This window comes from Podarcis filfolensis (genome assembly GCF_964270895.1).
Source record: "Podarcis filfolensis genome assembly, chromosome: 4".
In the NCBI taxonomy this organism is placed as follows: domain Eukaryota; kingdom Metazoa; phylum Chordata; class Lepidosauria; order Squamata; family Lacertidae; genus Podarcis; species Podarcis filfolensis.
The window spans coordinates 24,919,681-25,038,672 of NC_139607.1; the positions used below are offsets into that span (position 1 = coordinate 24,919,681).

At 42.6% G+C, this 118,992-nt stretch overlaps 2 protein-coding genes and 1 long non-coding RNA gene across 6 annotated transcripts; 1 reads left to right on the top strand and 2 right to left on the bottom strand.

The window, feature by feature from the left end:
• Positions 1 to 27,969: 27,969 nt before the first annotated feature.
• Positions 27,970 to 84,739, bottom strand: EFNB2 (ephrin B2). 2 transcript variants are annotated; one of them, XM_083610981.1, is made up of 5 exons: positions 83,769 to 84,728; positions 55,786 to 56,069; positions 34,829 to 34,921; positions 33,944 to 34,057; positions 27,970 to 31,773 (listed from the first exon to the last, which is right to left on the bottom strand). In XM_083610981.1, exons 1-5 carry the CDS (start codon positions 83,894 to 83,896, stop codon positions 31,391 to 31,393), a joined length of 1,002 nt encoding a protein of 333 aa, XP_083467107.1. In that variant the 5' UTR covers positions 83,897 to 84,728; the 3' UTR covers positions 27,970 to 31,390. The 2 variants fall into 2 exon arrangements, with proteins under 2 accessions (XP_083467107.1, XP_083467108.1); XM_083610982.1 differs by lacking the exon at positions 33,944 to 34,057 and having other exon boundaries at positions 83,769 to 84,739.
• A 5,424-nt stretch (positions 84,740 to 90,163) lies between these two features.
• Positions 90,164 to 92,486, top strand: LOC310761386. Its single transcript, XR_014547455.1, has 2 exons — positions 90,164 to 91,113; positions 91,157 to 92,486. It is a non-coding gene; the product is annotated as an uncharacterized lncRNA (long non-coding RNA).
• Positions 92,283 to 101,710, bottom strand: ARGLU1 (arginine and glutamate rich 1). 3 transcript variants are annotated; one of them, XM_083611044.1, is made up of 4 exons: positions 101,092 to 101,696; positions 96,433 to 96,658; positions 94,025 to 94,108; positions 92,283 to 93,084 (listed from the first exon to the last, which is right to left on the bottom strand). In XM_083611044.1, exons 1-4 carry the CDS (start codon positions 101,448 to 101,450, stop codon positions 92,920 to 92,922), a joined length of 834 nt encoding a protein of 277 aa, XP_083467170.1. In that variant the 5' UTR covers positions 101,451 to 101,696; the 3' UTR covers positions 92,283 to 92,919. The 3 variants fall into 3 exon arrangements, 1 of the variants encoding a protein (XP_083467170.1); XR_014547244.1 differs by having other exon boundaries at positions 93,045 to 93,084; positions 94,025 to 94,599; positions 101,092 to 101,667; XR_014547245.1 differs by lacking the exon at positions 92,283 to 93,084 and having other exon boundaries at positions 94,067 to 94,108; positions 94,542 to 96,658; positions 101,092 to 101,710.
• Between the last annotated feature and the right edge of the window lie 17,282 nt (positions 101,711 to 118,992).

The following is a 118,992-nucleotide window of genomic DNA, read 5'->3' on the forward strand; positions in this document are numbered from 1 at the left end:
GCAGAAGTTTGCTTAATGGTTGCCATCAACTTGATTTTAATTAATTTTTATAATGAAATATTTTTAGAATGTTGGATTATTTGATTGTTTGATTATTTGATTGTTGTTAGCCGCCCTGAGCCCGGCTTCGGCTAAGGAGGGCGGGATATAAATAAATTTTATTATTATTATTATTATTATTATTATTATTATTATTAGTGCAGAATTTAGCGGCCAAGTTGCTCACTAGAGCAAGACAGTTTGAGCATATTACACTGATCCTGGTCCGACTGCACTGGCTACCAATTAGTTTCTGTGCCCAATTCAAAATGCTGGTTTTGACCTATAAAGCTTTAAATGGCTCAGGACCACAATACTTCAAGGACGGCCTCTTTCCATATGAACCTACCTGGACCCTGAGATCATCTTTTGAGTCCCCTCTTGGTGTGCGCCGTGGCAGCACGAGAACGGGCCTTTTCTGTGGTGGCTCCCCATCTGTGGAATGCTTTCCCCAGGGAAGTTTGTCTGGTACCTTCATTATACACCTTTAGGCGCCAAGCAAAAACATTCCTTTTTTATCAGGTCTTTGGTTGATTTGATTGACATCCTATGCCCTTTAAAAATGTGGGGTGGTTTTTTTTGAGGGGGGGAGTATTGGATTGTTGCTGTTTTTATTTTGATTATGCATTTTGTGGTTTTTGAGACCTGCGGGTATAGGGTGGTATACAAATTCAAGAAATCATCATCATCATAGTTCCAGCTTCGTTGAGAAATGAACTCAGTAACCTTCTGGGCAGTATAACCAGTCAGCTTCTGTGCCCTAAAGGTGCATTTTTCTATCATGGAATGATTCTCATGGCCATTCTATGGTGGACAGCAGCTGCTTGACCTGACCCTTGGCTATATCTTTGATCACAGAGGTTAATGGCTGTGACACCTCACTGCCAGGAACAGCAAGCTGTCTTTTCCTTCATAAAACTATATAGCACAGTATTATGATTGGCTGCCTTTGTCATAAACATATGGCCCAGAAGGAGGTAACAGGAGACAGGGCCTTCTCCGTGGTGGCACCTCATCTGTAGAATTCCCTCCCTGGGAAAACATAGCTAACTCTCACACTGTTAAGTTTTAGGTGACAATTATAGACATGCCTATTCAAGGCTTGGGGTAGACAATGGAAGACCAGGACCTTACTGTTGAGACTTCGTTATTATTTATATTCTGCTGTGTTGCTTTGAGTTTGGTTGTTATGATTTTTGGCTTTCCATTATTATTGCTGCATTGCATTTTATTATGCTGTATGCTGCCCTGTGCTTTGTGAGAGGAAGGTGGGAATATAAATACTGTATCAACAACAACAACTGACTTGTCATAGGCTGGAAGGAGCTAGATAGTCTGATTTAAAGTGTATTCCAATGCGCTGTGGAGTTCTGCAAATTGGTTCTGAGTGCCCATGGAATACTTATGAGATACAGAATGGAAGCCCCCATTTCTGCTCATAGGATAATGATGGAATGCTATAATAAATCAGAGTATTAAGTGAGCGAGCCCTTTGTTCTGTTTAAAAGGATTGTTAGTAGTGATCATGAATATGCAGCCTAAAAACTCCAACGTACGTATTCCAGCAGTGAAATCTGCAGAGTGGAGATTTGTTCATACATTTTAAATCCTGTTGCATACATTCATATTCTGCTTCGTGCTTATTTGTACTTTGCCCTCCAATTATATTTTATCATGTATTGTTCACAAATAGAGGGCCTGATGAGTAGCTCTAAGTTACATTTTTTTTATCAAAAGATTTGTGTAGCAATTACAATTTGATGGCCTGTCAGATGCACACAGTCAGTCACATAATTGGCTCTAATTATTTCATTTTATTTTTAAAAAAGAATTCTGCTGTACAAGTAGCCAAAGAAAACAAGAAATGGGGATGAGAGGTTAAAATCTTAGTCAACTGCTTTTCCTCAGGAAATCCTGCAGTTTCAACAAAAAAAAAAGCGAGAAAACATGTGAGGGAATCATTCGCCTCACATGAAGAGAAGCTTTCCTAGACAGGTAATTCACCACAAGGGTGAATTTTCACATGAGGTTCCTTCAATACCTTAATTCTACCACAGCCCGCTCCAATTCTACCTAATTTTGCCTGGAGGAAAGAGGAAGATGTTGCCTATGACAATTCAAGTCTTAAAATTTTATTCATACAGAGCAACTTTGAAAGAAACAAACCAAGACAAAATTGCAAAAGCAACCATGGTGAAAACACCATTGACTTTTCAGAGGACCTGAATGTGAAGCAGCAGACAGGGTGGCTAAAAGTTAGCAGGGCGGAGGGAACAAGCAACTTCTTATTGTTTAAAACATTCACATTCTGTCTCTCTTCAAAGGTTCAGGAAAGCTGATAAAGAGGAAAAATACAAATACAGTTTGGGGTGTGTGGAAAAACAACCCAAAAATGACACTGTATTTTAAAAGCATGGGCAGACCAATGCCAAATTTTATTTACACTGGTGTGGGGGATGTTGTGCAGGAGAGATATGGTCCTGCTACACCAGGGGCTGGATGCGGCCCAATCGCTTTCTCAATCCAGCCAGTCTGGGAATCAGCATGTTTTTACATGAGTAGAATGTGCCCTTTTATTTAAAATGCATCTCTGGGTTATTTGTGGGGCCTGCCTGGTGTTTATACATGAGTAGAAGGTGCCCTTTTATTTAAAATGCATCTCTGGGTTATTTGTGGGACATAGAAATTCATTCATTTTTATTTTTTCCCCAAAATATAGTCTGCCCCCCCCCCCACATAGTCTGAGGGACAGTGGACCGGCCCACAGCTGAAAAAGGTTGCTGACCCCTGTGCTACACAGTGGTACTTTTCTAGAAAAAGAGGTGCCAGAACTCACCATGAACGCCTCCCTTGTTCTTTTATACAGTGGTACCTTGGTACTCAAACGGCTTAGCTCCTGAACAAATCGGCTCCCAAACACCGCAAACCCAGAAGTAAGTGTTCCGGTTTGCAAATGTTTTTCTGAAGCTCCTGCAGCCAATCGGAAGCCACACCTTGGTTTTCAAATGGTTTCGGGAGTCAAACAGCCTCCCGGAATGGATTAAGTTTGAGAACCAAGGTACCACTGTAATGGCAATGGCGCCCACCTGAGAGGGGCCAGAATTGAGTTCCGGTGAGTTCCGGCTGAAAAAAGCCCTGATGCTGCACCATGGAAAGGTTACCATATATTGCTCAGCCCAGGAGTGGGGAAAGAAACTGTGCTGATAGAGACAACTAGAAAAGCTAACCAACAAACTGAAACTAACACGGGGACAAATAAGAGGACACCTTCATCTCCAGTGTGGCTCCCCTTTATTACACACACGGCCCCACAAGACAACAACAAGAACCCACCGGCAGCACATGAATCGATATGGCTAACTTTTCCCAACAACCGCTGCCCCTCACACAAGCAAACAAACTTCACTGCAGTCAACTCAAGGCAACCAACCATGCCTCAATGCCAGTGGAAACTAATAAATGAATAAGAAGAGAACCTACCCACATGATGCTGGCACAAAAACCACACATACACTATGTAAAAGAATGAAAGTTTACTACCCTCCTTCTCTCCCCCCCCAGCTCTTTTCCTCCCCAAACTTTATACAGTGCTACCTTGGTTTAAGAACAGCTTAGTTTATGAACAACTTGGAAACAGAACACTGAAAACCCGGAAGGAGGTGTTTTGGTTTGTGAGTGCATTCCATTTGTAAATTGAGTCCCCCGCTGCTAATCAGAGGGTTCCTGTTGAGTCTGTTGACTGTTCAGTCCCGAGCACCCATACAATACAGAGGTGATATTTGGAGCGTTTGTTTTTGCTATTATTTTGCATTTTTGTTTGTGTGGCTTTTTCATTTTTTTGACTTGTTACTTCATTTTTGTGACTTGTTTTTGTGACTGTGTGGAATAATAACAACAACAACAACAATAATAATAATAATTTATTTATACCCCGCCCATCTAGCTGGGCTTCCCCAGCCACTCTGGGCGGCTTCCAGCAAAATATTAAAATACTGTAATACATCAAACATTAAAAGCTTCCCTAAACAGGGCTGCCTTCAGATGTCTTCTAAAAGTCTGGTAGTTGTTGTTCTCTTTGACATATGGTGGGAACCCAGTTCAGCTACTGGTTGATTGTGTGACTGCAGAAATGGATAAAAGCCCCCCATCCAAACAATGACTATCATCAGTGCACATAAGAAAAAAATATTATTTTTATTTTTATCATCTACAATACTGTCTTATTTTATAGTTCAGTGCACTGATTATTGCCTTCATCTTATGAATCAATGGTCTTGTTACATAGTAAAATTCATGTTAAATTGCTGTTTTAGGGGTTGTTTTTCATCGTCTGGAACAGATTAATCCATTTTCCATTACTTTCTATGGGAAAGCACGCCTTGGTTTAAGAACGCTTTGGTTTAAGAACGGACTTCCGGAACGGATTAAGTTTGTAAACCGAGGTACCACTGTACTGTATACAACATCAAAGTCTCACATTGAATATGACTGATCTGTAGAAGGGACTTTATGATCTGAAAAGAGAAACAATGTATGTACTTTTGCAACCCAACAAAATCTTAATAATATTTTAAAAACACACACACAAAAAACAACCTCCAGAGAACAGTACCTGCAACTGTAAGGCATGGCTTTGGGTATGTGCACAGTTCCACATTATACATTAAACGTGAAAAATTTCAGGTTGGATTCCATCACATTCTGGCAAATTCAGGTTGTGCAAAAGTTGATTGGATGCTCTTGCTCAACAACCCCCCCACCCCCCAATATTGGACTTTTTGCAAGAAAAACACTGGGAAGTGTAGGATAATGCTTACTTGATGCATTGCTTGCTTGTATGAACACCCTACAAACTAATCAGAATAAATGCTCAGTAAATTGCCCACATAATCTAACCACCCCGCAATTTTTGTGCAAACAAATCAGGATGAATGCTCAATAAAACAAGTTGTTTGGAAGGAACCATCACCGTGTTTCTCAGCTAACAGCTACCATGTTCCTATATGCTTATGTGAATCTGTGCATGGTTATTTCCCCCATGACAATTAATCCATCTGCAACACTCCAAATAAATGCTAATGGAATAAAATGTAGGATATGAAAAGAAATGAATGAACCCCAATGGGAAACCGCTTTAATTAATTAGAAGAAGCATCACAGAACGCATTCATTCCTCAAATGCCTCATGGAAAGAACTTTCCCCGGCTAATACAGACAAAGTGAAATTAATTACTCTTAGCAAAAATGTAAAGACAAATCCTGTCCGCAGCTGATCCCGAGTCCTGTTTCACAAAAATCCTATCACACTCAGCAGCATCTCATTGTTTAACATGAGTGGAACAGAGTTTAAAGAAATGTCTGCTTTTTTAAATACAATACAGGCTGTTACAATAACCCTTGCTTTCCTCTGGGTATCTGTTACTTTTCCACTCTGTATTTTAATAGGATTTTTATAGGTGCTGAACAGATAAATTTATAGCTCTGGGGTTGCCCTGCTACCTCTTGGGCTTTGTACAAGGGAGAGAAGGAAAATAAAGTGCTTTCCCACTCTTAGTTAGAACTGACAGCAAGAAAGAAATGACCATACAGAAATTTGATTTTGCAGGCCCTGCTACCCGTGGGGCATAGCAGGAGAGGCAAACCAACTTTCCTATCTTCACAGAGAGAAAATTCATATGTCTGATGCATGCAGTGCTGAGTTATGCAGCAGATAACCTTGGACAAGTCAGATTCCCAGCCTTAACTTTCCCCAGCGATGACCACACGTCATCACAATTTTGAGAGAGACTGTAAGCAATACTGGCTTGGAAAACTACACCACAAAAGCTCCTGCAGCCGATCAGAAGCCGTGGAAGCCCTGTCGGACGTTCAGCTTCCAAAAATAGTTCACAAACCAGATCACTCACTTCCGGGCTAGAGGCGTTCGGGAGCCCAAACGTTCGAGAACTAAGCCGTTTGAAAACCAAGATACGACTGTATTTCCTGTGTTGCGTGTTCCCTACTTTGCTGCAATCAATTGACAGGGTTGCTCTATCTATGTCTCAAGTTATTGGCATAAATGCTGATTTATATTTTTTTTCAATATTTAGGGGGCAAGTAATGATGGTGTTATAAAAGTCACACCTATTCCGTAAGTGCACCTCCATGAATCACTAGATTTGGAATATTTGAACCTCTAAAGGGTTGCATGTGTGATTTAATTGGCACCCATTAATGCAAATTGCTGTTTGACACAGAGCTGACTCTTTCTGCAAAAGTACTGAGGAATCAGCTCAATCTTACCACCACATACTAAAATACAGATAAATGACACACATGGCTGGTTGCTGTTCAGGGAGAAGGAGATGATAGAAGAGGCCTTCCATGAGTACACGCAAAAAAAGGACCGCAGAGAAGATAAAGCACAAGAGAAACAAGACAATATGAGAGGCAATCACCAGGTAATCGTGTGCATAGGCGCTAGACAGGAAGGAAGTGTTACAAAAGAACAAATTATATTTCAAAGTCAGCTGTGTGCCAGATATTAAGCAGCACGTTTGGCAATTCCAGAAACGGGCCAATGGAATAAAGAAAATTGGACAAAAATGTCAAGACACACATGAAACAGGATATTTCTTGTCAAAGACTGAAAGAGAAAGGTAGAGTTGCCAAATATTAAATGTACTCTTTTGAGTAACTTATTAGCTGATATTTTTGGTCTTTTGCAAAGACAAAAAAATTGCAAAGGGTAACAAATAAATGTTCTTTACAGCTTCTCATGCCATATTTGCTTTGCTCTCTCATATTAGTGACCTTTTTCCTCTCTGAAATTGCTTTTTCCATTCTGTCTGGGGTGGTTCCTGATATTTTCTTCTTTTCTCTTTATAGACTTTGAGTTTCTGATAGATAGTTTTCAGATCATGCCACCCCCCCACTCTCCCCAAAATGCTGACTTTTAATCAGCACTGTACGGACAGGGAATGAAAGGATGAGATGATTTTTCAGAGTTTGTTTTCAGTTTGGTTTCATGAGATGGTTTTTCAGAGTTTGTGGATGAGCAAGGACAACCACATACTTAAAACAGTCTTATACCACTTTACTTTGTTAAGGGCGCTGAGAGTTGTTTGGGGAACCTCAACAAACTACAGTTCCCAGGATTCTTTGCAGGAAGCCATGACTACTAAAGTGGTATAAGCGTGATTTAAAAGCATGGGGTGCTTTTCAGCAAATTTTACTCACAGACTTTAGTAGACCTAATGTCATCATACATTTTTTTTCCATTTCAGGGGTTCTACTCTAAGTAAAACATAGATGAATACCACCCATGATGTGAATGTGCGTTAAATTCTAGATCATTCTGTATTGCAAACCGGACAGTTTTAAGTAAAGCTGTACAGGATTTGTGATTTTGTTTTTGGCTGTTCTGTCAGTTTCACCACCCAAAGTCGAAGCATCCATTTCGAAATAACTGGAAAACTTGTGAACACCAAAATGAATTAAGCCGATGCAAACGGATGGCTGCAGTTTTTATGGTTTGGGAGAGGTGGCAAAGGCAAACTTATTGCCAAGAAGACAGATATATCAGGCAAAAGGATTATCCATGGCGCGTAAACTTGCATAGCGATGTGGTGGGTGGAGGGGAGAGGATCTTTGAGAAAAAGCATTCAATACCCGTACCTGGAAATTGAAAGAAATGCCACATTCTTCTTTTCCTGTCAATCAAGTATTAGTCAGGCAGGATGTGGAGGTGAAGATATGATTGTTCCTTTTGTGACACTCTAACGGATTTGAATTTTCCGACAACTGGAACTAAGCTGAGAAGAAAACTGTGTTACTGAGGGAAATAATGTGCGCTTGTGATCGGGGAGGATACAATATCATAGAAAAGGGACTGTTGATTTGAGCTTTCCTTTAGTTTAAGAGTTTGCCTTTGGTCTGCAGAGAAGAAAAACACAATGAGTCTCCACCTAATGCTAAACTTTCACACGTCACAAAGAACTGCCATTTTCCACTTCACCACAGGCCAATGCCAGCAGAAGGAAAAGACATGTATCATAATGGTGCAAAGCTACGGGTTAAGATCAAGGAAATGTTAATATAGGGAAACTCCATGCACAATTTATGGTGGCAGACCTATGTTCTTTTAACATATGGTGGTTCCTTCATAAATTGTGCCAGCCTGGCATTATTATTGTGAACAATATTTTGCATACATTGCAAAATGTTAGTTGTCTTTACAAAGATCCTATAAGGTAAGCCAGTGGCCTCAAAATATAGGTGCTTATTACAAACATCGGACCTTAATATGGATCTGTAATGTCCTAAAACTTCCAACATTTTGCTTCATTGAATGTCCACTACAATAGTACCTCTGTTACAGGTAGGTAGCCGTGTTGGTCTGCCGTAGTCGAAACAAAATAAAAAAATTCCTTCCAGTAGCACTTTAGAGACCAACTACGTTAGTTATTGGTATGAGCTTTCGTGTGCATGCACACTTCTTCAGATACATTTCTTCTCCAGTTATGTAACCCTCTGATTATGTAAACTTCAGCATACGAAAGTGGCTAACCTGGATGTATTTGACTGGGTTTCGTCATGCATGCATGCGCAGAAGCGGTCCTCAGGTTGCAGAAACCTCGGGATCCGACTGGACCTCCAGAATGGATCCTGTCCACAACTGGAGGTACCACTGTAGTTCTAGTGTTATGAGAGAGGAAGGAAAAAACTTTTCTTTATCCATTTTCTCCATGCCATGGATGATTTTATAGACTTCTATCATGTTGCCTCCCTACTCATCTTTTCTCTAAACTAAAAAGTCCCTGTTGTACATCCTGTTCAGACATTCATCTGAACACAAATGGAGGAAGAATGGGAACACATTCAAATAAGTGTCCCTGTTTTCCAGGGCCAGTCCGGATTTACAGAAGTCATCCTGGTTTCTGATTTGGATGATGGGAGATTGCTGTCTGCAGTGACATCAAAACAGAGCATTACCAGCGATGCACATCCCCTGTGAGGCCTTACGGTCACAGGTATTCAAAACCACCCTGAAGAAACTTGAGTAGAGGATAATGCATCCGAGTCAACAAGATGGGCTTATGGGCTTAGCTGGGGGGGCAGGGAGGGGCAGCTGACCCCCCAAAATCAATAAAAATACATAGCTAACTGAGGTTCTCCCCCCCCAAAAAAAACACAAAAGGCCCACCCACCCCCAACAAAAATTCTGGCTACGCTCATGGATGGGCTGCAAGATTTACTTCTGTCAAGCTCTTCATCAGTTATAATGCTCTGATTTCTAGGTGCTTTCCAAGGACATACAGTAGCTGCCAAGGAAACTTCAGGCCTCAGCAAGCCTTTCCTCAGAGTTAGGAGTCAGGCTGATGAACCAACAGAACAATAATGTTCCGTCTAACCACAACAGAGCCCAGAACATGGTTGCCTGGGAGAGTCAGATAGGAAAGGAGGGATGTACCCAGAGTGATTCTAGGGGGACAGAAAGAGAGTGTTTCGGAGCTACATTCATATATATCGCATCAATAATTCACTTGTCACTTCAGCCCACTGGCAAGCCAAGTAACTTTCACAATGACAACTTTCAATATTCTGTGTATTTCGGTTGTGCGGGGCTCATCTCTTTGTTTCTGCTTTTTTATTTAATTTATATGAATCATTGATCACCTGCTTAATATCTTTCCATATTATAAGAAGAGATCATCAATAAATTAGAGTCCCATTCGGAAGGGAAGGAGGAAATCTAGAATTTCAGTGCTGTGGCACAATACTCCCCGCACCCTAAAGAGAAAAAGAAAAAGACCAGGCTTTTCCCCTCTCCCTATAGTGAGTCATGCAACATCTATGTGGTGTTTCCCCCCTCCCTCTTTTGTGTGTGTGTTCGATTCCATTATCTCTTCTAACCTCTCTGCCCTGGCCTTCTGACTGCCTGACACCTCCACCGCATGGGGTTAGGCTACCTTGGGGCTGCCCCTTTGAGCGCTCTTTTGTAAACGCTCCTTTCAGAAGTCAAACAAGGCGTCGCAATTATGAAGCAATCCAGGAACCTCTGTCCCCCTCCTCCTTTCTTCCTCCATTTTAACTTCTTGAGTAAGGTCTCGTGCATGTGCAGCTTTGCAGGAGATAAATTATAGGGGTTAAAGTGACCTGTGATTATCTGAATTGAATCTGACATGGATATACTGGAGTCTAAACATTGCATTGGCCCTTGGCAGGCTGTTAAGCCCCAGCAATTCAACCGGCTGATATTTCTTGCCCTTGCCCTCAATCGGATGAGCCAAAATGCTCATATTCTTATCCTCTGAGGAGATGGAAGCTTTAACTGATGATTTTGTCTGTTAAAAAAAAAAAAAAAGGCCAGCCATTCTTTCAAATCAACTGATAACCTTAGGCAGCAATGACCTCACTCAATTAGTGCTTTACCTTGAACAACTGGCCTATGTATAAACTGGCGTGAGCACTCGGGGAGTTAAGTCAGAGGCAGATGAACAGCCAAATATGTGTGGGGCGGGGGGGGGGAGAGAGATTGCATTTATCCTAGGCATCTTGTTAAAACAAACAAGAACAGCAGACTTTCTTTTTAATAAAAAAAAAGGAGAAAGAAACAGTTCAGTACAACAGACCATCTAATAATTTTGCCTCAAGGGACAAGGAGTGTTGAAAAGGAATGGACTGGATAGGTTTTGACTTAGTTTTTAACAATTAATGCCAAATTGTACAAGCTTATTCTTTTAAACGAAGGCATTCTGTATTTTGATTCAGTTGAGAGAGAGAGAGAGAGAGAGAGAGAGAGAGAGAGAGAGAGAGAGAGATTTGAAAGCGCATGGGAGATTGTGAGTACTGTTTAAAATAAAATAGATGTGTATCTATTTTGAATTAATCATGTGAATAAAAAAAAATAGCAGGAAAATGGGAAGAGGCAAGCTTAAGTGCCTCCTCCTTCCCCTGGTGGTTCCCCATTTTAAATGGCACTGGAACTCAGTAATAGACATTAGCATAAAATGTGTAGTTAGATCCTGAGAACGACAAGACCACAATTAATATACAGTTGTACCTTGGATCCTGAACACCTTGCGACTTGAACGCCACAAACCCATAAGTGAGTGTTCCAGTTTGCGAATGTTCTTTGGTACCCGAATGTCCCAAGTGACTTTTGCAGCTTCTGATTGGCTTCCTACAGCCAATCAGAAGCTGCGCCTTGGTTTCCGAACATTTTGGAAGTCGAATGGACTTCTGAAACAGATTCCGTTCGACTTCCGAGATCCCATTGTATTGTCTTCTTCCAGGAGGGGAGAGACACTAGTCATTTATTGCAAGTGGTGGCTCAAGGGGTGCATACAGCTAAGTGGAGTCTGGTCCACCATAGTTAATGAGACACCCCACACAACCAAGCACACTGAGATGGGGCCCTCAGCCAGCCCCCATCTGCCTGCCTTCTTTCTTATAATAATAATAATATTATAATTTATTATATATACCCCGCCACTGTGGGCGGCTTCCAATAAAGTATTAAAATACAGTGGTCTGTTAAATATTAAAAGCTTCCCTAAACAGGGCTGCCTTCAGATGTCTTCTAAAAGTCTGGTAGTTGTTCTTCTCTTTGACATCTGGTGGGAGGGTGTTCCACAGGGCGTGTGCCACTACCGAGAAGGCCCTCTGCCTGGTTCCCTGTAACCTGGCTTCTCACAGTGAGGCAACCGGCAGAAGGCCCTCGGCGCTGAATCTCAGTGTCCAGGTTGAACGATGGGGGTGGAGACGCTCCTTCAGGTATACTGGACTGAGGCCATTTAGGGCTTTAAAGGTCAGCACCAACACTTTGAATTGTGCTCGGAAATGTACTGGGAGCCAATGCAGATCTTTCATGACCAGTGTTATGTGGTCTCGGCGGCCACTCCCAGTCACCAGTCTAGCTACTGCATTCTGGACTAGTCGTAGTTTCTGGGTCACTTTCAAAGGTAGCCCCACATAGAGCGCATTGCAGTAATCCAAGTGAGAGATAACTAGAGCATGCACCACAACCAGTTGGGGGGGGGCACTGCCTGTCAGCTTCCCCTTGCTTAGTTTCAAGATCTTGGGATTCCCTAGCTACACCAGCATACCTCCCTGATCCCAGCTCAGCTGGGGAGAGACCAGTGTCTCTCCCTCAACCCAGCTGAGTTGAGGCTATGCCAGACCAGTCGAAGCTAAGCCAGTGGAAGTTAAACCAATGGAACATACAGAAGCAGAAGTCCCAAAAGAAAGGGCATTTCAGGGCTGTGGCAGAGTTGTGACAGGCAGAGGTGGATTTAGGGCAGCACAACTGGTTCCGCCTGGGCACGGAGCCTAGGGGGTGCTGCAGGGCGTCACAACCGATGACTAGTGCATGCGCAGAACGGAAAGTGAGAGACGGGGGGCACCAAATGTTGGCCTTGCGCAGGGTGCCACTGAAATGAGCAAGACTGAAGTCCACTGCCAGGGTAGGGCAAGGAGAGACCCGCGCCTTTACCAAAACTCTCTCAGCTCAGCCATGTGCCCTGGCAACCCAGCAGAACTTTAGCTGGCAGGAAGGGTGGTATCAGTCAAACTCTATTGTGCAGGCTTGTTTTCAGCTCAGCTCAGCTGGCAGTAGCCCCACTCCTGAATGGAGTTTGCAACAAAGATAAGCTTGGGTTGAGGATGTATGTATGTCTGTATGTATGTGTTTGATTTCTATACCACTCTTCTTCATAAGATCTCAGGGTGGTTCACAAAATAAAATACAGGATAAAAAGAAGCAAAGAATTAAAAACAACAACACAGCAAAAGAATCACACACACACCCCTCTTTCCACAGGCACATTTTAAAGACTGTAGAATATTAATCAGCCAAAGTCCTGGTTGAAGAGGAACATTTTTGCCTGGTGCCTAAAATATATAATGAAGGCACCAGACAAACCTCCCTGGGGAAAGCGTTCCACAAACAAGGGCCACTGCAGGAAAGGCCCTGTTTTTGTGTTGCCACCCTCTGGACCTCTTCTGGAAGAGGCACGAAAAGAAGGGTCTCAGACGATGAACACAGAGTCTGGGTCAGTCTATAAAGGGAGAGGCAGGCCTTGAGGTATTGCGGTCCTGAGCGGTTGGCGTAAATTTTGCTGATTTACTTTACTTAGGGTTGCTCTATAAATTTGCATCCAACCAACCCACTGTTTGTTTCTAAAAAAATAATAATTTCTCTTCAGCCAACTTTTTCCTGGCATAGTGTCTGCATTAACAAGCAAAGTCAATCATCTCATCCCCCAATCATCTCATCTCAATGCCAGGAAATGCTTCTCTTGTCAAATGCTTGTTCTCCAAGAGCTGTTTAAGGTACTGCAGTCCTTCCAGAAAAACAAAGGGAAGCATCGGCAACCGTCCTTGAACCTTAGAGAGGCACAGTAGCTTTCGAGAGCATGTTGTCTTGTTCATCCCCTGGTTTCTGCTTCTTAACTCCGCACAGTAGCAAAGTCACTCCGCGCCTCTTGACAGATCAAATTCCTTTATCAGTTGATGAAACTGTCCCATGTTAAGGCCATCACAGAGGATAACCCTATATCTCACGTCTCTGGGTTGTCAGGCCGAAGAATTTCTGCACTGAAAGGTGCCACTGGGGGAGCCTGGAGAAATCAGACGTTATCTTCTCAGAGCTGGAAAGATGAAAGAAAGAAGCTGGCTGCTTCGGTTATGGAATGGGTGAACTGGATATCATCATTAGTGCTTCATCGTTCTAGTCCACTTTCCTTGCCCTAAGACAGAATAAACTGAAGCACCCTGTTAATAGCATCTGTACTCAGCGGTAAATTGATCTCATTATGCTATTGTACGGCGGGAAATATAATGCAAGCTAAATTAGTGCAACAGTTATCAGACTTATCTCTTGTGGGGATGGTGGCTGCAGGCATCGTCCACCCTCCCCCTTCATTGCTTCTTTTTACCACATGTCATAGAATAGAATCACAGAATTGTGGCGCTGGAAGGGACCACGAGGGTCATCTAGTCCAACCCCCTGCAATGCAGGAATCTTTTGCCCAGCATGGGACTCGAACCCATGAACTGGAGATTAAGAGTCTCATGCTCTACTGAATGAGCTATCTCCATTTTTTACCTGTATGTCAACAGAGTGGCCTTTGCCAACCTGGTGCCCTCCAGATTTTTTGGACTACAATCCCCATCAGATCCATCCAACACAATTGGGCTCGCTGGAAGTTGTGGTTCAATACACCTGGAGGGCACCATGTCAGCAAAAGAATATTCTTCCATTTATTATTTTTATTTATTATATTTATGTATCACTTTTATATTCCAAGGATCTCAAGGTGGTGAACATGGTTCTTCTCCTTCCCATTTCATCCTCACAACAACCTACCGGTTAGGTAGCTTAGGTTAAGAGATGGTGACTGGCCCAAGGTCACCCAGTGAGCTTTCTTCCTGAGTGGAGATTTGAACCCAGGTCATTGTCTCAGACCCTCCAAGTGTCCCTATTTTCCAGGGACATCCCTGATTGAGAGAAGCCATCCCAGTTTCTGATTTGATCCCAGAATGTCCCGCTTTTCCTTAGGATGTCTCTATTTTCACAGAAGAAATGTTGGTGGGTATGGAGTTATCCAACCCCTGAGCCATCTGAAGGCAATCCTATACAGTGGTACCTCGGGTTACAGACGCTTCAGGTTACAGACGCTTCAGGTTACAGACTCCTCTAACCCAGAAGTACCTCGGGTTAAGAACTTTGCTTCAGAATGAGAACAGAAATTGCATGGCAGCGGCGCAGCAGCAGTGGGAGGCCCCATTAGCTAAAGTGGTACCTCAGGTTAAGAACAGTTTCAGGTTAAGAACAGACCTCCAGAACGAATTAAGTTCTTAACCAGAGGTACCACTGTATAGGGAAGGTGGTTTATTAAAAAATGTTCAATGTTTTACTATCTTTTTAAGATATGTTGGAAGCTGCCCTGAGTGCTGGGGCAGCCCAGTAAGATGTGTGGGGTATAAATAATAAAACTGTCATTATGGAATGGGGTGTCCCCACTTCTCCAGCAGACACTACAAGCTGCCCAAGGAAGGAAGCCAGCGACAACAGCCATGGAGAGGCAACAGGATGCTCCTCACAGCCACCAATGCAGCCACCATCACTCAGAACAAGTGCCAGCACATCCTCCTCCCCAAGCTCAGCGGTGGTGGCACCGGCAGAGGAAACAGGGACATTCCGGGATCGAATCAGAAGCTGGGATGGCTTTTGTAATTCCAAGACTGCGCCTGGAAAATAGGGACACTTGGAGAGGATGTGTCTTGTGCTCGTGTCTGTCTCGCAGGTTTCCCATGGGAATCTGGTTGACCACTGTGAAGACAGGATGTTGGCCTGATCCAGCACACATCTTATGTTCTTTGGTTTGCTCCATGGCGCTGTGAATGGGCCGAAGGCAGGTGACAGAGTTCAGCTTCTGATTTTAAGACCATAGGCTCTGAGCTGTGCTTAGATGCGAGGCCACCTAGAAGCCCATACAAACATCAGCAGCTGGAAAAAGACCGTTGTATAAATATCAGTCATTTAATTCATTCAGTCCCCCAATGATTGAATTTTTTTATTTTTTAAAAAAACCACGTACCCGTGTATTGTCTTAGCATCTATATCACGCAAACACACACACTACATTTTTGCATTCAGGTTTGCTTTAAACCTAGAGAAGTCTATCATTTGTCAAGAATCTGTCATGTCCTCGTCTTTAATAAAATTGTTAACATTGATTTGAACAACCGAAAATTGTCACCTCGGTTAATGGAAGAGAGGAGGGAAAGTGTCCAGGAATTCATTTGCTGGAGATTAAAATATGAAGGAAAAGAAAACCAAGGCAGCTTTTGATTTGTGCTATCCCCCCACCCGCCCCCCACTCCTCTAAGTGCATGGAGGGGGACTGTTTAGAAGCATGAATGAATGCCTGTGGGGATAAGAGGAAAAAATACGCAGAGGATGGTATGCTTGACACTTTATGATTCTTCCAAGTGAAATACTGGAATGTGTTAGAAAATGTCAGCTTGAATTAGAATGCAAGCTGTGCACAGATTGGGTGGGAAAAATAGGTGTCTAGGCCTGTCTAGGACAGCAAAATATATACCTACACAAGTATTGTGGCACAGACAGACTTCGAAGTGGACTTATCTACCTGATTACTTAATATGGATATTATTCAGAGGAGGAGAAAGTGTCCTCCCTCTCCGCCCTGATTTTCCTCGTCTCAGAGTATGTGTAGGGACCATGAGACACCCACATGCAAGGCATGGCTGTCAATATTTTTTTTAAGTTGGGCTGACACTTTTAACAGTAGCCTGATGAAGCTCCTTGCATCACTTTATCTGCAAGCCAGACTCAGCCACCGTTTGCGGGTGAGTGTGTTCAGGCTGCAGCTAGAGGCAGATTAGCAGGGCCGATAAACAAGCAAGCACCCCTGAAAACAGGGTGTGGGAAATGCCTAGCCAGGAAAGCCCCAGCTGTATTACTGTGGGTCATTGCTTCACTCCTTTGCATAGGTGTCAGACAAGGCGAAAGGAAAACAACAGCCTTGAGACTGCAGAAGCGGTTTGTGCAAGACTGCTGCTATCATTTCTGGCATCTGAGGAGTAGTCCTCAAAGTCCTCACAGAGAACAATTCCTGTCCCCCTTGTGTGAGAGATGCAAGTGGGTAAGGCGATACTTTTTATTGTGCCACCCTCTGTCTCCCTGGTGGCAGAGCCATTAATCACGTGCTGCTTCCCTCCTTCCAGCCGGGTGGCCTTTATAAACCACAATTGTCCTTCTTGCAGGAAGCCTTAAATCATCTAAGTCGACTGACATCCAGGCAAAGCACCTCAGTGCTGGATACCTAACCCATGACCAAAGCCCCGCTTAGTCCTGCAATGCCTTTGTCCTGTTATAACTTATTAATTGGTTCCAGCCTGATCCTTCAGTTTTCTAATGGGCCATAGCTGCCATCTCTTGCCTTCAGAGAGCTCCAGAATAAATCCTTCCTTTTCCAAGTTCCTTTATGGTGTTCAGTTCACTTCGTGGGAATAAAACACGCACAGAAATATACACACATCTCTGACACAACTGTGAGGAAAGGAGAGTCCTGCATTACAATGGTACCTCGGGTTAAGTACCTAATTCGTTCCAGAGGTCCGTTCTTAACCTGAAACTGTTCTTAACCTAGAGCACCACTTTAGCTAATGGGGCCTCCTGCTGCCGCCGCACCGCCAGAGCACAATTTCTGTTCTCATCCTGAAGCAAAGTTCGTAACCTGAAGCACTATTTCTGGGTTAGCGGAGTCTGTAACCTGAAGCGTATGTAACCTGAAGCGTATGTAACCCAAGGTACCACTGTATAACTAGAGGTGTACAGTTTGATAGGTTCATTCAAACCAACAGCCTTCACCATTGCAGTTCTAGTCTCTGTTCATTCTGCCTGCCCAGAAGCTGCCTTTTTCTTCCTAGTCTCCTTTCAAGGCAACCCTTTCCCTCAGCTTCCTTGGCAAACCCCTCTCTTGGAGGCCTGTTTAAGCCTACCAGGCAAGCCATGCTCAGGTGTGGGACATGTTAAGGCACGACTGGGCCAAAAAGAGGATTGCAGACCCCACCAGGCCTGATGAACAGGGCTTTGCAAGCTCTGGCAATCACTGTCAAGTTTGCAAGACCCCTTAAAATTGTCAATCAAAAACCTCACTCTTGTGGTTTATGCCCACAACAGCTACTCGCCGTGGGTTATAGTAAAGCAAACAGTCTAATTTGCCAACACCTAAATGATATCAAACATCAGAACAACATGGCCACAATAAGAAAATTTTGCCCATTTTCCACCCTCCCACTTTAATTCTCTGGCACCCTATCTGTATAATCTAGCAATTCCAAAATATAGTGGTACCTCTAGTTACGAACTTAATTCGTTCGGGAGGTCTGTTCTTAACCTGAAACTGTTCTTAACTAGAGGCGTGCTTTCACTAATGGGGCCTCTTGCTACCGCTGCGCCGCCGGCACACGATTTCCGTTCTCATCCTGGGGCAAAGTTCTCAACTCAAGGTAACTCTTCCAGGTTAGCAGAGTTTGTAACCTGAAGCGTTTGTAACCTGAGGCATTTGTAACTCAAGGTACCACTGTATAGATGTGCCTTTACCCTCACAAGACTGAATGTACTGCCCTCGGCTATACTTGAGGGACAATTCCAACAGATTCCACACAAAAAAATGCTTATGTCCCTGCAGAGATGGCAGCACCGAATCAGTGGCGCATGTCCTCCTGGCTTGCACTTTTTACAAAGACCTGAGGAATGAGATTATCACCCATCTTTTATTGTCTATTCCGGGTAGCCCAACCACTGCCACAGTGTCTTTTTTCCTGGCAGATCAAGAGGAGCAGATGACTGCAAAGGTTGCAAGGTGAGGCAATTAGAGCTGGGGCAATTAGAATAAGGTCCACTATTTGATTGCTGATTCAGGACCCTAAGCTGTGTTTTATATAATCGACTTTTTATTTTGTTCTGTGTACATCGCAATGTTCTTTTGTTGCTATGGCCGATGGCTACTGCAAATAAAGTTTCATTCATTCATTCATTCATTCATTCATTCATTCATTTGCAAGACTCCTTCCTTTGCCTGAGGAGATTGATTTCAAACCACACAGCCAAAAGTGGGTGACCTGATTGGCAGCCCTGCTCACCTATCAATCTTGGCCCATGAAATAGGAGAGATAAGGATCCAGGCAGCTGGAGGATGTTGTCGCCTGCACAGTAACAAACAGCATCCTCAAGTTTCAGCCACTTGCAATTTACACTTTTCTTCCTGTAAACAAAAAACAAAAACAAGAAGCGCACAGGGCATAAAACATTCAAAGGCATTTATTGATTTTTGCCATGAGGTTTTTCAAAGTTTCTGACAGTTTGCGTTAAGTTTTCTAACGCTTTGAGTTTAAAGCACAGGGTGTTTTGTTTTGAATTGAAATAAAAGAAATGGCTTTTTAAAAGAACAGAAATGGTTATTCCAGAGGAATTGCTTTTCCACAAGCAAAAAGGTACAAACTACTGCTCCATTATTACTAGTAGGATTGAATGGAGTTGCAAGGCTAGCATGAAAAACTTTGTTCCCTGATCTTCTTAAGTCCACAGATGATGGGAGAACATTCCACCTCTGCCTCCTTATCTAGCTGACAATCATTAGAACTGAAGGGAAGTTTCTTTAAATCTGCTGAGACTTCAGCAGAATATATTTCATTTTCACAGAGCACAACCACTTCTCAGTTCCTACAGTACTAAGGTACTTTCCCCACAAAACACGTTGAATTTCCTCAGAGCAAAACTACTTCTCATTTCTTATATTGCTAGGGTACTTTTCCCGCAGAATAATTTCCCGAAGCAAAACCACTTCACAATTCCTACAGTACTAAGGTACTTTTCCCGCAAAACACATTTGATTACCACAGAGCAAAACTGCTTCTTGTTTCTTATAGTTGCTAGGGTATCTTTTCCAAAGAATGCTTTTCCCAGAGCAAAACCACTTCTCAATTCCTACAGTACTATTTTCCCCTCCACTGAGTGCTGTATCACATGGAGGCTTTTCTGAAACTTGTGCTAATTGCTAGAGAGCTACCCTACTTGCTAATCTAGCCAAACTGGTTCTTTCCAGTAGAAAAATGCAAAAGCAAAACAGTAATTAAAAGTGTCCAGATAATGTCACATTAGTTTTGCTTTGAGCATTATACCTCTGTGGGGTTGTTTTTTTCCTTGTTGAAAACAAGGAGTCTCCATTTCCAGCAACTTTGCTTATAGCATCTAACCTACCTGAAAATGATTCATTCTGAAACAGGGAAATGGCCCCATGTGCATTTCTTTTGATGTTTAAAGTGTATTGTAATTTGACAGTGTTGCACAAATTTCTTTTTACCAACCAGTATTTACTGGCATTTGCCCTGATAGTTTTATTAACCTTATTGTAATTTGGTAGGCTGTTATTTCATCTTGCAGTGTTCTTTTGAAAGTGTGGCCTATGAATTTTCGGCAGATAGTAAAGTAAAACAATAAAGGTAAAGGGACCCCTGACCATTAGGTCCAGTCGTGACCGACTCTGGGGTTGCGGCGCTCATCTTGCTTTATTGGCCGAGGGAGCCAGCGTACAGCTTCCGGGTCATGTGGCCAGCATGACTAAGCCGCTTCTGGCGAACCAGAGCAGCGCACGGAAACGCCGTTTACCTTCCCGCCGGAGTGGTACCTATTTATCTACTTGCCCTTTGATGTGCTTTCAAACTGCTAGGTTGGCAGGAGCAGGGACCGAGCAATGGGAGCTCACCCTGTCACGGGGATTCAAACCGCCGACCTTCTGATTGGCAAGTCCTAGGCTCTGTGGTTTAACCCACAGTGCCACCCGCGCCCCATGCTTGCTCACAATCTCTCACTCTGAGAAAGGCCCCCATACTGAGAGTGAGGAATGTAATGCCCATGTCGCTGCCACTTTTGACAGCAGTATATGCCCAGACTATGATTTTAAAAAAAGATATAAGAAGAATGAAGGATGTTCCATTGGGAGCCCTGACATGTAGGCCAATCCTGGTGCTCACTTGGGCCTGTTTGACTCTAATCCCCGGCTGTTTCCTGCTCTCTGTGTGGTCATTTGAAAGACTGCTAGGTCCACAGTTCAGCACTAGCACTGTTTTCAGAGTGCTAGATAACTTTTTGCAGGAAAGTATAACAGCCACCTTGCCATGACAAGAATAAGGCAGAAAAAATAGAAAGTCCTTTCGCAGGGGAAGAACACTTTTTAAGATACTGGAGGATGGAATTTAGCAAAACATTAAGAGGTATAAATATTCAAAACATGCCCGATTTTAAATTTTTGTTGCTGAAAATTGCAAGCCTGTCGTGAGAACACCACAGGCATATAAGACCTTCCAAGGCTGCAAAGTGGAACGGCTGAATTTAAGCCACCTTTTAAATTTTATGTTTTGTCTCTGTGTTGAAGGAGCATGGCGTAAACATCATGTTTTTACCAGATGCAATGGAGAAATGGAGAAAAATGCTTGTGTTAGTACATTTTTGGCATACAGGCCCCTTGCTGCTTTATCCTAAAAATATTTACACTAAGGGGGGATTGACTAAATAAAATAACCTACTGCTGTAAAGCAGGATGACAACATGGGGAGAAAGGGGAGAGGCATTTAAGTTGAAAGAACAGACACTGCGTTGGTATAAATGTAGTCACGTAATAACACAAACTGAACTGGCTGGCGTTCTGTAGAAGCACACTTGGATTTTATTGTTAACGTGGCACACTGTTCCAAAGTAATCCCATAACTGGTGCCTACTTGACAAATGCCCAACACACTAAGAGCACCACAGGTTCTAATCTCATCTGCGCTCACTTTTTGATTTCTACCAAAGTTGGCGTGCAGATCCACACCAATCGTTTAAAGCACATGACTTCCCCCAAAGAACCCTGGGATCTCATAGAGCAACCATTCCCAGCATCTTCAACAAACTCCAGTTCCCAGGATTCTTTGTGGGAAGTCGAGCTTTCATAGAATTGTAAAGTTGGAAGGGTCATGTAGTCCCAAACCCTGCAATGCAGGAATAAATGTGTTTTCATGGTGTGGATCTGTCCAGGGTGAATCAAGATTAAGCTTTATTTGAACTTTAAGCCTAGTTTTAAAGCACCTTCAGTGCATTCAGTCCAAATGAATCTTTCTCTTCCAGGTTAAAGCTCTAGAGCTAAAACAAAAAGTCTCCACACATTTCCAGAAGAAATCTTGGCTGCGCACAGGGCTGATTCGGCTGCCATTTCGTGATGTCACAAAGAAAACTCCTCACTGCTCTTCAGCGCAGTTTTATACAGTGGTGCCTTGGTTCTCGAACTGAATCCGTTCCGGGAGTTCGTTTGACTCCCAAAACCATTCGAAAACCAAGGCATGACTTACGATTGGTTGCAGGAGCTTCCTGCACTCAATCGGAAGCCATGGAAGTCATGCCGGACGTTCGGCTTCCAAAAAAGTTCGCAAACTGGAAGACTTGGGGCATTTGGGAGCCAATTTGTTTGACAACTAAGCCGTTCAGGAACCAGAGTACCACTGTACTTTAAAAGATGTTGTTAAGAAGGCAGACTCCAAACAAATAAATATATAAAGGTAGATAAGATGCTTTCAGACAGGGATGGGAAACTCTCATCATCCCTGATAATTTCCCCTGCTGGTTGGGGCTCATGTTAGTTGAAGGGCTGCAGGGTTCCAGGTCTGAAGCAACAGACTAGAGATTCGCAGCAACTGATTCTATGACTATCATGCAAAGCACGAAAGTGAGCTGACTCGCCTGGGGAAAACAGGCTTTGGCGTGTGCCTCTTTTCAATTCAGTCTGTATTTCAAAGTCATAATAAATAACAAAACATATTTTACTGTTGGTAGCTGCTCTGAGCCGGCTTCGGCTGGGGAGGACGGGGTATAAATAAATAAACATTATTATTATTATTTATTTGAAACAAATTAATTATTATTCCCTGTCCTGCCTAGAGACTGTTCCCTCATAAGAAATGGCTCAGACTTTTGGGGTACACATTTACAGAGCAATCCTAAGCCCAGCCAGGCAGGATGAAGCAGTATTGCTAAAGCTCACACTGCCCAGGACAAAAAATGGGGGTAGGAAAAAGTAGGGCTGGACGATATACAGTATTGCCTTCCAAACTATTTTGAAGTCCATATAGTGGTATCAGTCTCATAATTTTCAACCTGGCAATATATCCTGAATCATGATGTGTGGGTGGGTGTGCTAAATATTTGAGGGTATGGTAGGCGGGGGGGGGCAGCTGCCACCCCCTAAATCAAGTAAATAAATAAAAGTAGAAATCATCAGAATATTTGAAAATGCTCACTGAGGTCACTTGGGTGATGTGGCACATTATAGCGAAGCGACTGGCGACCTGACTGAGCGATGGACAGAGGCAGACAGGATGATGACAGGTGGGGGTCCTGTTGCCGCCGCCCCCCCCCAACATAAATCCTGGCTACGCCCATGTTGAGGTAAAGATCAGATTTTCCCTAGGGAAAGCGGTGGGACAAGTGAAAGTCTGGATGAACCCTACGTGGAAACAAAGCAGTGTGTGTGTGTAATCATTTGGCAAGCGGTCTGTAGCCTTCTGTTAGGAGATAAGAGATTCTTACTGTTGCTTCTTCAGATTTCTTATCAGGTAGCTGTAGTGCAGTAAAAATTCTCCGGACCACTTTGCAAGATGATCCAGTCTGATCTATATCTCAATCTCTATCTAGATCTCTGCAAATGTAAAGACTTGAAAGCTGTTTGGGAAACATATCCCGATCAATCTTTTTAAAGTGCAGATTTCTTTTGATGCACAAGGGGAGAAAGAAGAATATAAATACCCACGGTTGTACAACATGCAGAGATATTTATTATAAGATGCCTAATATATAGAAGTTTTGAGCTACTTGTTCTTCCTCAGGAAAATACTAAAAATAAAATGCCACCTTTATTCGCAATCTGCTTAAGTAGAAAATATGCAGCCTAAAAAAACTCTGCTGGAAAGATAGCCAAATTTCAGGCTATACGACCAAATATTTAGGAAACCATCTAACAAGCATTATCAACAGCAGGAGATATTGGCACTTACAAAATCTGTTCACAGAGAACTCCAGAAATTAAGAAAGGTTCGAACGCAAGTTTATAATAACCCTTCACAATAGAATATGTTTCACAAGTCATGTCCCATGTGATCGTCGGAGTCTTCTATCCCAAAAGAAGAAAGCTGAGGGTTTGGGTGGTGAAAAGGCAGGAGAGTGTTTCAAGAAAAGAAGGAAACTGATGGAGTCTGAGAGGAGGTTGTGACTACCGAAAAGCCTTTGTTTCTCATACTCAGCTACCATACACCTGTCACCAGAGACATAGAGAGAAGGGCCTCAGAAGTAGCTCCTGATTTAGCATTTTAAAAGTCAAAGCCAGAACCTTGAACTGAGTCCAGAAACAAGTTGGCAAATGATGAAGGTGACTGTCATAATCACCCTTAATTTTTATTTTAAAAAAAAACATGATGGTGTGAAATGCGATAAAAACAACACAGAAAGTCAGCAGCAGGACATTGTATATTTAGCTCAGTCTGCAATCCCAAAGACCTCATGGAACAGAAGGTTTTTCACCAATCTTCTAAAAGTCCTCCAAGAACTTGAGCCTTCCCAGGAGGTATATTAGAAAGGCACTACCACAAAGAGAAATTTGGGGCAGGGAGGAAGAGAATATAACTGGGGTTCAGACACTACTTAAGACTTTAAGTCAGCACTAGTGAAACTGAGTGCTCCCTGCAGCTTCCTCTAGTAAAACATCACATTGCCAGCCAAAGTGTTTGAACAGCTCTCAAGAGTAGAGGGCCGGATTTAGGTTTGATGAGGCCCTAATGTACTGAAGGCAATGGGGCCCTTTATATGTCCAGCTGTCCTTTGTCAACAACAAATTGTCACTGTTTTTTATGTTGAATATATGCTATATGGTAATTTATGGACCTAATAGGTATCTAAAGCCATTTTGTTTTTTTATCTTATATTTTGGAAATGTACATCCAGGGTTTTTTTTCCCTTTAAATTTTTTGGGGAGCCCCAAGAGAGCAGGGCCCTAAGCTACAGCTTGTTTAGCTTCTACATAAATCCGGCACTGGCCCAACACAAGGCACATTGTTGTAATCAAGCTCAGAGGTTCTTAGGGCTTGAATGACAAGAGGCTAGATCCCTAGGTCAGGAACCACTAGAGTTACTAATGTCTTTCCTAGGTCCAAAGTCAAACTAGCAATATCCAGTTCGTGAGAAATAGTTTTAAGTCTTCCCCTCTGTGCTTACAGGAGCGTACTCAGTTTCATATGCTGTGGTTTGGGTCAGGGACAACCAAGAACCCCAATCACACCAGCTCCCGCAGCTTTGGTTTGCTAGTCCATCTCACACGGTGCGCGTTGCTTATGCTAGCTTGTGCCTTGGACTGAAGCAATAAAAATGTCATTGGTGTATGTTGGAAAACAAAGAGAATCCCTGATGGATGCACTGTTTGACTTTATTAGTGCAGACCTCTCGATTCATTGTTCGCCAGTCATATGTCATTTGGCTAAGGAGATATGTCTGTATTTAAGTTATAGTTCCCGGTCTTCTTTAGTACACGTTCCATGGCTAGGCCCCAAATCGATAAGCCTTTCCACCAAAAAACACTACAGCATAGAAAGAAAGGTTCAAGAGCTATAGCAACCAGGCATTCAGGGTGCTCACTGGGGGGAGGGGGAAAATCATTTATATTGAGGCAACACCATGTTTCCCTTAATTTTCTTTTTAACATACCAGGTTGCACATCTTCTGCACAATCTGTGAGCTGCTTGTTCCTTCCTTTAATAGATTCTTGCTCCTTTCAGGGTAGATCACAACTGTGCATTATCATTTTATTTTCCACTTAGAGCCTATTGATTCAGCCCAGGCTCATGCTAGAGAAACAAGCTTCATAATGAGGTAGTAAATTCTGCTTTTGTTCTCATTTGATAATTAATAGTGCCATGTCAGCAGCAGTTTAAAATGCAAGTACATCTTTCCCTTCAAGTTATAAAACATGGGTTGTAAGTTAGCCAGCTTTATGCTGGGTATGTTTTCTGAAAGGTGAATAGCTTCTGCAGAGTGCTGGTTGCAGTTACTTGAGAATACTTGGCTTGGGAATATGGGGAGACTGTGGGGTAGCCCAGCTGGCAGAGCATGAGACTCTTAATCTTAAGGTTGCGAGTTCAAGCCCCACATTGGGCAAAAGGATTCCTGCATTGGTTGGATGAGATGACCCTCGCGGTCTCTTCGAACTACAAAGTCAGTGTAGCTGAGGGTTGCCCACAAAGACTGGCCGTGGTTATCCAGGTCTTTCTTTCTCAACCCTACCCGGAGATGCCATTGAACTAATGACCTCTACATGCAAAGTATGTGGTTTACCACTGAATTACAGTCCTGTTGAGTTTCACAGTCCAGAATCCAAACAATATTGTAGCCATCTTATCAGTGGGCTCAGATTCTCATTATTCTAGCCAATAATCCTGTCATGTCTGCAAATGCATAATTTAAGCCACATTCCCTGATACAGTTCAACCAGCTCCATGCTGAAAACTTTCACATCTCTAAGCATGTTTTGCTGAATGAAAGGATTGTGTGATCTTTGAAATCACACAGCGTGTACATGGAGATGCAAGGGACTTGAACGTACTGCAAGGCCCATGTAGTCTAGTGAACAGCCATACACTGAGGCATTGGGAGACCAGGATTCAAATTTCAGTTCAGTCATAGACTTAATGAGTTTTAAACAGTGCAGTGTGTAGCAGAAGCTAAAATATGCAGGATATGCAAATGCTATAGAGGCAAACAAGTGCCTAAGTGGACGGTGAAAATACATATAAATGGAATTATAGGTATTAGCATGGAATTAGCATAGCCTGATTCCACCAAAATCAAACTCTGCGTGATGATTGCCAGAAATTTATATGATTCTGGATAGCTTCAGTGTGTCTGAGGTATCATAATGAAATGAAAATGTTCATCTATCTCCAAAAGGCAATCAGCTGAATTCATGTGGGTGCTTCCATTCTGTGCTTGGGATTCAAAGAAAATGAGACATCACCAATTTCCTCAAGTATGAACTTACTTAAGTTCTGTTTGGTTCGAAGATTCCCTAACAAGGACTGAGCCTTCAGCAGTGGCTGAAATTAGGACTAAGTCTGCATTAGATACATTCTACTCCATAAGTGTTTAGTGGGACAAATCTGGATACCATTCATTAACAGGGGAAGACATTAAGCATCAATCAAGCAGAAGATACTGTCCACCACATTTTCTTCAAGTACCATTGTCTGCTCCTTTGTGACTAGAAACCAGCCAACCTAGAGACAAGGGTCAATGGGACCAACTTCTGAATAGGATGCAATAACAATTCTAAAGATTTCTAGAATGGTTGCTGCAAAATTCTAATAATATTCTCATTATTCCCAAGAATGAGAAGATAAGCATTGGTGAATCAATACAGGATGAAGTGGCTGAACCTGGAGTCAAGATTCTTTGTCAAGCTGCACAACAGAGAAGTCAAGGATTCCTTGAGATCTACTTGTATGACTATCGCACACAAGTGGACTGGCAGCTGGGAGCACTGGTAAACCACAGCTATGAAAACGTCTACCAACAGAAAGAGCAGCATATCTCCAAAGTGTAAGACTGTGCCCTCTGGGTTGCTTTGTGCACACACTAGATCCAGATCAGTGAGAATAAAAAAAAAAAGGAAAACAAGGAGTTCATTCCTATGGTTTCAGATTTTAAAAAATGTGTTCTTGGTGATATACTTCTAAAGGAATAACCAAAGCACCTACATGGTGCAAGACTGCTTGCTTTATAAATATGGCTTAAAAGGCATGCCATCATAAGGTGGTTGCCACCATGAGAGATGTTGCAAACTTGATTACAATGATGGAATCAATAGGATGCCATAAGTAACCATCAACCAAATACAGCAGCAGGGAATCTCAGGTCATGGAGCCAAATATAGCTTTCCTGAGCCTCATTTTCCAGCCCAGGCACACCCTACCAGAGTTCTCATTGGCCCTGCTCTGTATCAACCTTGACTGCTCTTGCCTGGTTGGAATGTGTCCCTGAACTATGATAAAGCCTGTGGCTTGGTTGGGTGTAGCACCTGACTTTTGCACAGCTAGAATGCAGTGTACTGTACAAAAAGGAATATAAAATCCATCGCCCTGCTCAGGACACCCACAGGCCAGGCTGTGCTTGCATGCAGAACTTGTAAATTTGATCACAATGGAATGTAACACTCTTGCTGGCAAAGGTTCCTTCCTCCTGGCTGGGGTGTGGAACTGGGTGTCTCCAAACTCCCCAGTGGATATGGCCCAAACTGAAGTGGGTGAAGGGGGGGAACCAAATAAGATCCGTAGAAGGCATTGTTTCCATAGGAAAAAAATATTTTATTTTTTAAAGAACAAATTCAGTTTGAAACAGATGTGGAATGTGAATTTTCATAGATTTCATTTTCTGGAAAGGGGCTAACTGCAATGTAGAACAAAAGCAGATTTCAAATCTATGACACTCTAGGTTTTTTAAAAAAAGAGAGAAAAAAATTATTTATAACTCAAGCATAATACTGTGTTACTTACAAACTGGACAAAGGAATTCTTAAATAAATATTCATGGTACACAATTACAGCACAAATATGCAGCAATTTGGCAACCTTTTTTATACCTTATCTTTTTTTTCTGGATACTGTGCAAAGGGGGAATGATACGGCCTTTAAACAAGCTGTAGCTAAATACATAGCAAAAGTCAGATTTTATACAAAACATCTCGCTTAGACTTTATTAAAAAACCAATGTTGCTCTATATACACAATCTGGTTAAGAAAAGATGTTTATTCTCGTTTCCATGTGTATTTTTATTTTATATTTATTTAAAAAGGTGAATAAGGCTACTGTAACACCCCAAATCCATATACAGTAAATCTTGAACTTATTTACAGCATCTTCACTCTTTAGACATGATGGTGTAAATTTCAAAAAGTTAGGTGATTCAAGGGGTAACACAAGCAAGGCATTTACAGTAACTTTTCAAAGCTGAACCAAACACCAACTAAAAGGAACAGTTGGTAAGATTGTCATTATTCTGCACAAGACACAACACAGATACACAGGGCTCTTCTTTTCTTTGTTCCTCACCCCCCTAAAACTGGTTGCAGGTTGTTGCTTCTTCTTCTCCTTCTCCACTGATTCATCCAATATTTCCCCCTCGAAAAGTTTAGTACATGATCAGAATGTAACCAACTAAACATACTCTCGATTAAAACAAAAACCAAAAAAAAACAGGCCCATCTATTAACTCTCCTCCCCCCCCAAATCAAATCTTAATGACTTACAAGAAAAAATCTTTCATGGATGGATTCACAGAAAGGAAGGCTTTAGGAAAGAACTACATCTGTATTGTAGCTGGTTACCATGGTAACCTCCCACAGAACCATGATTCTCTTCCACCCTCCCTTCCTCTTTGCTTCTCCTTGGACCAACATCATTTTCAGGTTCAGGAAATACAGAGAGTAATCATTTCTATGACAGTACTTTTTTTTTTTTTTTGCACGTGCTCAGTGGAGGTTTGAGAACCTTAAAATGCTGTAGTTACATGTTCTTTCCAGTCCAGAAAGTGAATCGTTGCTATGGTAACAGGACTATGTGAAAAGACATCTATTTTGCATAGCACATAAAAAAGTAGATCTCCTCCACCCTCCCCCAGGGTATAAGAGGTGGGAAGGAGGACAAGCAACCATGCTTCAAGCAGAAACTCTAAACTGAAACTCTCCGTATTTTGTGACCAGCTGAATGGACTCCATCTTGTAAGGCAAAGGGGCGGGAACAAAACAGGGACATAACACAGAAAAAAGAAAGAAAAAGAAAACCCACATCAGAACATCAGGTTGTTAAATACATGATGCAGTTACGCCAATTCTGTGGTATTTTGGGGCTTGTCTCTCCTAGTCTACGAGTTATGCAAGACAGCTTAGAGGGCTTTGTTATTTTCTCAGTATTGTTCTTTTTTGGAGTGAAGCTATTTCCGCCCCCCCCCTCCCCCAAGAAGGCTTGCCCAGTCATTTTGCTTTAGCGCTGACAATTTAAGATTGGATGCATTGCCACAGATGAACTTCACATCTTCTGGTGTAGAGTCTGTGCAATCTCTCTCTAGATATATATATATATAGATATATATATTAGTAATCATAACAAAATCTGCTACTTTATATTCCTTGGGTTCTATACACCTACTATAAATAAGTCATACCTTACATCTCCCTCTCGTGTGTCTAAATGTATTGCATCTTTACGGACTGTAAGCAGTTTACCATATGTGCTTTAACTCTGAAAGAGAATACCCCAGATAGCAGCAGTGTCGGGCGTACAGGACTCCCTTGCAAATGCACTGCCAGAAACAAGGCTTGATTGGAGGAAAAATAAAATCCTGATTAATATTCAGAGATGTGAATGCTTTTTTTTTTTTAAGTGATGGAATTATAGCCCTCTTGACTGTTAAGCATGTGATTTTTCTATGTCAGATGTTGCTGTTTTCTTAAACAAAATTTCCCCTGTCCTGCGATTAATTAAAATGTGATAAGCATAGCAGCGGAGTCTGCTTTTTTATTTTTTCAACAAAAAGAAAGGAAGGAAGGAAAGAAAGAAAAAGAAATGTCATTTGAAGCAGACCGAGATTTTGCTACAGCTAGTTCAAAGCTGTACATCTTATTGCTGGCACAGTAAGTACCCCAGCAGTCCTGCCCTCATATATCACTATTGTCTTGTCTCCCAGGCACGTCCATTTACTTACACTCTTTGTCCTACTTTAAAGGGAGAGAACTATTCTCTCCCGCACATTGCTATTGGAGAACAACCTTGGCATCCTTCAAATGCAGACCCCATTCAGCTGCTTGTGTTGCTGTGTGTTCCAACTTGCTTCCTAGAACTCCAGATATCAAAAGTGCTGTGCTGCCTAAATTGTCTGGCTTGGCCCAGTTGATATTCCAGAGGCAACGACAGTTGATCAGCCCTTCCTCCTCATATTCTTGGCTCTGCTGACAAGCTAGCTTCGGGACGGAAGATTCCTTTATTAAGCAAGCCCGGTTCTACCCTCCCCTCCCCACCCATCCCAAAAGCACTAATCATTCAAGTGAGGCTGCTACCACAAACGGATGGTGTATGGAATGGCAAAAATAAAAGAATAATAATTGTATGCTTTCCAGTAGTGATGTAGGTTGAGGAGTGTGAATGAATGCTTGTGTGGAGAATGCTACCCGACTGAAGTTAAATGCATCAGGGACTGAATAAAAGCAAGAAGGATGATTAAAAAGTCTTACTTAAAAGCAGGTCTGTATGACAAATCCGCAAGCTCTTAAGAGTACACACAAAGTCACAGGGCTGCGTTTCAAGCTTGATGACTTCCGACTCCCTCCCCAAACGCCTAAAAACCATTAGCATCCGTGAGTTGCTCCATCTTCCCTGGGCTTTTCGTACGTGTCTGGATGCCAGCAGCACATGGCTTCGGAGGTGATGAACGTACAGCAATGGGGGCAGGTATCTTCTATGCAAATCCTTCCAGCTTCCAAGTAAATGCTTGTTCACCAAGGCAGGAATTCTACAGACTAGGGAAGCTGTCCATCTCAACGTGGCTCTCTTGTCACAGGGTGGGGCTTGCCGTTCCCTCCGCTGCGCCTGGTCCAGTAACCAGCGCAGGGGCTCATCACAACCCCCCACCCCACCCCACCCCCCCGCGTCACGGATAGCATTTTGACCAGAGAGAGAGAGCTTCAAAAAAGGTACCGCGCTGAGTGTTCATCAGACCTTGTAATAAATGTTTGCTGGGCTCTGAGGGGGCATTTCTTGAACGATGTACACTGGGTGTCCATAGTCGCCGCTGACTTTTTCATAGTGTGGGCAAAAGACACTATCTGCAGTCCTCAGAGGAATGATAATGTCACTGGGTTCAGACCCATTGTTGTTCCCACTGCGTTTGGGGGTGGCTAATGTACTAAGTGACAGTGTCGTCGTGTGCTGGGGAGAATGCTTCCTGTGTCTCCGCCGATACTTCAACAATAGAACCACCAGAGTTATGATGATGATGAGGAATATGATGGACCCTGAAGCTATCCCTGCGAATAAGGCCACCTCTGAACCAAGGATACTGGAATGTCCAGCCTTGCTTCCATCTGAGTTGGGACCTAGGGATAAAGTTGGAAGGAAGGGGCAGAGGGGAGAGACAGAGCGAGAGAGAGCTAAGTTCAAAACGATCATTGTCCCATCACCAGTTTGCAGCACTGAAAGACTTGACTGTTGACTGAACTTTTGACAAACCAATTACCCCGCAAGACATCTAGGAACAACCAGCCACAAGTCAGCCATTCACATTCGGCAAGACGCTTGTGTCTGTTTCTCTCACTTTTATGTTGCTCCCAAACCACACTGTGTTCTTTTCATCTATCATCACCCATCAGCAGCAAGGACTGGCACTGACAAGGCAGCCTTTGATGCACACCATGTCTTAACAGATGTTGGTCAGCTCAAAGCAGCTAATAGGGATAAAAACGGGGGTGGGGGAGGAAATTCTCAAGACTCACTGTTCCCCTGCCACTTTCTTTTTCAAACACTAATTTGGACTAAACTTTGCCATTGTGCGCTTAACCTCTGTCTGCAGATGCATCTGTGTTGCCAGGTGGAAAGCAGGTTGAAATGCTAAGAGACCCCAATAGATATTGCTTCATTTTGTTGTCTGTGTTTTTTTAAACTACGGTTTAGTTAAAACAGGGCAGGTGGGAACAGCCTCAGACGGATGCCTCAGAGGGTCTAGCCTCATCCTGGGTCAATCAGCTCACACAGATCTACTAGGGCAGAGATGGGCACCTGCCCTGCCCTTCTGTGTAGAATCCAGTGGAGCAGTTTAGCCCACTAGATCTACAGAGGCCAGCAGGGATGAGTGCTGGTCATAGCTGGTAGCAAGGGGGCTTTGCTGGGAACAAGATTCCCACGTACCTGCAGCTAGAATAGCGGTAACAAGGATGCAAACTGATCTGGAGCTCACACAGCAAGCATGTTTTAAATTAAATCAAATTTGGTGCTTTGTCGCTGAGAAAACATTTAATAGGTTTTCTTGCAACTTGATGCCTATTTTCAAGAGAAAATATTGCTGTGGAGGCTAAATTTGGGTAGAAAAATCCTCCCTTAGCACAAAATTGCTGATGCCTGCTCAAGTAACTGACGAGCAAAAGATTTAATGGCATGATGGCAAATAATGGTGAGCAGGTTAAGGAGTTATTAAAAAAAACAAAAACCAACGATGGCACTGAAGCCAATTGACTGTGAGTCAGTGTAGTCTGAGATTCTTCTCCTCACTGACTTCCCCTCACTATTCTTCCTCATTCAAGTGAAATAAAGATAAGAAACTGGTCTTACAGTGGTGGCCCATGCGGTGGTTTGCGAGGCGAAAGAGATGGCAATAGCGGACAAGGGGACTTCCTACCAATGCAAGGCAGACATGGGATGACACAGACAGAACTATGCAATCCCATGGCTGTCTTGAGATGTTTGCCCAGCCATAGGTGGGGGTGGCTGATGTCATCGTGATGGCCATACCCCTTGCACAACGTTTATGCAATATCCCATACCTCTACTGCCACCTTCAGAGAAGTAAGAGCAGAAAGGTTGCTCCCCCTCCATAGATGTGCTGCTGCTGGATACATTTCACCCCGTGAACCACCTCAATGGCTGCTACTGCTATTTTTGTCATTCTGACATTTAAGATAAATACTCGTCTTATACTCATCCAAGAATCAGCTCAGTCATTATATATTGCTTAGATGAGTTATTCAGGGTGCCAATGTGATCCGCCAGAGGATGACAGCAGTAATTATACATGTTTTAAAGCAAGCCTGATAAGTGCTAATGATAAACTCTTCATAAATACTGCCAGAAGGCAATGGCTACAATCTAGTGCTCAGTTAAGGATCCTTTAGTTGACTTCAATTAGGCTTGAGTCAAGTGTGCTTAACCATGAACTGGATTGCAACCAATGACCACCAACTCATCTCTTCTGGTAAGCTTGTTATAACTACTTCGATTCCTGCCTCTCTCTCTCTCCCCTTCTTTTTGAAGTCAGCAGTATTTCCAGATGGAACCATTCCATTTCTATGAAATGCAAATGAAGAGGCTTACTTCTGCAGAAGTCATGATCTTTGACCTCTCACACACTGGTACGCATGCTTCCTCCTCCCTATGCAAATGCTTGCTTTTATTGTTTCTTATTATTTAATAAACCCTTAACGATGGGAGATAAAATGTATAAGAAATAGCCTTTAAAAATCACCTCCTTCAAAATCTAAAAGCTCTCCTGTTTACCTGCATGATCCTTTACAAAGGGACTTGTTGTAGAGCTTTTCCCGTTGGTACCAGCTTCCTGTTCCGGGCGTTTAGTTGGATCAGCATTATTTGGGGACCCACCAGAATTGGGAACTGAAACAACACAAATGATTCACTACAAACTAACAATAATGTGCTTTATAAGCTGGTTATCAATTTTCACGAGGCATGAATGGCTTTGAACAGAAGATCCTTTATGCAGGAATACAAGAAGATATGAGAATGTAATTTTCTCCTTTAAAGCAAGCAAGAGAGAAAAAGCTATAGAGTTATTTCAGAGATTTAGATTGTGAAGCTAGTGGCAGAAAATGAAGGGGATTCCTGAAATTGGCAGGAAAACCTTTGCAGATGACATTTCAGCATAGCAGGCAAGTTGATTGACTACTAAACCAACCTCTAATTAGAAAGAATAGGTTTTTTTCTGCACAATAGGTTATCTGTATATGAGAAAAGGACAATGAACAAAACCCTCTCTTCTTTAGGGAGGATTTGCCACAAGCAAATGAAGGGAGCATTAGCCCCCTTTCCTTTTCATTTGTTTTAAATAATTCTGAGCTCTGAAACTGTGCTTTAATGTTCAGAACGCAAGCAAGAATAACTGCAGCACATGTTGTTCATGGGTGACCTTTCTTTCCAAGGAGAGCTCTCCAATGAAGAGATCTTATTGCATTAACTCTCTTCCTGTACAATCTGTCAGTAACTTAGGTGCAGAAAATAGGCTTTGCCTTCAGAATCCAAAGAAAGGCAGACTAATATAGACTCCGCTGTTTCATGCTGCTTCACCTTATTAGCAGAAGCTGAGACACTCAATGGGGCCCAGGGGCTGATCAAAGTTGTTTGATGAAAAACACAGATGGTCTTTACCTTGTCCAACTTTCATTAGGATCTTCATGGCTTTTGTCTGACACACCCCTCCCTCCTGGTTATCCAGGCCTTCCAGTGATCCATTAGATGTTGCTGATTGAAAAAAACAAAAACACAAGAGTGAAAAATTTCAGGATGCCACCAGGTGAAGTTACACAAAGCAAGAGTACCTGAAAATAGATGTTATCTGTTCAAATTCACTCCTGCTGTTCAGGTTTACCCAGAAAAAGTTGTGAAACGCTTGACAGCCAGGCAAACAGAGCAGGCTGTGTTGTATACCTAAAGCTGGAACGCATTATCGGGTTTCTAACTTATCCAGGCACTTTTCTTTCATGAACAATTGGCTGTCTTGTTATTATGCCACTGGTTGAAAGAGTAGACAGTTCTCCACACCTACACCTACACTGCCCTGAAAAACTGGGAGTTGGCTGGAAAGAAAAGAGAGTGCTGCCAGCCTCAGCAGAGCAAGTAACTTGCATTCCTCTCAAGCCAGAGAGTCCTACCGATTGGAAAAAAACACAACTCAGAATTTGCAGTTGCTCATTTGTGTACTTCAGTACCTGTACGCGTATATCACTTGGACTAAACCCATCTGCATCTACAGTGGTGCCTCGGGTTAAGTACTTAATTTGTCCTGGAGGTCCGTTCTTAACCTGAAACTGTTCTTAACCTGAAGCACCACTTTAGCTAATGGGGCCTCCCGCTGCCACCGTGCCGCCGTAGCACGATTTCTGTTCTCATCCTGAAGTAATGTTCTTAACCCAAGGTACTATTTCTGGGTTAGCGGAGTCTGTAACCTGAAGCGTATGTAACCTGAAGCGTATGTAACCCGAGGTACAACTGTATTTCCATTTCTGCCTTCACCTGAAGGGCAGGGAAACTGGCCCAGGTTGCTTTATGAACTCCCAAGACTACGTTTTCAACAAACTGATGCACAAACTCAAGCAAAAACAGACAAAATGAAGACTCAAAGGCAGATTTTCATTTCTGCTTCCTTAGCTTGCCTAACTCATCAGGGAGATATTCTACCTATCCATCTCCCCTTAAGGGCAAATAGAATTTGGCAAAAATCCCACTGCAGCAAATTCTCTTCCCAGAGACCAATGCACACTCCCAAATTCTAGGGGAAGTTGCTGATCAGCTGAGAGCCAAAAGGGAGGGGAAGATGTCACTGGCAAATTGCTCAAGAAAGCTGCAAGAAGAGTGGGATTTGACTGGGGGGGGGGCTGGGTTAGCTCTTGGTATTTTAATTATCAAGTTGCAAGGCAGGGATACTCTGAAGGCAGGAATGGGCTGAATGGAACCTGCAGTTCCCCATTTTAATTCATGGGACTTCGAGAACGGACATTATTTATCTATCGCAAGGATTTTGAAGTGGCAAACAATATTTCATGCACTGAGCAGAAATAGCTGCACAGACTATCTATCTTGATGAATAACGCCATGACAACTTTTAATATTACTAACTGATTATAGCCCTAATAAATCTGGTATCAACATTATTGGGGGTTTCCCCCCAGTACTTTCTCCTACCCTAGTGCTCTATAGCCTTTCCAAGGCACATTTGCAACAACATCTGGTAACTTACTAAAATATTAAAGGAAAGGGAAAGGCCATGAAAGTCCTTGCAGGGGGTTTCCATGAAGAAAAAGCAATTAAGCGGCACTTCTGGTACTAAGAAGAATCTCCTTTTCATCTAATTTAGATATGGCCCCATAACTCTTTCTTTTTCTTAGAAAGATGTACCTTATATACATTCCTGAGTTCCTTCATACTCCCGGACCCCCTTTCACTAAGTATCTTCCCAGCCCCATGTTGATATTTTTCTTTCTCTAATCTTCTCACTAGCTGCAAAAACTATGAATCTTTTCCTTCCCTTTGATCTAGTTCCTGCTTTTGTTCTATTTCGCCCTCCTTGTGGGTGTAACATAATTCCTCACTACATGAACTTCCTTCTCGCAGCTCCCTCTCATATTATCCTTGTAGCTGAGCTTGCCCAGGCATCCTGGGCTAATTCTGGCTTTCCATCTCACACAAATGTTAGCTGGCCAAATTTCACCTCTCCGTTTTCTGACTCCTTGCATGTGCATTTTTAAAGTGAGAAATTTGGCTTGGGAAAATTGTGCACATCTGCGGGGCCAAGCTCGGAAAATAATGGAGATGTATAGCTTTGTTTTGTTGAGATCTTTTTATCCCCCTCAGAGAAAAGAAAAATCAATACTAAGAACCAGTTTGGGACATAAATCAAATGCATCTTTTGCTGTGTGGTTTTTTTTTTATGACCTCTTTGTTTCTGTCCTTGTAATCTGTACACTGGCCAACAGCATACAGAAATACTGAAATAGAGCTTCGGTAGAGAAAATAGCAAATAAACAGTGACCATCTTGCTCTTAATACTAAGCTTCAGGAATTCAGCTAAACTGCCTTTAGCTGCCTTTTGCAGATTAAAACATAATAGAGTCAGACTGCAGTCGGTGTCTTTCTACACTGTAAAAAAAAGAGAGAGACCATCTTGTTTAACCCATGATCTAGGCAATGGCAATGCAACCTAAACAATTCACAGCTTAACCTCTGTATGACACAGCAAAGAACGCTGCAGAAGACGAAATCTCAAAACTAGTGTAACAAAAGGAATATGGGAGTTGTTATACCGCTGCGCTCCTAAAGGATCCCTGCATGCCTTACTTCTTTAGAATCAAAGTTGCAATGCTGATTTCGCCTAAGTCCCTGATGGCCCTGAGGAACACTAGGTTCATGAGGACTGTTGAACATTTGTTGGCAAATGAGGATGCAGTGAAAAGGCTTTGTGCTGACTATTAAGCAACAGAAAATCTCTTGTTGCTGCAGCCAATAGCTCCCTTTCGGAGTTAAGTTTTCTCTGGGTAATCGAGATATTGATAATTTGGCTTGAAATAAAAACCAGGCACCTATACCTCCTGCATTCCTCATTTGCCTGCTTTTTATGGTAGTGCCGTTTTGGCATGCACTGCAGCGTCAAAAAACCACCAGGCAAGGGAGGCATTTGGATTTTTCCCCCAGTCATCAACTTGTCTTGGACAGCATTTGCCTGGGATGAAACTCTTGTGTGTTGTTTGGAGCTCCTGATAGCTGGTGAAAAAGGAGTTTATAAACAACAAGAGAAAACGCCAAGATAGTTTGACCTTATTAAAATATAACTGTCATATTCTGAAACATTAATTCCTTTCAGCTAAATATATAGATTTTTTTTGTTTAAGTGACTCCAACATAGCCCTAACGCAGCTGAGAGGCCATTCTCCAATGAAGGCTTAAAGGACATATCAACAAGGGCATTAAATGTCTCTGAAAGAAGAACAGAACAGCAACAAGGAGCTCTTGACTCCACTGAGCTAAAACTAAGTCCAGCGCCACCCAATGGCCCAAGCTAGGACCACTAACCACATCCGTATAAATGAAACCATTACTTCACCACAGGGCAGCTGACAGTCATCACACGGTCTAATGTTGACACCATAATAAAAACCGAACTATCACAGTAACTTGTCAAATGAATTCCCCTCCCCCTCTCAAATTGCAGTTACTTAGGAACAGAACAGTGGTTTGTCCTCCTTTTGCTGGTATCACCCAGCAAACTAAAGAAGCTGAACTCAGGCTCCCAACATGGATGAAAAGGTCTAGCTTGCCTTTCTATGAAATTGGAGCCATTTCTAGTCCATGTAAGGAAACAGTAAGGTTTTCACTGACATAAAAACAAATACATCTCTCCATGTTTAAATCTCTCTCTCTCTCTCTCTCTATATATATATATATAAATCATAAAGTTGGAAGGGATCCTAAGGATCATCTAGTCCAACCCTCGGAAATGCAATAATGTGCAACTGTCCCTTATGGGGATTGAACCTGCAACCTTGGCATTATCAGCACCACGCTCCAACCAACTGACCTATCCATCCATATCTCTTACCTCAATCTCAATATTGTTTACTCAACAAACTTGTTACGCAGAAAACCACAACTGGAAGCCCATTTGAATCAGTGAATAATGAACACTAAAGAAAATAAATAATTCAGAATAATAATAAAGCTGAAGACAAAAAAGGTTGTTTTCCCATTATTGTCTCCTACACAATTTGTTTGTGACTGACTCTGCCAAGGCCAGTCTCATATCACTGTGACTGATACGGTTTCTGCTCTCGGAACATGATCTGAAGTTTCTTTTTTATACTGTTTGTATTCTAGATAGTTGGATACAGTTGTGCCGGCCTGGAGTGCTTCGTTTTCAGGCAGATAGCTGGGATATAAATTTTAAATAAATAAATACCAGTCCACTGAGGACTTTACGAACCTGCTGCTTTTGCTGGCCATGTAAGTTAGCAAAACTGGCCACATATGTACTCACTAGGCTGCATTTTGCTTGGTGAGTTCGGATTTCTGCAGGCTGAGATATTCCCCCTGCTGCTTTTATGTTGGTTTTAGTTGCAGTGCTTGTGTTGTGACCTTGGCTGTCTTGATTTAAAATTGGTTTTGGTATTTTTATCATTTAAATTTTGTGCTTGCTTTTTTATTTCTGTAAATCGCCCAGAGATAGAGACAAAACATCAATGTCATGAATAAACTAGTGTAACATGTTTTTGTCACTGTTATGTTATTTTATCTCAATATTCCAACTTGTATAGTATACACTGAACTTACAGGAATTATATTTCTATAAAGAAAGCAGGGCGTGCATGATTATTCCTTGTTTTTGTTTTTTTTAAAATACACAATTAAAAAACACAATTAAAAATCTGAGGGCAATGCAGAGCAATTCTAAAATACTATTCTAAACATGGTTTCAAGCTCAAGGAACATTTTACTTGGCTGAAAAAGTCTGGCCTTCAAAGGGTAATCTTACATTAAAAGCACTGAAAATCCTATAAACCAAGTTTTGATTCGTCATATTTATACGCTTCAAAAACTATGCCACCCCTGCTTATAGAATGAAGTGGGCTCACTCTAAATGCAGAGGAAAAGAAATCAGTGAGACAGACAGACAAGAAAGTTTCTGGGTTATGATTTCCATACAGTCCCCATGGAGCGCAAGTAATATTACATTTTAATACATCTTCATTTGATTGTTATTACTCTGCCTCCCGGGAGGCTAAGCCACTGCCTGGATCTTGGCTGTTTTCAACCCATCAAGTTAGTAACATTGCTCTAATCAGATGGAGAATTAAGCTGCTGGATTTGTGCCTGGATACAGCCTTTCATTCACTAAGAGATTAGAAATAAAGCAAAGACACACACAAAATCAAGACACATGCCCCTCTTCCAAACAGAATGCAAAATTGCTTTTTAAAAGCAAGAGGAATGTACTGCAGTGAAACCACAGGTCCTAGGCATCAGCTGCCGATTGTATTTTTAAGCACTGGGTGATGGTGTCCACTTCAACCACAATCCCTCCCCCTTTTAAAATTTAATATTAAATGTTTTGGGCTAAGCTAGCATAACTCAAGCAATCAGTTAAGATTCGATGTTAAAAAAAATGGAGGATCTATTTATTTGCACTACCCTATAAAAGCAGCCCTGTAAAACCACTATGTACAACTGAATAAGAAAAAATACTGATGCCTTGAAATGCAATTTAATTGCTTTAAATTTTGTACTGGTCTCTGTGTGCATGCCCCTCTTCCCCTCCATTTTATTTTCAGCCTTGTGAGAGAGCTTAAGTTGACCCATCACCCACTGAGTTCCATAGCTGAGTGAGGATATGAACCCAAGTCCTTGTCCAATACTATAACTACTGCACTCTAGATATCACACACTCCCAGATGAGTAAATGGGACGTGGTTTTCCAGGTCCACACTCCTACACGAGTCACATGACACGCACAAGATCATAGCCTTGAAAGGTGCTTTTTTTCCCAGGAAGAGATTGCGGCACCCAAAAATGCTCACTGTGCGAAACAAACAAACAATGGAATGTCCCACTTTTATCAGAGCTGTTGGATTTCAAATACCATCCAAAAGCATTCATGGTACTTTATCTATATATTTGGTTGGTTTAGTTCCACAAGCTGCTTCTCGATAATTGTTGTGAGGATATAAACCTATTATTGGCAGTGGTGGGATAACAAAGCTTAAAACTTTAACCACCTACTACCCTAAACACACACACACACACACACAGGGTGGTGGTGGTAATGTGTCTTGGCCTAAGAACTAAGGTTTTTAAGCAGTGGCGTAGCGTGGGGGGTGCAGGGGGGCCGGCCGCACCGGGCGCAACATCTGGGGGTTAGGGCAAATCCACGGGTTAGGGGGCGCAAATTACTTGCCTTGCCCCGGGTGCTGACAACCCACGCTACGCCACTGTTTTTAAGAGAGCTGGCAGTGCTTTGAATGGTGCTGTCTCCTCCTATAGTCCTCTTTATCAGATCAATCAGGTTTTTGGAAACTGTTTACACAGAGGTATAGCTTCTCTGAGCTTAGTACATATGTGAGTAAGAGCAGCTAGGACAAAAGTTACCATGCCAAGGAACCTGCTGCAAGGTCAACAAAGTCTTCTCCTGGGAGAGCCAACTCTAGCTGTTATCCTCAACCCACCTCATCTTACTGTCTTCCGCATCATTACAACCGAGCGGCATGTCATCCAAAGAACTGTCAAGGCTCCTCTAGATAGTTAAAGCCCTATTTTCAAGAATTTAGGTTCTTAAAAATTAAGGTTCTTAAAAGCTAAGGCAACCTGCAAATGTGGGCTATTATCCAAATTTCAGCAAATGCTATCCTTAAAAGACAGATCAGTAAAAAAAGGGGGCAGGAATCCTAAGGGGGGGGATCACCAAAGCTTTAGATACAGTTATAGCAAAAAGAACTATTCTTGATGCAAAGCTGTGCTTGATCTAATGTGAATTCACAGGATTACTGAGTACATGGTCTTAACAAAAAATAGAAGTGTGTGTGCTTGCCATGGGATTGCATGTCTATAACGTAGCTGCTGCCAGTTGCTTTTACCTTCATTAAATGCTTTCCTTGGTAAAGCATCAAGTAATTACTTCTTCTTACACATGTGTTATCTAATTTTACAAGACAGATTTAAAAATACCCAGAACCACACAGACTGAAAAACTACAAATCAAGGTGCTTGTTTCTGGAACAACTAGAAACTGCACATAAACCAGCTGTGGTGATCTGAGCACAGTGTTTTTTTAATTAAATGGTATTAAAGTTGCTTTTTTTCTTACACCAATCCTCTGATCCCAGAGCTTCGAGAGCCTGGAAGATGCAGAAGAAACTCATTTTAAGCACATTGAGTTGCTCCATTGCTGTGCTTGTTGATCCATGTCAAATTTACGCTGGGGAAGGAGCGCTTTTCCTTGTTTGTTTAACTAACAAAAATAAGCAACACGCCATTTTAAATTATACTGAATCCTGAATTCAAAGTGCTTTCTAATGGTATCACGAGGTAAGCAACACAGGTCTTGCTGCTCATAAAGAAGACATTTCTACTGCTGATTTAACATTATGCACATGCAACCAGGGAGCTGAGGACCAGAGGACTCATTCCTTCCATGCAGAAGGTCCAGACAATTCACATATTTCCATACTTCTGAGACCATCAGTACAAGGGATGCCCGTGCCAGGGACCCCCTCCAGCTGATGCCCTACCACCACCTACAAGCCCACCCAACAATCACCTACTTCTCCATGCCCTTTGTCATGTGTGTCACATGTTTTCTTAAGACTGTAAACATGACAAGACCAGTGATCATGAGCCCTCTTCTCCTGAATAGCCCCCTCCCACCCACCTTCACTCTGAGAACTGGGTTTCCATGTGTACATTGCAGTCCATGCCGGGATCCTCCACACGACAGGGGGAGCCCATTTTAGTCAAGCAGAACCATCCTGGCCCTCCATTACATGAAGAAATGCATGCAGTGTTCATTGGAAAAGGGTTACGGTTGCAAGCACAGGACGTCTCTCAGCTAACAGTTTTCTCCCCTTGAATCTCAAGATGCTCATTCAGTGGCACGAGGCCAGGCAGGGAGACCAGAACATGGTAGCTTATTTCTTCTGGGTGTCTTGGGTGCAACTATTTGTATAGGGTGTCACTAATTCAAGTTAGAGCTCCACAGCTCATACCCCCAGGTCCACAATGGTCTCACTAGTTTTTTGTGTGTTTTTTTACAGCCAAACCTTGTTGTTGTTTTTTTATGGAGACTCACCCCAGGAAAAGGGCTGTACAGTGGTACCTCTGGTTGTGAATGGGATCCGTTCCGGAAGTCCAGCCAGATCCTGAGGTTTTTGCAACCGGAGGAGAAGCGGTAGACCGCTTCTGCACATGCACGCATGGCGGTAGACTGCTTCTGCGCATGCGCACGGCGGTAGACCACTTCTGCACATGCGGCGAAACACTTCCAGGCTTGCCACTTTCACAACCCAAAGTTTACGTTACCCAAGGGTAACGTAACGTAACGTAAGCTGAAGTGCTACTGTATTTGTTTTCTGCTCTACACAATAACCAGCTTCCACAAATGTTAGCAAAGCCTGCACAGCAATGACACCTGTTAGCTTAATCTATTGTGCAGCCTTTTTCTTGCCCTCCATATGGTCCCCTAAATGCCACACATACACACACAATTTAAAAAATTTTTTAAATAATAATAATAATTGGAAGTCTACTTTATGAAGAGTGATAATTTGCACAATCCAAATGTTCCATTGCAGCTAAGAGTTTTCTTGTTGTTTCGGTTAGTGTGTTCTATCAGGAATTGCTCCTGGGAATGTTTTCACAGCCTTTTGAGATGGGAAGAAAAACCAGAATTGTGCTCATAACAAGAGATAGTGCTGCAAAACTCCCACGAGAGTCAACACCAAAGTTCTCTGATCCCACAATGCACGTGGAAGCAAGTAGCTTTGCTGAAAAGAAGGTCAATCCCCTTTTTAGAAGTGGAGCAGCAGAAGTGGAGCAGCAGAATAAAAGCAGAATGTTCCGCCGATTCCAGTGGAAATGTACTCTTTCGTCTTTGTAAATTCAAAGCATTTAAAAAAAATAATTAATTTACTTTTAAAACCTGACCAAATCTCTGTCAATCTACCTTTTCTCCCGTACTGTCTCACCACTGCGCACAACTTGGTATTGATGCCCATATCCCCCCCCTTTTTTGCAGATATAGGACAGCGAGTATGTCACTGCTCACCAATAAGTATCACAGGCCCTAGCAATCTGCAAATACTCATGCAGACTCTGCTCATACTGCTTTCACAAATGCAAGCACGACTAAGAAGAGGGGAAAGGAGAATCACATTTCCCCAAAGGAATTTCCTTTCTTTTAAATGCTGGAAAAGATACATTATCCAGGGAAAAAACAATGAAAAAGGAATGGAGGGAAGGCACTAGGCTTAAGGGGAAAGGAATCTGGATTTCCCCTAAACTTGTATGTTTCTCACCTGGAAAGGCCTTTATTGGCACAATGAAGCATTTACTTTTGGGTAGAGACATCCAAACCCAGCAGATACACCTCCTTATCCGAAGCTTACTGCTCATTTTAGCCAAGCTGAGTACAGCTGAAGGGCCTCAAGGTTCACAGGGGATCTGCAGGGCTTTGGATCAAGAAAACTCAATGCTGCGAGCACTATGACCTGAAACACCTCTTTTCCAGGACTCTTGTTGCCTCCTGCCACAGTGGGAGCTTACCACCCTATCAGGTACAGCTAAGGTACCCTGGTGGAGGCACCACCCAAACCACCACCCATAGAGGATGCTACGCACCATTGTTCCCTGATATCACCATCAAGGGCTGGTGTCTAAAATAGACAGCGTAGAAACAACACAGGACAGGAAATAGAGAATAAGATGGGCAAAGATGTTGGTTGCAGCTCGGGCTGACGATGCAAAGGTTAAGCCAAAGCCATACAGGAAAGGGTGGCATTTATCAAAACGGCATTATCAACCTGCTCCCACAATATATCTGTTCTGAACATCTTATACCTGACTTAAGTTTTCTGTGCAACAAACACTGCCTTTGAATATATTTGAGTCACACTGACACAATAAAAAGGAATCATCAAGCTTCTGTTTCTTTCTTTCTTTCTTTCTTTCTTTCTTTCTTTCTTTCTTTCTCTTTCTTTCTTTCTTTCTCTTTCTCTTTCTCTTTCTCTCTCCCCCCCTCTCTCTCTGTAGGACCAATACCACAGTTTATGCGCTGAAATCCGCTATATATGTTTTCTATAAACAAACCAATGGAAAAACCTGCCATTTCTACATGCCGTTTCTTCATACTAGAGAGAGTTCTCTCTTTATATATTTATATACCTCAAGCTTGGAAAGAGTCCAAGAAATACTTCCTAACCCTATGATATTTTCTTAAACCTTCAGCTGAGCAAAAAATGGATAAAACAAATTCGTATTTGAGTTACACCAATTGTTCTAAATGATGCATGGGTTTGCCCATGGGAAAATGGCTGCCTTAAGGGAGCCTGGGAAGATATTATCTGTCCACAGATTTGCCCTCAATGATTTCCATCTGCATCCCCTTAAATCTTCTACAGTTTTTTGCTAAAGCTCTCCCCTCCTTTCCCCCTCTTAATAAAAAGGTTAGAATAAAAAGTTCCTGTGGGGAGGGGGTGTGTGGAAAAAAATATCGCAAACTCCTTGTGTGCAGTCTACTGTCACTAATTGCATGCAATGATATTAATGACCCAGTAATTGCTGTAAGAGTGGCACTGGAGTGGAAAACATCATCTTGAGGCAGGGTTCATCTCTAGGTGGTAGGACATCACCATTGACAGAGTTAATGCCTAGTGACATTTTAGAATATAACACTACAGATGAGAAAATGTGCCACTCGCACGGCTCTAATGGCTTAGATGGACATGACGTTATTTGCAGTGACCGCAAGAGAGTCCAGCAGTAACCCCAATGCAGTGACACAGTAAGGGTTTGCCCTACAGATGAACCTCATTCCTTTCAGGGGAGATATTCTCTACTATAACAATCTAGTGCAATTTTCCACATGTTTGCTTCAATAAAAGAATACCTTCATCTCCCGCTTTTACTTCTAGCAAAAACAGAAGCAAGCTTTATTGCAGAACACAAAAAGCTATTTAGATCCTCTGGCCATTGTCTATCACACACACAAAAATGATTTGGCATTTTAAGTCTCCAGGTCAGTTACGGAGCCTATCAAGAAAGATAACACAGTTATTTTTCCTTGCTTAACAATAAGCAACCTCCTTGTAATATTAAATAATATAAACATATTATTATTTAAATATTACAAGGAGGTTGCTTATTGTTTTCATGCTTTGTAAATGAAATTTCGAAAAGCAATAAACAAGTAAAAGAGAGAAGTTTAGAACAGCTGTGGTTTTACGGGTATGTACTGAAGAGGTTTATGCCCAGAGTTAGAAACATATTTTGATTAAGACTGATTTCAAAGGAATCAGAATTCAGTGGTATTTTGAATTTTGACCTCACTTCCCCACTCAAGTAGAGCAAAAACTCTACCCCCAGTTTGCTTCAGAGAATAATATTAAAACAGGCTTATAAACTGGTACATGGATTACTGAATATGCATCAATACTTTTGCCTTTATTATTAAGTCTTCATAGGAAAATGAACAATTAACAAAAATCAAGTTTCTTGCATACAAAAGGCAACACTGAGCAGCAAAGCTTACCCTGCCAAGCATCTAAACCTTCATGACAACCCACTAGTTCATAATCTTCTGAAATTTAGTAGAATTGGCTATGAACAATGCAACCTATGTATATTGCCTATCAAGCAGATAAGCAAAGTTTTATCAGTATGCTCTATACTGTCATATCCTTAAATATTTTAGGCAGAAATCACTGCCCCGGTAATAAATTTGGCTTCCTGCTACATAATCAAATGCTGAAAACGCACACAAAACACTTTTTGAGTTTGCAGAAAAAAGCGATAAAACTTCAGCCCTCAAAAGCAACAAGGGCAACATGCAAGCGGGCACCATCTTCCACACATTGGAAGCAGCACCCAGAAAGGTGCTATGTGACAGTTTCTGTTTACAGGACTCCCTCTGCCTTCGCCGGTGGGGAGGGGAGTATAGGAGAGCTACCTCTTTCTCCCAGGAGAAAGAGACAGCTCACTCGCCCCTCATTCCCCAAGAAAGAGGCAGCTCGCCTGCCCCCTGCACTGGGGACGGAGCAGTGAAGTGCAAGAGACGGGGACTTCTTTGAACACAAGCAGGAAAAAGATCGGCGCTGCTCAGCTGGGGAGCGTGAAGCCTGCCGCTCTCCAACTGGGGGAGCGCCCATGTTTCTCTGGTTTGCACACAAGCAGGAGAAGGATCGGGGCTCCTTCAGATGGGGGTGGGGGGAGCACTTTAACGGAGCCTCCATCCTGCCACTGGCAAGTAGCAGAGGGACTCTGCAGCGGTGTCGATTTCACCAGCGATATACCGCTGAGTGAAGCAGTCATCACAGACTGCCCCTCATATCAGTCCGGGGCGATATATCGTTATATCGCCCAGGCCTAATTACACTTTAACAAAATATAATCGATGCATCGTTTTTATGCAGAAAATGATTCAGTACACTGCTGCAAGTTGTGTCCCTTGATATTTTGAGTTGGCAACTATTGAAGCCTTTAAAAGGTTCCTACAAAATAACATTTTTATAAAAAATGGCACTTCACTCATTTTTTTCAGTCATTTCTACCATGGTGCAGAAATAAGGGGGGGGGGAGAATACATCGGTGCTCATTTTGGAATAAGAATAATACTCATTATTTTTGGCACAAGATTCCAATCTCTGTTAAATTAAACATAAATGAAATACATCAAGGCAAAAATTATATCTAAAACTTGCAGGTGGAAATCTATAAATGGGTTTTGCTGTATGTGGGGCTTGCTCCGATACCAATATTCATAATAGCACCATATCATCCCATATGTACACACACACACATATAAAACTTCTGCTTGCCCATATCTATGTAAAGAAACATTAAGCACATTTCCAAAACGTATTATGTTGCTCATTTAAATTTATTCTTGCTCTTCTTTAATGGGCCTACTCTTTAGCAGGATGCAAATGACTCCCTTTGATTTAATGAGAGTTCTTCAAATCCCATAGCAAGAGGGAAAGGGCCTTAGGGCACTCATTTTGCAGAGTTTTACACCAGTAGTTAACTTTACACATGGGAGTAGTCCTACTTAAGTCACAGAGATGCTTTATATACATAAAATTAAACCTCTGTGTGTGTAAGCCTTTGTAACACAGTGGCTTAAGTTATTTATTTTGTTTAAAGCATTTTAGTTCATTTAATGCTAATCTACATAATGAATATATAAAAGCTCCTTAAGCAGAGAAATGGCTTTCTCCTTTGTGGCATCATTTTATCCTTGGCATTGTTAAATCATTTACAAAGCAGAGCGTGTGGGTGGGGGAATGCTATAAATAAACAGAAGCTGGAAATATTCAACTACATATGATAAAATATTAAAAACCCTTTCAAGTCTGAGCAATTCCTAAATAATAATTCTTCCTTTCTAAGCAGTCACTCCTTGTTTCCTGTCTCCTTTCATATCTAGTACACATTAGCGAGTTTGGAGAAGGGGGGTTCATTTTTCGCTCAGTGGTTCCCACCTATTAAGAAGCAAAGCCATCCTGTCCTCTTATTTGCCACACTTGGGAATGAAGCAAGGGGTACTTACATATTCCTGCTGTACTACCATTCCAGCTAGTTTTAAATGAGATGAGCAGCCAGCACTCTGCCTAGATAATGGCACCTTAATATGAACAAAGGCAATCTACAGCAGCTCCGTTCAGTTTATAGGACCTATGTGGTTTGGGAAGGCAGACCCAGCAGACTGAACCTCCATTAGCCTCACCAGCTTTGTACAGGAATCTGAATCTCTGCAAATGTTGGGGGGGGGTACCTAGTAATTTTATTTGTGAAAATTATATTTAATTCCACCACAGCTGAACAAGAGTCCCTTTAAAAGGCTCATAATAACTGACCACCTTATATCATCTTACAGTTAAGAGGGGCTGAAGGTAATTTGTTTATTCTTTTGGAAGACGTAGGTAGGAGAAAGAGAGCAAGGAATGCAATTTGCCAACCAAAGGTGGCTTTCAAGATAAGAGTTTCTCTACTGCATGGAGGGCAGGCTATAGCCACAAATGTTCCGTTTCTGAAGGTAAACACAACTTTATTCTTTTAAAAATAAGGATGATAATAATGCAGCTGTGAAAAAAACAAATCAGCTCAGTCTATTAAAACAAAACAAGGCTTACTGAGAGAGGGTGTTGTTGAGCAACTGTTCTATCTTCAGAAACCAGTAATAACTTTTATTCATATATATATATATACACACACACAGAGAGAGAGAGAGAGAGAGAGAGAGAGAGAGAGAGAGAGAGATTGTTCTTTATATATTGCAAAAAGAAGCGGAACTGTAGTTTCTTTGTTATGCCTCAATCCAAAAATGTGTCTTTATGTGTTTATATTACTTTACGCCACCCAGACCTGAAAGGGAGGTATATACATATTTTTATAAATAAAACTCAGGGACAGGATGAACCACCATTCCTAAGATTGTCTCAAAAGAAAACTCATTTTTTCAGATAAATTTTAAAAAGAAAAGAAAACTGAGAGCATGCAGAAGCTTTATCATTTGACATAGTGCACACCTCCTTCGACCACAGTAGATCCCCTGATATAGTGAACAAAATGACCAAGTGACTGTGTTTTGCTCTGAGCTTGGCTGCTTCTATTTTTGCCACAAGCCTTTCCCAGTTTTTTTTGTTTTTTAACTGGCCTGCTTTCCTGATGTGTGGCTGTTCAGATGCTTAGCAAACACAAGCGGCATATGAATAAAATGTTGTCTGTTAGCTTTGTTTTGCAAAAGCGTGTTTTCTATTGCACAAATGTAATTTAGGAACTGACCAAATAACAATATATGTGTCGTATGGGGGTGGAGACATCAAGCAGTGAACCGAAGACTGTCCGCTAGGAAACAAAACAACTTTATGGCCAGTTGAAAATTCCATCCATTAAATAACTTGACTTTAACAAGAGACACAAAACACTCTTTTTTAATACAGGCCACGTTGATTACACCCGTCGGCTTGATCCTAGGCATGTTTTATCGGAAGTTGCTCAGAGTTTAGTGGGACCAGCAGACATAAGAATTTATTCCATCCAGGAGGATTTTCTGCTGTTGCTGCAAGTTCTGCATTGTGCATAACCTTTGTTTTTCTTTCTGTTAATCTTAGTCAGAAGGCAGTTACAAAAATGGGTCACTTGAAAAAGTTGGCAAAAAAGAAGAAGGAAAGCCATATATATTCTATTTGGCTAGCAAAGCCAATGGTTATCTTAAGAGTATGCAGATGGCAGCTCCAGATGTTAAACCATGGTGATGAAGCACTAGGTCCCTCTTTCAAATGCCGTATCAGAAGTAAATATATATTCTTGAGTGACTGTTATCACTGCTCTTACATACTATGGAACCCACATGAAATTATGTCTCCAACCCAAGAAAGGTTCATTTATTATGGTTTGGACTAGATCAACATAGTAATGAGAGAGCAAATGAGAGAGCTAATTAAGACCCATAATCAGCTGCCCATGGGTCCTTTGTGTGGAAGGGTGGAACATAATTTTAATAACTAAGCAAACTGGAGCCTGGTCTAGAGATGTGGTTTTGTCAAACTATCTGAGAAACTGAACAGGAAAATCCAAGGAACAACTTCTGTTCTAGCAACCTGTCAATAATCCCACTGCTTGACAATATCCCAAACAAACTGTGTTTTCTCACAAGCCCAAATTGATTTGTATCTATTACTTCACAATGGGGTTGGAGTACCTGTGGCCCCCCAGATGTTGCTTGACTGCAACTCTCATCACCCGTGACCACTGGGCCATGTTGGCTGGAGCCAATGGGAGTTGGAGTACAACAACATCTGGAGGACCTACAAATTAAGATAATCAACCTGGCCTTCAATTCATTTTTGCAAGGCAATTCATTTAGTAATATTCATTCCTGGCTGTGTGACTAAGTGGAAGGCTCTGTGTTAAAGGGTATGACATGTGTTAAGTAACCCTGTAAATTCTTCTGTTGAGGTACTAAGACCAGCAAGATTTTTCTTAAAGCATTGAATTGGACACTCATAATCCCAGCCACATTATACAAATAGTTGATACTGATTTATCCACACAGAAAACTCTCTACACTTTTCTGTATTATGATGATGATGATGATGATGATGATGTCTTTCCACAATTGTTTGCATCAAATGTGGCATAAATCAGTAAAGGCATTTATGATATGCTAGATCAGCCTTTTGCAACCTTGGGGTCCCCAGATGTTTGGACTACAGTTCCCATCATCCCTGACCACTGGTCCTGTTAGCTAGGGATCATGGGAGTTGTAGGCCAAAACATCTGGAGGGCCACAGGTTGGGGATGCCTGGACTAAAGGCTGGACTAGACAAATGACTATTTTAATCTCTGCCAGAAAAATGGTATGTAAGTAGTGAGTCATTAATTTAAGTAAAAGGGAACAAGAATAGGGAATCAGAACTACTCGGCTGAAAGATTTTGGCTCTCCCCAGTTGTGAACTAGTGTTGGCAGTTCTATCCCAGTTTCTATCCCAGCTAGGCGACATAAGAACTGTAACTTTATGAATTGATCCTTAAGCTCCCCCACTTCCTCTCCGCCTCCCATCCCATTTTTCTTACGTGTTGTGTCTTTTAGAGTCTAAGCGTGATGGCAAGGACTGTCACTTATGATCATCTTGACTATTCTGAGGGGTTTTTTGGATAAAGAATTGGACAATTAAAAAAAAAAAGCAGATTTCAAAATAACCCTCCACCTCGACTGCAATTTGTATTGTGATGGAAGAGCTGCCCAGTTTTCAGGCTGGTGGAAAGTTGAGCAGGAAATGACCTCTGCTTCTTTCTTCCTTGGGTCCTGATTAGCTCAAGGTCCCAGAGGAATTCTGTGCTTCCTGTTCCCAGGTTCTCTTCCATTGGGGGGGGGACAGGCATCACAACAAGAGAAAGGGCCCCCATGAAAACAATAATTAAAGAGATAATCTATCCTAAAGTAAAGACTAATTCTGTACTGATTTAAGAAAATGATGATGATGATGATGATGATGATGAAAGGTTGATTCCATGCACAAGCAACTCAGATATGCTTTCAACAGCTATTTATGTTTAGATATGGTCTTTTATCCCATGTTTGTGGGGTTTTTCTCGCACCTGAATTACACCACAGGCGGAGCAGAGGCGTCAAGCCACAGAATGGGCTTGGAAACAGACTGAATTAAGGTAAATTAGTCTGAACAGGTTCTGTGAACATCTGAGCAAGTTAAGTAGTCACTCCTACAAAATAAATGTGCAGAGGATGGAACAACACACCAATTCCATTACTCATCCTCATTCCTGTCTTTCTTCTCATCTAGTGTCCACATCCTTTTTCTCCAAAGAATGAACAAGTGGTGGGGAAGCCACATTTCCCTCAGAAGCTCCCAGCATTACTTCGCTTCAGCCACATGTTTGTATCTGACGCCTACAAACAATTACTTCATGTATTTGTCGGATAAAGAAAGCTTTTGCATACTAATTCTCTGGTTGAAAAATGTATTCATTAAAAATACAAAAAAAGTTGTTGCTTTTGTCTGAGCACAGTTCATAATAGGTTTGGGGCTTTTCTTTCCTCAAGGGAAAAGGGCTGAAGTTCAGTGACAGAGCGTGAGCACCACATGAGGAAAGTCCCAGTGTCTAGATGAACCAATGATTTGACTCTGTGCAAGACAGCCTCCTAAGGGGAAGCAGTACCTGCTGTTCCCCAGTCACATACCCTTCATGGCAAGAACAATTATGGCTGACAATCCAAATATTAAAAGTCCTATTCTAATACAGGATCATAACTGGACATCTGGAGGAGTTGAGAAATGGAGGGAACTTCTACCATGTTGGTGTCCTGTTTTTGTGAAGAAAATATATGCCTCGCTAAGTTCCAGCTTTGGTCACAGGTGATCTGAAACCAGACCTTTAAGGCAATCATACATAGCGTCCTGTCAAGACGTTCCTATTTCAAGTAATATGTCTTCCTGAGGCATTATGATAAATCTCATACCATATCCAAGGCACCAGGCTGAAGGGACAGTGAATTCTGTAACCCCTAAAGAATGTCCTAATCCTCCCGGAAATGTAATGTCTATTATACCTTATTGCCATAATGAAATAATTATACAAAAATGAAGAAAATGAGTCCTACTTATGGATTTACTCTGAGGGATTACTGACACAGATACGACAAAGCTGACAGTCTACCATGAAGTTCCGTTTGTGTCCATAACTCTCAAGTCATAATTAAAATGGTGCCATTTATGTCACAGTTGGCCTACTGTGGAGAATTAATCCCCCTAGCATTAGATAACTGAAATATTTCATCCTCAGAACCAGCTATTTGAGCACAGACAGACGTTTTTATGTTGCACTTTTTCATCAGGCCTACTGGCAACTGTCTCTGCTTTCGGCGCTGCACTTCTTGCTCAAGCAAAATAGAAATTCCCTTCCGCGTTTCTGCAAAAAGTCACAGGCAACAGCAGGGAGTACTTCTGCATTTCTACCCACCAAGACAGCGCAGCGCATTTTTACAACATAATCTTACAACCCAGCAAATTGCATTTTTAAATATTCCACAATCGTTATTTCATCAACTCTCTGATTGCTGCAGGTTTTAATTACACTAAAGTTGCTGCGACTATTTTCCTGTTTCTTATTTATAAATGAATCTACTAGAAACAAGGAGAATGAATGTAACTTTGAAATACCGGTAGCTACTTACTTTCATTGCTATTCCCCATGCCCAATTTTCTCTATTTTTCAGTTATTATGAATATTTGAAGTGTTCAGATTTGTAGGATCCACAGCCTCTAAGCTCAACCTCTGCTCTGGAATGCTGGCAGTAGCTACCTGCCCACCAGACCAACCTCAGGGGTTTCACTATGGCAGTTATTTGCCATGCTGTTTTCCCCGGGCAAAGGCTGGCAGAGAGGCAGCTATGGGCCGAAATTAGGTTTGATGAGGCCCTAAACCATGGGTAGGCAAACTAAGGCCCAGGGCCCAGATCTGGCCCAATCGCCTTCTAAATCCAGCCCGTGGATTGTCCAGGAATCAGCGTGTTTTTACATGAGTAGAATCTGTCCTTTTATTTAAAATGCATATCTGGGTTATTTGTGGGGCCTGCCTGGTGTTTTTAGATGAGTAGAATGTGTACTTTTATTTAAAATGCATCTCTGGGTTATTTGTGGAGCATAGGAATTCGTTCATTATAATTTTTTCAAAATATAGTCCGGCCCCCCACAAGGTCTGAGGGACAGTGGACCGGCCCCTGCTGAAAAAGTTTGCTGACCCCTGCCCTAAGCTGCTGGAGGTAATGGGGCCCTTTAGATGTCCAGCTGTCCTTTGTCAACAACAAATTGTCGCTGCTTTTTGTGTTGAATATATGCTATATGGTAATTTATAGACCTAATAGGTATCTAAAGCCATTTGCACATAACAAAATATGTATTTTATCAAAGTACTTGTTGAACTGAAATACAATTAAGAAGAAGTCTATTAATAGTGAAATACAATTAAGAAGAAGTATAGTAATAGTGAAATAATTTAATATTAGATAACAGGTACAACAGCTTGACCTACATTCAACTGTGCTGCACTGCAGTGTGCAGCTGCATGCTACATGTTTCCATGCAACCAGTCCATGCAGAATGTAGGCATCCTATATAAATAAATGAGCAAACCAGTGATATCTTAGGGAGCAGGCTAGCAGGCGGGGTCCATTACTTACATCATAGGAGCCTACACAACACAAAACACTGTTGCTGTATGCAGGCTTTATTTTATTTGCTTTTTATCTTATTTTTTTCCTTTAATTTTTGGGGGGGCCCCCCAAGAGAGTGGGGCCCTAAGATATAGCTTGTTTAGCTTATATGTAAATCCGGCACTGATTCTAACCCTCCGAGACATCAGCAGAGAAGGACTGTTAAGACTGCACTCAAAGATGAGGCCATAATTTGGAGCTTTGTTTAACTTTCACTATGGGTCCTGTAAGCAAAACAACAGAGAGGGGAAATGAGAGCACGTTGGTGCTGTAATTCAGTGCCCACCTATCTGGTAATATCCTACTGATATCAGTGAATTAACCTTCAAGTAAGTGTACATTTCAATTTTTAGCTATTTCCAACTGCATCTTAAATGAATATTCGCTTTTTAAAAAAGAAAAGGTAAGGCAGCTTCATAGGACTTACAAAGAAAAAGATGGCTGTAAGTCTCCAGTTTCTCTGAAGCTTTAGAGACGGAACACTTAAGATTATGCAAATAGAAACCAAACCCACTTTTTGATGTAAATGATCAATTTGTGAATTATCTACCAAGGTGATGTTTTAGGAATTTCTTTTTTTTTTCCTACCCAGAAAGATTACTTCACATCTTGAGCTATTTCTCCTACTTCCCCCTTCTCCTGTTTGCTTAAAATTAACTGTAGTATATTATGTATAATTATTGCTGTTCACCATTCAATGCGCAGTGATTGACATACCATATTTCAGAGGGGCGATACTGTACCATTAAAAAATAATAGCATACATGCATAATGTGTACTCAAGGCTTTGGGTAAATGCAGAACTGCTGTTTCTGGCAGTGCCTTACCCCTCTATACATTGGTTGGAACCAGATTAAGATGCCCGTGTTTTCCATAAATTGCATTATGAGCATCGCTACCACAATTACACAGCTCACATCTATGAAAACCTGGAACTTTTTTTAAAAAAGAAAAAAAGTGCTCTAAAGCAGCAGGGAGTTGGTTAATAATAAGCTGCCATGAAAATACTTTAAAGAAAACAATATAAATCCTTTAAGCTTCTTACTTGATTGAATACAATGAATAAATTAAGAAGCAGCAAGACAGAAGGAAAAGGAAACAAAAGTCATTGTTCACTTACATATGATGTAATAATCTTTGTTTCTCTGAAATTCCAGTCCCCAGAGGTTAGGGCTGAATTCTTGAAACTTGATGGTAAACTTAACATCTTGATCAGGCTTGGCACAGTTGAGCAGAGGTGTGTTGTCCTTTTTAATAGTGCAACTATCTGCTTGGTCTTTATCAACCATATAGACCTTATAGTATTCATACTGGCCACTAGTTTTAGAGTCCACCTTCGGGCATATAATATCCAGTTTGTCTCCGATCTTTGGGTATAGTACCAGTCCTTGTCCAGGATGGAATCTAAAAAGAATCGGGGGGAAAGAGAAAATGTCAAGACACTTGGAAACATATTTTGAAAGGGGGGCAAAAAAGGGAACAAAATACAGCTTGAAAACTGGGGGGGAAACCCACATCTAAGTTGCTAAAGGAAATGAATGGGACAGGAGCTACAGGCCACAAGACCTCTATTTCACACACAAACCCCACTTTTTAAGGCTGTGCACACCTTAGCGGCTTAAATTTCCCCCTACTGCATTTCAAGTTGCATTTGCACATTGCTGTGCACACCACAAATGTCTTCACCATGTACATTTCCTGATTAGTTGGCCCTGCCCTGCAACACCCCCTCCCATGAACTCCTGTTCATGACGCTGTCATCTGCACTATCTCTTATCTGTGCACACACAACAGCTGTCCCAAACGTGCACACCTCAGCGTAGTTGCAAAGTGAATGCGCCTTATGTTTTCAACTAGGAAGGAAGCTCGTTGAGGGGAAACGCATCAAACAGCAGCATTTCTGAAGAAACCACAGGGTAGACATGGCTTGTGGCTAACATTATGTGCATATGGCTTCAAAACCAGCAGTGGGAGTCCACTGGAGCCAGAGTAAATAGTGATGGGTACACAGCCTAAATTAAAATAAAAGAGGTAAAAAGCAAACATCCTTTGAAATGAGAAGGAAATGTTCTTTGAAGCAGGAAACTTCAGTTGGCAGATATTAAGCATCCTGTGGTCTGATACCTGGATTGCCAGTAGTACAAGCGAAAAGGATCTAGGGGTCTTTTCACCACTAGTACACCACAAGTTTAGCATGAGTCAACAGTGTAATGCAGCAGCAGCAAAACAAAAAACCAAAAAATCCCAGCTTCAACAGGAGTATAGTATCCAGATCAAGGGAAGTAATAGTCCCACTCTATTCTGCCTTGATCAGACTGCACCTGGAGTCCAGTGTCCAGTTCTAGGCACCACAAGGATGTTGAGAAGCTGGAACGTGTGCAGAGCACAGTGACCAAGATGATCAAAGGCCTGGAAACCAAGTCTTATGAGGAATGGTTGAGGGAATTGGGTATGTTTAACCTGGTAAAGGGGAGACATGCTTTACATGGGGGATGGAGCAAGCTTTTTTGCTTCTGCACTGGAGGCTAGGACCCGAACCAATGGATTCAAGTTATGAGAAAGGAGATTCCACCTAAACATCAGGAAGAACTTCCTGACAGCAAGAGCTGTTGGACAGTGGAACGGACTCCCACGAGAGACAGTGGACTCTCCTTCAAAGAAGCTTTAAAGCATAAGTTGCATGGTTTAGTTGAGATTCCTTGCATTGCAGGGGTTTGGGCTAGAGGACCCTCGCAGTCCCTTACACCTCTACAATTCCATGATGTTAGCCTTGCTCATGGAAGCAATCACCCTAGAAAGCTTGTTAAAGTTACATTTCTCCAATGTGACGTAACCCTCAAAATGGTGTAGGTGGGGTTTATGTTGCTTTTCAGTGATATCACAGGCACTGTCTAGGGCAGATGCTGCTGCTGAAGCTAAGCAGGTCTGGGTCTGGTGAGTGCCTGGATGGGAGACTGCCTGGGAAGCCATTCATGAGCTGCATGATTTAAGGAAGGTATGTGATAAATGTGCTAGATAATTAAATGTTACACAGAGCAATTTCAACTGTAACAGAGGCATTGGCTGGCCCCTTCCTAGCCTACCATATGGACAGGCGGTGAACCAACAGTTGCTTCAGCTTCCAGGCAATGGATACACATCTGACCTCCTTTTGTCCACAATACCTCCCTCTGCTTGCTGATCCTTTAGAAGGCTTCCAACTCATCTCCTTCCCTCATTCCTTTCATTAAAAAAAAAAAGGAAAGGAAAGCTTTGCCTTCCCTTAAAACTAGGGCAGGTCTACGTAAACCATTAAAGTGTGCACTGTCTGGTATCAAATGGTTATCTGAAATATTTCAGATTCCTTATCGAGTTGGCTACTCATCAGTCAAGTAACCGGCTTCATTTTAATGTGGTGCCTTAAACAAAATAAATGTTTCAAAATTAAAATAATTGCTTGTAATATTGATTCAACCGCAAAATGAAGACACGCTCTCGTAAGCAACAAAGGCCACTGCAATCTTTCTCCCCCACCCCCACGCCTGGATGCATGTGTTCCAATTAATGCCTGGAAGCTGCTCTTTAGAGCTATGGATACAATATCCCCCTAATACCTACAGCTGAAAGCCTCCTTTCCCTCTTCCTAAATCTTCCCTGTCAGCCATATTGCTGCAGAGATCTTCCTTAATAGAAAATGTCTCTGAAGACTGAAAGCAATGGCTTCCTAAGGAATGGCCCTATCCAACAGCGACCATTAAAATGCAGAGCAATCTTTCTCCCTCATATACACAAACATACAAACATTTGTGCTTGCTCCATTATGAAACCTTAATAATTAAACCAGAGGTTCCTGTTATCTTGCACTTGATTAAATATGCCTACCAACAACTTGCCCCAGCCTTCCCTGACCCTCCCATGCTCGCCGATGGGAGTTGTGGCCTACAATATATGGATGGCACCAGGTTGGGAAAGACTGCCTTAGCATACCCTCCCAACATTTCTCTGATGAAAGCAAGTATGTCCTAAGGAAAAGCGGGACATTCCTGGATCAAATCAGAAACCAGGATGGCTTCTGTAAATCCGGGACTGTCCCTGGAAAATAGGGACACTTGGACTTTGCCTTAGCATGCACATAAAAAGGTGCATGCATAGAAGATGGTGACGGTGGTTCAGAGACTCTTAATTGTGAGTTTGTGAGCTAGAAATGGATCTCCGCTTGCCTAAAAACTGTTAAATGGTTGCAGAGATCACTGTTTTATTTTATTTTTGCATCTTCACCCAAAAACAATCTGTCTGTGCAATCCTGTGCATGCTTCCTTGGAATTAAGTCCCACCAAATTAAAAGGGGCTTGCTCTCTCTCTCTTTTCAGATGATCTTTATTGAATTTTTAGTTACATACTATACATACACATACATTATGTTTCACATTTGTTCTTGCTCTCCCGAGCGGACTTCCCTCCTTCCTTCTTCCAGCTTTTTTATGTCGTCTTTAACTTAAAAGATCAAAAGGGGCTTGCTCTCAGGTAAGAGGGCTTACAATTGCCAATGGAATGGCAGAGTCATCCAAAAAGTCATTCAAAAAGAACACAACCAGATAGTCAATATATATATTGTAAATGTATTCTTTAAAAGATACATGAAGAAAAATGTGTGGGTGTTTATTGTTTCCTTAAGTCACTTGCTCTGCAGCCATTTCACCTCAAAAACTACATCAAGGCACAGGATTATAGAGGCAAAAAGAGGTTGTCCAGATATTTATGAGGAAGCTTAGAAATATGTAAACTCCAATTTAATAGGGCAGTTTAGGAACTTTGTGAAGGTAGAAAGGCTTGGCTGTTAGTGATTTTTTTGTTGACAGGCTTTTACATTGGGTCTTATGGATGTATCTTTCTGAGTTTTGCTCCCACAAGACCTCAAATGTATTGTATTTTTAATTGATCTGTCCCATTCATTCACTTATCTTTAGTATTCCTTTTCTCTCTCTTGCTTTTTAGGTAGCCTTGAGCTGTTTCAGAAAGGCAGAGTGTAAGCGTTTTACAATAGGCCATCAGTAAATATTTTAAATGATTTTACTATCTTAACTGGAATGACCACAACTTCTGATTCACCTTAAAGAAAGGCTTAATTGATTTATGGACTGTGGCATTAAGTACTCTGTGACATTTTGCATTCATGAAGCAGAGGCTGCTGGTGTACTTGTGCCACCATCTGTGTGGGACATACAGTCTTTAGAGATTTTATATATCCACAATCCAGTCAGATTCCCTGACGACACTTTGAAAAAGGTGAAGGTAGTAGTGCTTTAGCTACTGTATTTTTCGCTCTATAAGACGCACCAGACCACAAGACCCACCTAGTTTTTGGAGGTGGAAAACAAAAAAATATTCTGAATCTCAGAAGGCAGAACAGCAAGAGGGATCACTATGCAGTGAAAGCAGCAATCCCTCTTGCTGTTCTGGCTTCTGGGATAGCTGCGCAGCCTGCATTCACTCCATAAGATGCACACACATTTCCCCTTACTTTTTAGGAGGGAAAAAGTGAGTCTTACAGAGCAAAAAATACGGTAACTTAAAAAACTTTGGTTCAAACAGAACTGTAACTAATACACAAGAGCAAAAGTCTCCCCAAACCCACACCTGGTGCCAAACCAATGATGGCAAGGCCACGTCCTCTAAAGAGTTCAGCTGAAAGCTGCACAGTAAGGGTAGGTTCATTATGTCTGCAGCTGTCGGGTTATCTTCCAGAGCAAAGGTATGCGATGCAAAGCACCAAATCCAAAATGCAAAACCTAGAGCTCTAATGCAAAACCTCCAGCCGTTTCACTGTTCATTTTCACCACAGATTTACATTCAAACAAGAACCCCGTTGAAATTGAACAGGGCACAAACAAGCAAATGGTGCACTGTTAATCACATGTACGTAGATGCAAGATAAGGGGAGACAGAGAACATATTACTTTTAGGGCTGGCGTACAGAACCAGATGGAGCTGATGAACAAAATTGGTTTTAATCTCCCTTTGTCTGCCTTATTTGCCCTTCTCGTGGCTCCTGCAACAGAAAATATGGAGTTGCATATGGCTGCTAGGAACCATTCCAGCAGCCAAGAGGTACAGACTGATGGCACCCTTTGCCAATGGGTAGCCAGCTTCTATACTGAAGCACTTGGGCAAGCGATTTGAACATGAAATACACAAGCTTCAGAAACAGATGTCAAGTTGTTTTCATTCCTTTTTTTAAAAAAAGAAAAGCCTCCTTGTTGTTGTTTTTTACTCCCCAAATGTGAGTCTGAATGGTGACATTTCAAACATAAGATGCTCGCTCATTATAAATGAAATGCAGTGATGCTTAGAATATGAAAAGAGGACAACAGGCTCCTATGCATGTGTACAAAATATATTCAGTCCACGATTCCAAATGCATTTCAAACGTGCAAAAGCTGTTCTTCAGGGGAAGAGGTGTTTAATGTAAGAAAATGTTAGAAAACCTGAAAAACCTGTTTGCCAGAAATTATTTAACGCGGGAATCCATTGCTTGGGAGTTTCATCTGGTGGAAGAACACCGGGCACCTCAGTCACACAGATGACATAATGTATGAAATAGGAAGTCCATGTGGGATCCATTTCATATGCTATACAGTGGTACCGTGGGTTAAGTACTTAATTCGTTCCGGAGGTCCGTTCTTAACCTGAAACTGTTCTTAACCTGAAGCACCACTTTAGCTAATGGGGCCTCCTGCTGCCGCCGCGCCGCCAGAGCACGATTTTTGTTCTCATCCTGAAGCAACGTTCTTAACCCAAGGTACTATTTCTGGGTTAGCGGAGTCTGTAACCTGAAGTGTTTGTAACCTGAGGTACCACTGTATTACCTGTGTGGTAAAAGAGTGTGGGAAGGCTGTTCCTCTACCGTGTCAGGATGCCAAGTAATATACATATTATGACAAACATGAAATAGCAGGAAACAACTCATGTGTATCATTTGCTACAGGAGTATGAAGACTTCCAAGACACTACAGTTGCTGCATCTGTACATGCCTCAACTCTTCTGTAATCTCTCTTCCCAAATGACTTTTTTAAAAAAATCCCCAACAGTTTAGGTGTACTCTGCCTCTCCCAGTGTTTTCTAGTTCCCATGGTTACTGAACTTCCTTCTTTATGCATTTTTATGAAATACTTCATTGCCAAGGCAATCCCAGATAGATAGGGCTGGGCGATATCTGGTTTTCAGCATTGTGATATATCGCCAGCTAAACATCACGATACACTGGTATGTCACAATGTCTGAAATAAGGATGGAGGTATGGAGAGGCACTGGCTGGCTTCACGGTTTTTCCTGCATTGTGATTTTTTTTCCCATAACACACACACAAACAAAATATCATGATTTGGACTTCAAATCTGTTTTGGACGATATATCACCCAGCCCTAATCCCAGAGCAGGTTACATTAAAATAAATATAAAATAAGCATTAATACAAAATAAAACAGACAAAGCTAAAACTAGCCAGATTAACAATGATTCAGCAGGCTCCTTCAAATGCCTGGGGTGCTTTGCCACACACAGTATATACACAAAGTATCAAATGTGGTGACAAATGTGCAACAAAACAACAACACCACAAACTGGCTTATAAGTATAAAACCAAATTTACTAGAATAATAACTAGAATAAACGTTTATTGCACATGTAACTTGTTAAGATACAGTTGTACATTTATCCACTCCATGTTTACAGTATGTCCAGGCTTTGTTTTGCACATGGCACCTTAGTATGTTTGTTGCTTGAATGGTTACAAGTCTATCTCTATTCTAGTTATTTGTGGTGTTGTTGTTTTGTTGCATTATTGCCACACACAGTGCCTGCCCCCACACCCCCACAATAAGCCAGGTGGACCCTGAATCAGCTACAAAACTACCGCCCAACCTCAATCACCAGCCTATTTCACTCTGAGAGTATTTTCACACACGGGACTAGAAGGGTGTTTTTACTTGAGAATACAGAGCAGTCTTTATACTGGCTACAAATGCACATCCTATTTCAAGATGCCTTCTTGATCCCACATGAACACATTCGCGTGGGTATACAAGCGAGGCCAGCAGAGCTCGAGGATACTTTTATCATCATATGTGAAAAGTATTACCATGTCACTCTCCTAGGTAGATATTGACAACCGAACTGACAGTATGCAGAGTCTTCCACCATCAAGACACTGAAATGAACTGGGCCTAATAGTTTACATCCAAGAGGTTACAACTGATAGTGTTTAGTAAACCACCTCTTGTTTACTTGCTAAATGTAAGAAAGGAAATACATTTCTTTAAATGCACATTGCAGGACAATGTATTTATTGTAAAAACATGAGGAGAGGCTAAAGCTTCATGCAATACTTTTAACACATGAATTTGAGCCTAGAGACTGGCAGCAATGCAGCACGCTTAATAATCTTCCCATTGCAACAGTATCATTTGCTGAAAGCTTTTCCCAAATGAAAAACTATATACAGAATCTTGTCCCGCCTGCACTACTCTCATATAGCCAAGACTGTTTTACGTTGGGTATCCAAGATTTAAAAGAATGTGAATTGGGAGGTATGCAGTTCACACATCGTTTATTGGGGGGGCAGGGACAGCCTGTTTTAGCTGGAAATGACGAGTTATAAATGGTACTTTTACAAATGACCTCCTTACATAGTAACATCACAACTATTTTCATTTTATTATTTATTATTTTTGAAATATTGTGCTGAGCAATTACTGGAATGCTGTAAGTACTTGTCACACTAGAGAGCTTTGTTCCATTTTCTAAATCAATTTCAGCTCCCACAAAGAACCAGCTAATGCGCGGCAGTGTCTTTCCACCCCCCCCTTTTTTTTTGGTCTACTAAATGGGAAAAAAATGCTTTATGGATATGATGAATATTCTATTTTAGAATTGCATTATCACTCTGGTAACTTTTTTTTTAGCCACATGAATCTTGTCAACTGCAGTGGACTCATGCCACCATCAGAAAACCACCAGGAGGAAGCTGCATTCCCCAGAATTCACTGCTGAACATCACACTATAATATTGTATTTGCCTGCTCTGCAGGTGGGAATAGGGAATCATACCTACATATGCATACAGTATACTTTTTTCCCCTTACATGCACAGATATGTATACATATACAGTGGTGCCTCGCAAGACGAAATTAATTCGTTCTGCGAATTTTTTCGTCTAGCGAATTTTTCATCTTGCGAAGCACGAAATCCCATAGGAATGCATTGAAAATCAATTAATGCGTTCCTATGGTCAAAAAAAGTCCAAACAAAGCCAAATTTGGTACAACAAGAGTTTATTAAGTGCTCTTTAAAGTCACACATACTGTAAAGAGCATTTCAAAATTCAAACCCAGAAATTTTTTAAAAAAACAGTAGAGTGGCCCAATGGTCACAGAAAATCATAAAAATGCAGAAAAAAACACACAAGCTTCCAGATTCTTGCAAACCCCTCCCCAACTGTTCCCCCAGCCACCTAGCACACAGAAATTCAAATCCAGATTTTTTTTTAAAAAAACAGCAGAGTGGCCCAATGGTCACAGAAAATCATAAAAATGCAGAAAAAAACCACAAGCTTCCAGATTCTTGCAAACCCCTCCCCAACTGTTCCCCCACCCACCCAGCACACAGAAATTCAAATCCAGATTTTTTTAAAAAAAACAGCAGAGTGCCCCAATGGTCACAGAAATTCATAAAAATGCAGAAAAACACACACACAAGCTTCCAGATTCTTGCAAACCCCTCCCCAACACCAAGTCCTTGAATTCCAAACACCCCAACCCAAAATCCAAACCCCCCAAAAAAAGTTTTAAAAGCTTAACTTACCAAATGGCTGCAAAAGAAGTTTTGGAAAAGCTTCAAAAATCACCAAAGTCTTTAAAAACCTCAAAAAAGGCTACGATGTACACTGCGTTCTATGAGTTGCTCCTCGAAGTCAAGTCGCAACTGTATTAACGGTGTTAAGAAAAAGGAAACAAACTTGCAAGACGTTTTCGTCTTGCGAAGCAAGCCCATAGGGAAATTCGTCTTGCGAAGCAGCTCAAAAAACGGAAAACCCTTTCGTCTAGCGAGTTTTCCGTCTTGCGAGGCATTTGTCTTGCGGGGCACCACTGTACATACATAGTACAGTGGTACCTCGGGTTAAGTACTTAATTCATTCCGGATGTCTGTTCTTAACCTGAAACTGTTCTTAACCTGAAGCACCACTTTAGCTAATGGGGCCTCCCGCTGCTGCCGCACCGCCGGAGCACGATTTCTATTCTCATCCTGAAGCAAAGTTCTTAACCCAAGGTACTATTTCTGGGTTAGCAGAGTCTGTAACCTGAAGCGTATGTAACCCGAGGTACCACTGTACACCTTTAGTAAAATCATGGGCATATCCTTATAGAGATGAAATGGCCCCACAGAATGAGCAGATGGAAAAAGTAATTGGTAAATGGAGGGCAATTAGATGCTCATTCCTACCACTTCTTGATGAATCATGCATGCACCTCTGGCCAAGAGCCCAACACTTGACTCCTTGACCCCACTCCACATTTTACTTCTCCACATCTCATGTCAGCCCCAACTCTCAACGTTCTTCCCCTCTTTTGTGGAGGGGGGGGACATAGTTTCCATAGGAATACAGTGCTGGAAGTACAGCACACATAAGAGAAACTGTTAACTGATTGAAGCTCTTTGCAAAAGCACTTTGTCAGACATGTGTATGTACGGAAGAGTTCTGGCCATTTGCAAAAAGAGGGGAAAAAATAAAAGGGCAAAGCAACTTCAGACAGGAGCTGAAGTACCATTCCCCACCAGTGCATTTATTGTTAAAATTGGTAAGTCTTTTGCAAACACACATCCACTACACTTAAAAACCACTAAATGCAGAAAAGTGTCCCCTAAAATAACTAACCAATGAATAACTGAGATAACAAATTGAGAGTAAAATGAGTATCTGCAATAAAAAAAAGCAGATCCCCACTCTTCAAAAAGATAGCATTTTCTGGATAGCACTTTACTGCCCCCTTTTGCACTTGTAACATTAGAACAGGTTTGAGCATGAATGCACTGTTCTAAATACCAGCAAGATAACAAGAGGGCAACAGAGCTGTAGGTTCACACAGGAATAGGCTGTCAAACACTGTGTTTTGAAGCATTATAGTAATTGCCAAAGATGCAAACCGTAGGGATGGTGAGTCAATTCATTTCAAGCAGCTACAGAACAAGTCAGTGACTAGGGGGTTAAACAGAAATCACCTGCCTTTGTATAGGCACATCCACACTTGGGGGTCTTTCCTGTTATTTCAGGCAAACCTACTTTTGGACATTTCCAAGGCAAAACAGTAGAGGCTGGTTTGTTATAGTTACGGAAAGAAAGGTATAGCAAGGAGGCAATGTGCTGGGAGGTCACAAGGCTGCATTTGCAGAGTCTGAAGGGTAGAGTATTAAATGCATATAGCTATTTCTCTCCCCCCCCCCAGCCAGGTCTTTATATAGTGGCAAACAAAACAAAAAAATATTTTTATGCAAGTGCACAATCAATGAGAAACCCAAATTCTGAAAGCCTACAGCACCAAACCAGTTCAACAGCTCTGAACTGTAACTTCACTGTCAGGTCTGTATGTGTGACCATGCCTCTGTAAACCTCCTTTTTTTGACGACAAGACACAATTCATTGCCTAGTGGCTGATTATTTGAAAACTACTAATTCATACTGACAATGGGAAAGAAGGCACTCCCTCCGTAAGTAACCTCGGATTCCATTTGACAAAAGCCATGTGTGCCTTTATATTTAAACTTTAATCCATTTCCTTCTGTCACCCTAAAATTACTAAAGAAGTCACAATAATATTAAATTTCACTGCCTACAGCACTGTGCAACCGAACCTGCACTGCGATGAAAGCAGACTCCCTTTCGATATAAAGACTGACGTTCTGTTTTGTAGCCACAGCATACAGGAAGAGCTTGATGCTGCTTCAAAGCGCAGCATGTGTTTTCGCATGCACACTATTCAAAATATACTGCACAGATCGTTTTATGGCTATTCTGTCTAAATAATGGCAGCAAATTTGCCAAAACAGTGCCTAAAATAAAATAAAAATACTCTGCACCATAGCTTGCTGCAAAGATATATATATATATCTCTTGACTCAAGAGAATTCTTGTGGGAGCTCTGCAATCTGGGAAGCAGGAAACGCCCTTTCCTTGCAAAGATGTAAAGATTTATTAAGTGTGTAAGAAGAGAGAGTGGAGAGTGAGCCTAGGAAGCACCTCTTTTCAAAAGTTCTGAATCTCAGCTCTTTCCAGGCTTGCAGAGAGACCAGCTGGTATCTGCCAGAGTGCACTTTTTAAAGGGCACCATAAATCACAAGCCCAAGCTGGTAGAGACAATGCAACAAGACCGTGGCAGTCTAGCAGAAGCTCAGCGCCCCTGATTCAGAAATCCCCTTTTCAAGACGTAAGAGTGTAAGGAGGCAACCCTTAAAAGTTTTGAGACTCCTTCCTCTTAATTACAATTTGTCAGCACCTGTGCAGTCTTGTTCTGAGTCACACAGCAAGAACAAAAGAGGGTGGAGACTCCCTTGTCCTTTGGCTGGAATGTTCAAGCACTGACTATGTGTCAGAAGAGATACTGGTTTTGCTGTTCCTTGAGAGAAAGAGAGCATGTGGTTTTTGCCTAGTTGAAGAAACCACAAGCTTCCTTAAAGCACACTTGTTTTCAAGCTGGGATGTGTAGCACCAGTCATTTCTAACAATGGCAGTGTCAGCAGTTGTGGCCAGTTCACACCAAAACTTACTTTCCCCTGTCCCTATGCAAGCTGATTATTGCAGTCGCCTCGTAATACCACACTTGTGAATACTAGGCCCAAAAGATACACACTGTCACAAGCCTCAAAAAAATTAAAATTGCAGGGTTCAGCCAGTACAGAAATCAAGCTTCTTTTTACCCGAAGAAGGGTACTCATCATGCAGATCTCCTGAGGTAATTGAGAATGTGCATATATAAAGTGAATGAATCAACCTCAAATCCATTTCAGGTAAATTTTAGAATTTACATGTAGAGTTCCCAAACATCTTTGTGTCAAAGTATTCCCATTCAAACTGTTTATCCATCGTCAACTTTAAAAAAAAACACACACACCAAAAAACACTGTAGGGAAGATTTGTTAGGAAAGAGCCAAAAGAAAACCAAAACTAAATCCCTCATGTGTAATCTTGATCTAATCCAGTTTCCTAGTCAGGGAATTTACTACAACTTTGGCAGAAGAAATGTGAAAAGGATTGCAAGATGGAACTAAAAGGTTTTCTGTAAAAGTGAAAATAAATAAAGAACATGGTGTTTATTATCGCCCGGCATCTATACAACCATGGAACACACCAGCACCACAATTCACCTTGTATCCCGTGGTGCTGTGTTAGGCACTGACAGACACCTAATATACAAGCAAGTACATCACAGTTTGGGCTGCATAGTTTGGTGGGACCCAAGATTGGTGCTTCACACACAGGAAAAACACAAACCTCCGTTTGCTTTTCCGTGTGCGTTTTCCCAAGTACTTTGACAAGAAACCATTTTTAGGTGTACAGTGGTATCTCGGTTTAGGAACTTAATCCGTTCCGGAAGTCCGTTCTTAAACCAAAACTGTTCTCAAACCGAGGCGCGCTTTCCCTGATGAGGCCTCCTGCCACACTGCCCTTCCACCGTTCAGATTCCATTCTTAGACTGAGGTAAAGTTCTCAAACCAATACACTGCTTCGGGTTTTGCAGAGTTTGTAAACCAAATCGTTCTTAACCGGACTGTTTTAAAACCGAAGTACCACTGTACATGTAAAACAGCAGAAGTGTACATCTAAAAACACAAAGAACACGCCCATAGATGCACCCAGAATATATTTAACACTGTAGACTGCTAGAAGCCAAAAATGAACGACAAAAACATTTGAGGCCATTGGAGTACGTATACTCTCACTGAAGACTTGTCCAATATGGAATCCTTGTGATGCCCAATTATAGTGGCTCAAAAAGGACAAAGTCAGTTCATTATTGCACACAGGCCAGGCCTAATGAAAACAATGGCTTTGTGTCACAATTCCTGTGTGTGGGTGAGGGAGAACAGAATTGGGTCCACCGGAAAAACCTTCTGCTGAGCCTATTTTTTACTCCTCCTGTCTTGCCAAGTGTTTATCTGGAACCATCTCTCCCAAGGGTGTGAGGCAAATTAGGCAGTGACTCAGGCACAGGAGTTGTGCATCTGGACGCAGGTGTGTGGTGCTTTGCATCTGGGTGATAAAAGCCTATGGTCAGTGTAAGGACAGAATTTGGCCAATAGGCCTAACCTATTCCACCCACCTACCCAGTCTTTGTGAGCTAAGTTTGAAAGGAAGGGGTCACCCATGGGTGTAGCCAGAATCTTATGGGGGGGCAGAACTTTTGTTAGGGGGGCAGTTGATTGGTCAGTTAGTTAAGTATTTCTATTGCTTTAATTGGCTATGCCCATGGGGTCACCCACATTTCAATCTCCTCAGATCACAATGAGGTTTTCTCTATACCAAGGCCTTTGGCTGATTAACATTCTATGGCCTTTTGAATGTGTTTGTGGGAAGGGGGTTATTTTATTTGGTGTTCTCATTTTATATTTTTATACAGGTGGCAACCATTTTAAGTGGGTCCAAATGATACACAGGCCCTTTGGGGGGCAGAATGGGACATGTTTATATTGTGTATTGTGAACCGCCCAGTGATCTTCAGAGGAAGGGCTGTGCAGTCATACCTCAGAAGTCGAACAGAATCCGTTCTGGAAGTCCATTCAACTTCCAAAACATGCAACTTCCAAACTGGAAGCCGCAGAAGCCCCACCAGACATTCGGCTTCTGAAAGAATGTTCAAAAACCGGAACACTCACTTCCCGTTTTTGATCATTCGGGAGCTGAGGTACAACTGTATACAGATTTAATTAATAATAATAATAACAATAATAATAATGGCACCAGGCACATAACTGTCGACGTTTCCCATTTTTAAAGGGAAATTTCTTTATTCCGAATAGGATTCCTCGCAAGAAAAGGGAAAAGTTGACAGCTATGACCAGGTGACATGTTTTTGCCCATGCAGTTGACAAATGTCAACAATCAGGCAACTGTTGCTGCTTGCAATGAACTGCTCATGGTGTGAACTCAATGGAACTAACTTCCAGGTAGATGGTGCATAGGATTGTGCTGCTAAAACAAAAACAAAAACCCTTCTCTCACACAGCTTGGCTGCCTTGCCAGCCAACATGATTTTCTCTGCTCAGCTCACTAATAAAATCTAGAATTACCTTGAGAAAAGAAAAGGGAGGGGGAGAGAGATAAAGGTTAAGCTCTGTAGAATGACTAAACCAGACTGCTCCTGAAATAAAACTGAAAATTAATTAAATGTGAAGAAAACAACTGGAGTGTGGACAGAAGACGCAAAAGGACGGCAGAGCCCCTCGCAGGAGTCAAGGTGATGCTAATGCCAAATGGCAATTTTGCCCACTGAGGCATACAAATCAACCCTGCTTGGGCACCAGTTAAACAGATGGTAAGCACCAGCCAAAGTAGACCTGTAGTGAAGATACCTCACTCAATGAGAGCCAGCAGTAAAGCAATGTGCAGATTTATGTACAGGACTGCCCAGACTCCTTGAACCCCACTTGCCAAAGCAGGTAAGCTTTAATGAAGGTTTTGATGTTCGGGAGTGAACTGTGCTAGCTTGTTGGAAAACGAAGTCGATTTGTTTGCTTGCCCTTTTCCATGCCAAATGTGTGTTCAGGGCGAGGCCCAATAGCTCCTGCAGCAGCACATCACAGCTGGTGACATAATGCTGGCATTGTGAGCTGGCGCTCTGCAGAACGACTGTCCTGCTAAAGAAGCAAGAACTCCCACTGGCAAAATGGCGTGGCACTAACCTCCCCGTGGCCCACGGCTGGGTAATCGAGAAATGGACACAACTCATCCTAGGGTTCACAAACCCAGTCGCTTCCAGTGCCATGAAGGATGCACACACAAAAAACCCTTCTCTCAAGAGTTGTCTGTGAAATAAGTAACTTGAAACCAAAAGACATTTCAGTATGTTGGAATTTACAGAAGCAAGAGGAGACCTTTCTCCTGCCTCTGAGACCTCTGGTAAGAGCAGTGGGCTTGTTGTGAAGAGAATCACTCTGCACAATAGGAAATGGGGAGGGGGCTCTTGGTGGTTTCTGCCTTCGCCCCAGCATGGTTAAGACTCATCAAAGGTAGCATGGACAAAACATTTCGGTCAGCATGGAATTCTGCACCAAAGGAAACGTCCATGCCCAAGTACATATTCACTGCATTTGTGCACATCCATTGCCTATATAGTAGTCTCCCCATTTGGCCCATTATGCCATTTTGCTAAGTCAGTCCTACCTAACTTCAGCGGTGGACCTACATTTTGGGGGCCCTGAATTGTTACGGGGGCTCCTTCGCAATCAGCATCAAGGTCTGGGTAACCACGGTTCAGTGGGATTGTTCCACAACAGATCACCACATTTTTTAAAATATAACTACTATATCTCCAATCTTGATTGAACTTGCTCTACTGAATTATCTCATATAACATGAAGCACGTTTGCAAAAATACTCTTTTTTCTGGTTTTTCTAGCAAGCTGCGCACCTACAATTTCATCCTCTGAGAGCTTCCTTGCAATGTCATTTTCTAGAGACAATGTGCATAAAGAATTTAAGCGCTCTTCAGCAGAACAGCCAACTTAACCATGACACTCCACCTTTACATCTATGCTCCTCACTCTCAAACTTTGGGATTGTTCCAGTTACAGATAGGTAGCCGTGTTGGTCTGCCATAGTCAAAACAAAAAAAAAAAATTTTCCTTCCAGTAGCACCTTAAAGACCAACTAAGTTAGTTCTTGATATGAGCTTTCGTGTGCATGCACACTTCTTCAGATACACACTGTGTATCTGAAGAAGTGTGCATGCACACGAAAGCTCATACCAAGAACTAACTTAGTTGGTCTTTAAGGTGCTACTGGAAGGAAAAAAATTTTTTTTGTTTGTTTGTTTTGGGATTGTTGAAATATATACATAAAAAAATTAATCAATATGAGTTGTGCTTTGAGAGGGGCTTCTGACGAAGCCTTCAGAAGTTTCTCTCAAAGTGCAACCTTGCCCTGCGCTTTGAACAAGCTTATGAGGACACCTGTGGGCAAAAACTGCTGCCTGGTACTATTGCGATGTTGGGTGATTTGACGGGTGGGCAGCTCCTCCCACTTGTCTTTTTTTTTTTTTAAATAATTTTTATTAACTGGCCAATCACATCAAATTAAATCACATCACATAAATTCCAAATTACAAAGCCAAATTTTTAAATTTTGTTGGGGGAACCCATACTTCAAGATCCAAAAGGAGCTCCTCCCACTTGTCAATCTTGGCCATGAAGGGTTGGAAAGACAACAGTCTGGCCTGCCTCGATAAAAAATATTCCTCCCCTCCAGCCCTGTGCCAAATTTAGATGGGAAGCACCGCAGGTAGGGAACTGACTTTTCTTGCTTATGTTGCAACATTTCACAATGCTGTTTATTTTAGTTATACACAGGCTGCCCAGTAACATCAGTTCTCAATTCAAGCTGCCTCAAGCAGTGGCGAAAGGGGGTAAAAATGTTTTAAATATATAAATCTTTTAAATATACTGTATAAGCATGCCTTGCAAAATTTGATTTGAGTCCTGTGGGCAACACCCCCACTGGTGAATTCTCTCCCTGTATACCTCCAGATCGGACACGGGTAGCCTAGGACTTGCCGATCAGAAGGTCGGCGGTTCGAATCCCCACGATGGGGTGAGCTCCCATTGCTCAGTCCCTACTCCTGCCAACCTAGCAGTTTGAAAGCACGTCAAAGTGCAAGTAGATAAATAGGTACCGCTCCAGCGGGAAGGTAAACGGTGTTTCCGTGTGCTGCTCTGGTTCACCAGGAGCGGCTTAGTCATGCTGGCCACATGACCCAGAAGCTGTACACCGGCTCCCTCGGCCAATAAAGCGAGATGAGCACCACAACCCCAGAGTCGGTCACGACTGGACCTAATGGTCAGGGGTCCCTTTGCCCTTATACCTCCAGATCACCCCACCAACAACAACAGAAAGAAAAAGAGAAACTGCATGTACACATGCTTTACTTTCCCATGAGATCTGGGTTAAAGCTTGATCTGGTATGATGAAAATGTGCCTAGAAAGACGTGGAAGAGAACACTCTTCCAATTTCCACCTTTAACTGCACACTTTTCATTAGTGGAGAGGGTGCTAAGACACTATGCAGGTGCCAGTTGAAGGCCTCATGGGCACCACGTTGGCTAACCCCATCAATAATGCTATATAAAAATAAGAATACGTACATCCCAATTTATTATTGGATTACTGTAGACAACTACCAGCATGGACTTAAGTCTCATTTTGAGGCATTGGATTTTGCTGAATACAAAACGTTCCGGACACATCTGGATGTTCTGCTCACACAACTGGCAGGAGTTTCTATATCCAGAATAGAATGGTGTGTTCTCCAATTCTCTAATTCTAATTCTCTAATTCTAATTCTAAAAGGGCACACACAAGTTTTTAATAGAAGTCAAGCTGGCTGTTATCCGTAACTTTCCCCCACAGCTTCAGAAGAAGGGTCATCAGTCCGATGCGATTTATTAACCAAGGATTAATAATGCAGCACAAACCTGACACTGATAGCTGGAAGATCCTAGAGGATGTGACCCTGGGGTTTATTCTTGTCTATTCCTCTTAATAGCTCTGCAGTTTCGCAAGTGTTGCTTAAACTCTTTGGGCACAATGAGGAGAAATAAACCCATCAAGCCTTTATATATAGTTCATTCTGGGCAAGAAGCAGCTATATGAAGGCAACTTTTTCAAACTTTAAAATATGGCTTTTTGCTGCTTCCAGGTTAAAGCCAAGTTACAGGGAACCAGGCAGAGGGCCTTCTCGGTAGTGGCACCCACCCTGTGGAATGCCCTCCCACCAGATGTCAAAGAGAAAAACTACCAGACTTTTAGAAGACATCTGAAGGCAGTCCTGTTTAGGGAAGCTTTTAATGTTTGATGCACTACTGTATTTTAATATTTTGTTGGAAGCTACCCAGAGTGGCTGGGGAAGCCCAGCCAGATGGGCGGGGTATAAATAAATTATTTATTATTATTATTATTATTAACATTAAGTAGTCAAGTCTGCTATGTGTATGTTTTGTTTACACGTTACAATGTAAAGGTCCACCAAAATGAGGCAACCACGCAGGTACACTTGACTAGAAATAAAAACAAACTTCCACTGCTCCACTCACCCTGCTACTTTCTAACTGTTACCACTAGATACAGGTCAAAGATGTCCAGGTGTTGTGTTGAACTTTTACGGAAAGCAAGCAAAGGAAGAATCTGCAGCAATGTTCACAATGTTTCCTCTGCTGTAATCTTAGTGTAGACATGCTATACAGGACATGGATAATGCACCATTTATCAAATCCACTCAAGTTCTTTTTTTAGTTAAACTGGCTACTTTGTACTACATATTAGCTATGTTATAACTCCTGTAAAGTAAATTGCAACAGCTGCGAATCAGCAGGAAACTGAATTTCAACTCCTTAAATACTGTAAACTTTTTAGGAGCTGATCCAGCTTTTCTTCTCTTTTTTGTTTTTAACCCAACTCCTAATGTATTTCCAATTATTCTAATGGGAGCTGACTTGAAGACTTAATTACGCATGTCTTTTGAAAAATGTTGTAACAATATGTTAATGATAATGTTTCTTTTAATGGATTGGATAACACAACGTGCTCTCAGAGATTGGACGAAAGCAACCTGTGCAATCCGGGTCTAAGCATCTGATGCAGTGAAGACCCAAGGTGGATGGGCTGGAGGGTACATTTAAGCATAGCAATGCTTCATTGCATCACCCATCGCATGCTGCAGACCCTTAATCTTTCAGCAGCATCATGACCAGAGTCACTTGGATCCAAGCTTCACATTAATTTCAACGCAAGTATGGAAATGCATTTATTAGACTGCTGTATGACTCGGGTACTCAATAGTTCAGAGGGGCATGTACTACAGGGGGAAAAACCATAATCCAAAAGGCCTGAATTGTGGCCTTTCACACAACACACAACACACATGTGTAAACACTTACATTTTATAAATATTTCTATAATTGGAGTCAAACCATTCCTTCTGAAACGGACAAAACATTTGGATTGCAAAGCAAAAGGTAAATTGACTGCTACAACATACTGTCTCCAAAACTGAGTTAGACCCAGATTTCCACTGACCTCAGAGGAATGCAATGGTAACATAATTCGGTATCATTAAAATGATGGCATGTCCAGCGTGCAGAAGTTATTCCCTTAATGTAAAACAGTCTCAATTTATGGGATTGTTTGTTTTAAAAGAAGGGAATGGACAAACGAGAGGCACAAAAGTTTGCTGCTTTTAAGAGAAAAATTAGTTACAGCAACAGATCAAGCGCTAATGGCTTCCTTTGTGTGTTGTGAATATGCTTTGCAACAGAAAGAACTATCTCCCAGCTGCAAAATTTCATGTACTGCACTTGAAGACGTGTATACAGGTAAGTACAATGTTAAGATTTGCATCCACACTTGCTTTCAAGAGGGGATGACATAAAGAAGCCTGCTTGACGGCTACTGCACAGGAAGCACTTCATAAACAATTTCCTCTTCTCCTATGCAGTATTAAATGTGCACAGTTTTATCTGTGAGGTTTCTGAAATGTGACATGACAGGTAGGTTCGAAAGCTAAATGTTGGATAATGGTTAGCAAACAAATGACATTGGTTCTTGCATTATTTCTTTAATCACTTTAACCCTTGTTCCAACAGAAAGGGGAAGGCCAGAGTAATTCAGCTGCTTCTTTTGTGATTTGCCTTCCATAAATATGCACCAGTCTGCATTTGAAAAGCTGAAGGAGGCCGCAAGCTTGCTGGACATTTATCATGCCCTGTTCCCTGTGAACAAGCAAATACTTTAGTTGAATAGCCCATTAGCAATCATTGTCAAATGCAGAATGCAAGGTGCTTGGATGTGACCAGCCTGTAAAGTAGAGGGCATTGCCCCTGAGCTTTGCATAGTATCTGCAGCAGAAATGGATCTTTTGCTATAGATTTCTGAAGGTTAAGCTGGGACACTGGAGAACATCGCTGTGCATGAGACTTTAGACATTACACAAATACACTCAACCCTCACCAATGCATTTATTAAACCATATTAACTTTGAGCAGCATGTCAATTTTGGGTTTGGAAAAACGGTTATGGGTCAAAAGAATGTTTCAAAGAGGTTCTGCAAAAGGAAAGAAAAATGCTGCAGGTTTGGAGGGGGGGTGAAATCAGTTGGCTTTCTCTCAACATGCCAAAACTCTAAAGCGCAGTAACCCACAAAAACAACATATTACAGCTAGCAAGGAAGTGCTGACATGTGGGTTTTTGCCAGACTTACTCCATGATCTACTTTACACCAATTGCCTTTTGTTTTTCTACGTGTAGCCTTACAATTTATTTGGCTTTTTCTATCACACAGACAAGTGATAAAAGAAGGAGCTTCTCGTCTGTAATATGGTGGCTCATTATGTCATAAGTTGAGTAGCTTTTGGCTTCTTTTTACTAACTGTGAGGGCTCTAGCAAGACAGGAGTCTTAAGTTATTTTATAAAGGGCAGTTAAAAGCAGATGTACTGAAGAATGCGTGCAGCAGCGAACCATTTCTTTTCTTACTTTTACAGCTACTACAAGCCCTAAGGATATATGGCAGTCAGCAGGGGTAAACTTCCTTTATGCTGGCCTAATTCCATTGAAATTAATGCAACAGAGTTTGATCCAACTGTTTCTAAAGTGAAGTAGGTCCACCGTGGAATTCGAGCTTCAGGCTTCAGCCCTTCAGAAATAAATGCCACCTGGATTAAGCGCTTCAAGTTTATTTGGGGTGTCTGGAAAAATGTAAAGAAGGATTTCTCCACTTCTTTTCTCTTCTCAGGGGTTGCGAAATAAGAAACAATTTTTTTAAAAAAAATATCCAGAAGGATCATCTGGCCAAGGGGAAAGGACAATGTGGAATGTTTATTTTAGCTTCTCCTGTGGTGTGCGAGCTGCAAGGGCCCTGTCTGAAAGATGGCTAGAATCAAAAGCCTCCTCTCTTTTCTTTTCAGATAACCTCAACGCCACCTATCCCCTCTGCTCTCTGTTCCTTGCCAGCATGTCCCTGCCTGAATATCCCAAATAGATTAAGGAAACAAACTCCCAAGTGCAGCTAATCCTACAGAATGACCGTCGCTGCTGGGCCAGGAGTTAAAAAGGAAAAACTTCTACGCCAGAACAATTGCAGTGATCCCAAGTTTTAATCAGCCCAAATCTCGAGCAATAAAAAAAGGCAGTAAATGAAATCTACCTTTACCATATTATACGCTACCAATGAGCAAGAACTGAGCAGCTTTTCTTTACTGCTTCAACCAGCCAGGCTACAAGTAGGCCTTTCATACTTCCTAATCCCAGCCCCCAAGTTTTTTTTTGCAATTCTCACATAATACCTTGCAGCCCCGAAGCAAGACCCTTAGTTTCTCCTTTCATAGACGTGTCATTTCTAACATCAAGCTAATCTATATGTTGCCATGGCATCCCCCTTTATCTGCCTTTACATCTTATGAGCTGCATGGATTTACCACATTATTTTTATCTGAAAGACAGAAAATGGTGGTTTTATTGCCATACAATCAGATTACCGCTGCTAGTTTCTCTATGCCTTTTTACCATACTTCAATCAAAGGGGATCACTTTCTTTATACCCTGCCCTTGATTTACATTACATCTGTAAAGGCCTAGTCTGGGTTGTAATCCCCTTATTAACTAGGAGCAGGGTTGATTTGCCTAAAAATAAAAGCAAATTGTGTCAGACCTTTTCACTTTGTTTTTGATTCGGAACTACAAAATGGATTACCAAAGAAATCTCCAGAGTTCACACGGCCGCTATACTACTGAATTTAAAATGAGAATTAAACAAGTTAAACAAGAGGGACCGTGTCAACGGTTTACATTTTCCATCATGGGTGAAGGGATGAATAGCGTTATGTCTTTGTGTGCACCAGCTTTGCAGAGAAACAATGGAGCCACGGGAAATTTCTTTCCAAGCAGTTCTTACACTGTCTTGGGCCATCACACCGCCCCCCCCCCCCCGGCAGTCTACTTTACATTTGCCAGATACAAATTGGGGGGGGAGATCTATAACTTGAAAATATGAAAACATTTTAAGTTCCAATAACATTTAAAGTTATTAAGTTCCCGTGCTTTAATCAAAATGTTTAACCACTCAAGCCTTCCTAACATCATGCTAATGGCAAGTTTACATAAAGGCCATAAATGAATTGGAAACAAAATGGAGTTCTGAACACTTTTCTTTCCCTGAATATCATGTCTTTTGCTTGCATCAGTAAAGTTGTAAGTAGCCAAGCTTGTTCAAGACTAGATCTGTACCCATCTACCACAAAAACCCACATAATTGTAGCATCTTTAACAGACTTCCTAAAGGTGCAACATCTCACAGAGACTTATCCTGAGGTAAACTTTCTACCAATTTCCTACTCAAGAAATGTTTCCTGAGCAGAAAGTTGTTCTGTGGCCCTTAAAATAGGACAAAGGGTGGGGAGCGCCCTTTCCTATTATGACTTCACTTTCAAGTTTATATGGTAGCAATTTACCTTTACCAATTTAACTGAACTGGCAATGTGACTCTAGACATGTCTAATCAAAAGTAGGCGCACTGAGTTTAATTGGACTTACTCCCAGGTAAGAAGCATGTGCATGCAACTTTACTTTAGAAGGAATACAGGCTTTGAGATGACTGCTGTAATTACAGCAATTTTGATTGCGACCGATCGTGTGTTCTAACTGACCGTAGAAAAATGACAGTCAATAAATTTTCTAAGTTTCATGCAGATGTTTAAGAGTGTCACCCAACGTAAGATGTTAACGTCTTGCAAACACTGTAAGGAACATACAGCATTTAAAGGCTGCCATCCTATAGACATTTTACCTGGGAGTAAACCACACTGAATTGATTAAACATACCTAAATCCAGTGTAGCGTAGCAGCATAGAGGTTAGTGTTCTCAGAACAGCACCTGGGAGACTCATGTTACAATCCCTACAGCTACAAAGCTCAGTGGTGATCTTTGCCTGTCCCAGACCTCTCAGTCTAACCTCAAAGGGTTGTTGTGAAGATAAGATGGTGGGTGAGAACCATGCACACTGACCTGAGCTTCGAGTGAGAATCATAGAGTTGGAAGGAGCTCCTTGGAGGAAAGACACAGGATTACAAGCATAGTAAATAAAATAAGTTTTGTGCTGCCTGGGACTTTGCCTTTGAGCAGTAAGTGGCTAAATTGTGGCTTGGATACGGAGGTAACCATGTTTAGAATAGATCCTTTGAAGGCATGGCTAACTTCACTGCCATTGATTTCAGTGGGTCTACCCTACGCATGACATGTCTGGGATCCAACCCTATGTTTTAGATGAAATCTGAAAAAACAAAGTGTTTTGGTTTGGTAAGTTCAGCTTGACTGGTACAAAGCACACAAGAAATAGCTGTTAAAAGGAACAGTCTTGGCTCGCTCAGCGCTGGAAGTACTAGGCCGCTGCCAGGCAATTTTTTGTGAGCTTTGGCAGCCTAGTTAATGCAAAAAAATACCTAAAAGGTTTTGAGGTATGCTACTTGCCTGCCCTATCAAAGAAGAGGCGTGCAAGTGTTCCATTTTCAGATTTGCTAGCTCAGAAGGAAGTACCCAACCATTTGATACATAATCCAGTGTGCGAGCCAGCTCCAAGCATCTTCATATATAATATATTGCGTTTCTCCAATGTAACTCTATAATGGTTAGGATTAAGAAGCAAAGCTCCAGGATTCCCAAATAAATCCTTGTCAAGTAGGAGTGCTTCCAAACGCGCGGCAAGATAGCATTTCAGCAAGCTCTTTCTGCTCCAGTAGGCCGAGTTTTCTTGTGAAGCAAGACTGTCCATTACTTACAGTTTATCATCCTGACAAAATGCAAGGAATGGGGATGTGGAAGCACTAATAATTCATTCTATCCTTGGCACTTTGTCCCCTCCCCGCCCCCCACTTCTCTATATTAAAACCGACAGGATTAACCCAAACACAAATTGCAGAGCACAGTTCAAGGGGCTATTCAGTCAGCAGTGAATGTGCATTTGTTTGCCTACAAAAAAAAATAAGAATTTCACAAACAAACAATGAGAAGCAGGCTGGTTTTTGCCACTGAAAAGATGGCTTAAATTGGGCCATCAATTGTAGGCCGTTTTATCAGTCCTTGACAGGTTAGTGTTTACTCAGGCTAACTGTGGCGGATTTTCACGTGTAATAGGTTATCAGAGATATTATTTAGCTATTTGTTTGCCTTCCCTTGGTCAAATTACATCTTGCTAAGGAAAATAGTCCCAGGGTTGGCGGATAAAGAAAAATGATTAGCTGACAGAACTACTCCATTTAAGGGGTAAGGCAACATCAATTTAGCCAATGTTATTGATAAGGAAAGCTCCATCCACTTCAAACTAAAAGGTACTGAATAAACTGCAGTTTGTGGTTTGTACTATTAAGTTGGACAGCTGTGGTCATGTTAGCTCCACTGAGGAAATGAGAGTGGAAGAAGGGAAATATCCTATGTTGAGAAGTGTCCCTGTAGTGACCTAAAAGTCTATTTTGCTATGCTTTCCTAGAATCTGGGTTTCTCATTGTCTGAAGCCTTACAACATCAAAAGTGGCATCCAAGCAAAATATTCCTTTCCTCCTACCTACATGCTCACACCTTTTAGGCAAAGCAATATAGGCAATGTATCCTTCACTCACAAAAACATGGACTATTTAAATGAAGGAGCTATTAGGTTACAGCAGAATACAATTGAAAATACAATCTGGGTGTCTTCTTGTCATCCCTTCCACACCACCTGCTAAAAATTCTGGTCACTAAAGCAACTCGCAGAGCAATCGCAGTTTAGGAGGCCATGAAGGAATTTGGATTACTTTCTTCTACAGTCTTATCACATATCCACTATGAGCCTGGCTAAAATTCTTTCTTTTATTGCTTCCCTGTATGATAGATATATGAATCGTAAACGGTTCGTATTTAACTTCATTAAATGAATTAAACACTTAATTCCGGGGCAGTTATCTTTGGAATGGTTCTTAACATTCTCCTGAGAAGTTACTGAGGTGGGAGGGAAGCTCTCCAGAAGACAACTGCATTTTATTTCCGATTTAATAAGGAAACATTAGCTATTCTTCTTCAGGCAGACAACAGTGATGAATTCTAAACTGAAATACGCTCTCTGAAAAGTGAAGATCCTGCTACCGCTTAGAGCAATACAAATAATGTACTGCATTTGAAAATTTTCCTTAAGTGCAGGCCTCCACAAGGCCTATAAAAATCACAGGCCACAGCCATTTTTAAAGAGAGAGAGAGCGAGAGAGCACAAACCTCAGGTCACTTCTAGCATGCTTCTGCCAGTGCACTGAGTAAGACTAATCTATTTGGGTAAACAAAATTTAAAATCACATCAGCGGACAAACAAGTGCTGTATTTTAAGTTGGGAATAAAAGCACAAGTAATTCGACTGTAGTCTTGATAAACGTTCGACCTTTTATGAGTTTACGCAACAAGGGGAAGATGTTAGATAGAATTACTGCTTTGAGGGCGAGGCCATGTACTGTAAATAGCGACTCAGGCCATTTGAGACTGAAAAGGAAAGCTTTCTGTAAAAAGTGGGAGGGGGGGTTGCGCCGCGAAGGCAGGTTAGGCCTGAAAGCAGCCAGAAGAATAATGACCACAGTACAGCAGAATACCGATATGTATTGGAAGAGTGACCTCTGTAGGAATAAAGCGATCACTAGACTGCAGCAGCAGGCGGGAGAATATGCCATTCTCCTCTAAGGCTAAACTTAATGCTATCAGCTATGTGGGTTTCCCCACTCCCAACGAATACACACACACCCAATAATTTCAAGAAATGCATCTTCCCCTTGAGAACAGGCACCTTCCTTGCTTAAACACAAATGTCCTATCTGACATTTTCCAGGTTTGAGAGAGAACTGGAACAACAAGCTCAAATCCATAGTGTCAACTGCAAGTAAGGACCGTTTTCTGCACACACAGACAGAGAGAGAAGGAGGGAGAGAGAGAGAAGCAATTTCTTTGTATGTCTGCCTAGGGAAGGGAAGAAAGCACCGCTGGGCAGAACACGCACCCCGCTAAAGATGGACCAAGGCTCCTGCATTATAATGAAAACAAATGGCCCCTCTTTGCTTTTCCACATTAAAAAAAAAGCCCTGCATGTTATCAAGGTCCAGAAGCCTGCTCATAAATCTTGGAAAAGGACAGGAAGAGAAATCTAAAAGGGAGCAGAAGAAAAATGGAGTCAGAATGTGATTTCCCGAATAAACTCCTTTGGCTTTCTAGGTCTAAATCCAAACTTGCAGTCATTTCACATGGAGCCTTGCAAGCAACACACACGGCGCCCAACTGAAGAGCTATTTCACACTTGTGAACCGGACCATTTCCTCAACGCGTTGCTCATTTAAAGGTATTTAAACAGCCGTTTGACCGTGTTTTATAGGAGAGCCTGTCTTCTGTTCGCATCCAGTAAGCTTGCTCAGGTTTTATAGGCATGTTGTGCTCTGCTCATTTTGAATAAACTACTTCCTAAGACATCATTAAACAAGGCACCGTTATCACGTCTTCTTGAAAATTAATTCTCCCGATGAGGACACCAGCCAGACTTTCACTTGTACATCTTTCTCTCTCACACACACTAACGAATGAAGAAACCTGACCCTAAAGAGGCTTCTCAAAGTTTGAATAGTCAGTTTTATCTATAGTAAAACATCTTCCAAAGCAAGAGAAATCTCTCTTCCCAGAAGCCTCACTTTATTCCAAGTATACCTAAAGTTCACTATTTGCCGTCCACCGCTGCATGCATTTCATGGATTCACATGCTCCTGAACTACAAACAGGCCATGCCTTCTCCTAGTCTTTTTACCCAGAGGTTTTGATAGGTGGCACATAGAGATATGATCTTAAATCCACTGGAATCAAGGTGGAAACTCCTCTCAAACTCCCACCTTTTGCCTTACTGCATCAATGGTTTTCTGGAGAAACGATCTCAATCCACTCCAACAGTTATGCGTAGAGACATGCTCTGACCCTGCTGGGGCCACCTCCATAATCTTTGTTCTGCATGGTTTAGTAATGGAAGGCCAGAAGTGAAAAAGCTGGGCTCATCATGACTCATCAGCCCTGTTCCCAAGGATCTAAGAGACTTCACTTCACCTAATGGTCAAGCTAACTGGGAGTTTATGTAGCAGAGGAGAGGGAACAGCTGGTTTATTCTGGCACCCTTCCCTACTTTCTCATGCTGGCTCCTCACTCCACACCACTGCAGCACTGCCCTCAAGTAGACCCATTGTCAAAACTGTCTAAACTTCTGCCAGCTTCCTGGGCGCCGCACAACCGGGTCCAACGGGGTTGTTTTCTGGTTAGCTTTCCTTCCCGCAAAACCAGCGGCAGAATAAACACACAAGTGTCTTCCGCCGCGCTCCATTCATTCGCACGAAAAACCCGAGAGTAGGACCCAGAGGGTAGGCTCTGGCTCCAACCTTCGCTTGTGGATCGGGGGAATCCGGTGCGTTTAGGATCGGTGATGTGTGCGCGCGCGCACGTAGCAAAAATAGCTGAACCTTCCTCCTTTACGCACGCACGGGTACCAGAGAGAGAGAGCCTCGCCACCCGCTAACCAAGGGCCAGAGCTCCGCACTGTGCGCCCTGTAGAAGATGCAGGATCGGGCCACCTAGAAGGGCCAAGACTTTTCCTCCATTTGCTCCGAGAGCAGAACCGATCCCCAAGCGCACCCAGACCAGATCCTGCGGCCTGGCGAAAGGGCCTTGGGCGCGCGAGGGATGCCAGACGTGCCCACCCACCTGCCTGTCCTTGCGCACCGCCCCCCGTCCCCAAACCCCGGTCCGGGGAGAGATCCGGGCTCCCCGCGCACTTACTTGGAGTTGGAGGAGTTCCAGTAGATGGGCTCGAGCACCAGCGAGCTGGCCAGCACCGTCCGGCACAAAAGCACCCAGATCCCCCAGCAGCACCTCCCGAACGGGGATCCCCCCCGGCGCGCTACCATGGTCGGGGGCGCTGCCGCCGCCGCCGGGTCCTGTCCCAAAGGCTCGCCAACTCCGCGGAGGAAGACGACGACGACGAGGAGGACGACGACCAGGCAAGCGAAGGCGGCGTCCACAATTCCTCCGCCAAGAAGAAGGAGCCACAACCAGATCCCGGGCAGGGAAGGAGCTCGCCCTGCCGGCTCAGTGCGTCGGGCGCCCGGGCGCCGGCATGGAGGAGGAGGAGCCGCAATCCCCAACTGGAAGCGCCCGCCAAGGAGAGAGACGCCCGCTGCCGCCGCCGCCGCCCCAAGGACCGGAGCGAAGGCCGGCAAGAGCACGGGAGAAAAGCGCCGGAACGCCCAAGTCCCCCGTCGGCGCGTCCTCGTCCGCCTCTATAAATCCACCTGGAGAAGGAGACGCAGCAGGTCCCGCCCGGCGCATCCACGGGGCTTCATCCTCTCCTTGGCCCGGGACGAGGGCAAAACCAACCCGCAAAAATAGGCAGCCTTCCTCCCGGCGTCCGAGGCAAGCGAGAAGGCTCCGGCGGGCTCCCAGCGCCCGCGCCGAAGACTACGACGACCAGGCGAGGCGAGGCGACGCGCTGAATGCTGGCGAAGGCGCACCGAGGAAGGCGCGCTCTCGCTCGCCGCCGCAGCAGCAGCAGCCCTTTTTCTCTTTGCTTTCCCGCTTTCCTTTCCCCCTCAACTTCCCCTCGTCCCCGCGCTGTGGTCCGCTTCCTCCTCCTCCTCCTTCTCCCCGCGCGGCTACAAGCGCTCCTCGCCGCGGGCTGACGGACTTCCCCGCCGCGGACTCCTCGTTGGCTCCAGAGGCGAGAGTGAGGCTCCGAGCGCCGCGTCCTCGCTCCTCTCTATAAACGCGGCCACCCCCCTTCCCCGGCAACGGCGGCGCTGGTTGGGCGACGCCGCTGTCACTTACGCCAAGCTCGCGCCCAGGCTCAGGCCCCGCATTCCGAAAGGGGCGGGACCTGCGCGCGGGGAGTGGGGGGGGGGAGAGGGTGGCGGGAGGGAGGGAAGGGCGGCGACAGGTAATCCAGTAGCTCCAGTCAGTCACCTCATAGGGTGGGGATCGTTATAGGTCGCAAACGCTCTTTCCCAGCCGAGTATTTTTATGTTGAAAATAAAAGCGCACTTAGATTTTTGTTCCTTTTGAAATAAAATAAAAACCTTTGTTTTAAAGGCGTTGGGGAAGCGGGGAGCGGAGGGAGGCTTCTTTGGGCTCCCAAACTTTGAGGGACGGACGGACCGGCGCTCCTCAGGCGGCTGGTGCGCAGCGCTCGCCGGGCCGGGCCGGGCCGCAATTCCACAGCGCCATAACCCTCGCGAAAGTCCCTTGAGGACTACTGGCTTGAGAAGCTCGAAGACTTAACTCCCCTCATGAGCCGCAGCGCGCACCACAACCCCTCACACGCACTAGAGGAGGCCGTGACAGAAACTGCTGAGGCGAGCGGGCAACCCCGCCGAAACTCGGAGACACCTGAGCGCCGCTGGTTCCCAATTGAAACGCGGGGGTTCCTTTTGCTGAGGGAGGGGCGCCTCGTTCCCACCTCGGGAGGCTGCAAACGAGGCTTCCCCCTTCTCCCTTCGGTTCTGGCTCATCCACCCGCATATCACCCCCCCCCCCAAAAAAAACCCCACACGGCCCCCGGGGGTCTGAGGGCGCTCAGGAAGGGGGGGGTCTTTGGGTGGCGCGGCTTGGAAAGAGTGGAGCCCGGCTGAAAAATGGAAGCCCCTCCCTCCACGAGAGGGAAAGCCGGGCAGCAGCCTGCGGAGAGGGAGGCCCGACCCGGCAGCGCGGCAGGTTCCCCGGCTCCGCAAACCCGGCCGCCGCCGGGTCTGCGCTGCTAAGCTGAACCGGCCTCCCTGCACAATTCCGTGGAGCCACAGCGCCCACTAGCGGCCGCGACGGTAACCGCAGCCGATTGCAGCCGCGCTCGGGCGCTTAGACGGCGCGATCCTGAGCGCCGCTTTGCGCTGGAGCTGAATGGGGAGCCTTCATCTTGATTTTTTTAAATTAAAAGGGGAGGTTTGGGGATTTGTTGTTGAAATGTCCTGCTTTCGATCACCTCCGCATCGCGGGATGCTGGCCAAAACCGAGGAGCGCGCAAGGGAAAATCCCACTTTCCCATATGTTCCGGATTAGAACTTTGCGTAGCGGGGCAGTTAGCGACCCGACATTACGTGGAATGAGACGAATTGCAATGGATAGAACAATCAAGCAATTTCCCTGCAATGTTTCGAATGAGATGCGGTCTCTAATCTGGCACGATCCGATCATTTTTGGATTGCTCTCTTATAAACATTTGGAGAGATGCAGCGAGCGAGGCCACAAACTGCTCTGTCAGAATTTAGAAGCTGGAAACTTTCTCCCAAGTTTGGAACATCAAAAACCAAGACAGTAAAAAAGTTATCTTAAATCTGTGCATATTCCTGTCTCCTGCCCGCCCGCCCCCCGCTTTCAAAATCATCTGTTTCTTCTCATTTGATTAAAACAACCCAAATATCTTAATATTTTGGGATGAAGAAACCCCTTTTTCTTTTTAAGACAATTCTCTGGGGGGGGTGTATATGAGTTTTGTTGGATTATTATTTATGTTAAAGAGTCTTGATTCCTTTTGGAAGAAGCCGTGGGCGAAACTCCCCTTTCCCAAAGCCGTGCGACTCTGCTTTCCTGGCACCGTTTGGTCCGAATTAGCACTCCGTCCCGAGCTTGCCTTCGCCAATTGCCCGACAGACGCGCGTCCGAGGCGCGCTGGGGTCTCTCGCCTCCCTCCCAGTCGGTTTCTCTCTCGCAAAAGTGCCAAGCGGGGCTGAGCCAACTGTGAATTCGGTGTCCTTTGTCGGGGGAGACCCGACGCCGACCAGAGAGGAGGAGGGGGGGGGAGGAGGAGGAGGAAATCCGGATTCTCACCCAGGAGACAATCGCTGGAAAGGTGACTCAGATATCTGAAGGTGAAAGGTGGGGAGGGGGACCCGAAAAGGCGTCATTTACACACCGTTTGCTCACTTGGAGCGATTCTCTGTTCAAACTTTTGCAAAGGTAAAGATACTTTTGCATAGATAAGGTGGTTCTTTCACAAGAGCCAGGAAGCCCGTCAACGGATATTTGCAAGGACCCAAGATAAAGTTACGTGAACTTTGGAGATACGGGGGGTTGTTTGTTTAGAAACGCGTCGGTTGAGTTGCTGTTAAAGTAAGGAGGGTGTGCATGTGTGTTTTGGGACACACACACACACACGAGAAGCCGTTTCCATATAAAGTATATATGGAAACGGCTTCTGATTGCATCCTCCGTGATGCTGAGCGTCCGGTGAAAACGAAAATAGGCTGAAAAACAGGCTAGCCCGGCGAAGAAAAGCCTGTCCAAAATTAGTGCCAGCCTCGGGCTTGGGGGGGGGGCAGGGAGGGTGCCTCGTGTCCCTTTTCCTCTTCCAGGCTCCGGAATCAGGGTTAACCTTGTCAAAGAAGGAGGGGGGTCTCCTTTCGAAGAAAGAGGCACATCTGGAAAGCCTAAAAATAGCCCCAAGGAGCTAAAAATACGGGACGTCACAAAAGGGATTTGGCTGCAAGAAAGGGCAGCTGTAAATAGGCATGTCTGAGAGCGGAATACCATTTTTTTTAAAAAAGAAAAAGTTAAGAAAAACAAACAAGCAACATTTTCTTACAGAGGAACAATCCGATTGCCCTTTTAAAAGCAAACTCTGTAGCGATTCAGGGAAGCTCTGAAGGTTACACGTGTAAATTCTCTCGACAATTCAATCATATATGTGTGTATCTACTCAGCAGGAAGCCCCATTGTGTTTACTGGAATTTACGTCCAGGTAAGGAGGTGGAGAACTGCGGGCTTGTTTTAAAACTTTTTAAAAAAATAAATAAATAAAAGTATTTATTTTAAGAAACCGGTCTGATCTGGCTCTCCTCAACCCTGAAGAGGCTTCCACCAAAGTTCAGTGGACACTGCGCCGGTGCGGTTCCCAAGTAAGCGCTGCTCCTGGCGAAAATTTGGGCAGCTGCTTCTGCGCGCTCGAGGCTGGTGCGCAAAGTGGCGAGCGATAAAGTCGCCCTTCTGCTTTGGGATACAATAAGTCCCTCCTCCGACCCGCGACCGTCGAAACGGTTTGCGGAGGATCCGGACTGCAGCCCCGTGGAAAATCCAGCCAAAAGGACCGGTAGGGTTTCCATCAAGCGACTTACAACATCCCGAACCCAAATCCTCCTTTCCATGGAAACCGGGTTGCGCCACCGTTGCGAGCGAGCGCAGAATCACAAACTTCGGGTTGCTCGTTCGGGATTGCACGCATATCCCCTTAATAATCTTTTTTTTGGGGGGGGCAGGGTGGGTTGACTATCTCAGGACAGATCTGAATCCACTTTCCCAGGAAACAGGAGAGGTTTTTTTCCCCTTCAACCGGGACAGCAATTCTTCCAGCGCTTCTACACCACCCCCTCCCCGCAAAAGTAAAATAAAAATCCTATTGCTTCCTCGAGAAGGACACAAACAGCCTCAAAAACATTGGTCAGCCCGTTAGGAAATAAAACGGGAGGCTAAATATGGTTTTGCCCCGAATTATTGTTTCAAATGAGTGTTACTGGAGGCAGAAAAAGGAGATTTTAACTGCGATCTGCACAGCCCGTTTACTTAAACCCAAGTTATGTCTCTCTTCCCGGGACTAAAACTCAACAGCAACGCGGGGGAACAATCAGGTTCTGGGCTCCGCCGGCAGCGCAGCTTCACTCCCAAGATGCGGAGCTGCCCACCCCAAACAATCGTTTCTCCTGCGCCTAGCGAGGGGATCGGGCCCCCTAAGGCCGAGCAGACCGCGCGGAGCTAGGAGGGGGCGCAAGCCGGAAAGTCTCGCTCAGCTCCGACGGAGGAAGGCGGTGGCTTTTGCTTTCACGAAATTGCTCCCTAAATGGGTTTTCTCATTTGCCAGCTTCAACTCGGAAGCGAGTCCCGCCAAACTGGACGGAAGTTATTGCAGGGCCAATGTGCGCTCTTAGGCATGGCGGCCTTTAGCTAAATTTTATTCATTCTGATTAAAAATAAATAAATAGGGTATTTATTCTTTGAAAACCGCGAATGAATTCCTGGGAAGCTGGGCCTTACAGTGTAATTGTAAGAGGATTTGGGTCTGCCACATTTAAATTGGTAATAATTTAATAATAATAATAATAATAATAATAATAATAATAATAATAATAATAATAATAATTTATTTGTATGCCGCCCATCTGACTGGGTTGCCCCAGCCACTCTGGGCAGCTCACGATGACAACAAAGAAGTAAAAACACAATAAAACACAAAAACTTCCCAATAGTAAGATCAAGGGGGTGGTTTGAGGGAGAAAGAAAAGGCTTTCTTCTTTAGTGATCTCCACTTTTCTACTAGGTTTTGGAAAAACTAGTGGCCATCCGGGAACAGTCAACCCAAGCTGCGTCTGCTCGCTGTCCATTAAAGTCTCTCGCCTGCAGCCTTACCTAAGCACATTTGTTAGGGCTGAGGGACCCTGAAATCATTAGGATGTACTTGCAAAGTTAACTCCCTCTCAGGATCCAGCTTCCAGGCACTCCTGCTCGCCACCACTGGCCTTTTCCAAGGTAAGGAAGTCTCTACCTTTGATACTAACAAGAGACTCACGGGAGACACTGCGGCGAGATCAGTTCTTTCCAAACAAGGTTGGGCCCTTAGGTTCCACAGCTACAAAGGGTTTCCATTGGTTTGATACAGCCCTAACTAAAAATAAAAATCCAGCCTATTGGCTTCAGTTCTGGGGTGCAAGACCCTGCACCCCAGCATCGTTTAGGAAGTCAGGAAAGGACTTTTTAAAAAGCATGTGTTTTTTCCCCTAAACACCACCACTTCAAGGTCACACTTGACTCAACGATTCCTCATTTCTCGTGAACTTGCCAAAACCATGATTTCCTTCCCATTCTGCCTTCCTCAAGCCAGTGGAACCCAATGCATCACAGGCTGGTCATCTTTCTTCCAGGAAGACACATTGAAGCAGAAGGCAGCAACTGTGTTCTTCCCTAAGAAGTTACAGTACTTCCACAATGTATGATCGCCTGTAACAGAGGTTCTTTGGATACATTTACGAGAAAGAAAAATTGGCAGTTGTCAGCAAGTTTCTCGGCCTTTTTCTTTTAATTGGCCATGCAGGAAGTGGAGTAAAAAGAGAACAGGAAAGGAGGTTTGCTAATGAATATGGGGAGGGGTAGTCCACCTTGCCAGTTTAAACTGAAATGGACAGGTCAGCTGTCAGAATGACTTCCAAGATACAGTACAGTGTGCCAAAAAGAGAAAAAGACATGCTGTCACACACTGAGCAGCATTAGAAAGGTATGCGCTATTGGATCCTAACATAACAATGAGTGAAATAACTATGTTTTAATATTAAAAGAAGAAAGCTTCCTTAGAATTTATCTGTAGAGCACACATCATGTTGCACCGGATCTGCAGGGAGTTTGAATAGGACCAGACCCTAACCATCTCCACCTCTGCAAACCACAGCAGCCTCAAACTACTGTTGTTGTTAAAAAAACAAACAAAAAAGGCAGGATTTTGTCTTTAAAATCAACTTTTGCTCTAGAGTTCTCAACATAAGGAAAGTGAAAACAGCAGCATTGTAGCATCACAAAGACGAAGAAATTTATTACAGTAAATGCCGGAACAAATTGGTTAGTCTTTAAAGGTGCTGCAAGACACTTTGTTGTGGAAGGAATGCCTATCAGTCACTTGATCAAACTTACCATATTATATGGGGGGAAAAGCATGATTTTATTAGGCAACTGAAAAACAAGCCTCATTAAAAATGTAGAGTAAATTTAGAGCTATATCTTTATAACAGGCCCAGACGTAAAGACCACTTGCGACCATAGGTGTTCATATTACATAAATATGTCTTCTGGTTATATGCATTCACTATTATTAGGTGATGCCAGGACCCTTCAGATATCCTATTTCACAGCTTAAACTAGTGGTTTCCCCCCTTCTTTTTGGTATCTTGTACATAAAAAACAAACACTAGTAAAATATATCAAATGTATTGAGGACTTGGGATGTTTTAAGTCCATGCATTTTTTAAAATAAAAAAATAACTATACTTGGACGGCACTGAGTTTTTAAAAATACCCTTCCCAATACATTTGCTTTTAGCTATTGCATTAGTTTAGTTACCATATAGTTTAAAGCAAACTATTGAGACTTGAAAGAACTTGGGTTTCCTTGGGTATTTTGCTAGGCTTTAGATAAACGCAAGTAGAAGTAAGAACAGCACAATGATTACAGCGGTATTAATTTATTAAAAACATTCTCAAAGATATTGACTGTTCAGCTGTTGTGTATTTCATCATCATCTTTTCATCCTGTAATCTGGGCAAACAGAACATGAGACTCTTCCAGATCTGGGTCACATACCCAACGCAAAAGATGTTACATTGCTTGCAAAACTAAAAAAAGGCACCATCACTCTTTTGTTCCTTTTTGATTCAACTATTCAAGTAAGAACGTTATGAACAAACTATGGATACTGCAGTTTTAGTAGAAACATTGTACATGACAACCGGGGAGGGGAAAAAAATTCCACTAGAACAGTTACGTTTGAAAACTAATCCGTCTATCTTGGTGCCAAAAATATTTTGGGACTGACAAAGACGTGCAGGATCCAAACGCTCTGTGCCTGAAGAAAAGGACTAGCATGTTAACCTTCATTCGTGTTTACCATTACAATAACACAAAAAGCTTTTACAAAATTATTCTAGTGATCCAATTGCAAAACTTCCTATGCCAAAAAATAAGTGCTTCAAATGGCATACATAGACTGTTACACCAGTCTAATATCACAAACCATAACTATTAATGGCTGGTGGACATGCCAGCAAATACTTTCAGTAGCCACAAGAATTAAAAAAAAATAAATATGCATGTGGCAATTTATATCTGTCCATTATGCTGGGGTGGGATGAAGTTAAAGAGGAAGAATGCAAACAGTAGGAAAAATTAGTTTCATGAACACAAGGGTATTTTGACTTGTTCCCAAGTATAACCCTGTAATGCTGGATGGCAAACTGCTTTTGAAACGGAGGGAAGTTTCAAAAGTAAACAATTCCACTAGGCACACAGAAGCCTCATTAACTCTCTGAACGCTGGACAAAGAAAGATGCAGCAGATGAAATGAGGATCTCGTCAAAACAAAATCTACCTCTAAGCCAGCAATAGCCACTAAACCGCACAGCTGTGATAGTTTCAAATTGTATGTGCAAGCTCGGCATAGAGAGCATGAAAAATATTAGTGACCTTAATACTAGTGTGCTTTTGGTTATGGGAAAACAAGTTTCTGTTCATTAACATAAAAGATACATGCACTAAAAAAATTTACTTAAAACGTATGAATTTAAGACTTCACTTTATTCGGCAAATTGGTTTATTTACACAATTGGGAATGCTGGTTGAATTTTACCACTGGAATAAAAACAATTCTAGCAGAGACAATACTGAACTCCCTTTACACATCTCCAGCCAACACTGACCAACTTTTTCCTTACCTGTATCAGGAACATCAAGCACAATAGTGGGATAGTATCATAAGACACCGATATAACAAACCACTGAGGATCCAGTACACTGTGGGAATTTACCAATACTTTTGCCAAACTTTTTTTAAGAAGTCAGCAAACCAGCATTAAAAATTAACATCAGAGTATAACTCTGAGATCAGTGGGTCAGTAAAAACCTTATCAGACCATACCATAATTCATAAAATGACCTGACCTGCATCAAGTCATTTTATCATAGAATCAAAACAGATTTATTCTTTAAGAAGACAATGATCTGATAAGGATTTAACTCAATAGACATTAAAATAAGAGAGATGTAGAGCACAGCCCCTATTAGAACAAGCTAACTTTTCAGATGTCCAAAAAGAAAAGAAAAAATCACGAAAGAAAATAAAATAAAAAAACACTTCAACATGAAGCTACTATACAAAGTTTTGTTTCATTTTCCATTAGAGTTCAGAGCTGAAATTTAATCCTGACTCTTTAGTGAGAATGACAGTTTCGGCCTAGACTTTCCCTTGCCTAGGATCATTTTTTGCTCTTCCTTTTGCTGACGTTGCCTCTCTTGTTCTAGTTTCATCCTCTCCTCATGAATTTTTCTTTGTTCTTCAACAATTTTCAATTGTTCTTCAGCCTATAACATGAAAACAGTAGAATTTAGATATCCTGCAATCCTCACACGCTATTTGCTGCTCCAACAATCCTATACTGCACCAATCCTATACTGCAGAAGACATTTGCCAAAAACACCCAAATCCTACACCATTAAATTATTTAGGGTTATACAAACAAAATGGCTGAGCATACATTTTCATTGCTCTCCAGCTATTGAACCTACTTTTATATACCTCTCTATACTCTCATTATTCTAAGGAAACAAAGCAAGTCATTTTCATGACCCTTACCTATCACAAGCTATTTTCTTTTTTTAAAAAAAGCTGAAAACACTTTCACAAGACAGCATGCTCCAAAAGTGCAATAAAGGCAGTGCAAAGTAAAATCAGTAAGTCCCCCCCTTCAAATTCTCTCGTGGTTATATATAGCTGGAGACCAAGGTTTCACCATCAGCTTCAACAAGAATAGGCAAGATCTCAGAAATCTGAAATATGGGCTTGATGCAGCAGTTGCTACATGTGAAAAGACCTGTTCCACTCATTGCATGAGATTATTATACAAAAACAAGTGAAACTGAATTATTTCTTCCATTTGTAAAAACTGTTGCACAGGCATGAAAACTGCTACAGAACACAGCTATTCTGACCCTGTGCAAACTCATCCACTAACACTTATGCAAGCATTTGCAGAACAGCACCAGACTGTATTCTAATTCTTGTTGGGGTCATGCTGATCTCTATGTCTCTCTTTCACCCTTCGCAAAGATGTTTAGGAAGGTCCCCCAACCTTTTGGAATCAATTTTCAGGGAACTAGGAAGGAGAGATCATTGACCTTTAGCTACAATTCTGCACAGAGTTAAATGTTCTCAAATTCAATTATTTAAATTGACTGAAGTGTTCTTAACATTGCCAGGTTGTACACTATTCTAGCTGCACATCAAAACTTTTCTTCTACTTACCAATTTAGCTTGTGCTTCTGCAATTTTTCGATTATTCTCTTCTAGTATTCGTTCTAGCTCCTCACGCTTTGCACGCTCTTCCTCCTAAAGGGGAGGACAGGTTAAGATGTTAGAAAAGTAAAATACTCACTCACCCATCTGCACTAGTCTTCCTAGGAATTTCTTCTGTGAACTGTCTTAAAGGGGCAGCTTTTATAGCCACCGTCTTTTGTCTTTCAAACAGCAAACTGTGCAGCCACTAAACTTGGTCTCTAGCTCTAAATTTAAATCATCCCTCCCAGTCCAAACAGCAATCAACTAAACCCTCCCTAGTCAAGAGAACCCTAGCCAGTTATTACTAGTATTTTAATATCACACAAATCAACAAGGACAACTACAAAAACTGGATAGTATTTACCAAATTAAAAGAGTAATATATAAAATATAAATAAAGTGAATAGTTTGTCTCACCAATCATGTATACCTACGTATTCTTTACCTATACTCCTTTAATCAGCATTAAAAGTTGAATATTTACTGTCTTGTCCAGTGTCCTGCAGAGTGTGCTCCTCGGCTGCCATACGCGCCAGCTTCCTCTTTAAAATGATTTGTACTGTTAGCTTGGCAATGCCTGCATCAGCAGCTCAACCATTTATAAAGAAACAACATACAAGGAAGGCTGAGCTGAGGAATGCAGATGTTTACGGTAAGAAGGAACAAAAATATGTAAAACATTCCTAAGGCAAACAATTAATAAGAAAAAAAATACATTTACTGTTAGCGAAAAGTACAAATGGCAATCCATACTCCGTAGGAACTATGGGCTTCCTTCGTGGGTGAATGGACTGAACATCCTATGGTGTGACAAGCTTAAGAGACAGTATCAAACTGTCCCTTCTGCAATTTAAACTGGAGTCCGGGAATCCAGGGAAAGTATGAGATTGAAATCGCATCTGAAACTAGAGTTCCCTTCATAAATTTTAAAGAAACTTTGTTATGCAAACCATAAGCAAAAATATTGCAAGAAGGTTCAAGAATAATTTCAGTTATCATCATAAATATTCAAATTATTTAAATATGTGGAGGTTTTGCTAAATCAGCCTGAGGTCTGCACAAAAATATAGTAAATAGGAAACAAAGCAAGTATGTGAAGAAAATATTTCTTGCTATGTCTAGTAACCAGCTACAGGTTGGCACCCTTCACTCCAGGAATTCAAGGTTATGATGTGTGATAAAAGTGTCCTGATGGGAACAGCCATATCATGCTTATTCCCTGCTGTTCAATTATCTGCTCTTTGAGAAGGCACCATTACTCCAGCCAAAATCCACCATACAAAGTTTTGTTTTTCAAACTGAAATCTTAAAAACAATTCGGCGGTTACTTATAGCCAAAGTTTAGATTTGTAAAAATCAAACTGAATTTATAGCACATGCAGTTATTCTGTATTTTAAACATCCTGCATCAAACCAAAAATCATGAGGGGGGGGGGCAATCATCTTATTGAAGCTTCTCTCCTACTGACAACTAAGGAACTAAATCAACTTGGTCAAATCACGAATTAGGGTGGGGGGGGAATTGGCATGAGTTGTCTGACACTCAGCACGGCTTTCTGTAGAGTGAAAATGAGTTTAACTTGAAGTTTTGGGATCCTGGAGTGATTAGTGCTGGCAAGCATCAAAACCTCCAGTAGCAAATTACTGACTGCCTCACAGAAAGACATTTTCAGCTTCTGCTCCAGCTGCTGACAGAAGAAGTCACATGTTTAGCTCAACTTCAGACAAGGACAACCTGCTCTTTTACAACTCTCTAGTCTAGAGGAAAAGAAGTTGTTAGTAGTCACTGAAAAAATGGATCTCGTGAGTTTGGCGTAAGCCTTTTGTGAAGGAAGTGAATGGGACCAGAGTTCCAGAATTATTCCACTGTGTTTTGAAGAAGAATGTGTGATTGCCTTAAAGGGAGAATAAGAAAATCTATTTGTTTAAAGAAAGGTAGTGCAGCTCAGCATTGCACCCTGCTTTTTATTTCCCGCCCCCTGACTGAAGGCATAAAGCCTCTTACAGTCTAGGTAAAACAAAACAAACGAGGGATACATAGTCACAGATTGTTTAACCCATTGCCCCCATAAGAAAGGACTGTGGATATATCCTGCAGCCATGGCAAAAGTTTCAAACCATTCTCAAATATGTAGGTCAGTTCCATTAAAATTCAAGTATCCTTTGCACAGGTTTTTATAGGAGAGTAACTGTTTTAGGTATCAGTGAGCTCCTCTGAATAAGTTAGAAATTAAGTTTCGCAGCAATGCAAGTTTACACAAGAAGGGAATTAGATTTGCTGTATTCCATCTCCTTCTGAACGCAACAGGAGGCACAACCCGACACTGAAAGTTTTGCCATGGACTGTCTCTACTTTCCAAACGACCGAGCGTTACCTCTCTAGCCTTTTGTGCTGCAAGTTCAGCTTGTCGCTGTCGCTCGAGTTCTTCGAGCAACTGTTTTTCCATGATGCGCTTAGCCTCCTCCACCCTGCGCAGAACTTCCCGCTCAATCTCATCTTTCCGTTTCTCCAGTTCTTCTTCTACCCGCTTTGCTACAAGTTCCTCCACTCTTCGAGCCGTCTCTTCCTCAATAAGCTTCTCTTCTATTTCTTGCTGCCGGCTGCAAGGACAGAAATAGCAAATCAATGATTTTTTGTCACCTCCAACGTGATACATCATGTATTAAGTTTTGCACAGATGTGTTTATCTGCATAGCAGGCACTGCATATGCACACAAGTGGAACTATAGGATTCAACAGGAAGTATTGCTTTCTGCCACCCGCCACGCCCACAGTTTCATAAGTCCCTAAATACAGGCAGAGATCATTTTGCACAGGGTGTGGGTGTGTGCTTTCCTGGCCCCTGCACACATCAGCAGAGCACGTATAAGCCCCCCCCCTTTTGCCTTCCAGATCCAAAAGGACCCACATGTCAATTGGACATGCACCTGTGCAGCAATGCTAAGCATGCTATAATTAAAAAAGTATCTATTTCTATGTAAAATATAATTGAACTGTATGTATTTGACCCACAAGGTCATCACCAGAGGCCTTTCTTCAAGTACCACTGCCAAGTAAGATCTGGCAGGCTGCTACAATGGAGACAGCCTGGCCCTTTCAGAGACAGCACCCCAGCAGTGCAATTGCCCTTTCTAGACAGGCTTGCCCGGTGCCTACTATATACTTTTTGTCGTCAGGCAAAGGTATTTTTATTCTCCCTGCCTTTTCAGGAGCTCTGATATGAAAGTTTAAAGACGCATCTGCACTTGCTTTCATTTCTTTGCTTTAATGTGATTAAGTTTTGTATTTTAGTTGTTTATTTTGTATTGTAACAGTTTTCAGGTATGCCACTGGGAGAAAAAAGAAAAAAAGCCACAATGTTACACAAGCCGACCTAGGCTTAAAAAAAAGCTTCTCCTTGCTCTTCTCTGCAGCACCTCCCTCTGTGCCCACCCAATCTGCTCTGGAGAATCCCACAGCCCTCCTGAGGGGAATGGTTGCTGCAGGGAAGAGAAGTAGTCCTGTTTCGGAAGTCTGTTCTGCTGATGGGCAGGACCAATTAGCTATCACCTTAAATAACCATACAATTTAATGTCAGAAATGCCAAAGCTTTATGCTACAGTGAACATGAAGAACAAGCCACAGGGGCAAAATCTGCCTTTTTTAAAACAGTGTCACATAATCATCTCCTTGATTATTAGCTATATGAAAACAAGGCAACATTTTATCATAATGCAGTGCTGAAAATCATGACAGCCAAATATTACTTTTTATTAATGTATTTGGGGTGGGATGTTTGGGGGGACATAGGGCAAAAAAATTGTCTCATCACAATTTCAAACTTTTTCCTGCAACCGTGGGGCCATAGTGACATTCTTATAAATCCCACTGGTTTTCCTGTAAGAGAAGCATACCCTTAGCTCCTGCCCATTAAATGTGATGGTATATATTTTTTGCTGAATGGTATCAGTTAAGCTGTTAGGATTCTGAGAGCACAACACACAAGGACTCCTCATGCTGCCAGTTGAACCCTTTGACACTAAAAAAATTAAAACAGTATGTGGTAAAAAGTGAGGTTCTGTGTGCTGCAGTACTTGTGACAGTCCACATGTGTAAGAATCTGTTGTGTAGACTGGAAATAGAACAAGACTACATGAAGTGTTGTATACATTATGGAGATGGGACTTTTAAAACGTTGCTGTGCGCTATGCTGCATACATCATGTAAGCTAATGAGGGTACATAATACGTAGGGTTGCCCCCCCAACCCCCCACAGATAGTTCTTTCCAGGATACTGTACAAAAACTTTTAATAAGAAAATAATGCATTATGTTGCTTCCTTCTGCATGTTAGGATGAACGGCCTTATGCTTAAAGACCACTGGAGCAGCTCACTTAACTCTGGCTTACAGTAGCTCTCCAAGGTATTTAATGGCTTTAGCCTACCACCAAATCACCTTTTAAATTATGATGTGTCAGGGTTAAGCAGGGACCTCATTGATTTTTATAAAGTATATGTGATTTTATATTTATCCAGAAAGGTAAGCCCATGTTCTACCAATGAACTTTGACAATTCTACCTTCTTTACATCAAGCACTTCTGCTCTTACTATTTTGAGGTTCAACTCAGTATTAACCCACCTACTCCAGAATCCAAGGATTCTACAATTTCCAAAATATACTGATTTGTACAATAACAAAATGCTAGTTAGCTTTTCCCACAAACTATGGATTCTTACAGTTTCAGAACTACAGTTCTGTAAGTCAAGATTTTAATTACTTAGCAGGAACAGATCAACACAAACACCTTCAACTCTGCTTTTCAGTTTGAGTCAAGGATCAAACTTTACTTCTCATTAGGACATGATCCCTGCTGACCTTTCGGTGCAAGAATGCATTTCATGTAGCAATACCATTCACAAGTCATAAGACTGAAGCAGGCCTTCTGTCAAACACTCAGAAGCATGTGTCTACAGAACCCATCAAAAAAGAATGTGAACTAAATAAAATTAATCTGAAGAACTAGTTTTTCAAATGTACAAATAAGTATTTTTTTTTAAATCCCAGAAGACAATGCACTATAACTAATTTACACTGGATAGACTACTCCCTCTCTAAGCTGAATAAAAGATCAGAAAGGTTTCTTTAATTACAGTGGCTCAGTGCCAGTTCAGACACTATATCTGTTGGCTTTTTCATGCAAATAGCTGCTCCACAGAGTGGCCAACTTCTCTGAACAATGTAATGTATTCATGGAACACAGCAGCACCTTCCCTGAACAGGGAGTACTGGGGGTAACAAAATCCCTACTTCAAGCAGGGATGAGCAGCCTTATCCTATGTTACACGGCCCACAAATGTCACATTTGCACACAAGGTGATCTGCATGAATAAGGCACTGGACACTGTTCATAACCCAGTTACTGTTCAAAATGTGGAGCACAGATAAAATGCTAATAAGCTTACATTGCTTATAAAAAGAACAGTATTTGTGTGTGTACTATACTGGTATAAGGATTCTGATAGCATTAGAATAAATCAGTTTGTTCATCAAGTGAACAAAGAACAGTTTTTGAAGGCTCCAATCCTCCAGTAGTACTCCACTAGCATTTCTAACTAAATCTATTGAATTGTTTTTCCCACTTACCAAGATACATGTGGCATCAACCAGGGCTGTGTGTGTGTGTGAAATTCAAGAATAATTATCAGAGATGTATTACAGATCTAGATAGCTCTCTCCTATAAGACTGCAACTGTTCTGTGTGCAACATTGCAGCCAGAACACTTCAATGTGCCTCATTCTGAAGCTTTTAGCAACCCACACACTTCACCAAGTCTCTATATGCAGCACTATTCTTCCTTCTGCTTAGTTCAGCCTGCACGTTAAGGGAGGAATGAGAGGGGGAGGGAGTGCTTCAACATGATGTACAGAAAACCTCCCTTGCAGTGAGAGCTTGGGCTGCAATGTAGTAACACCAAAGAGCTGCAGTGAGAACTGTTCTATGTCTACGTGCACATCCTAAGTATTGCTACACCACTACGGACAGTACATTCTAGGAAAAGGACTTGGTTCAAAATGTATAAACCTTCCCTCTAAAGGGAAGGATTGCAGCTTAATGGAAGAGCACCTGCCTCGCATGCAGAAGACACCATATTTAATCATTGGTATCTGCACAAATGGCTGGGAAAGACTTCCAGTCGGAAACCCCAGAGAGCAGCTCACAGTCGTTATCCTGTTAGACGGACCCATGGTCCAACTTTGTATAAAGCGGTGTAAGTCGACTGCATCTGCAGAGTATATTACAACGACATGAGCAAGGTAAAGAAATCACCCCAGAAAAGTGCCCCTTTAGTATAACTTTCCATCAAGCAAACCTTCCCAGGTTTTCCTCCCCAGCCCGATAGCCGTCAAGTAAATTCAGCAAATAAAGCTGCCTACGGATTCCTGCATTGCAGGGAGTTGGACTAGATGACCCTTTCCAACTCTACAATTTTCCATGGTTCTACATACTGGAATAAATGCAATAAATGAAAATGCAACTGCATGCTTGGAGCCTTGAAAAGGTGACAGGGAAGAAGAGAGGCCAGAACCTTCTTGACAAGCAGCAGGCAGGCCAAGTCCAAAGAAGCCAGAGGAGGAGGAAGAAAGGCCTTCCTTGCAACTGAGAAACAGGGGAGGGAAAAAAAAAAACACAAAAGGGGGCTGTCCTCCTCCTTCAGATGGCACGTGGGCGTGCAGCCAGGTGACCTGTCAGCAGCAGGATCTTCAACACACGTGCTACGAAGGACCTGTCCCCAGCATCCATGACAGTTCCATCCTACTCTTTTTCGGAGGATCCCCTACACGCCCCCCAAACCCTCCCACCCGCTTTCTCTTTTCAAATCAGATACGCCCCCACGCGCCTCTGCCAAGAGCAGCGTCTGCTGCGAAGCCCGCCCCTTCGCCGCCCGCCCACCAGCAGCTCCTCTTTCCAGGAAAACCACCTCACTAGCCAGAGACCATGGGGGGCGGCTTTATTGGCGTCGCTCCCCCTCCCTTATACCCCAAAGGCTCACATTTTCCTCTGCCTCTCGAACTCGGCCTTCTTCTCCTCCTCCTCGCGCTTCTGCTTCTCGTCCAGGCTGCTGCGCTTGCTGACGGTCCGGCCGAAGATGTCGATGCGGTCGGGCGGGGAGGAGGCCCTCTCCCGCTCCCTCTCCCTCTCGCGGTCCCTCCTGGACGGCGCGGTGTTGGAGCGGGACCTGGAGCGGGACTCCCTCCGCCGGCTCCGCTTGCTCTCCCGGGACTTGGAGCGCTTCCTCGCCCTCTCTTTCTCCCGGGAGCGGGACCGGGAGCGGCTCCGGTTCTTCTTGTTGTGCTTGGAGCTCTTGACGCGCTTCGAGTGCGACGAGCTCCGCGAGCGGGAGCGGCCCATCCCCGAGGAGCCCGGCTCCGAGGTCTTCAGCAGCACGGACCCGGGGAAGGACCCGGCATCCACTCTGCCCCTACGCGGGGAGGCGGGAGGAGGAGGCCGCTTCGGAGCTTTCTCCCCGCAAGGCCTCAAAAGCCCGGCAGCGGCGGCGGCGGATGGTTTGGCTGGTGGACAAGATGGCGGCCACCTCAGCTCCGAGTCACACGGAGGGGGGAGGGAGGGAAGAGGAATTCTCCTCCTTCCTCCTGGCCCACAATGCGCTGCGCGCGCGCCCACAATGCACCGCGGCGTCGCGCCTTGGAGAGGGAAAGCGGAGGGTGGGAGGTAGAGAAAGCGCCGCAGTTCTCTCCGGAAATAGCCGAAGAAGCTGCGGCGAGTTTTCACGAAGGAGCGCCTGCTTAAACGGCGAGCGGAGCGGTGACGTTAGGAGCGGCGCGCGCGGTGACGGAAATTGCCGAGCGCGGCGCGAAGCGTTGGAAGAACGGAGCTGCGTTGGTTTGGGCGTGGCTTGGAACCAGGGAAAGGGCGAATGGGCGGAGCTCGGGCCGCCTGGGAAATTGTGGAAGTGGCAGGCATCTTAAATATTTATTTTATTTTAATATTTTTATATAATATAAAATATACAATAAATAAAATATTTTATTTTTTAAAAAATGGATTGTATAATATAGTATATATTTATGATATATATAAATATATAATGTATTTTTTATATAATATAAATTTTTATTTTACTTTTATATTTTATAATATATATTATATAAAATAAAATAATATTATTTTATTTTATTTTGTTTTATTTTAAAAATGCCATTTTCCTGGCCCTTGTGTGCTCCTCCTTGGGTGCCCATTGCACTGATACAACTGATACACTGATACACACACACAATGAGTGCAGTGATAGGTTATTGCATGTGATGCAAAAAAACTGCAAACTGCTTTTGAGGTGGTTTGTTTGTTTGGTTTTTACAATCAATGAGGTGTATAATTTTTACGAAGTCAATAAAATAAAAATTGCTAAAGGTTTGTCATTTTTAAACAACTCCAGGTCCACCTTCTTTTAAAGCGTTAATTCTATCGTGCAATAGGAAGCTATCACTGCTTTGGAACACATTTTTTAAAAGAAAAGCCTGACACCTTTTAACTGAATAACTTTCTAAAGAAATGTCTGAAGCAACTAATGTTATAGTTGAGGTATTGTTTATTCTGTTATATTTTACTCCAAGAATACCCCTTTATCCTAAACAGAACCCAATAAGGCAGACATGTTATGTACAAAATATTTTTAAAAAATGTGATCCCATTGAGATCCCAAGATGAAATTTGCAGGTGGCTCTTAGAAATATTAAATAAACAATACATTTTGGGGGGAAATTGTTAATTGTATTAATTTTTTTAATCACTTTTAAAAATTTGAAAATTTGTAACTTAAATTTCAAATTTAGCGTAAGTCCATCATGTGACATGTCATACTACAGCCCATGAAGTTCTGATGAGATTGGTGTTTTTAGTTTTGACGTAACTCAATCCTGGGCTGAGCTTTTAAGGTTTTTGTGTAGTCCGGCAAGGCCTAAACTGTCAGTTTTTTAAAATTTCAAACCCTCGTAACTCAAAAACAGGATAAGATAAAAATATAAGAATTTAGATTTAAACTTAATTTTGATCATCCATCAAGTGCTCAAAATATTAAGAAAAACGGATGGCATGAGGTAAAAAAAAGTTGGTTCACTGTATATGGAATGGCCCAAAAATAAAAATCGGAGGTAAAAGTCAGCTGCAGCTTCTGAAATCTCATTCACTACTGACTACAAAAGCTCTGGTTTCAGCTTATTACACTAGTCTTCAATTCGTGCGGCAAGAGACCCCTCCCGGGTCAGAGCCTGCTCTCGACTACATCACTGCCACCATATAAATATATGTTAAAACATTATGGCTGGTTAAGAGGATGGCAGCAAGGGAGAGCACATTTTCAGTTATGGCTCTCCATCTGTGGAATGCTTTCCCCAATGAGGGCTGCCTGGTGCCGTTATTAACACCTTGGTTTCAAGCAAAAACTCCCAGACATTTGACAGATTATGAAGATTTTGCTCTTTGCTGATGATCCTTTTTGCTGCTATTTTAGTCAGTCTGTTCTATGGATGGTTTTTATTGGTAATGTATCCCCCTCTCCAAAATTTATGTTGTGCTTTGTGCTCTTGAACCTTTATAAGCTGCTTAGAGACTGTGTAGCAAGCAACTAATTAATCACATAAATTGTTTTATTTTTGATATTTATTTAAAATAATAATGTTAGCTAACTGATTGCCATATAAGAAATGTTCTAATTAAACATGGTGCATTGGGTATGTTTAGGTTAAATCAGCAATTCCCTACAGTGAGACTTCATGCATGCATACGAACCAGCTGCATATATGACTATGTTAATTACATTCCTAATATATTGTTATTTTCTAATTTCAGAACGGTTGTTTAGGGCATGTTGTATTTTCTCACAGTTGCTTTGCGTTTAGGGCGATGAAGATATTGATTGACTTCTCTGCAGGCACAAGAGAAGCCTGACATCTGTGAGATCAGGAGAAACATCTGTCTAAAAAAATTTCAGCAGACATACAGAGCAGGTGGTAATATAAGAAGTAATCATTTTATCTCTTAGAACTTGTTGGGAAATACTCACGAGGCATTAAACTACTGAAAGGCTCATTTGGAAAGAAGGAAATGCTTCATTAAAAGGTCAGGGGGAAAGTCACTTCAGTAAAAACTTTGGACGTTGCACTGTGCAACCTGAAAATGCACCCAACACACAAGCAAATGACAATCCTAGTGTTACTGTCAAGGAGGCAGATTACTGAGAAGTGAAAATGAAACAACTGAGATCTAATCTAATAAACTCTTTGCTAAATACAACTGCTTTCATAAGTGAGTGAGTGGTGATACTATACTGTGCATAACTTCGCTAAACGTACTATAATATAAAATACACACTATTTGTGTGTGTGTGTAGTGTGTAGCACAAATTCGACCCACAGCTGTGAGGCATTCGTGAGCTTTTTTGCGGAGAAAGTCCTGTTGCTCCGCCGTGACCTCCCTGCCAATTTAGATACAGTGACTGAACTGGAGGCCCCTCGATTGACTTCAGGTCCAGTGTTGGACCATTTCGATCGGATACTCCCTACTGATGTGGATAGATTCCTCCAAATTGGTAGGCCCACCACCTGCCTCCTTGATCCGTGCCCGTCTTGGCTGATTAGGGAGTGTCCAGATGTTGCGCGGACCCCCCTGGTTGAAATTATCAATTTGTCCCTTGACACGGGGACATTCCCAGGGGAACTGAAGGAAGCAGTAGTGCGTCCACTCTTAAAGAAAACTTCATTAGATCCCATAGACCTATCCAATTACCGCCCAGTTTCAAATCTTCCATATCTGGTTAAGGTAATTGAGAGAGCGGTTGCTGAACAGCTTGGTAGGTTTCTGGAGGAAACATCGGCATTAGATCCATTTCAGTCCGGTTTCCGTCCTGGTTTTGGGACGGAGACGGCTCTGGTTGCCCTAACAAATGATCTCCGTAGACAACTGGATCGAGGCGGGTCAGGACTGCTGATCCTTTTAGATTTGTCAGCAGCGTCGATCATGATCTTCTGGACCACCGCCTCGCAGACGTGGGGATACAGGGCATAGCCCGTAACTGGTTGTGCTCTTTTATCTCTGGTCGGGGACAGAGGGTGGCACTAGGGAGGGAAATGTCATCGCCCCACTCCTTGGTGTGTGGAGTGCCGCAGGGCGCAATTCTCTCCCCGATGCTTTTTAACATCTTCATGCGCCCCCTTGCCCAGATTATCTGGAGCTTTGGGCTGCGCTGTCACCAATATGCTGATGACACTCAGCTCTATCTGCTGATGGATGGGCACACCGACTCAGCCCCAAATACACTGACCAGATGCGTGGAAGCTGTGGCTGGATGGTTTCGTGGGAGCCGATTGAAACTAAATCCTTCAAAGACAGAGGTCCTATGGCTAGGTCGGGATGGCATGGGGATGAGGGACCAACTCCCTTCTCTTGCGGGGGCCCAATTAGTGCCATTGCCTTCCGTTAAGAGTTTGGGTGTAATCCTTGATGCCTCCCTTTCCATGGAGGCGCAAGTTACAGCAACAGCCAAGGCAACATTTTTCCACCTTTGCCGCATCAAGCAGTTGGTCCCTTACCTTTCCCGCCCCGACCTGGCCACAGTGATCCATGCGACGGTCATCTCCAGGCTTGACTACTGTAATTCGCTCTACTCGGGGCTGCCCTTGAAGCTGTCCCAGAAACTCCAGCGGGTACAGAATGCTACAGCGAGGCTCCTCACGGGGTCTCTGCCATGGGAGCATATTCACCCAGTGCTTTTCAAGCTGCACTGGCTCCCGGTGGAGTACAGGGTCAGATTTAAGGTGCTGCTTTTGACCTTTAAAGCCCTTCATGGCCTAGGACCCTCGTACCTACGGGACCGACTCTCCTGGTATGCCCCACGGAGAGCCTCAAGGTCCATAAATAACAACACCCTAGTGGTCCCAAGCCCTAAGGAAGTTAGATTGGCTTCAACCAGAGCCAGGGCCTTTTCAACTCTGGCTCCGGCCTGGTGGAACGCTCTGCCTCATGAGACCAGGGCCCTGCAGGATCTGATTTCTTTCCGCAGCGCCTGTAAGACAGAGTTGTTCCTCCTGGCCTTTGGCTTGGAACCAATTTGAGTCCCTCCCTCCCTCTCTTTCTTTTTTCTTTTCCTTCTCCTCCTGCGATGAGGCTACATTTTAATATTTTAATGTTCCATTATTTTAATGTATTTTATTTTTGTTTTTAAGTTGTAATCATTCATCTTGTTTTTATTATTGCTTGTAAGCCACTCTGAGCCCGGCCTTGGCTGGGGAGGGCGGGGTATAAATAAAAAATTATTGTTATTAGTAGTAGTAGTAGTAGTAGTAATAGTAGTGTGTGTATATATGTAGACACACACAGTGTATGTATACAGTATGTATACAGTATGTATGTTTGCGCATGCACATCTCAAGATAAAAATATTTAATTGTTTGACAGCCCTAATTATAAATTTGAAAGCATGTCCACTTTTGCCTGAGTGCGGTTCACTTCTTTTCAGAACCAAATGGTGGCTGCAACAGCTGGATTTGATTTTGTAAAATATTCCCGAAAGGAACATGATTTGGTCTCATTGGTGGAGATTAATGTTTTAGAAACCACTCCTAGAAAAGGAGGAACATGATATAACACAGGCACATTTTCAACGGGTCAGACAGGGCAGGAGACTTTTATGAACAGTATGGCCTTCCCCTGATTCTCTCTTTTTTAAAAAAGCCACATCTTCATAACTACGAATTTCCTCTTGGCTTTGGCCTGCTACTGTATGAGAGCCTTGATTAATCTCTCAATATAAGAGGACTATGTTTTGCCAAGTTCTAATGGAAACCAGGTCCAGTGGGTACATTTCTGTTTCTTGCTGCATCCTTATCAGACAGAAACTTTTAGGATGTCATTATGTTTCAGCACTGGGGAAAGAGACAGTTCATTTTTAAATAAGTGCGGAAAAGAGAGAGAAAATAAGTTAGAGCTGTGGTGTTTTCAGCCAAGCTGACTTATTGGGAAACATGGGTTTTAAATGGATTTTTAAGAAATGCACACAGAAACCATTAAGTGTTGCTTGGGGGCGGGGACAATGATGGTTTGTGTACACCTTATAGAATACACCTTCATTCGTGCTTTATGATTCTCATGGACAAATAGTTTGTTGCATTTCATAGAATCACAGAATCATAGAGTTGGAAGGGACCCAATTGTCATCTAGTCCAAGCCCCTGCAATGCAGGAATCTCAGCTAAAGCATCCATGACAGATGACCATCCAACCTCTGCTTAAAAACTTCCAAGGAAGTCCTACCCTCCAGAGCAGGAGGAAAGAAGCTTGCTCCATGTTCCATGTGGCAGCCCTTGAGATATTTGAAGATGGCTATCATATCTCCATGAAGTTTTCTTGGCAGGGATACTGGAGTGGCTTGCCATTTCCTGCTCCAGGAGGATCACGTTTGGTCAAAACTCTCCACTATCCACCTTGGGTGCCCTGCTCGGCATAGTTCATAACTTCTCTGAGTTATTTAAGCCCCTTTGCCACAGCAAGTCAGTGATCCATGAAGGAAATCAGCCCTGAGTGCTCACTGGAAGGACAGATCCTGAAGCTGAGACTCCAACACTTTGGCCACCTCATGAGAAGAGAAGACTCCCTGGAAAAGAACCTGATGTTGGGAAAGATGGAGGGCAGAAGGAGAAGGGGACGTCAGAGGACGAGATGGTTCGATAGTGTTCTCGAAGCTACCAGCATGAGTTTGACCAAACTGCGGGAGGCAGTGGAAGACAGGAGTGCCTGGCGTGCTCTGGTCCATGGGGTCATGAAGAGCCGGACACGACTAAATGACTAAACAACAACAACAACATATCTCCTCTCAGTCTCCTCTTTTCCAGGCCAATCATACCCAGCTCCTTCAACCGTTCCTCATAAGGCTTGGTTGCCTTTTATTATACCATATTTTTTCCCTTTAACCAAAATTAACCAGCACTTTAAATGCATGGTGTGGATCTTCCCTTAGTCTGCCACTCTGTTCGCGACACCACACTGGCTCTTCGATGGCTATTAGCCATGGCAGTGAAATGACAACTTTGTGTGCAAGAATTTGGGCCTTTGAATACTAGGTGCAAGGGACAAACAACAAGGGACGACAATTGCCATCACGTCTAACTCCATAGGTTTTTGGAAACACCTGGGGTACCACAGTTGGCAATATGATGGTGCACTATAACAGGAGTGAGAAACTACTTTAAAAAGTCTGTCAAGGCCTGCATTTCCTCCAGGCTAGTCTGTCAGGAGCTATATGTTGGCAGTGGATAGGGTCAGGGCCTCCATGTTCCCCCTCTTTTTCTTCCATCACCCTTCATCTGTTTTCGCAACCCATCCCCTCTTCCTCTCCCTCCCTGCTCATCAGACTGCAGTGGTTGGGGCAGGAGAAGGAGATCGCTTTTGCACATGACATATGAACTGATAACTTGTGGAGGAATGCTTGAAATTAGGCCGAGGGCCACAGAGTGCCCACCTTTGTTCTGACCTAGCGGGGTCTGTTCCTTCAACAGTTTTATTGGCTATTCTTAGGGAACAGGAAACTTGGCAGTTAAGCCAAATATAGGTTTGGGCTCCCAAGTAGGGACCTGTACTGTACGGTGAAGCCTTGTGGGATTCTGCTTGTTATATTAAAGATTGCACAGCATTCTCCCCAAAGACTGAGCATGTGTTTGTGTTTAGGGGAGCAGCACTTATGGTTAGCAATCTGTCAGCGTTTCCATTAGGAGCCTTTTTCTATCTCGCCCCCCCCCCAGTGCCTCATGTGCGCGAACAGCTCCTACAGTTTCTTCCCAAGAAGGACTTGGCATTCAGAGTTTCATTCCAATTTTTTTTTTTTTTTTTTTGGCATGAAGTTTGGAGCTTAGGTTAGTTTTAGGTTTTCGGAGCTTCAGAGAAGCGGGCAAACTTATAACGGGCACGGTTTTGGATGCCTCCTTTTGCATCCCGTTTAAAAATAAAAAGATTTGTGACCCAAAGGACAGCTACATTCCTAGGCGTAGTAAAATTATACACTCTTGCACAGAACTCATACCAGTCAGATAGTTTAAAAAAATATATTTTTAAAGGGAGAGGGAAACTGCTGGGAATTCATATAGGTGTGCTTTTGTTTTTTCTTATGCAGCCTTTGTATTTACTCAGAAGTGTTCAAAAAGGGATAACTCCCAAGTCAAGACTGCAGCCTTAGGATACATTCCTGTGCATACATGGAAATAAATTTGGTAGTAAATCACATTTAACTCGGCGGTACTTTGTTTTGAATAGACACACGTAGCGAGATGTTTAGATATTAATGTGTACAGTACTCAGAAAGGACTGGGAGTAGTTGGAAAAGACAATAATATCACTATTTCAGGGCACAGACTGTTTGGGAAAAAATAAGCAAATGCAAAACTGGTTATTATACAGGATACTCTTAAGATGTTGATATTAACAAGTTCTAGGAATCTGTGCTGTGGGGAACTGGGGAGCAAGGCTGCAGTTTTAAGGACACATACCAGAGGCCAGAGACTCTCTTGGTTGTCCTTTTGAGCAGACCCAGCGCACTGAGCACGGACATCCACAGTCGCTGCCATGTACCACCATTGGCAGGATTTGCAGCTACAGCAGCAGATGTGTTCTATGCTTATGGGAATATTTTATTATTTTGCTAGTTATGCTGTTTCAAATGTGCCTTTTATATATATTTGACTTCACTTAGTAATGCTTCCTTTCAAAATGTTTAAGATCATTTTTTTTGTTAACTTTGCTTAATGTGCATTCTGCAGTTGACCTCCTCTGTAGTGTTTTTTAAATATTTAGGATAACATTTTATTATTGTCTTTTCCCACTACTCCCAGTCCTTTCTATTAATTATGTTTGAATGAATGCTAATTGTCTTTAAATGTCTTTAAATGTATACTTTATATTTGACTTTCTTCAGTAATGTTTTACTCTGGATTGTTTTATTAGACGTTTTCATGTATATAATAATAATAATAATAATAATAATAATAATAATAATAATTTATTTATACCCCGCCCATCTGGCTGGGTTTCCCCAGCCACTCTGGGCGGCTTCCAACAAAACACTAAAATGCAATAACCTATTAAACATTAAAAGCTTCCCTAAGGTTGTAAACTGCTTTGAGATCCCCCCCCCAAAAATATAAAGCAATATAGAAATGAAATTAATAATAATAATAATAATAATGTCTGTAAATTAACATGGCTAGAATTAAGATGAAAGTTTTGGGATTAAATATAGTGAAAATTGAAGCATGAAAAAAAGTTTGTCTTCCTTCTGCATAGTCTGCCTTCACCAGTTTCCCACAGGGAAGTGGTACACACAGCCAAAGAGGCAGGATTATACCCTGTGCATCTGGCTGGGTTTCCCCAGCAGATGTGTGGCGGCTTCAGTCCTGCTAGGTGCTACTTCCACAGCATGTTTCCTGTGGGCAACATACTGGTGAAGCAAACCTCTTCCTGTCCCAACTTGGGTGGGACTGGCCACCTATCAATCACTGGCTGCTATGACACCAGATGATTGACATGTGGGTGGCCCCACCCACTTGCCAAAGTTGGCCCACAGCATGGGCAAAGACTTGGCCCACTGGGGGGAAAGTTACTCCACCCCTTGCTAGCGGATCTGTTTAGCTGGATATTGCCCAGTATATTTAGTCTGGCTCTCTTTTTAGCCAGCATGTGGTTTTATATTGACAAAGAAGCTCCACTTTGTGGGGGTCGTGTCATTAGAGTATTCAAACCTTCGTTAAAGTGCTTTAAAGACTCTCTGAATCACTACATAAATGCTAGGTGCAATTACTCTTCCTATTAATCCAAGCTTGCATTCCTCATTCAGTTGATGCTGTGTTGTACTTGCCTCCCTTCAAAGCAAAAACATTCGAAGCAGGCAAGCGTAGTAGTATGTTGAGACAGTTGGCAACATTTCCTTTCTTCCTTTTAGAGTTCTAACGCCAGAGCCCCCAAACTGCCTTTTAAACTCAGGAGAAGCTTAAGTAGCAATTTGGGGGTTCTCCTGAGAAGAAAGCACCGAGGAAAATGTTGGGTACGCAGCCCACTGGGCACGTAAAACAAAGCAATATGAAAGGCCAGATTATATCTGTTGTGAGTTGAGGGTTGTTTTGTTCGGGAACAGTGTAACCACGTTGATTTAAACCAGCTGAGGATGTATCACAAAATGTTCTAGGGATGTAATCTGAAGAAAATATCTGTGCCTTTCTGGTCCATGCAAAGCCTGGAAATTGGCAGTTTGCAGTGGAATCCAGCAAACTCGTTTTCCTAATGTGGTAACGAGCCCCCCAAAATCCAACACACAACCATACATGGTTATCCCTATGAAGCCAGAGCCGTGATTGGCGTGTCACTAGAGAGAACACAGTCGTCTCGCGGTCCCTTAACTTCTATCCTTTTCTTCACACCATAGGAGCTGAGAATTCTTCCCATCGTAGACTGAAGGAGCTGTCTTCGGAGAGCATGTCTGAGAGGAAATTGGCACACCCTGTAATTTGGTAGAGATGAGATAAAACGAGTAGTTTAGAACAGCGAGATCTTTCAGGGACCTTGGGGTTTTTTGTATGTATGTTGCAGTTCGCAGATAGAGAAAAATTACTGTGTTGCAAACAGACCCATAAACCAGTCTAAAAGCCAGGGGTGTGTGGATTTTATCGCTATGTGCACATTTACTTATTTATTTACTGTATTTATATCTCATCCTTTCCTCCACGGAGTTCAAGGAGGCATACATGGTTTCCCCCCTCCTGATTTACTCTCCACAACAACCCTGTGAGGTAGGTTAGGCTGCGAGGCAGTGACTGGGCCAGGGTCACTCAACGGACTTCATGAGTAGGGCTTTGAAACCTGATCTCCCAGGCCCTAGTCCGACACCCTAACCACTATACAACACTGACAGCAATGATTTACTTGTACTCATTAAAGCAATATTAATGAGGATAATGTTACCTTCACAGGCCCTGCAGCAGTGGTAGGCCAGGTCAGAGGGGCTCTATTTTGGGGGTTGCCTCCAACTGCCTTTCTCTCTATTCTTCACCTCTTCATTTTCATCCTTCCATCCATGCATCCTCTGGTTTCCTTCTCTGTCCCCTCCCTTTTCTCTTCCTCGTTCCTTCCCTCTCACCCTTCCTTGTAATCTTTTCACTACTTCTTTTCCCCTTCTCCATCCTTCACTCTTTCAACCCTTCTTCTCCATCTCTCTATTTTCCCACGCTCTGCGTTCACATTTTCTCAGCTCTTTCTGCCAGGAAAACTAATACAGTGCTTGCTGAATTATGTGTATTTATATGACTTTGAATATCTCCCTCTAACGAGACCTATGTTATGACCACCTAGTCTTCTTGCTGATCTTTGTAGGCAACTCTGGAAACTTCTTCATTATCAGTTGACACACTATTTGTCTTAATGGTGAACTTATTCTCTGGATGACACACACACACACAGAGAGAGATAGAGATAGAGATAGAGATAGAGATAGAGATAGAGATAGAGATAGAGATAGAGATAGAGATAGAGATAGAGATAGATAGATAGAGAGAGAGAGAGAGAGAATCAACAGATTTGGAGAAGCCCCAAGATTTGCAGAAGTACAAAAATAACAACAACAACCCCAGAACACCCCACACTTTAGCCAGGGAAAAACTTGGGGCAAGTAAGCAAAACAACCCCACGCTCAGTTGCCCAGAAATGCTGACTAATTTTGTATATGGGGAGGAGGTACAGGAAAACAGATTAACCCATGGGGGGGCAAACTAAGACCTGGGGTTCAGATCCAGCCCAATCACCTTCTAAATCCGGCCCGTGGACAGTCCGGGAATCAGCGTGTTTTTATATGAGTAGAATGTGTCCTTTTATTTAAAATGCATCTCTGGGTTATTTGTGGGGCCTGCCTGGTGTTTTTACATGAGTAGAATGTGTGCTTTTATTTAAAATGCATCTATGGGTTATTTGTGGGGCCTGCCTGGTGTTTTTACATGAGTAGAATGTGTGCTTTTATTTAAAATGCATCTCTCGGTTATTTGTGGGGCACAGGGATTTGTTCATTTATTTTTTTTCAAAATATAGTCCGGCCCACCACAAGGTCTGAGGGACAGTGGACTGTCCCCCTGCTGAAAAAGTTTGCTGACCCCTGGATTAACCTTTTGGTTAATCAGATGTGGATGAATGCTTGCAGGCACTCTATGAGGTCTTTCTGGTGATCTGTTTCCTATTTATAAATAATAAAATTATTGTTGTTTCTGATTTTTAGAAGACATCTGAAAGCAGCACTGTATAGGGAAGATTTTAATGTTTGCTGTATTGTGTTTTTAATATTCTTTTTGGGAACCACCCAGAGTGGCTGGGGCAACCCAGTCAGATGGGCGGCGTATAAAAAAATAAAATTATTATTATTATTATCTCTGCCCACAATCATCACAGCACTTTCCCCACTGCGCCTGCTGTGGTAGGCACCAAGCTAGCATTACCTCTGAATGAGGTTAGAGCAGGGCATGCAGCAGAATTGGATATTCATTCACCTACCAGGTAGTTGTTCACACCTTTAAGAAAAGGGGAACCTTCCATTCAGATAGTTTCGTTATATGTGAATTGAGTTTATGTGGAATTAGGCCAGGACAAAATACATCAGAGTAAATAAATAAAAGATATCCCTTTCCCAGTTATTAAAATTTCAAACTCCCCAAAGCATAGTCATGGGAAATTTGGATGTGTGCCCTCTAGAGCCGTCATCTTTAGTTTATAAAGAACAGTATAGTTTGCAGTGACCTCATATTCACTTCCAGTATAACTCCATTATGTCTCAGTTGCCAAAAAGAGCCAGGGGTAATAAATGAGTGCACTTAGTGTTATGCATTTTTGGGACGCACTGAACAAAGCGGTTCATCTAAGTGATCTGCTAATAGAAAGGTTGGCAGCAGAAACACACAGAAAATCTCCGATGGCATCTTAAAAATTAATTAGAAAATAATAACCTATGGAGTGGCACAGCATCATTTTAGACAAGTTGTATTAATCATCCTGCGCTGCACCTTGCCCGTGTGTTGGTCAAAATAATAAAATAAAATCAGGACTTTTCAGATTTTGTCCTAATGAGAGCCATGTGATCCTAAGTGATATTGAAAATATTAAGCAGTATAGAAATTAAAGACTCAATCAATCAAGTGCACTTGCTTGGAAAGGAACATGTTTTATTGAAACCAATGGGCAAAGCAAACAGGGAGGGAGGGACAGGAAGAAAAAGTTCATTGGTTGGAAGGCAAGGAAGAAAACAGAGCAAGGTGTCTGATAATTCTGAGGATTATTAAAGCATTTGTGGTGAGGAGATAGGGGAAACTCCAGGTCTTCACTGAGAGCTGTTGCCTCTTTTTAAAAGCTCTGCAAGAAAATACCGTATTTTTTGCTCCATAAGACGCACCAGACCACAAGACGCACTTAGTTTTTGGAGGAGAAAAACAAGAAAAAAAAATATTCTGAATCTCAGAAGCCAGAACAGCAAGAGGGACCACTTTGCAGCGAAAGCAGCGATCCCTTTTGCTGTTCTGGCTTCTGGGATAGCTGCGCAGCCTGCATTCGCTCCATAAGACGCACACACATTTCCCCTTACTTTTTAGGAGGGGAAAAGTGAGGCTTATAGAGCAAAAAATACGGTATGTAGCAGCTGTGCTGAGAGGCTGTGAAAAAGGAAAATCATTTTCCTCTTTTTTTTTAATGGAAAGGGGGTGGAATAAATCCCCTTTGCAATTTCTGTGGGTGAAACATCCCTCCCCCAACATAACATTGAAAGGCTGGATAATTCCACCAGCATTTCCAGTCAGCATGCAAATAGTTTGGGGGAGAAATCCTGCCCTTGGTGTGATATTTGGAAATACTTGATTTCCAAATACACACCAACTCATTCAATGTATTCTTGGCATGGGTGAAGTGTCTGTTGACGTGCAGATGTGCTGGCAGCTGAAACAGGAGGTGGGGGCGGGTCAAGGCAGTGGTGGAGCAAGCTGATTGGGTGCCTGGGGTGGTAGGACGCTCTGTGGGGCCTCCGAAGAGTCTACCTGCCTCCTCCCACTCAGCCGCCCTACAGCTAAGGGGGAGGCGGCGGGCGGACCATTTGGACAGCGCGGAGCCTGTGGGCATCCAAGCCACCGTGTCACTCCCAGGAGAGATGCGTGGCTTGGGTGTGCTGCAGGCCCTATTTTGTCACACACACCCTTAGTGGTGACACCCAGGGCGACCCACCCCCCACCACACACCCCTTCCTCCGCCCCTGGGTCAAGGTAGGAGAGGATCCCATGAAATGGGACCGCTTAATTCAGAAAAACAACAACTCCAGCATCTCCCCATGGCAGTGGATACCAAGAGCTGCGAACGTGTGTTGCCTCCCCCATGCTCTTACTGAACCCTTCCCTTTATTCTGCCCCCCCATGCAGTTTAAAGGATCATGGCATGGGGGTGAGGTATTGTCATCTGGTGACATGCTTCCTCTTAGCCTGAATCCCAGAATTCACCCATACAATTTCAACTGGGGACCATTTGTACAGATTATTAATATACTAAGCCTGCTATCCTATGTGGAATCAGACGAGAGTAAGTTCAGTGTAGACGTGCGTCCCTAGGATTTCACAGTTAATCAACAAACCGATAGCTCTGCCTGCAACATTTTCAGATGTAGATAGACTAGTGTACCTTATAAACCAAACATGCAACCTTTTTGCTCTCTTAACAACCATCCCTCATTGTGCAAAACAGGGCTGGATGAGCATTGCTCGTTGCAACCAATGACAGATGGATGTGGTGCCTTGGCCCCTTAATGCATCATTCTTAACCAAATGCTTTTGTAAATCACCAGGTTGTTTGAATATTCATAAAACTGTTAAAGACGGTAAAAAATGTTAGGTTTGCTTGGCTTGTTGCTTATATACGAGATTTTGGAACTTGTGGTTTGAAGTAAATGTTTTCCTTATTTTTTTGGCTTTTGTAAAATGGATATTCTCATGCATTAATAGAAATCTAAGACTTAGGATTTTAAAGTACACCATACCCATTTTGAGGTCTGGAAGTACTGCATTCACTCTGTGTTTGTTTGGTTGACATTGATTTGACCCCTTTTATTTAGGGCAGGTCTGCACTATTGGGGGTAAAGGAACAACACTTACCGTAAGTACTCTGACCCTGGGGGAAATGGAAAGGCAACATATTATTTCCTCACTGATTCCTTCTTGAGTAACCCCCCCCCCAGGCTTTACTTCCTTCATGCTTCCTCAGTTATTGTTAGACCTTCTTTTTGTTAACTTCACGACTCCAAGATAGTCACATGTAAGCTGATACTCAGAATAGCTTTGTTTGCCAAGAGTAATAAACCTTTAATTCTTTCAACCAGAAGTCTTGCTGATGATTTATGGTTGCATGCCACTGCAATGTGTGTGTGTGTTTGTGTGCATTCACACACACATACAGTGCTTTTTCTGGTGGTATGCAATGGTATGCAGTAGCACCACCTGCTTCTGGCGCAGAAGGCCTCTCAGTTCCCATCAGAGCATCACACCTCCTTCCCCAAGTCCAGGAAGCATTTGTTCAGCTTAGGGAAGGAGACTCAATGCTCTGACAGGATCCTGGAGCCTTGCTTTGTATTTTATTATTTGCCCCAGCTACTCTGGACAGCTTCAAGCATTTACAGGAACATAATGAAACATCAAACTTCCCTATACAGGGCTGCCTTCAGATGTCTTCTAAAAGTCAAATAGTTGTTTATTTCCTTGACATCTGATGGGACAGTGTCCTACAGGGTGGGCTCCATCACCAAGAAGACCCTCTGCCTTGTTCCCTGTAACGTCACAGTGAGGGAACTGCCAGAAAACTCTTGGAGCTAGATCTCAGTGTCTGGGCTGAATGATGGGGGTGGAGATGCTCTTGCAGTAGTTCCTTATGCAAAGTGATTTCATGTTAAACTCAGAAACAGAATGCACCTCATTTTTCATGGCAACTGTGGTTGCCAGAACTCATAGACTTTGGTTGCTTAGTACATTTCCGAGCACAATTCAAAGTGTTGGTGCTGACCTTTAAAGCCCTAAACAGCCTTGGTCCTGTATACCTGAAGGAGCGTCTCCACCCATATTGTTCAGCCTGGACACTGAGATCCAGCGCCGAGGGCCTTCTGGCGGTTCCCTCATTGCGAGAAGTAAGGTTACAGGGAACCAGGCAGAGGGCCTTCTCGGTAGTGGCGCCTGCCCTGTGGAACGCCCTCCCAGCAGATGTCAAGGCAATAAACAACTATTTTACTTTTAAAAGACAACTGAAGGCAGCCCTCTTTAGGGAAGTTTTTAATGTCTGATGCTGTATTGTTTTTAATATTCAGTTGGAAGCCGCCCAGAGTGGCTGGGGAAACCCAGCCAGATGGGCGGGGTATAAATAATAAATTATTATTATTATTATTATTATTATTATTATTATTATTATTATTATTATTATTATTGCTTAGTGCCTGGTGTTTAGATGTCTCCTCCAAATTGCTCCCTGAGGCTGCAATGGTTCCCATGCATAGAATTTTTACTGCAGCTTAGTGTGTTTGTTGGGTCAGAGAAACATGGCTGGTGACTGTACCCATTGAAGAAATGTGCTCTGCAAGAAGCACGCATAGGCCACATAGATGGCTTTCTCTTCTTAAGTGAAAAAGAAAGTTTTGTCCTCAAGTCTCTGCAATTCAGCAAGGCACTTAAGAGGGCATCTTCTTGATCATGTCTGCAGTTTGTTTGCTATGAGTAGGCAGGGAGACAAAGGGGATCAAAAGCTTTCTATCCTGGAAGGGAGGTGGAAAGCTGCTCTCTTGAGAGTAAGGGTCAAAAACTATAGCAACACAAGTATTTGTAAAGAAAGGGAAACTTAAAAGCCTTGTTCAAAATGAACATCAAACAGAATCCAAGATGTACTAAAATGGCTTTGCTCTATCTCTTATTTAAAGAGAAGGAAAACACATATCTTTTGGCTTTCAGAATAGAGTATATATATATAGAAAGAGAAGGAAGAACTTAACAGCTGGGTGGATATATTGTTCTTCGGAAGCTGTCTTCATTGCTGTGAGAGCTGTATTGTAAAGAATGTGAAGATGCACAGTAACAGCTTTGTGGTAACCAATATCTCTTCACGAGCCTCATCCATTTAGCTTTTCCAAGCAATTGAGATGAAGTGATGTCTCAGTCATCTGTGATGCTAAAATAGCCTTTCAGATGTCTCATAATTCCTTTATTTTTACTTACTTCACATGGAAGCACTTACTGCATGTAGAACATTTGAGTTATGTTGCACTAACGATGACTCTGAGTGTGTTTCGCTAATTGTTTTTTGATCTGGGTGAATGGGAAGAGGAAATTGTGTAATCCACCACTTCCGTCACTGTTGTTCTTCTTTATGGGATGCCTTGTAAAATAAATGCTCTAAGCATTGTACAAAATAAAAAAAATAAAAGCAAAAGAATAACGATAAAGTCACGGTGCCATTAAAAGCAATGATAAGTTTAAGCAGCAAGCTAGCACAAACAGCAAATACCAAACCAACACCATGAAATAGCGTACATGGCACAGACATAAAATGGACATCAAATATGTATACTAAACCCAACAAAGGGACCTAAAACAAGATCTGGAAGAACAAAAGGCACTGAAAAAACAATGTGGGCACCCAGAGAGCTTCCTTAGGGACAGGAGAGGGACCACCACCAAAAAGGCCACCTGTGATGGCTAGTTTCCAAGCTTTAGACTGAGGGGGAGAACAGAGTAGGGCCTCTGTAGATGAAGGGAGTGGTGTGTGGAGGAGATGTTCTGTTCGGAACATGTACTGAGATTCCAAGCCATGTGGAACTTTATAGGTCAAAACTAGCACCTTGAATTGGCCCCAGAAAT

Bases quoted from the DNA above. Each gene is read 5' to 3' on its own strand.
- EFNB2 (XM_083610981.1), bottom strand. From the start codon at position 83,896: ATGGTAGCGCGCCGGGGGGGATCCCCGTTCGGGAGGTGCTGCTGGGGG. The intron at 34,922-55,785 runs GTAAGTGAACAA...TTTTTCAATCAG, and splicing joins CAAAGATTATTACATCATAT to CAACATCTAATGGATCACTG. The intron at 34,058-34,828 runs GTAAAGACCATC...GTGTTGTTTCAG, and splicing joins CCTAATGAAAGTTGGACAAG to TTCCCAATTCTGGTGGGTCC.
- ARGLU1 (XM_083611044.1), bottom strand. From the start codon at position 101,450: ATGGGCCGCTCCCGCTCGCGGAGCTCGTCGCACTCGAAGCGCGTCAAG. The intron at 94,109-96,432 runs GTAACGCTCGGT...CCTCCCCTTTAG, and splicing joins CAGCACAAAAGGCTAGAGAG to GAGGAAGAGCGTGCAAAGCG. The intron at 93,085-94,024 runs GTAAGTAGAAGA...TTCATGTTATAG, and splicing joins CAGAAGCACAAGCTAAATTG to GCTGAAGAACAATTGAAAAT.